Genomic DNA, 118164 nt, shown 5'->3' on the forward strand with positions numbered 1-118164 from the left:
CTTACAGGCCCGAGATATTCTGATTAACCCTTTAGATGGCACAGGGAAGTGAGCTGGCTCACATCGCCCCCAGATACATTTTCCTTTTTGTGTTTTAGTCTCTTCCCCCTAATAATAAAGAAAGACTGCAGATCTTTTCTGTAAAATTCTTACAGGGCTAGTGAAAATGTCAAGAGGAAAAACCAAGACACCATCACCTAGCTCAGGTGACTGTCTTGGATGCTTTTTTCAACTTGAAACTGGTGAACCTCCCTTAATACTCTCTCTGAATGCTCTGTCAGAAGTCATCTGTAAACTCTTAACTCATCATATCAGTACTGCTATTATATTTGAATCTCCATCCCTCTGTTAGCAATCATCCTGAAGAGCTGGCACACAAGTAGAAAGTGTTTTAACTGTCTTCCTGCGGACTTGATGGCAAAGTTAGCACAATCCCCACCAAGCCTAGACAAACTCTGCTGTGAAAGGAAGGCAAATAAAGACCTGGAAGAGCTCCTTCATAGAGACTGAGAGGAGAGAAAATGTTTACCCGAAAACCTTAAAGCAAACTTGGGAATTAACACTGAACAGCTTTGTGTGTATTTCCAAGTGAGAGACTTTGTAAGCAAAGCTTTATTTAACTCTCTGCTGTCACAAATTCAAACAGTGAAACAGCTCCTAACCCTAATTAACTAAAAATGTTTGACATCTTAGAAAAGCTTTGAAGCACAGAAGGGCTTTCTATCAGCCAAACCTACAGTGCAGACCAGAAGCTTCCCTATTCAAACTTCAAAGTTTTTCAGTTTGCATCAGGCATTGTATAAACTACACGCAACCTCACACAAGATCCAGCAACGTATTCTGCTTCTAGAATGCATTTTTCTAGGATAAAAGCTTTAAAGTGATCTACACATTTCTAACTGTAAGCAGAAAATCCCAACTTCTTTTCAGACCCAAGGGACATGAAAATGAACACAAGAGATACGATCACACTGTCAAAAGGCAAAGCAAAATGTCCCTTGCATGGTGTTGCATGGAGGATAGGATAAGAGGTCAGGGTCAGACCTTCCTCTGAGCTGATCTCCCCTCTGCCACTGAGCAAGGGATGGACCAGAGATATCCAGAAGTTGCTTGCCGTGTCAGTCCCTACTCAGGCTAGAGGCTGGCTGGCTAAGGACAGAGAGTTTAACACTCTCTTTCCTCAAAGGATCTTATCTTTCATTTATGTGTTTCCAAGTCTAAACAGTCTCTGAAATGATGCAAACAAGACTTGGTTGCTCGTTGCCTGTTAATGACCCTGATGTAGGCAGCTTCATCAGCTCTGTGTAGAGCTAATTTTTGCTGAACAATCACAGCTAAGCTGCTGGAAACCCACATGTCATCAATTTCAAGAACTCTAAAGGTGAGCTTCCTCCCAGGAGATCCACACCCCTCCTGTAATTGTCAAATTAATGGAGTTATGTTGGGGTAAAAGTGATGTAAATGAAGGGAACACTTGCTTGGCAATTTATGTGCTGTATCAGGAAAACGTTGTCACTTCCGACACATCAGGTAGATTCTCTGTTCACTGACACCTTTGTAACACAACAGCGATTTTGATGAAATCCTTAGGTAATGATTACATCAGGAGAGTTACACCACTGAAAAAAACTACAGCATTTTCCATCTGTGACGCACATTAAATATCAGCGATGATGACTTCCATGGGGTTATCCCTGTGTAGAAGTGAAGCAGCAGAGCTCAGACGCCTGCATTTTTGTCAAGACAACACATAGCTTTACAGTTACTTCCAGTCACTCACACGGAAACAGCATCTTGAGGTGCTTTACTACATTACAGCTTACAAAGCAGACAGTGGTGGTCACAGTGGTGCCACAGGCAAGTACTGCTTCTGATCACGTGAAACCTGAGAGCCACAGCCAGGAGAGCTTGGTGTGGGCAAAAGGCAAAGGGAAGGGGCTGCTTATACCTGATGTGCTCATGGAAGGAACAGGGTTTGACCAGCACAAGCAGCAGCAGAATGACTTCTCCATCTCCAGATATGCACTGTGTCTACAATTCACTGGTTTACTCACAATGGTGGGTTTTAACAGGAAGTAGGAGAATGAAAGTACAAACTTGCTGAACAAGATAATCTGAGTTTGTATACAGCAACGTTTGCAATCCAGCTACCTTTTCCTTAAAGAAAGATCTTTCTTTAGATCAAGACCTTTAGATCAATGGTGCCCTAATGAGAGTTAACGCTCCCTTTGACCAAAACTGAAGTGTTGCTGCAATAAGGATTAGCCTGAGGGCTGTGGAAGATAGTGCACCATGCTCAGGGTAGGCCAGGGCAGCGAGCTTGGTCACGGGGCTGCCCAAAGGGTTTGCAAATGAGGGACATCTGGACTGCTAAGTCACACATGCGGAGAGAGCCTCTGCTGCAAGCAATGGCCAGATGGCAAAAGCATACACGAAAAGCTGTGTCCCATGTGCTTCTCATACAGGACGTGGGATTTGACAGTATAATACAGGAAATCTGTGTTGGAAGGGGTGGCTGAGCAGCTTAGCCCTGACTGATGGGGCGAGGGGCATCCGTTGCTAAAAACGACAGAGGTGTGCAGTTCCTGTGCAGGATGGGGCATGCAGCAGCAGCTCCCACCCGTGGCACCTGTGGGCCCTGGTGGGACCTGTTAACCACCCAGGCAGCACCCCACGTTTGCTGAGGAAAGATGCTGCAGTATCCCTGGCCTCCCCACTGGGCTCTCTTCAGGCCAGAGCTGCCAAGGAAGTCAGCTGCCTATTTTAAGAGGTCTGTCTTGGCTGGTCTCCTCCCCTGGCTGTTGAGGCTTAGCCTGGGCCCTGCTGCATCCGGCTGTGGGCACCTCCGCGTGGGGAAGGGAGCACTCTCCCTGAAGGCTTTCCCCTGGAAGAGTGGAAAACCACCAGCAGCTCTCAGCAGGAAAGCGCAATTGTTGAAAGAATGATGAGAAAATGCACGACGGGGTGGGTGGCAGTGACAGAGATGAGCAGTCATTTGATAGCCTGATTTATTGAGCAGGGGTCATTTACAACAACATCCACGGTACAGTGATGGAGCTGTGGCTTTGGCTTTCATGGGGGTGACGTGTCTGAGCCTGGTTCTAACAGCCAGCGGGCTCCTGTGTCACAGATCCAGGCCTTCCCTTCCTGCCAGGTAGACTGGACACCTGGAGTGCTTTTTTTCCCCTTCCTCTTGTTTGCTAATGGGAAGAGGTATTCTGTTGTGTTAATGTGGGAGCAAAAGCCGAGAGAACAGAAAGCAAATGTTGCAAGACTTACAAAATCACAAAAGCTGGCAGCACTGCGTAGAATCATCTGTATGTTGCTCATTCTAGAATAATTGGGAGAGACTTAACCAGCCCACTGGCAGAGACAGGGACACATGGTGCCTCGTAAAACTCAAAGCAGAGAACAAAGTGAAAAGATAGCGTAGACCAACTCCCTGCAGACACAGAATTGCAGTGTGAGAGCCTTGTGGATCTAGTCTGTCTCTGTGAATGCCCTTGTTCCCTGCTGTGACCCCAAATCCCTGCAGATTTCAGCACAAACAGATACTCCTTGAGCCCTTCACCAAACTCCAGAGGAAACAAAGTCCATGTGATAAGAGCATGAATTAAGAAAAAGGGCTTATTAACTCCAGGCAGTCGCCAAGTCAATGTGTCTAGACTGCATCCAGTAAATGCTCCCTGTGCCATGTGGACAGACCAGCTTTGATTCCCACTGCCTCTAGCATTTCAGTAGCAAGCAGCATTTTGTGGTGTAAACTTGTCCTTAGTGCACTCACAGTTCTCTGCGGTTCTCTTGGGACTTGTGTGATATAACATGATATTCTCAGTGTCACCACAGTAAGGACCTGTGAGCCACATCCTGTGTTCCTCATGCGTTTGATACTTTCAGGGCTACAGAAATATCCACTCTAAGGCTAACATCTCAAAGAAAAAGTTAAAGATGCCCTTTCAGAAAAACATAATTGGTTGGACATTTCGAGTCTTCTCTCAGGTCTGGAGCTTCAAAACCAGTTGCCCATATGGAGTCATGGTTTAAAGGAGAGCAACAGTTTGCCTTTTGTTTCTAGACAGCCATTTATTAAAAATGCCAAGACAAGTGACTTTCCAGGGAATCACACTAGCCTCGTTTCTGCCTGCTGAAGGACAGCTGTCTTAACCAGCCACCAGTCAGACCTTTCCCAATAGAAGCACACCAAGTCTAAGACTGCAGCATCTAGGCCTCCCCTCTTTCACTCCAGTTTGGGTTAGGAAGCATTGAAAGAGGTTTGACTGATATAAAACTGTAGGAAACAAGATATTCTTAGACACAGTGGTTATGGTAATATGATACCTTTGTAGCACAGAAATAAGACCATTTCTTTTGACAAGAACCAGCAGCAACAGAACCATTGACACTGGCAAAACTGGCTGTGGAGAAGGAGCGAGAGCCATCTGACAAAGCTAAGAAAATACACTACAACAGCCAGCAAAGCGGCGGGTAAACAGAACAGGTTTTTCTCTGTCTATACATAGACACACACACACACCTATATATACACATGCACACATGCGAGTATATATATTCAGGTAGAAGCATTATTCAGCCAGAGGTCTAATTTTAAGCTGATGATGCCCGTTAGTGCAAGGCGTAACCAACAATTTGGAAGCACTTGGAAGCGTTTCCTTTTGTGGGTGTAGAGCTGCTAAATTGCATTGTAAAGGCAGCAATGGCTCTCTCTTAGGGAGACTGTGCAGCACAGCCCCAGAAGGCAGACTGGTGCCTCCACTTCCCCATGTGCCTTTCATTGCAAGTCAGAGCTATCCTGCAAGTAGGATTTGCTGCCTTATCACCTCCTCCTGCCCCTTTCACTGGAGTTTACATCAGCCTGAATCTGGCCTGGCTCATTTAAACAAAGCCATCAAAGAAAATGTCAGTGTGTTTTCCTAAGCACAAACGGATTTAGAGAGCCTAGTGTAGCAAATGGCAATGTAAAACTCACTTGCTTTACAAGTACAATCTTGCTGATGTAAACCAAAAGACATATGCCAAGGGAAAGTGTAATAGTCACCTGGAAAAAACATTAACTTGAGTTACATCTATTTTCTAATGGCATATTGTGTATGTAACAAAACACCCACAAATAATTTTGGGACTAGGGATGTTCCCCCTTCTAATTGTTTTCATCATGGGGGCCGCCAGGGCTCTTACGTGCGCTTTCGACTGCCGCTGTGAAATATGTGTTCCCTGTTTGTTCTTGTTCTGCCTCTGCAGGAAATCAGAGACTGGCTTCCTGTAGGCTGCAGATGCTTTATTCTTTGTATTCCCCAAATAGGAAGTCCTGGGGTCATTCTGCCAAATATATGGAAACTTAATTTCATTTCAACACAGGATTAATCACTAGGAAGTGTCAGGACATTGATGGTCTGATAACAAGACAGTTACAGCAGAAACCTTTTATGGGCACCAGGGCTAAAGCAATTTGGCAACAGACGTGAAGCCGTAAGTCTCTGCACCAAATGGGGAAGGAAGGCTACCTGATGAGAATTAATGCCGGCAATTGTAATAGCAGTGTTTTTTTAATGCCCTGTAAACCTCACCAAACTTTTAAGCCTTTTTATATTTTAAAAGGAAGGTAGATTGTTTTTGATGACTAACCCCTGTTTCTGATGACTAAGCTCTATGTTTTTTCTCTACAAATCATAACAGTCTGCGGTGAACGTCCTCTCACTTACCGCAGCCCGGCAATGGCACACCTCCGCTCAGCTGAAGGAAAGGCTTCCGATTTGCACCCTTGGAAGTCACAGATCAGTTGCCTACTGCCACTGCATGTCAGAGGGGATGCAGATTTCTCAGGCTAATGGACACAATTGGAACACTGGAAAAAACAATTGCTAAATTTAAGTCCATAAGCAATTAAATGGACCTTCACCAAGTGTGCTCAGACTTTCTGTTTAAAGCACTGTTTGAACACAGCCAACACCACACTGCTGGGAGGTTAGCAACTATTATTATTCCCATTGTAAAGGCTGGGAAAAGTGAGGTGCAAAGACTGAGAGCTCTGTCTGTGCCCATAGAGTTGGGCTTTTCGTCAGCACTCAGGGACTGACAGCATCAATCTTGATGCAGTGTCCAGCATGTGCTCAGAGCCCAAGATAGCTTGCAGAAGAGTTGCTTTACCTAGCATGCAGTTTTAACTGATCAAATCCCAACAGCATGACCCTCATAACAGCTCCTCCTGTATTCCCTTCTGTGCAGGCTAGCTGTTACAGGCCCCGTCTCTCATACTGCACCCTGCTCAGCTCATTAGACATGTTTACACTTTTTCTGAGGTCTAGCTTTAGGGACAGGTACAACACTGTTTTATCATGACATTGGGCTGTGTTCATCTTAGCTACAATTGGGACAGAAATGCAGCTCTGTAAGGGATTAGCATGTTTTATGGCAAGCAGTTAAGGACAAGAAAGGGTTGTGCGAAACATTTCATGAATATTAAGTCATCTCCTGCCTTAGAGGAAGACATCTGTCTAAATCACAGGACTTGTGAAGACAGTATGCTTCTAAAAACATATTCAGTTTAGCATTTTCTACATGGAGTAAATGGGGAGGGAGGAATCTCCTTTACAGAAAGCAAGAACCCCTTCACAGAGACCAGCAGGCATGTGGTGCCCTGCCCAAATTGCTCTCACACAGTATACAAATGGAGTTGTCACCTCCTCCCTTCTAAAAACACGCTGCAGCAACTGAGTATTTCAGTTTCTACCCTTCTGAGCTTGTGTGAAATCTGCTATGGAAAAGCAGTCAGATCAGCCCCCTGTGCTTCACATGCCTCCTGTATCTCCACCATCTGAAGCCGGAGGTGAGAAAAACCAGGTGAGTAGAGGGATGCCCTCTGCACGCCGCGTGGGATCACCCAGCTGCTATCACCCTCCCCATGCAGCAAAGCTGAGATGCTCACCAAGGTCTTGAGCAACCCCCCAGGCCATTTTGCTTGTCAAATCCAATGCTACAAAAATGTCCCTTGATGAGCAAGACTAAAATATCAACACTGTGCCCTGGGAATAAACTGTTGGATGCACAACTGGTGGAGGTGGGAAGCCTTGGGGCAGGAGTGCACCACTCTCCTGTCTGAACCCAGCTCAGCAAAGCTCCCCTCTCCTTGCAATGAATCCCTTTCTCATTCAGTGACGTAGTGTGGACATTCACCTAAATCCAATAATAAGCCATGGGATTTGAGCATGAGTTTAATATTAAACTCACAGTTAAACGTTCTGCTGAATAGAAATGGAGCCAAAAATTGGCTTATGTGCTTTGCTGAATAGGAACGGCTTGCTGCCGTTCAGCGTTGGTGGAGAAGGGAGATTAGTCTGTGAGGATGATTCACTTCACTCAAGCCCAGACAACCCCAGGCTGCACAAGCCGGATCCCACCCTGCTTGTAAAGGAGACTTGAGAACGCAAAAGGCTGGAAGTGAGCAGCGATGCATATGATGACTGCCAGAAGACACCCAGGATGTGAAAATAACAAATGCAAAAAAGTTCACTGCAGAGCATCACTCCCTCGGGGGTCTACATGAATCTGCAGAAATGCTGCACGAATAAAGCAGTGACCTTACCTAACTGACGTAGGGCAATTGAGTCAAACTACCGGCACTTCAGCCAGCTTCACTTAGGAGCACTTCTCTACACTACAAAGCCTTTACCAGCAGCTAAGATGGCTGATTTATGTCAGCGGCGTCTCCTAAAGCAGACTAAGCTTATATTTGGAAGGGGGTGATTTGGAAGATTTATCTTAATGTCCTTCCTGAATAAAATAAACTGTGTTCTTCTGCTGGTCTAAATTCTGCTTACTCGGCGGGTTTTCCTGACCTACCTAACCTGGTTTGGGAAATAATCTCTTTCCCCCAGAAAACTTCAGAACATCAGCTTGACTGAGGAGACTGATGCAGTGGCAAACACACATAAAGAGGGCAGCCTATGAGAAATGAAATATAAAGATGACAAGAGGCAGGAAATTTGGGATAAAAAACAGGCAAGGAAAGACTTCCCAATGGTAAATAATTTTTGTTACAGACAAAACCCAAAGGAAAAAAAGCTAAACAGCGTATCACAGAAAGAGTCATGCTAAAAGCCTGTCACAGAGGGAGTTTACATTAGGGGACAAACAAAAGACATCAAGAAAGGCATAGAATGTTGCCCTGAAGGATATGTCCTTTTCAGAAATGACCGGGCTCTGGAAGACAGAGCAATTGGGGATGAGAAGGAAGCTGAGAGACCTACATTAAAGGATCCTGCTGAAATTTGTTGGGATACCTGTTTCAGTATTTAAAGCCTGAACTGGAATAGCCCCCAAAAAAGTGAATAACAGCATTTCTTCAATTGAAGGGTTTTACCAGAAGCCCTGTGAAGATTTATGGTGTGCACGTGTGTAGCCCATGGCATGAGCTGGCTACAGCCCCGGGTGGTGGGTGCGAGTGGGCTCTTGCCGGCCTCCATGCCAGCCTGTTTGAGCTGTGGCAAGCGGGGATCTCCTGAGCATGGGAGCTGGCACCAGTGAGGTGCCTTCAGGGCCAGACCAAGCCCCTGGGGAAAGCTGTTCTTGCAACCTCACCGACATCTTTGTGCAGCTGTGCAGAGCTGGGATCAGGGAAAGGGGCGAGGGGTCCAGCAGGGGATATACTGAGAATAAGGCAACCAGTGAGCAAGAATTGCGTTTCACAGAAAAAAAAAGAAAAACAACCACAAAAAGAAGGATTTCAACACTTGTTCCCCACTCCGTGCCAGAGCAGGAACTCAATTTTGGATGGCCACAACACAGGGATAGGAGAGAGGAGAAGGGAGTCGGGGAAAGGGTGATGGGAAAATGTGGAGAAAGCTGGAGAGGAGCGCCTCGGCAGCAGGCAACTTGGGCTGGGATAAAGCCAGCATGCCTGAGGTCAGGCGTGAGGAGCACTTAATCCTCAGCATGGCCATTCATTTCCTCACTGTTTAAAAAAATACATATATTTAAAGGACCTCTCAGGGGAAAGGAAGTTCTGTGAATCAGTGTCTGACTATTAGTTGCTGACCCAGATGAAGGCATTAGCAACTTGGAGCACCCCTTTCACGTTGGCTCCCCAGGCATCCTGTTAGCTGCGTGCCATTAGAGCTAACCTCACCTGACCTTGCATCACTGTCATGTTGACATAGCGCTAGTAATGTCTCTCATGGACCTGAGCTCACCTCGGGGGCTTTTTCTTCCTGCCTTGAAACTCTTCTTCCAAGGTCCTCAGCTTGTTGAAGTGTAAAATTTTCCACTTCATGATAGGAAATTCTTCAAAAGGAGGTACTTTCTCTCTATGCCTCACTACCCTTGGAGCTTCTTGCAGCAACCAAGTTCCTACCCTGAGGTGCCTTTGATCATATCATTTCTCTGCAGAGCACCCCAAAATATATACTGCCAATTTTCGAGAACTATGGCTTGCCAAAGGAAACCTTGAAGCTGCCCCCATCCTGCTATGTATTAAAGAGGCATTCCTTTACCCCTGTGAGCTGCCATCAGGCTCCGCAGTGCTTCTCCCAGGCTGAAGGGTCACATCTGATTTCAGCCTCTGTCAATGAGGCCTTTCCTGTACACCACAGCCCTGGCCCCGGGCCAGAGAGGGGTGGCGTTCAGGCAGAGAGGTCGCTGCGGCTTCCTCGAGTCCCTCATCCCCACCACGAGGGAAACCCTCGGAGAAGAAGGGACATTCAGAGCCCTTGTGAATTAGGCAAGTGCTAAGTTTTCTTGATGGCATCTTCTAAACTGCCAGCCAAGGGAACCCCCGGGAGGTGAGGACCAGCAGGTCAGCCCAGCCCTGGGAAGCACGGCCACAGGCTAAGGTCACATTCAAGTCCATGGAAGTGATGGAAAAACTTCACAATTTCAGTGGTTTCTGGTGAGAATTAGGCACCTGCAGGCACATTTGTAAAGGCACCTAGTGGAGTTTTCAATCGATCCCAATCTCCCAATTATTTCAATGGAAGTTGGGGACCAAGGAGCTTCCCAAAGCCTTCCCAAAGCTCCCCCACCACCCGGAGCTCATTGCACATCTGGCCTTCGAGAGCCGCTGGCATCACCCAACAGCAGGCTTTCGGCCCCAAAGGCTGCGGCTCCGCCGCCATCAGGGTCAGCTCTTGGTACTAGCAGGTCACCTGGCAGGACAAAGCTAAGCCCGAGCGGTCACGCTCACACAGTTGCCTCTCCATGCAATTAGTCACAACCCATGGCCCAATGTTGGTGCAGCTTCACTCCGTCACCCTGGCCTTGTGCCAGCTTCAGGAGGACGCGTGGCACCTGGTCTAGCATGAACGCTGCTTTAATAACATTAACCTGTCCAAAACCATGTTGTCCGGTGAATAAGAAGCAGCAAGGGGATTCAAAATAGCAGCTCACTGTCTTGTGCTATATGTTTGCAGTGGATTTGGGTCAGCGCTAAGTGTCCTGGAAGTTTATTTACTATCTCATTGAGCCACGGCCTCTGCTACTTGGGAAATTTTAATAACATTTCCAGAAGTACCTAAGTGCTCCTGATAAATTTTAGTGCCAAAAATTAATTTCCTTCATTTCCTCTTTTTCCTCCCACTTTGTCCCCTTATTCCCATTATTGTTTCAGAAGCAAGAAATTGATGTCAGTGCCACGAATAGCTCTGAATTCATTTGCTTACAGCTTCGGGTAGGGAGATTGTTTTTTTTTTTCATCAGAAGATTTTATTGCATTTATTCTCTCCCCCTCTTTTCTTGCACCTATGCCTGTCCTCTTCCTCCCTGCACTAGCATTTCAAGACTCCCCCTCAGCTGCTCTCATAATGGAGGCATCACTACTGAGTCATCCCTTCGCATTCAGCTTGTTGCTAATCCACCTCTTGCTGTTTCCTTCACAAGGGTTCACTTCTTCTTCCTCACACCCATCCCCAGTGGTCCGTGGTTTGGCCATTTCCACTCTCAGTCACTCCTGTTACCTCCTCTCTGAATTTTCTCTCTCTGCTTTCTCTGGAGTCTGCATTACTGAAGATGGTGCCCGCCCCCTTCCTCTACCTGCTGTTTATTTGAGTGCCTTCCTCAGACATCCTCCCAAGCTTCTGGCCTTCTCCCTCGACCCCGCTATGGAAGTAGCTACCTTATCTTCATCTTTACAGTCACTGCGGATGCGGCAGGGACGGGCTTGGCAACTTTTTGTTTTGATAATTGTTCCATGGGAAATAGATTTCCCTGTTTTGTTTTTGCTTTTGTTTCTCTGCTCTGGCCACCAGAGTCCTGAGACCTCCTCCTCCTCCTCCTCCTCCTCCTCCTTCAGAGGCAGCTCCGAAGGAAGGAGGCCTGACCACTCTTGGAGGCTGGCAACACAAAGTCAAAGCCTCTCCAAAAGCCTCTTTGCACCTTGTCTCCTGACTCAGGAGACAGACGTAAACAGAGCTCCCGCATGAGGTGTGGGAACGGGGAAGGGAGGAGACCATCCCCTCCCTGGTGCTCCCAGACACGCTGCTCAGGTCTGCGGGCAGCTGCCTCCGTCCTTTCCAGCAAGGCAGCTGAGGTAGGGCGAAAACCGCTGCCCCTCACACCACGGTGTAATCAAAAGAATCATTATTTGCAACATTACACACGCTATTTAGCACATTGCAACAATTCTGTTGGCAGGTTGCTTGTACTTAGCCAAAACCCTTGGTTTTCCCACCTCTCCAGGAAAGCAGAAGCCATCACAGTCCTTCAGTCCTCCGGGTCCTTACCCCTCCACTCCTCTTCCTGCAGCCCTCTGCTTGTGAGCCCAGCCATAGGGTTGGGGACCCTGAGGGTTTCTTCCTCAGGCTACCTCTGCTCAGCTGTCTGGGATGAGCATCACAGGAGGAGGGAATCATCCGAGTGTCTCTCAGAGCGGAGCTGGGGCTCCTCTGAAGAGTTTGAGTCCCCAGATCAGAGGCTGGTTGTTACTACCACAGGTGAAACACACTTCAGAGAAGTGGGCTGCAGCCAGAGACAGTGATTGATAGCTGACAGCTACAACACAGGAAGCTGCATGCTTTTTGACATCAGGGTCAGGAGCATTCATGCCACATCCTCAGGGAAGGACTGAAACCACTGTCGAGATCAGACCCTTTCTCATCCAAGCAGCAGCTCTACCCTCCAGCACAGTTAAAGCCCCCGGAGCGGGAGTGACTCCCTGTACATGAGCACACCTAAACACGTCACACCATTAGCGTGCCCGTACCAGCATCTTCGTGGTTGTCATTGGAGAAGTCCAATGTGCAAAATGGAGGTAGAATATGGATAGGGAACAGGACGCACTCCTCTTCCAGCTCATCCAAAGACCTTTCATTCACAGGTATATGAATACAGTTTGTGTATCCTGGGCATCAGCTGGCAAAATTCAGTCACCCAAGTAAAAGGGAAAGTTATAGGACATTTTGCCAACAAAAAAAAAAAAAGAGGAGGAAAGAATAGGTTCAAGTGGCAACAAATAATTCAACTGATAACAGCAACAATATTTCAGCAACTTGCTGTCTATTCAGTAACGTTTGGTGCTGTTTTTATTAGCCATATAGGATGGAGACTATATGATCCTATCCAGGTAACACTGTTAAACAAGAAAAAGATACTACAGCAAAATAGCCTCTTCTATGGCTTAATTACATGGCCTCAATCCAAACTCCACTGAAGTCAATAAGAATCCTTGCCACTGACTTTAATGACTTTGTACGACTGAATACTCCCAGCAGGGCTTTAATAGGAAAAAAGACTGAAATTTCAGCTGCAAAATACAGGATATAATCCGTACAGCAGGAAACCTGCCGACATACTTCCATGGCATAGGCAACTGTCATTGACGGGGAAAAAGGAGATTCTGACCTAATGGGAGAGCTTTAGGGTTTGCATCTTCGTTTTCTGTTGATGAACTGAAGGAATTCTTCGGGATTTACATTAATAAACCGGTGCCTAACTATAAAACATGCACCGTCAGAGGCCCAAAATGCATGTCTACGCATCTGGGAGAGGTAGAGTATGTTGACACCCAGAGCTTGTTTTCTTACTGTGCCAAATCTGGATTAGGTTGAAGTGAATGGAAACACTTCCACAGGCTTCAGCAGGACAGTGATTTAGCTCACTCTCTGGAAAGGGCTGGCACTGTGGAAGGAGCACTATTGCACACTCTGGACCGACTGTCACTGTGCAGAGCCCTTTTTATAGATGCGTCTTGTTTATAAGCAAAAGTACTTACATTAATATTGCAAAACCAAATAGTCTAATGCTGTTACATTTTAAGGGCACATTAACTTGAAAGAGCAGCCAAGTTTGTTGACTAAAAAGATTTACACAACTCTAAGGCCACTAAACAAGTATTTCTCAATGTCTCATCAGCAGCTCAAGGGAGCAGAAGCTAAAAATGCCATGGCTCAACAAACAGTTCTGCATTCCTACTGTTGATAAGTACATCATGTTTCTTTGCAAATAAAACACTGTCAGTGGCTGCTTTGAGAAAAAAGAAAAACCAAAACCAAAACAACAAAACAACAAACAAACCATAAATAAATAAATAACACTAATCATTTCTAAGTACATACTGTCCTCTTTCCCTCCTTCCATTTCCCTCATATAACTCCATTCAACAGCCCCAACAAATCATCTGCAATATGCCCAGGATTCCCTAATTACCTTCAAACAGGCTGCCAGCCAAGAGGCAACTCCTAGTGTGGCTGTTTCAACAAAACAGCCCTTTGCTTGGCAGGGACATGAAAGTCCAGGTGTCAGTAAACTCCATTTACACAAGTTGACCATCCAAGGTGCCCAGCTTGCCTAAGAGATCCTGAATATCCTCCACCAGAAAATATTTTGATTGGAGGTGAGCATGTTCAGCCTCACACAGACATGGTAAACACCTCACAGGGGCCAGCCCTCAGAGCACAAGCCTACACATGGCCATGGGGACTTACGCATAATTCCAGTTTGCAGATGTACCCACTGATCTGTCAAGCTGCAGTGGGAATAGGTCCCTGTCAAAGGTTGTCATTAATTAAGAGCTCAGTCAGGATCTCTACCCAGCTAACCAAAGGGAAGTGTCCAGGTGCCTTGCCAAGGAAGCAGTATAAAGTGGAGATGGTTCCTTAACAAAGCAGGCAAGGGAGTGGTAAAACAAGAAGCTGGAAACTAAATTCAGGAAAACATTATGCTAGCAGAGGACTAATATTGAAAGCAATCAGTCAAGGGACTCATTACCAAGGCACACCATCCAATCCCCATTACTTGATGCCTTTACATCTAGACCGGCAAAACTTTCATAAGAGACACTGTTCAACCAAAAGCTGTTGTGCTTGATTTTAGGAACTGGAGGATAAAATTCAAAGTCCTCCATCTTACAAAAGTCAAGCAAAGTGGTCACAAAGGATTTAAAAACATTGAAGACTACAAATGCAATCATTTAAAAGATCTGAAAAGCTTTTGTCTCTGTCAGAAATGTTGGAGAAGCGGAATGGGAGAGTGTGCTCTGCAGCTGGACTGCAGGCAGGGAAAATATGAAGAAGCACTACACTGCTCTGTCTGTTTTGGTAATTTCTGTGGCCATGGTTGCCAAAAAAGAGATCTTCACTGATGTGTTGACTCCAGCAGGCCTAGTGAAGCATGAACATGGCCAGCTTTCACAGCTACAGAAAGAGATGAGAACCAGTATTTTATGTCATCTAGTCACATAAAACACAAATATGTCCTAATGGAGGCATGCAAAATACTTGCCTTACTTCCTTTGCTAAGCCAGATGAGAATATATTTTGCTGTTGCAGTAAAAATGGCCAAACCGCCGAACATCACATTTGGGGCATACATCTTCCATCATACATAGTCTGTGTTTCCTCTTGGTTTTCCTTCTTTTCTCTGTAAGGTAGCAAGAAAGCCTCACTGTAAGCAGACAGACGTCTTGCAGACTTGATTCTCTCTCAGGTCCTATATCCTTACCATGCATATTCATTACACAGATCTGTTCTGCCATAAGAAGATGGCTGGTCTTTTGCCTGCGATATGATCATTTGCCAGAAATGATTTTAAACAGAGCAGACAATGAGCCTGTTACTTAGAAGTGTTTTCTGATAATTATGTTCTGTCACCCTCAGCCAAAATGATATAACATCTGTGCTCAAACAGTTCCTACACAGATGCTGTCTGAGACCTATCTTCCCTCTGAACATTTGGTGAACAGTACAAGACAGAGCAGGAAAACACCACTTCGAGTAACATTGGCAGTATCTCCACAATGCAGGGAGAAGTCCATGAGCTGAACTCTCTTTACATAAACACCAGTAGGGGATAAGTCAGTACTCTTGAAATCGGTATGTCACCTTATTTCAACATCAAACTAAAGCTTCATGTGAAAGTTCAGTCAGAGCTGAATCTGGCTCCACAATTTATAGTGTTTATTTAACTTAGGAGCCAGCATGATAGTAAAATATCTCAGATATCTCTTTAATCTGGATAGTTTATATCCAAAATTACATTTCACTGTTGGAGGATGGGAAGAAGGGAGAGTCACAGTTTGGACCAGGTTTCATCCGGTACATTGGGAACCGCCTCTTGGATGCCCATCCTGGGGAACAAGACCCGGAGAGCAGCTCCAGAGCAGAGATGAACTCTGGCCTTGGAGGCCAGAGGAGAGGCAGGAGAGGAGAGGGGAGGGAAAAACATGTCCATACAGAAGGGAAAAGGCACTTGGGATTTCCCCAGAATGTATGCCACAGGGCAGGAGGCTGAAATGAGAAAGGCACAGGCCCAGCTTGGCACAGGAGACAGCTCAACCAAACGCACTGCCCCGGGAGGAGGCGGGAACGGCTCCACAGGCGACGCACGCTGCCCGCGCTGCTCAGATTCCTCTCCTGCTCCCTCCCTCCGTGCCGAAGGACACCGTGCATCTCCTTTGCAAGGGATACAGCCCAAAACCCAGGGGCCAAGCCTCGAAACTATGAGAACATGTCCCCCGCTGCAGGCTGTGAAACGGGGTCCTGCCACGGCAGCTGGGGGTATTGACCCCTGCTTCCAGAGGGGCTGCCGGCGGGCCGGCTGGGCACGGGGGGCACTGAACACTCCCAGGCATTCAGCATCTGGCTATTGAGCCACGCATGGCCCCTGATGTAAAGGTTGCTGTTATTTCGGATTCATTAATGACTGGGCTGAAAGCTGCTTCAGTAAGGAATTATATCCAAATCATCTTCAGTTCAGGGGGGCAGCAAACAAAATCTCACCAACTTGCAAATTTCCCCCCTGGGACACATAGCTATCCGTTTGGATTTTTAAATATCAATTTGCATGTTATCTGTAATATAAATATACATTTAGACACATATGTATCTAAAACTCAAGAGACTATTTTTTAAGACATTTAAGTGCGATAGAAAGTTGTCCCGCTTCCCTTCAGGCAGGGCCTTGAAATGCCTTTCATGGCCAGATGGTATTCCCTGCCTTTCTCCGCAGATGTCTTGAGAAGGCGACGGAGGTTTGTGCTTGCTCGAGAGCCGGAGCCCCTCGGGATCTGCCGAGGGACTCGTGCTGCCCGCCTCACACAGGCTCAGCAGGGGATGGACCTGCCACGGGTGAAATTGGGTGAGGCGAGGCCAGATGACCCCAAGGCGGGAATGCTGCGGTGTTTTGTACAAAAGAAGTGAGGCTGTTACCCAGAGGGTGCTGCAGCTGATGTACTTGGGTGCAATATCAAGGTTGGCGTATCTCAAAACTGCCACAGGTCCCAACACAGATCTGCTGTGGGTGGCACAGGCATAAGGGTACGCTTGGACCAAAACCACATCCACCCACAACTGCCATGTTGAATGGTTTGGTTCGTTGGGATGGTGACAAGACCTAATGAGGCCTGAGGCTTTGCTTTATCCGTTTGCTTGGGCTTGGTTAGCCAGTGCCAAGATCTCCTCCAGGTCGCTGTGACAAATACCTTGTCTAATGGCTCCCCCTGAAAAGCCAGGATTTTCTGAGTCCTAAAACCAGTTATAGCCAGACAGTCTAGGAGGCAGACACAAGTGATTCAAACAGCAAGCAAATGCCAGAAAGGGGATGATTTCACTGCATTATTGAACGCACATTTGACAGATAAGCCTAGCAACAGGGACCCTGTCTGCAGGCCGACTCCCAACAATCAGCTACTGCTACAGCTCCCAGTCATTCGATTGCACTGCTGCAAATGCATGAATAAATAAATAATCATCTGCTAGCATAGCATTTGTGCAATAAGCAGAATATTAGCATGTGGCTCTCAAGATGACCTTTACCAAAGGAAGCAGCATTTATACTGGAGAAACTTATCTAAAAATAAATGATTATCACTCATGTATACATAGAAATACCAAGGGCAAGATATGACTTTCTATAATGTGAAATGACTCATTTTCCCCCTGAAGTTTTAGTGAGTGTTGAAGATATGTACTTCTAGGAGTGAATCACTCCAAATGGCCACTGGGTGACTGGCTGAGTTTGAACTAATCTTGGGGAGGAGAGCTGATGTAAGGGGTAAGGGCCGTGGGACTTGGAATGCATCGGCTATTTGCAGGGCAAGGATGGCAGACATTAGCACTCAGTTGTCACTAGCAAATCTCAAATTGCTTTGACAGGTGGCAGATTGCAAGACGTGAATGGCTACAGCTTCCAGGGGAACACTTCTTTTCATGGAAAGTGGGATGAGGCCAAGGGAACAGCCCATATTTCTTCTTTTTTTATATACATGTGCGCGTGCGCACACACACGCACATACATAGCTGTGAAAAATAAAGCACCTCTTTTCTGGATCAGTAAACTGACCTGAACCCTCATTTATACTTGCTAGCTCAACCCCAAAGTAAGACCTCAAGCTTTCTGGAAGTGTAGCTGGATTGCCAGCCTCCAGAACAAGCCAAAAAAAAGTTCTGGTGAGTTATCTACAAACTTGGTAAGCGTCAGAGAATTCAACAGTTCTACAGATATTCATGGGGGAGTACAGAGCCTCCTCTCACTGGGTCCAAACCAGTCCTGGGACAGTCAGTGACCACAGTATGATGTCCAAAGTGGTTTTTTTTTTCAGTTACCCCAGTAAGTTTTGTCCTCTATGTCATTCCCAGGTGTCCACGTCAGCATGGGTGCAGATTGGCACCCCAGAAGATGGCACGAGCCCTGGGGAGGAGTGGCATCCCCTGTCTTCCAAGATGCAGCCAGTCTGGCCAGCATGTAATTGTGACAGCACCAGGGGAAGAGCTTCCTTCTCTCTTCCCAGTGGCATAGATGGAAATTGAGGGTGGCAGGACTGAGCAGACACAACTGCAGTGTGCTAACTGGGCACACAACAAGTTCCTGACTCTCTTAGGAGTGCCACCCCTAGGGCACAGGCATTACATATTACATATTACAGCAACAAAAGGAGGGCTAAGGAGAATCTCCATCCTTTATTGGATGCAGGGGGAAACATAGTGACAAAGGATGAGGAAAAGGCTGAGGTTCTTAATGCCTTCTTTGCCTCAGTCTTTAATAGGAAGACCAGTTGTTCTTGGGGTACCCAGCCCCCTGAGCTGGAAGACAGGGATGGGGAGCAGAATGGAGCCCCCATAATCCAAGGGGAAATGGTTAGCAACCTGCTACACCACTCAGACACACACACAAGTCTATGGGGCTGGATGGGATCCACCCAAGGGTACTGAGGGAGCTGGTGGAAGTCCTCACCAAGCCACTTTCAATCATTTATCAGTCCTGGCTAACCAGGGAGGTCCCAGTTGACTGGAGGTTAGCCAATGTGACGCCTACCTACAAAAAGGACTGGAAGGAGGATCCGGGGAACAACAGGCCTGTTAGCCTGACCTCGGTGCCAGTGAAGGTTATGGAGCAGATCATCTTGAGTGCCATCATGATGCACATACAGGACAAACAGGCGATCAGGCCCAGAAAGCATGGGTTTATGAAAGGCAGGTCCTGCTTGACTAACCTGATCTCCTTCCATGACAAGGTGACCCCTTAGTGGATGAGGGAAAGGCTGTGCATGTTGTTTACTTGGACTTTAGTAAAGCCTTTGACACCATCTCCCACAGCATTCTCCTGGAGAAACTGGCTCCTCATGGCTTGGACAGGCATACTCTTCGCTGGGTAACAAACTGGCTAGATGGCTGGGTCCAGAGGGTTATGGTGAATGGAGTTAAATCCAGTTGTTGTCCAGTCACAAGTGGTGTTCCCCAGGGCTTTTATCTTTAATATATTTTTTAAGTTTAATATCTTTATCAATAATCTGGATGAGGGGACTGAGTGCTCCCTCAGTAAGTTTGCAAACACCAAATTGGGTGGGAGTGTTGATCTGCTGTAAGGCAGGAAGGCTCTACAGAGGGATCTGGACAGGCTGATCGATGGGCTGAGGTCAACTGTATGAGGTTCAACATGGCTAAGTGCCGGGTCCTGCACTTGGGTCACAACAACCCCATGCAATGCTACAGGCTTGGGGAAGAGTGGCTGGAAAGCTGCCTGGCCGAAAAGGACCTGAGGGTGCTGGTCGACACCCAGCTGAACATGAGCCAGCAGTGTGCCCAGGTGGCCAAGAAGGCCAACAGCATCCTGGCTTGCATCAGGAATAGTGAGGCCAGCAGGAGCAGGGAAGTGATCATCTCCCTGTGCTCAGCACTGGTGAGGCCACACCTCAAATACTGCGTCCAGTTTTGGGCCCCTCACTACAAGAAAGACATCAAGGGGTTGGAGCATGTCCAGAGAAGGGCTGGTGAAGGGTCTAGAGCACAGGCCTTATGAGGAGCGGCTGAGGGAACTGGGATTTTTTAGCCTGGAGAAGAGGAGGCTGAGGGGAGACCTTATCGCTCTCTACAACTACCTGACAGGAGGTTGTAGTGAGGTGGGTGTCGGTCTCTTTTCCAAGTAATAAGTAATGGGACAAGAGGAAACAGACTCAAGTTGTGTCAGGGGAGGTTTAGATTGGATGTTAGGAAAAATTTCTTCACCAGAAGGGTTGTCAAGCACTGGAACAGGCTGCCCAGGGAAGTGGTTGAGTCACTGACCCTGGAGGTATTTAAAAGACTTGTAGACGTGGTGCTTAGGGACATGGTTTAGTGGCGGACTTGGCAGTGCGAAGGTTAATAGTTGGACTTGATGTTCTTAAAGGTGTTTTCCAACCTAAACGGTTCTATTCTATTCTATTCTGTTCTATTCTATTCTACATACATAAACATCAGCTTCATATTGGAGACATGTACCAAGGAGGGAAGTGAAAGAGAAGCAAGCCTTGACTTTACAGATTAGCTCACAGCTTTTTGCAGTCTCCCTTTAAACAGTGATTAGAGCAGCCTGACTGCTGAGGAGGGAAAGATCCCCAGAAAGCTCTGTCTTCCAGAGGAACTTAGCAGCCTCCATAAGCAATGTCAGTATAACTGTACTTGGTGATAACACATGCCAGCCATGCAACATGTCACACAGTTAAAATGGGCTGAAGCAGCAATCCACCAATGCCTCAGAAATGACTGCACATGCAAACTCACATTCTACGATCCACTACGTATTCCTCCCTACATGTAGCCCGGTGCCTGATGCGTGTGTGGGTCCCTTACGTTCAGTGAACTCAGTTGGTGAACGAGGGTCCCACACAGGTTTTACACCTTGCTAAAGGACTGGCTGATGCAACGGTGTCTCTCATTTTCCACGCCCGTGGGGAGCAGCCAACACAGCTTGCCCTGTATTTTGTAGGGATGTTCGTGTTCGTGGAAACTAGTTACACTGGGGTACAAGTTTTGCTGTGGGCTATAAGAAAAAATTAAAATCAAGTCAAACTGATTCAAGGCAAACTTCTTATGAAGGAATGGTTCCTCAGAGGACAGAGCTGTCAAGCAGAAGGTCTTTCAGAAAACAGAAGGAACCTCTTTTGACTAACACAGTCTGTCAGAAAGGATGAAATCCTGGAAGGATTTTGAAAATGAGAGGCAAATGTGGATATTTCCCGTACTGCCACAGAGATTTTGTGTGACCTTGGAACAGTTGGTTCAACCCCCCCTTTGAACCATAACTTCTCCCTTCCTCCAAAGGCGGTGAGATGACAGAAATGCCTGCAGTTCCTCCCACTGTATAAAGGCATCAGTAAGTAACACACTGGACAGGTAGGGATTTTAAGCAGATGAATTATTTTCTATAAACATTCCTTTCCACTTTGCTAATTATTTGCATACCTACGTGGACGGCTATAAATTTGTTCATGATTATTAAACAAGAGAGGGATGCAGCTGTACTTCATCCAGTATGCAAACTCTTTGCCCAACAAGGATGGGGTCAGCCCTTGTCCCACTGCGAGAGCTGTGCAGCTGCACAGCCACAGCCAGCTGCTGCTAGGGGAGGGAAAAGGGTAGGGTTCTCTTAGCCAGCCTCACACAGGAGTAAAACAGGAGTGTAAAGCACTCATTTTTTTTGCTGCCATGGAGCTACTCAGTTGCACTTCCCAGTCCCTTGGTACCTGATGGCCAAAGCCACAAAGAAATGTCAAACTAACCCTATGAATCCTTCCAAATATTGATATATTTGTATTTTACCTTCTTGAGAACAGTCTCAAAAAACCATACAAAATCCTCAAATAAATGGAATCCTCGATAGCTACTAACTCATGTGGTTTCTAATGAAATTAAGGTTTCTGGGTCCTTTGGGGAAGAGTTTAAACCACTCTGCTCTTACAGTGATGCAACTTATATAGAGGGAAAGGTATCGTATAAAAACACAGATGAGCTGTTTTCAAATCCCACTGCACCCCAGCTCTCCTCTTTGATTTCAGACAAACCAGGTAAGCGTTAACTACAGTTTCCATTTTCCACCAGAGGACATCCGAAGGACTGTTGTACCAATGACTGAGAAGAGTTCATAAACTACACAGATGAGATCTATAACCATTTGCTCAGGTGAGGCAGGAGACTTCAATATAACATGCTTATTTAACAGAGAGCCAGCTTTCCTCTCCTATAACAACCAATAGTTGATACCTGAAGAACAGAATCTTGCATGAAGAATTTTGGTAAGTATATTCCATTTTCAGTGGCTGAGATTCTCCTTTGAGAATAATTAAGTATGCAATATATGGTCTAAAACAGCCAGGAAAGAGATTGAAAATATAGAAAATTGAAAGGAAATTATTTCAAACTGGAGTGCTGTGACTCTGGAAACTAAGTTATAAATGCTTTTGAGAACCTGCATTTATTACTTGCAATAAATAACTTTTCTTCCAAACACGCCTTTTGTGAGAGACAGATTAGCAGTGCAAGTGGAGCATATTTCTGCTGTGCAGAAGTTACTTATTTTAGAATAATGGACGTCACAAATTGGCCTTGCATAGCAACACTCATTGGAAAAAGATCACAGTTCCACTTAACACAAAAGTGTAATCTTGAAGCCCATTGAAACTGAAGTCTCTTCACAGGGCAAACACTGAAGTAGCTCCTCATTTGCGTAAAACTGGACAATTGCTCCACTTCCATACACAAAAACTTGCTCAGATATCTGCTACGCATGGGGAAAGGCTCATTAATCACATTACAGCAAGTGAACATCCCAAGGTTAAATCGTGCTGCTGTGTAGTAGTTCAGTGCTTTATAAAGTCATCTAAACGGGATTTATATCTGCAAATCTTCATGGTGCAGTGAAGATTTGGAGCTTACCTTTAAACTCGGGGCACCTCTTTTTCCCTGTAAGAAAAGCGTGGTTCTGAAAAACAAATTTAGATATATAAGGTCTGATTCTCCATTACATTAAGCCTGTTTTACAGCCGTGCCACTGCAATGAAAATCAATGGAGTGACACTGGTGAAAAAAACCAACTTAATGATGAGGAGAACTAGCCCAGGCTCTTTAAAAGGCAGTTCATGCAGCCATTCCTTCAGCTTTTCTTCAAGTCCATTTTGCTAGCTGCTATGTGGAAGAAGGATGAAGGAAAAGAAGGCCATAACATGGCAAACCCTTCCACCCTTGTTTGCTTGTTTTGTGGCATTCCTGTCTTTCTGCCTTTGCATCATAACTCTGCTTTCCTTCAAGGAAAAGAAAACAATGAGACCTAGATTTATCCTCACTAAGCGAGCTGCCTTTCCTTACAGTTTTTTCTGTGAGAAGCAATTACACCTGAATTTGTTCCACTGCTTCTTACTGCCCTGGGAGGACGGCTGGGAGCATGGGCTGTAAGCCAGCGTAGCTCTAAATGGGACCAAGGGAACGGTGCTGATTTACACCCACAGAAGATCTGTCTCGTGAGGTTTGCCATCAGGCATGTTATTTCACTTCGAGTCTCCACTGGCAGACACTAAGTTTCCCCTTAAAAGCTGGCCAAAAGTGCTCAAAATCTTGCAGACCTCTTCAAAGTCACCTTGAAATCACTTGTGAGCAAAAAGGGGGCAGCTCCTCTGCTTATCAGCAGTCACACGCGTCCCTCCCAGTGCCCGCTGCCTCCCACCCAGCCCACACCAGCTCTCACCCACCCTCCTCCAGGATGCCCGGCGCAGGGCTGGACCCAGCCTCACCACCCCGTCCCAGACAGGGCCAGCTGATAAGGCACACGTGCTGGGGTTTCTCCTCATTCATCATACAGAAAGCTGCTCTTATGTGGCAGGGGAGCAGACACAGGAAGTCTGGGTTGGCGTTTAAATTTGCTACGGGCTCCCTGCATGAGATTAGGGAAGACACTTGAGCCCTCTATGTCTTGGTTGCCTGTCTCTGATGCCGAAACCATTTCTTGTCCTCTCATGCACCCTCTGTCCAGCTTTTGGAGACAGAGCCTTTTTTTTTTATGTGCCCCCACCCTGGTAGGACCTGTCCCATCCCACTTCACTGCATGAAACTCAGTTCAGAGTTTAGACAGCAAAGGTGGGTTGCACACCTGTGCCTGCATTTGCTTTCTCAGAGCAGACATTTTTCCAGGGTATAATAAGGCAAGTGGCAGGAAAGCTGGCTGGGTGCTGTGACTCTGCTCAGAAGAGTTGCTGGCTATGGAGGAGGCTGGCACGAGACAGCTGGCAGCAAAGAACTGGCCGAGTCAGGGGAGCATCTGAGCAAAAGAAAGTGTATATGAGCACAAACTTGCTTAAAAGAGCGGGCCACACCTGGGGCCATGGCTCCGGAGAACTGAGACGGGAAAAGAGACAGGATGACTGAGCAAGAGCCTGGGGAAGAGTCAAGAGCCATGTAGGCACAGGGAGCACAACACGTCAGCTTGAATTTTTTGAAAAAAAGGTGTGAACCTCTCCGATTTGGCCGAGAAACATTATTCCCCTTAAGCACTTTATGTCACATGGCTGCAGTGTTCTTTCACCCAGGACAACAAGGTGCTCTAACCCCGGATTTGCCACCTCCTGGACGCATGGCCCCGCAGCCGAGTGCTAGTGCCTGTGCTGGAGCCAGCCCTGGGGAAGGGGGAGCAGGGATGCCTGCGCAGCAGGGTGGCTCTCTGATCACATTACCGATAGGCGCTGCTGCAGCTACGATGTACACGTGTGACTGGCAGAGCTAAATCACCCTTCGTTACGTTAACAACTGATTCAAAGGCCACGCAGCTGTCATATCATCCGTCCCATTCCAGGGGTCAGACTGTTTTAATTTTAGCAGCCCCACATACCTTCGGGGCTACTTAAAAGGTTAGAAATGGGAGGTTTCCAAGTGAAAGCCATGGGCAGCCAGACCCACCCAGCACTTCTTTCTGGGTATGACGCAGCTAACTGGACATCGGCACCTGGAAGATACACACAGGTCCAAGAGGTGGCTGCAAGTCATCTGCTGGGGCTTTCTGATTTGGTTTCCCTTTGTCTGGAGGTAAAAATGAAGTGCCATGACTCCCAGTAAAATGACAAAGCACAAAGATGAACTACAGGGATTCAGCCAGTGACAAAGTAATGAATGAGGTAGGGAAGAAGCTCTGCCTGGAGGACTCCTCTGTTAATCCGCAGCTGGATGAATTACTCCTCCTGATAACATGCACACATTGTCCACTGACAGCAGGGCAGGCTTGAGATTTTCTGCACTGTCCAACAAAATACGAGATTCAGCACTAGTTTGTGGGGATGTGGGGCCAGCTAAAGGAACTAGGTGAATAACTGACATGTCAGGAATAAAACAAGGTAAAAAGTTCGCTTTATCAGTGGCGTAGCCAGAAGCAAGCACAGGTAAACACAGCTTACCCACTTCTAATTCAGACACTTCCTTCCTTCATGTATGAGGAAGCAGCCAGAGAAGTGAGTTTACCCACCTCCTTCCTTACCAGCTCCCACCAAGCTACAGTGTATTATATTTAGTTGAATAGCCAGCTCCAGCACTGACCTTTAAAGTGCTATGCAATCCTTGTAACCCCCCTGTAAATAAAAGAGCCTTCTATCCTAAGGACAGGCAGCTGGAGACACCCAGGCTATGTCCGTAAGAGTGTATCAGACGCGCCCAGGTCTGTCCTGTGGCACTAAGGCCAGCCAGCATGAAGTACTCCACTTCTAGACAACTGAACTTTCTTACCTGCTAAAACAAGGCAGTTTCATCTCAAATGTCTACGGAGAATGGTCTCCAGGCCCAGCTAGCTTCCACGCCATACCTGGGAAACATCTGAAGGACCACAGACATGCTTTGGACATCCTAACAATTTAAGAGTATAGATGACTCAGTCTTAATGCCTAGGAATATGCCCTGGCACCATTTAATTAAGCAGAGAAGTAGCTTGAGGTGCTGAAGTACTGCAGCTCCAGCTAAAACCAGGGGACAGTTTCAGGCATCTACTGGCAGCTAGCCCTTCAGTGGTTTGCGCTGAGCACCAGCATCCGAGGCACCAAGAACAAAGCAGCTTTCTAAAGCCTCTTTTTTGTGATTGACTCACTGTGACTAACAGAAGATGCGTCAACATCACTGCCCCATGTCTTGGATGTCTCTTATCTCCTACTAGAGAATGATGTGGGATTGAAACGTCCTCTCTCATCCCCATTGCACCTTAGTTCCCACACAAAAGAAACGTGAGTGCACAAGCTGAGCTAGACCCATGCCGCAGCTTGTGGAAAACGTAGTGATCCAGAAGAAGAACTGGGAAACATCCTCCTAAGAGCTCTACCTCTCCTCTGCCTTTTGGCCCAACTTTCTGGACAGTCATCTTCTGTGGTTAGGTCACGGAATCAACCCTGAGCTTAATTGCACAAATGACAGCATGCAAGTCGCTAATTAACGACAGACATGTCAGTCTGCTTGCATGGAGCTGCACACATGCTATGCATTTTTAACATCGCTTAGTAAACAGTGGTGATGATGAAATGTGATAAAGTATGCCAAATGTTTAGCACTGATACGATGCCCAGACAGGTTTGAGTGCCTTTGGCAGACAAGGGAGCGGGTGAGCTCCCTTTCTTTGCCATCACAATAACCCAGCAGTCTCACTAGAATCGTATCTGCAAGATCTCAGAACTAAGCAGGATGTCCTGTTCATAAATCAAATCCCAGCAGACCTCTCCCTTGACAGGCTTTTCCCTTCCTGGACTGGACTTTCTGGAAACTTAACATTTAAGATTATAATCCTGCAAACATTTGTACACATGTTTTCCTACCTAGAGGTCCCATTATTGAAGTTAAATCTATGCACAAATGTTGACAGTATGGGCCCATGCTTAGGAAGAGATTTTATAATGTTTTTTTTCAGCAAGTTACCTCTTTCTAAACAAGTATCTGTATTTTTCCACATGACCTCATAACTCTGGGGCAAAAAGAGAACTGTATACACCCACCAAGTGACATTATAATCAGTTCTCTTAGCAGCCTTGCCCTATACCAGATTTGGGATGTGCCCTATGGAGTACCTCACATATTGCTCAAGACTGTTGCACTTCCCTCCCTATTATTTAGGCAATAATAGCTATTGGGGAGGGTATTTCCTGAGAGTCATCTGGAGAAAATGAGGTCTCTGCCTTAGGCCCATAATTCAGCAAGGAATGTACCGCCAGGAAGTAAGTCCCACCCTGTCCCCCTACGCTGAGCCCATCGCTGTTACAGCAAGCCAGCAAGTGGCTGCTTAGTTTGAGGTTTTCAGGTGTAAAAAATAAAATATGTCAGACCTATGTTTGTGTTTTCTTCAGTGAGCTATTTCTCAGGGTTCCAGAACGACTGGTGATTTTGGAGACACAGCAGGCTGCTCCACTTCCAAAGGGAAATTATGCCCCTAAGGGTCAAGGAATCGCGGGGTGTCAGGCTGCAAAAGGGGCGATATACAATAGACAATATATGCAATATACAATAACCAAGATACGCAATCAATATATGACTGCTGTCACGTGTCATGTAGTGATTGCTGCAGCCTTCACAGGACACACAGGAAGGCTTCACAAGCAGCAGGGGGCTGCACTCTGCATTTGAAAAATCTCTGCTTTACACAGGGACAAATTTACTGATGCAACTACACACTCAGAGCCACTGCTCTGAGCCATAAGCTGCTATCCATAAGCTGGGTTTATGGCTATATTGAATACCCGGAAAGCTGTACAGCAATCAGGGCAGACAGAGGAATCTGCCACAATTATTTTATACCAGCGTTTCTTTGACTGATATGTTCTTTGCTTTTCATAGAACCTTTTCTTGCTTAAAATTGTTACGATAGCAGGACTTAATTCTTCTCAGCAGTTATATATATACACATACATACATATGCATATACATATATAGGAATACATTTTCTTTTTTCCTAACAGAGAAATAAAAAAAAAAAAACCCACACCCCACAGGGATTTTAAAAACCTTGGATTCAAACCTGGAAAAATGTCAGTAGTGGATATGCTGGGGAAAGTTTTGTTAGCTTTATTAACGTGAACTGTGAGAAAGAGAAAATATTTTTTCAGATCTGTACCTGTACAACTACAAAGACTGTAACACAGCGCCAGCAGCCTGCAGAACTCATTGCCACAGGACAGCAACATGTTCACAGGCTGGGTAGGATTGATGTGATGTATTTGGAGCCGTGGGATACTCTGTAAAACTACTTGTTGCTGCTGCAAATTAGCACACTTCTAACTTTACCAGAGACCTGTTGCCATCAGCTGAGGTTTTAGCTGCAAAGGTTCCTGTGGACATAGTAACACCAGGACTATGGTTTCACAATACAAAGCCACCAGTAGCAACACTGGCTGAGGCAATTAACATTGCCCTCCCTTCTTGTCCCCTGTGTCATCTCCTCACACCACATAGCACCGTTGTCTGGGGGCCAAGTTTTGAACTGCCTTAGGGAATGGATCCAGCAGAAAACTACTTTAAAAAAAAAAAAACCACAACAAAGAATCCTTGGGTTGTGACCCAGCTCAGGTGTCCCACCTGCTTGACAGCACTGGCCGAAAGCAGGTGGGCAGCACAACGTAAGGCAGGCGAGCCCCAGTGCGAGGCAAAGGTGAAGAGCCGAGGGCATCCACTGCCGAAGCCAGCGGTGCTGCCAAAGACACAGCAGTGCGAAAGCTCAGCCCGGCTGAGCAACCCCAGCTCTCCATGAACAGGGCAACCATATATGATACCTCTCCTGAATGCCCTTCCAGCCCCAGCCTACAGCCTCCCGTGTTTCAGGGATTTCCTGAGCCAGCTGCAGTGTTTATAACCCTTCTGATGACACTCAGTAGATTTTCCTTCACAAACTTGTCTAACCTCCTCCTGGATCCACACAAGCTTCTTTAGCATCTACAATACCCCGAAAGGGAGAGAACTGCTCCACCACCAGGTCATGGGACAGGACCACCCTGCCGTGTGATGGAGGAGGGCCCAGGCACGGAGGAGCACGTGCCTGCTGGCAGGACTCAGCAAAGTCCTACTGAGGGAAATGGGGCACAGAGCACGGGTCAGGCTGACCCCTCGCATCAGGCACGATGGTAGGAGGTGTTACGGGGCAGGAGAGATGCCACAGTGCCTTCTCCTGCCAGAGCACAAGGTAGTGGCCAAGGAATGCGTGGCGAAGGCTAAGGGGCCAGGCTGATGCTTCAGAGTACAGATCAGAGCAAACAATAACAACGGGACTCAGGAAGAAGCGTCCCATCCCCCCTCATCCTCCTAAGAAGTGTACCTATTCCCCAGATTTTCAGCATTTTCCTTGAGAGCATCTGGCGGCGTTCCCTGCTGGAGACAGGATTCTGGCTTATGGGTTGTGATTTTGCCCGATACAGCTGCTGCTGTCTTTGCACAGTCCCCACCACCGTGGAAACAATCTGGCCACGGAAAACGCAGTTCTTGCTGTTTCTTTAGTGCTGATCAATTGCACATTTTGGGCAGGAATGTCTGAATTACTGCTGATGTGAGTTATGGCAGAGCGTCAGGTCGTTAAGCATCCAGAAGGTTTTGACATCTTGCACCTGCCACTTGGACAGCAAATCCTGGCATTTCACATTTCCACTGGGCAAAACTTTAATCCCTTTACAGAAGCTGAATTTTCAAAGACACCAAATCCTCTAGCATGACAAAAATTACAGCATTTCTATATTCACTTCAGTTTGTCTCTCTCTATTTGAAATTGCGTCTGCACCCTAGCGTGGCTGAAACTCTGGATGTACAAATCAATTGAAACTGAGTCACTGGGCGTGATAAAAGCAAACAGATGTCATCATAACGGGAGTGAAGCCCCACTTCAAGCCTCTACCACCCCGCTGAGTTATAAGATTAATTAAAGGAATGCATAAAACTGTAATGAATGAAGCAACCATTAAACATGTTGCTAATATTTAAAGAAACCTGGCCAAAAAGAAAAACTAGCTAGTGGACTAACGTTTACATCATAAAATGTAAATTTACAGTGTTAACTTTCTCCAGAATAACAAATATTTTAAGCAAGCAAAAAAAAAAAAAATGCACATACTTTCAGAAAACGTTGACATCTTCTTACACTGGGGAAATTCTTGTCATGTTTAACCCAAGTGTGACACAATGCCTTGCAATATTTATCTATTACTGAAACTTATCTGGGCTTGCTTATAGCCTGGTGTTCTGTAGCACATAAAGAAATGTGTATTTCACTCCATTTACCTTGGACACTAATCTTATTTAATCCACCCGCCGCCTTAGGAGGCCCAACTGCCTGTATACTCAGCATAAACCAAGAAACACTCGGTTTCTTTCAATGACTCACTTGGGGCTACAGTCAGTCTTTGGAGAGCTGACAAGTCTATCAACTCAGATGCCTAAAGTAGGGCAGGGTGAGTAGTTACTAAATATCCATCTCAGGAGCTGAGGGTTTGGTCCCCCACTTATAGTTCCACCAATGGGAAAGCCATTGTAAGTGACTTCCCTCAAATCTTCAAAAAAATTACCCAGAAAGGAGTCAGGGTTTCTTTTAAATCTGTGAACCTGTGCTACCCCAGAAGCAGATACTCCACTACTGATGGAGAGTGTATCCTGTGCTGAGAATGGGGGAGAGGAAGGGTAGGTGGTGACAGAGGAGGACAAAGCCTCTTATTCGGGGAATTGTAACACAATGTCATGCCTACCTTTCACGCACCCAGGGAAAAGCAGAAGAGGTCTTGACTAAGACCACCTTCACGGGCCATGAAGAGTGTGCCAGCACTCCCAGCTGCTTTCACAGTGGTGACACCCTACCTTGTTGGAATGGACCAATATGGGTCGCAGGAGGTTTTACTGGCAAAACCATGCCGTGCCCTGAAGCTGTGGTAACACCACTATTCTGATCTTCAGAAATCCTCTTCAGGGCAGCTGGAAGACCACCTGAAGAGAAGCCTTTTTCTAGACCAAATTAAAATGTATCAGTGACCACAAAATACTTGTGGCAAAGAGCCAGGCAGATGCTGATGTTCCAGCAGCATTTGGGCTGGGTGGCCTCTCCCCATCACGCCACATAGCAAATGCACCCCACAAGGCAGAGCTGATGGGGACACAGGAGGGCAGAGGGCTTACAGTCCCCTCACCCACATTCCTCTTGTTACCCCCACTTAATCCCTAGCAAAGGAAATATCTATCTGTCTTTCTACTGATTTTCCCACCCTATGGGAAATGGCCATTTGTGGCCATGGGTCCAGGCGTGCCTCCACAACAAAACACTGGCAAACTTGGAAGTCAGTTTTAGGTGTAGTTATTGACAGAACAGACCCGATTCAAGTGATAAAGGTTTCACCTGTTTCTGCCTTTTTTGGTTTGGAGAGCATTTATATCGGGTTACATTAGTGGGCCTGTGTCTTTTCTATTGATATGGAGAAGGGATAACTCTTCCCACTTACCCCAATGCCTTTTACTGGGAATAGCAGCTAAAAAGTATTACTTATCCTCAGAGCAAAAGACACTGTTATCAAAGCTCAGCAAGTTCTTCAGTTAGGCCTTTAGTCCTGGTCTGCAGTCAAGAATTTAAAGATATTGGTAAATAAGTCAAACAGATGCATGCATGGGGAACAATGAGGAGATAGGGAACAGAGTAGAGAAGATAAACACCCCTGTTGTACTCCTCTCACTTCCAACAGCCCCACATTTTCAAGCAACAGAATGTAATTTTCATGCTGTCTCTAGACATAAGGATAACTGCTCTTCAGGAGCTACTTTGTGTGTTAAACAAATATGACATTTACAGATTGTTTTCTCTCACTATTTATTTGCTATGGCCTGAGCTAATGACCTTAAAAATTGCTCTCTCTGATGGCATTAGTGTGAGATGATTTCTAAAAAGCATGAAATTGCAATAAACTGTCAAGTTTGCACAGGTGAGATCAGCCACAGAGCCATTAAGATCTATGGCAAAATGTCCAGTGGGACCAAGATCAAACCTTCAGAGTGTTTTTAAAAATGTCATCATTAGTAGAGAGATGCCTTGCCTGGCAATCCCTGGAGTTCAACATAATGCTGGATTTTAACCATACCCTTCTGCAGTACTCCTCTGAGATGGCAGCTGCTGGAATTTCCTATTCATCTCAAAACAGATGAAGCAAATATTAATTCTGGTGGAGCAAAGATCAGTGGAACATCCCCAGTGAGATGTTGGTATATACTACAGAAGCCTTCAAATTTTTCCTAACCAGTAGGAAGAGGGCATCTTACAGCTGCAAGAAGCCCATTTACACTCATTGGACAGGGACAAATTTTTACCTACTATGAAAAACTTTAAGGAGCCAGCTCTTGTGAAAAATCACACCGGCCATCAAAAGGTAGCTTTGAGATCAATAACTGTCTTCTCCACAGTCACACAAGTTTTGTTCTTACCCCACTACCTTTCCACATGGAAGGACTTCGGTCTGGGAAGCTTCTGCTAGCCAGTGTGGCCAAGGGCAAAGGTTATGTCCTGAGCTGCCTGTCTGTACAGAGAAGGTGTGGAAAGAAATGGATCAAATGTTCAAAATCTCCCACTGCTTCCCCTGATCTTTTCCTAGAAGGACAGACAAGTTTCCTTTTAACTGCCTGGGAAAGAGCTCTAGAGCATCTCAGCCCAAAGAGCCACAAGATATGCTCCAGGCAAATGCAGAAACGTTGATACTGCAGGAACGCAGGTGGAGATTTGCTTAGCAATGCTCACGCATGGGGTTGACTGCATAGATGATAGGTAATGAATAGAGTGTTTGTAACGGCTTGGGGATGCTTCTCATCTGAAAAAAAGGCATCATCAATGCTGAGGTTACATTTTGCTTCAGTTCTCTATTGGCAAACTCCCATTTCTGTCCTTTTGCACTGTTGCTTTTGCTCCATATCCTAAGTCTTACCCCACAAAAGAAAACAAAGAGAGAAAGAATAAAAAACTAATCCAACTTTTATTTGAAACTTTCCATATTGCTTTTCCTAAGGGAAAACCCGGGATGTTCACAGAAACCCATGCCCTGTATCACACTGTTGAGCATGTACTTTGAGTTAGTTCTTCAAATATTTTTGTAAGACAGAAAAGTCAAGCAGGAGGTGGGAAATGACTAGATCTGAAGGAACACATGCTCAGCGAGCTGAGTCACCCCTGAATCCAGCCAGCTGCCTGCAGACAGCTCCTCCACTGCTCAACTGCAAATTAGTTCTGGCCTTGTGCAGAAAATCTGTTCAACAATAGTTAATAGTGTTACTTCTGTAACACTTTATTGTTGCTGATGTTGTCCTTGTCTCCTCCCACTGTGGAGTAAGCACCTCAAGCCCTGCGGTTGATAGCATTATCTGCATGATACTGAAGGTGCTTTGTGCATACCTGTTCGCACAAGTCCAAATCTGACAAGCATCAGGTCTAGTACTGCTGACAAGAGCCAGCTATATCCCCGCTGCTACAGCAGTTTTCAGCCTTTTTCAATACAAACGCCCATAGGCATTTTCTAGTGCTTAATTCCCAGGAGAGGAAAGAAGGTAGAACAGAGGAAGGTGCCTGTCTTTGTGGAAAGGAGTGAAAAGGGCAAGAAATGGAAAAAGATTCCCACCGTCAGTCACAGACACCTAGGAGACCTTCTGTCCTGTCCTTGTTGTTGCATCCTTGGCCTTGGCTGCTATTCTGAATTCAAGGACAGTGAGATTTTCAAAGTAAAAAGACAAAGGATCCCCTGCAGGGCAGAGGAAGGAAGGGAACCACAGCAAGCCCTTGGGAGAGGGTCAGGATAAACAGAAAGTCACAGCACCTACCTGTCTGCCTCCCTTCCTCTCTCTGCAGGTTGTGGCCACAGAGCAGACAGAAGGCGGCACCCTGCTGCAGCTGGGCAGCTCCTGGTGCCCTGGCTCGCTTCCTCAAGACAGGCCAGGTAACTTTATGCAGCACTCTGGTCACTGCTGCTGCTGTTTTTCCTTCTCAATTCTGCTCTATCCCCTGCAGCAATTGCACGCTCATTGCTGATGCAGAGAAGCCGAAACATCAGTCTGCTTGGTTAAGACAGGATTTGCAGCCCCTCAGGGACAGCATCAACTGCAGCTACTCTGCCGTCAGCTTATTAGATACACCGTCCAAAGCCACCAGCAGGCTCAGCGGTATGGAGAGGTTGCTCAAAGACCTTGTGAAATGAAGGAAGGAATGTCTTTGAGACCTGACAGGGAGATGAGGGCTGCAGGGGCAGCACCAACACATGCTGTGCTTGGCTGAAGGTCTGGGAGATGTGCTGATCTGCAGCCAGAATGATGCCATAGACCCAACCAGCTTCTCCAGGCTCCCACTAGCAGCAGGAACAAAACATGCAGGATGTTTTCCAGCTTCCAAGACACACTCCAGGTCTTAGGTTGCCCGCTCCCTGATTGTATCTTTTACTTTCCAAGGAAGTTGAGCTCTTCAAGAATGAACAGGTTCAATACTCAAAAAGCATCCTGCCCTGACCCGCCCAGGGGAGGGAAGGGAGCCAGGCCTGGTTGTGCTGCAGCATGAATGAGTGCACACACAGGCTTCCTCAAAGCCTGGCCCACGAACAGCAGCACACCAGTGCCACGGGCAATGCAGCCACAGATGGTGGTTTCTGCTTCTGGGAGACAAGCTCCCCAGGGAACAGACCTACCTCTTTGCCTTGCCCCAAAGGACAGGCTTTCATTGGTGAGCTGCCTATTCCTTCCCCACTCTAATTTCAATTCTCACTTCCTCCGTAAACAGAATCTCCTTCTGTCTACGTCACTGTGCTTAAGGGTTGAATCCTTGGAAGCAAGTTTCTTTTTTCTCTTCCCCTTGGTGCTGGAATGCCCTTTGTCCTTTTGTCTTCCTTCAAAGTATCCAGAAAGCATTGCTTCATTCTCATTTAGGATCCCCATTTAGAATCTTAGCAGTCTTCCATCTGGAGGGGCAGAGGAGCACAGGGTGGGAGTACTTCTCCCTCCCATAACCTATGGTGGTGAGAGCTAGAATACCAGTTTTAGCCCTTCCTCCAATACAGGAGCTGCTCCTCTTGGTACCCACATCCTGCTTCCACAGCATGAGCCCAAGAGAGCTCACGCTGCCCAAATCCAAACTGCTGTCTGCAAGCTGGGCTGCAGATAGACAGAAGCAGCATGCCCAGGGCCTTCTTTTCCACTGAGTTCTCTGTAATCTGGCAGGAGGAACATCTCCTGGACTGGAAAGGACTCGTAGGACTTTGCAAAGGCGGGTCCTCTTAGCAGCTTGCATTGGTCTCACGCATTACCCATGGGTGGACTATCAGGTCAGCAGAGAGGCCACGTCGCAGCTACGCAACCAACTGGGCCAGGAGCCAGCTGGAGGCTGGGAGCAGTAGCCTGGGTATCCTCAACACCTCAGGCTCCCTCTTCTCCTTCCCTCCACCACCTATTACTTGGACTGCAGTACTAGCCAAGCGAGATGACAGCCCCTTTGTGTCTGCCAGACACTTTACATACTTATCCCAAAGACTTTTGCAACCCAAATAGAAGTGGTCAGACTAAGACAGAAAGGAGGGGAGTTACATGAAAAGAGAACCAAAGCAGAAATCTAATTTGGAGGACTGAACCCTCGAGCATACTCCCTGTGAAATCACAAATCCCCCAAAAGAAGCTCAGCCCCTTGCCAAATTCAGTCCACGTGGCTTACCTGGGCACACAGGAGGCCTGTGACTGCACGGGGAAACAAGTCCCCATCCCCTGAGTCCCAGATGAGCACCCCAGCAGCTACCCCCTGCCTCATCCTGGAGGGCTGCATCTCAGGCCCCAGCAGGAACCACGTAGACAGTACCTCCTGGCCACCAGTGGAACACAAGCTGTATGACCTTCTTGTGCCTGAAATGCAGGTCCAAGAAACTGTAATTTAGCAGCAGCAGAGTACTTCAATGGAAATGCTCAGTTTGTGTAGCAATGTTTCATTTTTTGTGGCATTATAGCAGTGCCTTACAAACATTTTCTAGTACCTTCCTCTGTGCTCCTCTTGTGACAGCCTTATCATTGAGAAGGTTGCCAGTGGGCCAGCCCCTGCTGTAGACAGTCTATACAGTAGAATCTACCTATCACTACAGAACACTCCATTATAATTAAAAATTAATGACAAATGCACTTTCTCCCTTTTTCCATCCTGAAAAATGTGTATCATTCTGGGGCCACAGGCTTGTGGGATACCAAGCCTTTTCCATTACAGGCTCAGAGCATTGCTCAAAAGCTGCCTCCTCTTGTGGCAGCTTCCACATCAGTGTCACTGTGCTCTCATGCTCGTGATCTGCCTTTGAAGCCTCCCCTCTCCCTAGGCCATTTACAGCAGCACCATTGTTTTTAGCAGCTCAGCTTTTCAGCTGACTTTAAGATCCCCAGAGGCAGTCTCTTTTTTTCTGTGTTCCAGGTTGCCATCCCTGCTCATGAAACAACTCCTGCACCTTTTGGTCCCTTCCCATTTACAGCCAAGAGGGTACCTCCTTTCCCTTGGCTTCCTTACCCAAGATCTGTCTGCTGCTAGATTAGCTGCCTGGGCACTGGAGACACTGGCTATGTCTGACAAGTAATCTCTGAAGGTTTCCGGGGCAGTATTACACACTGTTAGCATTGTTAAAGCTGAATAGCTCGGCGGCAGATCAGGGCTGCACAGGACATCATTGCTAGAGAGGCTTCCTGAAGGGGCTTCCTTACTGGAATGAGGGTGACTCACTCCTACTCAGCTGCTCTTGTTTCAGAGAGATTAAGCTTCTGCTGCAACAGGGTAGTAATGATGTTAATGAAAATCACTCTGCAGGAAGAAACAGTTACTGGAATAAAAAGAAGAGAAAGGATACGTTTGGGAAGAGCAGCAGTCGCTATCGGTAGCGTCTTGCTGCTGAACAATTTCCGAGTGCATGAAGAGCTCTGTGCTTCTTTCTGTCAGGCACAGGATGAAGCGTCCGTTTATTTTCCAAAATGCAGCTGCACCCAGCCAAGCTATGAAATACAAAAAACAGTCACAAGAGCACACGTATTTCTGTATGTGCATGCTGGGGTTCTTGCAAGCACTACAGCAAGCCTACACAGGCAAAGCAGAGGTAACCACCTGCCCATCTGCTGCACGGGTGTTGTGGCTATGAGCCTGTTAGGCATTACAGATCCCCCAGAAGTCCCCTGTTTCCTCTGTGACCAGCTTTGTCCTCATATGTCCAGAGTCAGCAAGGTCTGCTAGGGAGGGCAGGGGACTCACCAGGGGACAGCTGGAGAGTCTTTGCTTGCCAGCACTTGGGTTTACAGTGTCTGTCTGCCCTTCGGGTTGGCCACCCTGTCCTTTGCCCCAGGTTGGTTACTCAAAAAAGGCATCCCACATAATGCTAGTGCCACTTTCTGGCACAGGGAGAAGAGCTGCTGGGAGAAGAGCCTGGAGCATTGCTCAAATCCCTGGCACATCCACCTCCGCCTTGCTCGGCCGCTCTGCCCTGCCCTGCCTGTCGCCTCCTCAGAGACTTAGCTTCCTCTTATCGCTGGCACCCAGCCCGCTTTCAAGCAGCGGGGTCCAGCCACAGCCTGGCATGGCGGCAGGGGTGCCTGGCTGCTGACTGGGGCTTCCCAGGGCTCTGCTGGGCCGAATATGGCTCGTCTTAACCCTCTTTCATGACCATTCATGCTGTGGAGGCAAGAGACACGTGGCTTGAAAAGCTTCAGGCAGCTCACCCATGCGTGAAGTGGTCCTTTTGTCAGAAAACCCCCCTGATGTCTCCTCTCGGTGTCGTCAACAGCGGCATGGAGGAGCTGCCCTCGGTGCACCAAAGCCAGCTGACACCGGCTTAGCCCAGCTCTGGGGTGCCGTTGGCCATGTTGAAAAGCGGCTGAGGAGGCAGATGGAGACGGTGGGCCCGTGGAGCCACACGTGCCAGCTCTTCGTCCCCACACCACAGCTCCCTCCCGGCCTGCTGCGGGGCCGAGGCAGCAGCTCAGCTCTGCTCCCCCCGAGCAGGCCGGCCCTGCAGAAACCTCCCTTTCGGCAGGAACTGCTTTGCATCCACCCAAAATCAGTCTCTTCCCCATTTACTGCACCCCTCATGCCAGGCCACTGAAGGCCCACTGGGAGCTTCGCAGCGCTGTCGGCAGGAACAGCACTGCCTCGCAGGGCCCCAGGCCCCCCTGCCCTCAGCACCCCGGTGCTCTGCTCCCCGCTTAGACCAGCCTGAAGACCCGTCCCCCACGTTTCTCGTTCCTTGCCATCGCCATGGCATCACCTCGTAGATCTTCCACCGCTAATCAAATGTTCTGGCACATGCCTAGGAGTACCGACACAGATCCAGACTCCCACCACAGTGACTCAGAGGACTTCCTACCCTAGCAGAAGGCCCTGACTCTCCTTGGGCTTTTGAATGCCCACCACCCTCATCCCCATGCCAGAAGCTCCCGGAAACCCACAAGCTGAGAAAATGGCAGCAGCCTTCCTGAAGGCCTATCCTTGTGCTGCACCGAAGGCCCCAGCGAGCCCTACGACAGCTGTAAAAACACCAGGAACCACAGGAGCAAGTCCTCTGGTAAAGCTACAGTACGCTGGCAAGCAGCGAGGGGCTGGCGGCATTGATCAGCTTTCGCGCATGCCACGGCTAAGCCAAAGTGCCCTTGAAACCGATTCTGGACACCACAGATCCTACACTCAGGAGGAAGGGGCGCAGACGCAAGAACTGGGCTTTTTTTCCTACATTCTCCATTTTCTGTGTTGTGCTAATACACGGTGACTGCTGCACTTTATTTGACCCTGGCGGCGATACAGCTACAGGGGAAAGGAGGCATTTATCTCTGCAGAGAGCTTCAAACAGCTCACTTGCTTTCCTAACACCCAACCCATTCCCCTGCCTTAGTTCAAAGCAAGACCCAGGTGGCATGAAAGCCACTTATGCAGCTCAGTCGGACCCGAGCTTCCCCATCCGCCTGGCAGAACCACCCAGGTCGAGCAACATCTTGCCCTTCCCCAGCCCTTGCCGAGGCCCGCACCAGCCTTGCCCTTAGTGATCACTGCCTCTCATGACTGCAGACCAACAGCACAGAACACGAAAAGCACGCACATTCAAAATGACGGAGCACCTGGCATCAGAAGTGCTTTAACTGCAGTCACGCCCACAGTAAAAATTATAGTCCTATAAATTACATGCAGAACTATAATTTGGTCAAAGTCTTTTCAAGGTTTCTGACCGAGCAAGTTATAGGTTGTAAAGGTCATCATAAAGCGTTGGAGAAGTTAAAATCTGTACGACCTCAAGAGTTTTCTGATGACTTTTCATCAGCTGTAACTTGTAACTCACATATACAAGAAGCAACTAGCAGTTGCAAAAGTTCCTGTATACAAATCAGTAAAATTACCTACAGAACAACACAGACATGGCCAGATGCAGCTGCAAATTAGATGCTATGAAGGGAAGGGGCAGCCATGCTTTGCATATCCCTTGACTTGTAGCACCTGCATTGGGCAGGGATAACAGAGGAAACAGGTTCCTTACTCCCCAGGAAAACTCCTTTCTCCTCACCTTCAGCACCCTTGCAGGACTGGAAGGAGTAGAGGAGATGAATCATACAACATTTGCAAGACTTGTAAAATCTTATCAATTCTGAAGTCCAATTTTTGCTAATCAGTGCATACCACAAGTGCAAATGTTAACCCAAAGGAGCAGCTAAATGACTGGTGCAACCAGCTGAAATGGAATCATCCTAAAGTTCACTTGTGGCCATATGACCAAATCGCCACCCTCTCCCATTCTTCCTCCTGCTTATTTCCCTCCCTTAAAAAATCATAACGGGATGATGTGTCTTGAACTCTAGTTCACCACCTTTGTCATGAGCTCCTGGGAGCGGGCCAGCATCGGCACACAACCAAACACCAGCTTCCCTCAGGAACTGGGCAGCTGGTTGCTGTTCTCATCCAATATCTCACCATCCCCTTCAGAGACACCAGGCCACTCGTGCTGCCATGCCTGCCACTCAGCACGGGGCAAAGAGCCACCAAGGAAGGTCTGCCTTCAGACTGGGCCTTACTTTCTTCTACTGAGGTTTCCCAGTTTCTTTTCAGCCAGCTCATAGCCCAGACCAAATATTAACCTAAGATACCACACAAAGAACATTACATAGCTAAACTTCTTAAACTTCTTAATTTACAGGAAGTATGTTTAGGGGAACCTCATTTATTTTTTCTTTGCATCTAATTGATCATCAGCATCAAATATGAAAAGCCAATTATTTCCCAGGAGCGTTGGCAAACTGACGTCACTTCAGCAGCTCTGTACGCAGTATATAAAACTGAAAGGATTAAAGTTCAATTTTAATTGTGCAACTGATACCGTAAACAGGTGCTTTCTTCTAAGGATTTTTCATCTTTTGAGACGGCTTAGCATAAGAGTCAAATTTTGCTTTCAGTTATATGGCTATAAATCTGGAGTAACTCTGATAATCTCAAAGCAACACCAAACTCATGTTTTCTCCTTCACTGAAACTCTGAGATTGTGCAACAGAGGAAATAGCAACGATGGAGTAACTCCCGACTTTGAACAAGGCTAGTGAAACTAGTGCTTTGACTGTGTAAACTGCCTTTTCTCCTGCAAGCTAGTAATGCAATTAATCAATTACCTCACAGAAGAATCCCAAACTTTTCAACAGGATCCAGAAAAAGCAAACTTCTAAAGCCAGTGTTTTCCAAAGTATACGCTGAACTTGACTTTAAACCCGTAAAACTTCCTAATGGCCCACAGTTTCAGACTGAAGCAAAACTTCACAGCAAAGTAAAACCAGAGGTTTATAATGCATATGTTAACTAGCCTTTAACTGCAGCAGCACCTTATAGTGTCATATTGTGTTCTGTATATCACCCATTGTCCAACTTTGTAAATAAAGCTTTGACACGCTTTAAGTTTTTGGAGCACCACCTGTTATTTAGAGACTTCCTTTTATCCATAAACTGTCAAAAAAGATGCGTTTCAAGGGAGAGGGAGATTCAAAGGAGATCCATAGTTACTTAACAGCCTAATTTCTGGCACTAGCCACATGAAGACAAATTAAGACTTCAAATGCTTTTCTCCTCTGAACAGGTATTTGTCAAGCTTATCAACAAATGAGATTCTAAAACACTGCCTGTGAACAGTAGGGTAACCTGAAAACTTGCTCTATATCTATTATTGCAAAATAGACACCAAAAGGTAGGATCTATCTCACCTAATTTTAGCCACCTAAACTAAACAGTCGGCACCTTGTCTCAGTCACTGGAGCTTCCTCTACAGCCGATGGTATCACTCCCACCAATTTTAGCATGGAGAAAGAAACAATAAAGAAGGCACTGATGCTGCTGATTGGAGAGTACAGATCATTAGTTTATGATAGATGCCAAGGTCTCGGAGAATCCCACCATGACATGTCCCAACAGTATGCATGGGGTATAGCAGTCACCTGTATGGAAAGCTGCAGGCTTCACTCCCACAGCAAAGAGGTTCAAGTAATTGCAACACAGCCCTAGACCTGCCCTAGACCTGCTCCTAGAGGAGCAGGAGGAGGGTGCTGGTCCCTGGCTCCATCAAATGGGGGAATGGGGAATAAAGGAACCTGAAAAACAGCAAAAAGATATAACAGCTCATAATGCAATCCACAACTAGTAATGTCCAACTTATTTTACTAAAATATTTAAGTATGAGAAACCTTAATGAAATTTCCAACTCTCTGAAATGTTAAGGGGTCAGGCTTATCCCTGGCTTCTATCCACTTGCCTTACTTCAGCACAATTTGACTCCGATGAACCCCCCCCCTTTTTTTTTTTAAAACAAAATGTATTATGAATTTGCTTCCCTGTCATAACAAGCGCCCCTCAAATGTTGTTTTTCTTTTCCATAAACCCAAATAAAGAATTAAAACAACAGCATTAATTGCAAACACCTAGGCAAAGTAAGTTCAGGGAAAACATAAAGACTTTCCTAGAGGCCTGTTTGTCACAGGTTGTCTCTGATGCTTCTGATATTTTTGCTCTCTGGTACTTTTGAAGAAACACTGTGTTTCACAGATGGGGTGACTTCTTATTTATCCATCTTGCATAATGAAACACTTTTAGTAAAGACAAAAAGACTTTCTCCAGGTCGGTGGATCATTGATGGCTTGATTCTGAAGAAACAGTCCTGGCAATCTACACCTGAAAATAAAGTCATCTGGGAGACATTCAGAGACTTATCATCAAATCTGAACAGCTTGCCAAGGAAAAACTGTAGTGTCTTGAATCACCTATTTTAGCATGGCTTTTAAGTGCTGACCATGCCAGTGGACACACAATTAAAATGAACAGTCCTGAGTGTTTTGTTTCCAGATTTCATATGTAAACAAGGTGCAGTTGCATTGCCAGTCCCTCTCGTAACGTTGAATCTGTCAGTCATCTCCCAGCAAACGTGACAGAGGGAAAAGACTTCTCAAAGCTCCCTCAAGCTGCATGACCAGCTAGGGTAACAGCAGAAAAGACCTAAATTAAAACCTTCACGAAGGCAAAGCTGGCAAGAGTGGCGTACACCCTGCTTCACAGCAGCTAACCAGCCCATCACCACAGCTTACCAACCTGGCCACGAGCATCCATGTCACCCTCAGCTCGTGCACTCCATGCTGCCCCTTGGGTGGACTTGGTTTCAAGGGGAAGGGCTGAGAAGGACAGGGAAATTTTCAAGAAATATCTCAAATCCACAGGACATGAGGCTTCACCAGCTCTTCTGCTCACAGAACTACTTTTTTTTCTTTTTCTGTTATTTACTGTCTTCCAAAAGTTTGATGAAAGACCTTCATGAGCAGATACCACTTAAATGGAAAGTGGATGCCCTTTAGTGTTTCTTAAAATTGAACACTTTCATGAGTTGATATTCCAGGAAATTACCTATTATCATTTTGATCCCTTTAGGATTAAACTCTAGGAGGTTTAACTAGGATAACAAGATAAGAAAACAAATCCAAAGAAAGCATGCTTTAAATAAGATTTAAAGCCTTCCAAAAAATCTGTACTTGGTAACTTCAATGTAGTGTTGAATCAGACACGGCAGAACCTCATGCAACCCTTTCATGTATGTGAGATCTGTATCTTAATCTTCATTTTAGACAGTGCCAAATCAGACTGCTATCATTTGTAGCATTTGAGCCAATTATTTCCAGCAATTTTAAGCTGATTTATTACAGTTCTAACTCTGAACATTCATCATTCTGCAAACAGCCTAATGGGAGATGACCTATACCTTAACTTATACATTTTACAATGGTCTTCCTCTAAAACTGTCTGCCAATCACAGTATTTAAATCCTATAAAGTTTACTTCATGTTTTCTATACATTTGGATTAGAAGTCCACATTGTATTTTGTTAATGCATTGGGTTCACAGCTGAGGTACCATAACTTCAGTATGGAAAAAGTTGCTACCACAGCACTGCATTTCTCATTTGCTATTCCCTTGACTAACATCACCTAAGTGGCTGTGTTTGTCATCACAGAAATGGATGCTATTTTCTTCTAAAAAAATGTGTAAATTCTACCCATACAAAGCACACAAATGCTTGTAAGCAAGCTGTACACAGAAGCTCTACCAACCACCACAGTTGTGAGGGAATGCAATGCTACTCACGATAGAGAAGCAGTTCATTTTAGCCTCTTCAGTGCACAGCTAGGTACCATGGACAACAGTAGTAATTCATTTCCTTTTTTCAGGGCTTTTGAAAAAACAATGGCTCAGTTTCTAGTATGCCTGGCAGCCACAGACTGGGTCGACTTGCAGTCTGAGTGAATCTGAATGTGAATTTTGAAAGCAGAATCCATTACATGCTACAGAATTTCTTTTATTAGAATAGAAAAAGAGAGGTGAGAAATAACAACAATAAAACTGGAACTTGGGATGCACTCTGACACAGAACAGTTATGAAAAACAACAAAGTTTTCCTCACAGTACAATAATTCTTAAGGATGGACCAAAAGGATTATTTACCACTGCAATAAACTATATATTATCAATGAATGAGATGACTACTTTACTCCCTATATACGGTAAATAGACAACATAACCTGGATTGTTTTGGAAACCCATTATCAACAAAATCCTACTCAAAGAAATTAAGTCTGTCCCATCTCTAACAGATCACCTAAGATTATATTTGGGCAGCTAAAACCCAACACAGTTTTCCAAGTATGATTTTAGTTGGGTTACCTAATTTCCGAAAAGGATTTTGTCAGAGGAACTTAGGCAGAGGGTTTTTCAGTCAAGCCCATCTCCAACAACTCTTGCAGCATAAAAATATAGGAAAGACGTAAGCAGTTGGTGTCATAGAGCTCTTCTATGCTTCATACTCAAGTATTTTAAGATCTTCAAGTAGTTCTTTTGCAAGTGCTTGCAGATCTGCATTGCGGCTCTTTGACAGTGCAACGATACGCTGAAATGGCAAAGTATCACGCATCTCAGAGGCTGACTTGGCTAATACTTCTGGCTCCAGAATCACAGACTGGAGGAGCCGCAGAGCATGAAGACAAACTTCTGTATCTGGGTCTAAAAGCAGGGGAGGAAAAAAATCCAGTGCTTATTAGAAGCGAGTCCAAGAAAGTAGCATTAAAGCTCTACAGTGCCATTCCTCATGACCCACCAGGCAGACAGGGAATAACTAAAGTTTTGTAATTCACAGCTGCCATTTGGTGCTGGCTGGCTGGCTCTAGAAGGAACCTGAAAACAACATCTTTGCCCTCCTCAGCAGCCTGTGCTCAGCAGTGTTTGGGAGGGAGGGGTAACCAGGAACCTTTCTCTTGTTTTTCAAATGTTGAAGATACTATAAATCAGGGAATTTATCAACTTGAATTTATCTAGTCAGTAGCCAAGATGTACTGTTGGATGCAATCCAATCTAAGAGCAGAACAAGCTATATCCCATGACTATTCAGACTTAAAAAACAAACAGACCGACTAATCAGATCTGCAGTAAATCACCAGGCTTTTCTTTAATTTCATTTTATACAAGCCTTCAGGTTTCTTCAAAGCTCAATAAAATATTAATCTTTATAAAACTTTCTGATAACCATGTATCAACTTTCCAAGTGTTTAATTCAGTCTACACAAAATTGAAATGGGTACTGAAGCTAAGCGTTGCTGCTTAGGAATGCGTCAGAGAAATGTGGCAAAGACCTTTGACTGACTTAAGCTAGGAAGACATATAGTAACTGTACTGTTAAGAACACAGGATGCATTTTTAATTACTGAAACATTAGGAGCATTATATTTTAATTGTTCACAACAGTCCATTTGCATTTAGTTGTTTACAGCTTTATCAAAAGCATCTGGTAGAAAGCCCCGTTTCTGCACTTCTCTATTCTGCATACTCCAAATGAAAATGTATAATATATTTTTATGGCTGAAATAGTTATTTGTTCCACGTGCCATGCATTTTTTAATGTGTTTGTCATTAGCATACCTAGTCTTCAGCAAGCTTTTGATAAAGCATTGTGCAGAAACGTTGAGAAAAATTAATTCAGAACACTTTGCGCACAAAATCACCACAGAGACCAAAATCTCACTGAAGGAGCATAAATGCAGTGCAGCAATAAACCACACTGCACTGAGTTTGAAGGAAGCATTTGGTCGGCTGAGGCAAGTTCTTTCCTTTCCTGGCTTATTTAATACCTAACACTGGTGACCTGAAAAAGGACTAAGGAGAATTATTCATTAAAGCATAAGGGGAAATGTTGAAAGCACCCGGGCAGAAAAAGGAAAGTGATGGACAGTGAAGAAGACTATGGTTTAAGCATGAAACTAACTGTCGAGACAGGAATTTTTAAGTAATTCCCACTAGCACATGGCTGAAGTACAATATTAAAGATTGTGACATCTGATCTACACCCACAAGCCAGGCATTATCTCTCTCTTCCTCCATTTTCCATCATAAATGAGATACGTAGCTCTTTTCTATCATACCTTCTTCCCTATTTAAAGTGTAAACCTCTTAAGAAAGGAATTCTACTTTCTCCTGGGAAACTAGCAGAGTGGGGTATAACCTGAGGACACAGAAATTGTCCAAAACCAAACAATAACATGCATTTTCTGATTTTCTGTGCAATGAGAATTGGGCATACTGCACAACTTTAGACATTCAAATCAGCATTTTAAAAAACCCCAATGATTAGTGCTGCACACCCCGCAGAAGTGGCCTTACCCATAAGCACAGCCACTCCTGTTGCTACCACCTGGGCTGAAGGCTCTAAGGAGTCTCTTGCCATCATCATCTCCAGCAGTTCCTGCAGGTGCAATTTTCTGAGTGATGAGCAGTCATAACCCATGGAGAAACATTGGAACTCAGCCTCATAGACAGCAAGACTTTATGTCCAATTTCTTGGGCAGCAACACTTCATTGAATCCTTTTGAAAAAACTCGGGTGCAAGTTTTGGTTTTCAGATTTATTCTGACCTAATCAAAATATGACTAAAGCCTTGAATTCATCCTCCCATTCCTTCCATTTTTGTCTTCATGCCTGCCAGAGGTTTGTTTTTTTTTTTTTTAAAATCCCTATTTTTTTTGCCAGATATAATGTTCAAACCCTGCACATATCACCTGCTCCCTTTCTCTGTACTTAGTATTATTCTAAGTTTATTCAGAGGAAATAGCAGAAACAAACCATAGCCCAAATAGGTAAGAAGAAAGCAGCTTCTGGGAGTGAAATCTATGTAGTTCATTACGATCTTCCTCCATGTGACAGTATTCCTCTATGAAATAAAGCCATTAATACTTTTAATGGCTTGCACTACTGCTGGGAAGCTTCATATATGTAAGATGTTTTAAATCCCTAGATGAAAAGTGCTTAGTTATTAATACTATTACAGGCATCTATGTTATTATTATCTGCAAGTGTTTAAAGGCTGTAGAAAGTAAAGAATTGATCAGGGAAGGAGTGTTAGCAGGGCAGCTAACAAAATTAGGATCTGTAGGAGATCAGGAAATTATTTCCAGCTTGACAAGCAAGAACATTTTCCAGTAAGAGCAAAGAGGTTCTAGGAAGAATCTCCAGCAGCAGCCAGGGAAGCTCAACGGCTTGAGTCACTCAAATGAAGAACAGATTAGGCACTCAGGCATACAGCAAAGGAAGGAAATGATCCTGCACCAGAAGATGACTTAATATGCATTTAACCTCTGATTGCCATTGTTTTGCATGTATTTTGAGATGCTTTGAGTTAAATACATACATATGTCTTAAAATACACTCCCTTAGGATTACATGCGGTTTTGAGAATACTACTTATTACAGATAATCATGTTTCCTAAGAGGATTTTTAAAAAAACACACCCTAGAAGTCTTTCTCTTGTCTCTCCAATATCATTAGGATTTTTTTTTTTTTTCTAAAAACCCTGTCTAAAGAATACTCAGAAGAAATGTTAAGGAATCTTCATTATTCAGCATTATATTTATTTCAATAGCTTCCAGATTTAGTCATTTCTACACTAGCTGAGTAACATTTTGTTTGTACAAGATCAAAAAAATCCTTTAGCTGTAATCAAATCACTGCATCATACCCTCCCAACAACTAGCACACACTTCTCTTCAACTGAAATTTCAAAATGACAATCATTGTTTCTGGGGAATAGGGAAAGAAATCAAGCTGCTTGCCTCAGTCAGGGATCACAAGCGTAGCATAAGCCTACCACCATCATAAAACGCTGATGCAATTTTAACAAGGTGTTGAAACTGCTGGAGTTTGCTGACGTTCTGCTAGCTGCCAGCACTACCGTTTGATGTCACTGGCTTTCAGTCACTGACAAAAGCAACTGATAACGTGGACAGATTTTAGTCACATCTGTCATTAGCACCATGCTCTCAGATGAACTGTTCCCTACAGCAGGGTTTAAGTAATTGCATTACATCAATGCTAAATAGCTTATCTACAATTGGCTCTGAGTTGTGTGAACTCAATTTACACGTGCCCATGCCATTCCCTGGTCACCTGAATGCAAGATTTATTACCAAGCAAGCTGTTTACAGCTATGTCTATGTACAAAAGCAGTATTTCAAAAGCTTCCCACCACTGTCCTAAATGTCATTCAATTCAATTACTGTCTGATTCTAGCATGAAGGGGCAACCTGCCACTCCCCCTTTCCTTTTTACAAACTTGTCAGACTACCTACGTTCATAGCATGTCTAACAGAGAGAGCTAGGGCCACAGCTTGCCCCATGTAAGATCTCTTTGCGTTGCCAATGCTGGTGGAGCTGAGCCAGTATCTGCAGCAGTAGAGAGTTTTCCAGACATTTTCATAATGCTGACAGGTCTGAGGAGACAAATAGTGTTGCAATAAAGACACTGTGTGGGGAAGGAGCAGGGAGAACACCATAGCAGAAAAAATAACTTCAATGCTGCAATTCCTACAGACACAAATGCACTTTCTCTCTGCAACATACTTGCCCAAGCTCCTGTATAACAGCTGGGTTTGCTTCAGTCTCCTCCCTGGCCAGGTGGCTGCTCTCACATGGAGTTCAGCTAACCAGAATTCCCCATTCTCCTACAGACACATGCCTGTCACGCTTGTATCAGGGAAATCCTTGAGAGAGACTCCCAGGGCCCAGATTGAAGCAGCAATTCGGTCCCGATTTGCCTGACTGCTACTTAGGGGCTGCAAGTGAAAAAGAACTTGCACAGACATCGCTCTGCAGCTGGCAGATTTGTGGGTGAGCTGTTAATTGCCCAGCTCCCATCAATCCTATCTTGGGCTTCTGAGGATTCCCACAGTAGCTACTGAACGAGAGAGTAACAACATAAGAACAAACCAATGCTTTACAGTGACAGCTGCATTTTACCAGAGCTAAGGTTTCTTACATATATTCTCAAAAGGAGAAACACTGTGCTCCTCAGGAGAACGCCAGTTTGCATGAGTCTGCTGTTAGGCACAGCGAGGACCTAGTCAAGGAACTCCTGCTCAGATGGCAAGGACAGCCACACCGTGCCCAGCCGGAGCTCCATCTGGGCAAGTATCGCTTGCAGCAGCTGCTCAGAGAAGAGTATGGAAAAGGGCAAGCGTTCAGTGAGACTTCCCCCGGCCACTCTTCCAGCCTCTCAGCTAACTGTGGTTCAGGGACTTTCTGCGTCAGAGCTGACATCTTTGCACTTAAGAAAATGGATATGGTCTTAAAGGGCAAGAAGGGTAATCCTCTTTTTAAGCTTAGTTTCATAGTCTGAAGAGTATGAAACTGTTGAGCGCTTGAAAGACTGGTAACTGAGGTTTTGATTTATGAACCAAAATTTATTTTAATACAGACATCAGTTTATAAATAGGGGGGTTCTGTTTGTCCAGATGGCTTTTAAACAACGTGCTGCCATGCAAATAACCTGAATTTTCAAAACCTCTCACAGCCATAACCAATTCAGACAGAAAAGCTAGGCATTAGAAACCTTCAGGGTTAGTCATGAAAAGCAAATATTGAAGGATGCAGGCAGCATTAGCAAAATGAGAATGTGCTTCATAGAGGCATTTATAATAGAGACCATCATTTGCAAAGAATTTGGATAAACAAGGTTAGATTTCCATGTGGAACTGTGGTGCAGGAAACTGGAGGGCACGATCTAAAATTAGTCAGACTTCTCTTGTTGTCTTTTGTTTAATGAAGTACCTGGAGCAATTTCCCAGCTATAGATCAGAAATGTCACTGACATAGTCTCTCTGAATTTCACACTTTCTCATCTATCCAAAGAGAGCAATTTTCTTTGAATACATTCAAAGAAAAGTAGGGAAAACCAGAATAAAGATACAGGATAATAAAAAAAAAAAAAAACCCAAAACAAAACCAACCTCAAAACCCACCCAACAACATAAAAACCCAGAGAAGAGCCTAGACCCTTTTTCTCCAGCACCCATTTGCTGGTAGATGTTCTGTATGATCAAAAATGAAAAACATAAATCTAGTCTTTATTATTAATACCTGAGCTGACTGCATCTTCTTATTCTTCAAAAGATCCTTGGCAGAGAAAAGTCCCAGTCTACCTCTTTGGGAATTACAGAATAAAAGTCTTATATTGCATCTATAGACGTAAAGCACCAGAAAAAATATTGACAAATCTCAGGTGTGTTTCTACCCAAAATTATATAACTTCTTTTTCTGTTGCTGAGGACAGGGCTTCTTTAAATCTGAAAGTTATGTGAAACCCTTAGCCAAGACATCAGCGCAGAGACAGCAGCTGATGGAGGAAACTAAAGCTGCCTATTTTCTCCAAGATGGGAACAGCTGCTCTGCAAACAAATGGTGCTCCACAAGAAGAGAACTCTACTGATCCTACAAACTGCTCCATGGACAGAAATCTGAGTCATCATTCACGTGTTTTACACTGGTACCAAGCTGGGAAGCTATAGGTAGGTATAGCCGATACCTACGCAAGACTACAACAGCTACGTAAGCTATCAGAGTATATTCTTCAGTGATCAGTGTTGCTTATTAAAGGGTGCCCATCTTTTAGACAGTGTTTAAAAAGGCGGAAAAAAAAGAAAAAATAGCCCACCTCATAGAGTGCTAAAACTACAGAGATCTGCATTACCTTCAAAAAGCATGTCAAACATTTGTTTTTCTCCCATTATCAGTATAGCCTGCAGCAGAAAGAGCTGTTAAGAATGCTCGTTAGCAAGTGTGAAGTCATATGGCTCATTCAAATTTTCCAAAGACAGTAGGACAGACGAACCCAGTTTGCTGTTAACATTCTTACTCCACTAGAAATCTATATTAGATTTTTCCTCCTTTCTCTTCCAATCCATGTATTCAATGTCAAGCCGTATTTCTGTCTCTTCAAAATGCCTGCTAGACAACCTGAATCAAATCCCTCTTTGCTTCAGATACAACAAAGGGGAATAAAGAAAAATCAAGTTAATTATTTGCTCTCTTCACTTAATGGGAAGGACACTCTCCTTCAGGGGACAGTAAGACTGGGCAGAGACTGAGAATTCAGAGAAGGAATTTGAGGGGTTTATCAGCTGCATACAAGCCAGTGGGAGAAAAATGGCCTTGATGTATAGGCTGAGGTCACAGGCACTTGTAGATTGACTATGGAAAAGCAAACAGGATGATTCTCTGAAAAAAAAAAAAAAAAAAAGTCAGAGGATGATTTCTGGGGCCTCTCTTAGTGGGAATGCTGATAAAAGCTTACAGATCTGTGGAAAGCTGAATCATCTCATAAGCCTTAATCAAAACACTCTTTGAAGAAGCTTCCTGCAGGAAGGCAGCATATACAGGATACCCTGCCAGCAGAGTGTAGTGCTCTACACTCTTGCATGGAAAGAACTGTTAAGACCTTATGCTGTAGCAGCTCCAGGTGTTTATAAGCTGAATCATGGCTAGCAGGAGCTGAAGATGCTGGCCACGGAAACAGGAGAGGAGGAAGAGTGGGAGGAAGCTACTAAGTTTTGCAAGTTGAAACATGAAGAAATAGATTAAATGTAGAGAGAACTACAGAGATGTCATACAAAATGATGGGAACAAGATCAGGTCTTGGATCTGACCTCTCATCTGATACACAAACTAGTCAGCCTTCTCCCTTGACAGTAAGCAGACTTCCTCTGAAGTCAGAATCTGAACCAGCAGGTGTCATTTATCTGAGAATCTTCCTCCTTTGCTGTAACTGGAAAACTTTATTATCAAAAAGAGAAGGAATTAGCCATGCCTGTACTTCCTTCTACAACTCAGCCATACACAATCAACACTTTCAAAACGCAGAGTAGCCTTTCCATTACCAGCTGCAAATTAATTATAACTATGTCCCATTTCATCCTCTTACGTGACCTAGGAACCTTCTTCAAACAACAGACTGCATCAAACGATTAGCGTCTTTGTTTTATCCCAACATTTAGAAGGGCACATTAGGAATGCATAGTTAGACAGGGGTTTTGAGGATTTTTTTTTTTTGCTAGAACAACAGCTTATGTATATATTAGCCAAACAAAGTAGAAGGAAAATCTGGACTAACATATGTTAACTTCTAAGCACAGCAGAACAAAGGACCATGTATTCAGTGTTCTCCGAGAATACAATTTTTCTCAAACTATATTAAAAAAACCCTATAAAACTGGTGTTTTCCAACAGACTTACAAGGATTACTTAATTTTCTGAGATCTCAGAAGAGAGAGCCTATGGCGTTGCAAAGCAGGAAATTATTTGGTGAAAAGCACGAGTACTTTTCTGTAAAATAGTTGAGGGAACTGTGAGCAATACAAGTAGCTTCCAGTTTACCAGCCCAAATCAAAGCTTTTACAAAACTTCAATATCAAATTATTTCCTTGAAAAAGCAGATGCAACCTCTCTGACTTCAGTTGCTGTTAGTATTTACTTGTATTTTAGCAGGGTCTCACATAGCAGCACAGAGTGCCGGGATGACTAACCTCTCTAGTCCTATGAACTACGCACCAAAATCTTCTCATGGGACATGCCACAAAAACTTGAGAAAGCCAAGACAGAGCAACTCTAGGAGCAGTTCATAGGCAGGACAGTATCACGGCTCTGCCCTTACTGCTGTCCTCACTGTCCCTTACAAGCTGTGCACACAACTGCCAACCAAGTCCAACGCGCATTGGCAACGTCAATCTCTGCTGGCTCCTGCGCAGGGATTTGAAGCCTCCGAAAGAACAGAGCCTTGCTGTCACTCATGTACCTGACAGCAGCAACAGAAGTCCCTGATGTCCTTGAAGTCCTGCATTGGCCAAAGGCAAAGCTGGGAATAGTACTCAAGCCCTGCAAGCCCAAATCCTATTAGAGCACAAGGCCTCTCTTCAGCTGTAGAAAGGGTCACTTTTGTCACTGGTGAGTGTAGTTACAGAGGTTGGCTTCTCTCCCCAAAGTGTGTCAGAACACAGTTACATTTTCTTTTGTTAAGTGGTAGTGAACTGATACATAGTTTCCCCTCAGGGTTTATTTTAAAGTTGGCGTGTGAAAATACAGGTGGCTTTTTTAAATCCACTTCATCAAATTTCTCCATTCCCTATTTTTAATTCTACCATCCATAAATTTTATATTAATGGAATACCACATACAGTGCCAAAAATGTTGTGGGAAGTGCGCATCTCCCTCTAGCTGTTTGCCTTTTCTGTTTACTTTTAATCTGACAAAAGCTATACATAATCAGGTTACACATATAAATTTCTCGTTTGTTATTTGCAACACATATTGTCAACCTACAATCCCCAAAGTCACAATTTCCAAGGTTCTTAGAGCAACTTACCATTCAATAGCCACCAAAGCAAAGGAGTAAAACCTGGACTTTCACTGATGTACTTCAAGCCTTTCAAGTTGATACTCACATTGTAAAGTGACATTAGCATTAGCCTAGAATCAAACGGAAAAAGAATAGATGTGATGTCCTTTGACTTCTTTGCATGTTTTTGCACCTTTTGCTATTTATGCCAAGCATGTACTGATGCAGAAGCCTACTCTAATAATTTATATTTTGATAAAAGAGACAAGTCTCAAAGCAATGTTGTGCAAAACCTTGTCTCTACTGTTAAATCATGTATTTCAAACACATGGAAAAATATCCCATGCGAGAACAAGAAAGTCTCAAACTCCATGAGATTCATTACACGAGATGTGCAAAACCAGGACTTGGCTTTATGTGACCACACAACCTACACAACAGAGCTTTCGTGGTGACGATCCCTACTGGGCAGATGATCATCTCAAATAAGCTGTTTGCCTTGACATATGAAAGGGCCACTAGGAAACACAGAAAGTAAGTCTGTATACTCAGTACTAGAAACATCAAAGGAAGTTTCTGCTCCATCTGTTGTGCAACACCGGCCTTTCTGTACACTGACCCTCCAGTCAGCTGAAACACAGACACATTGCTTATGCCATCCTCCTTCACATAACCTCCTGTTCTCCTGGAAATTGGAACAGATGCAATACATAGCCAGCATACAGCAAACACCAAGGTAGTCTCTCTCCACTGGTAGGGGAAGTTACCACGCCTACAGAAGCATTTGGAAGAAGGGGTTGGGCCTGAAGGAGGGAAAAGGAGGGTATTAGTAGTCCCAGTTCATCTTAGCACACTCCCTCCTAAGCTAGACTCGTCCCTTCTGCTATGGGTACAAGGCAGGGAACCGGCTTGCTCTGCCTGCTCTCCAGCCCCTCGCAGTCAGGCAGGGCCATATGATCTGCACCATCAAGTGAGAACTTGCTGTGAAAAAAACGACTGCTTGTCTCAAAAAGTCATCATGGACTTTCCTATTTACTCTGCGTCAGGAATCCAGATTGCTTATGTTCAATGTACAAATGGAATTTTTTTTTTTTTTTTAAAGTCAGTAACAACGGAATTTACAGTCTGTAAACTCTGCTCTTGTTTTAGTGTAGATCAACAACAGGATAACAAAGGCCAAACAGTACTCTCACCCGCAACTCTTCAAAACTGTTTCCAACTAACGTTTGGGCCCACTCAAAGCCCTTCCCCTCCCCCCCAGAAGGTGATTTCTTTTGGTCTTTTATTATGGTCATTGATGTCAAAGGAGGACAGAACCCATATCCTGTCTTCCATGTAACAGAGAAGATCTATGACCTGGCAGCTAAAAAACATTTCCTTAACTGAGCATTGAAAAAAAAAAAAAAACCAAACCCTAAGATGACATCTCTGACAAACCAAAACCAAGACTGTCCCTTGCACATCAGTGTGTAAACAACAAAATAAAAATACACATAGTAAGTATATGTTCATTTCAGCCACATTTTTAAAAGCTTCCAAACCCAGGATTTCCTAATTTATCAGCCTCCTAAAATAGGAAGTTCATTAGTCATTTTGGGGCTGCATACATCACAGGTTATAAATTAAACCAAAGTCTCAACTTTTCTCCAGAGAGAAAACCAGATAGGCTGGTGAAGGCCCTGCATTTTAAAAGGACTGCTCTAGCCTGCTGATCCCACCGGCTTCTCCCATGGCGGCTCACACTGAAATTACTGGAAACATGAAAAGCTTCAGTATGATCAGTAACTTGCAAAATCGGAAACCCATCAGGGAAAGGGCGTTTGGCTACTGGTACTCCCTCAGCCTTAGCCACACCAGAGTTGACGTAGTGTTGTAAGGTACAGGAAACTGCATACAGAAATGGCAGCTTTGCCTCTTTATGCAGATAAGGTGCCTGGGTCAAAATTTACTTTTAGCTGCTTTTGACTGTTAGACAAGTATGGTAACCTGGGGCTTAAAAGGAGTCTCCCTTTCCAAAGCTATCTAGAACAATTGCTAATATTCAATGCAGAGCATTTCGTTGGGATTAAATCTCCTCCTGCAGTTTCTGCTGAACTAAGTTCTGCTTCCAAACATTTGATGTTGTTATGCCACCTTCTGCATTGCTGATACAAGTTTTTTATGGTTTTGGTGGATAAAACCTTCTTTTTTAGCTAAGCAGAGTCTCAGTGGGCTTAATGCAAATTATTTCAATTCCCCTCTAACTTCTGGTAGGAATGGGACCTGATACTCAAAAGCAGAAAGGATCCAGAAAAAAATCCCCAGTGACATTAACAAGACACTAATGCTCAGCCTCTTTCAGAATCAGATCACTGCTGTACTATGAACTCCAAGCCAAGAGGCCCCTGACGTTCCTGAAAAGAGAGCCGTACTCTGGAGTCAGAAGTTGTCTAACAAATTCTTTCACCCTTCTAGCGATGTTCTCCTGGCCTGCCTTTTATGCAGATCATCTTTACAGCTGCGGAGTAGCTGGGGGGACAGGGCATTAGTGCACTTTACAATGTGCTGTGATGGATGCTATTACTTTTTATTTTATTTCTTTTCAAAGATGATAACACGCAAGTCAATCTTCCGGACAATGAAAAGGGAAGATGAATGAGCAGGGCTCCTATAACATTTATGGAGCATGTCATCATACCCACTCGCAACTGGGTGCCGGCTTGCATGCAAAACAATTACAGAGAAACAGGAACGGGCTGGAATGGTCTCCTCCGTTCTGGGGCCAGCTTGGCTGCTGCTATCTCTCACGACTGCAATAAACCTGCATGTCACTGCACTGCCACCATTTCCAAATAAAAGGCAAATAATGTTATTCCAAATGGACTTCACACCTCACATCCTAGTCTCAAACGAGTTCTCATGGCTTAAGCTACTCTGCCACCAGCAGACTTTTGGACACTCTCTGTGCAGACCTTCAGAAAGCAGGAAAGAAACTAACCCATTGCAGGCTAAGCTGAATTGTAAGAGGCATAACTTATATTATGTGCTGCACCACTGTGAGTTTGATCACCTAGGCTCTTAAGCAGTAGGAAGAAGAAATAGTAGATCATTAAATCTGCTGCATCAGTGGCCATGGACAAGCAGTGAGGGGTGCTGTGGAACTGAAATTGCAGCACGTAAAGCCCATACACTTCTTTTCATACAGCCTCTGCAGCTCTTACTTGGCTTCCAGAACCCAAGCCCAAAGGAGCACAGCCGTAATTACCTACAATCAGCCAGAATGAAAACGATCAATAAAACAGTATCTTATAATGGAAAGCGTTAACATTTCTTGACAATGTCTTTCATCCTTAATCTGTTTGACATTTGCAGTTAGAAATAAAGTGACGTAAAAAGATACTGCTATGTTTGTATTTTTACTTCACTTGTTTGCTTTGTGCAGACAAAAGGGACTGGTGGTGGTGATCCAGGGAAGTGCTGTAGTTTTGGAGTGTCAGAAGAAGACATAACCCACCCCCCAAGCCAATGTAGTAGCATATTATTACTAATTAAACACACTCACCTGAGCACAACATAGAAGCATTTCCAGGCCTTTTTACCACTTCACCTCTAATACTTGCACATTCTAATAAGTATTTTTTGTGATAATTATTGCAAAAGTCCTTATTGAAGCAAACCTGACACACATAATTACTGGATAAACAATACTTTCTGGGTTTTTTTTAATGTGAAGGGCTTTTTAATTATGCACTTCATAGTCTTCCTATTTAGGCAAGCCAGATTTAATTAACATCTTGTAGTACTATATCTGTCAATGCTTTCTTTAAAATCTAGAGCTAAAAGCATGGCTAAACCCCCTTCTCATCTGCTTAATACATAGCATTGGTACATAATATGTACTAATATGTACTAAAGTACATTTTTACTGGCTACTTTCAACTGCTACATAAGCGAAGTTGAATATTCCTAACAATTAATTATAGCTATGAACAATTGTGTAAATGTTTATTGACTGCCTAACAATTACAAATGTTGAACAAACCCTGTAACAATAAGAAGAAAACCTAAAGTCTTTCACACCACTGCTATTTCAGAAAGGCAAAGACACCCACGAGATTTCAGTCCCAGCCCTCATGTAGATGCCTTGGATATATTTAATACATACTCATGGACTACAATGGATATTGTAGCAGTGCTGGAATAAATGACCGCTTTTCCCTGTAAATTTTTTTATTTATATACTGGTACAAGTAAAGCACAGGATTGCTAGAACTAGAAGAGGAAAGAGAACTCCTCTCTATCAGCTTACTTTGTTTGATACTGCTGTGTATAGAATTAGACTCAGTTTCCCCTGATTTGCCACACAGTAAAGAAAAATATTTTTGAAAATGAAAACTGCAAAACCTCAAAACTGAGCAAAGGACAAACATATTCTTGAAAATAATAAGCCAAATTTTTTCTTTAACAGACTAAATTTTAAGTTGATGATGTCCTTCCATGTAATACCATGGTGATGTTTTGAGAAGAACACATTGCGTTTCCAAAATAATGTACAGATATTTTCATCCATGAGGTATAGTTTTAAAAATCTGGCTGTATGTATGTATATGAATGCGTGTGTGTAAACATTATTTATGATGACTCCAGAGTCCATCTATACGTAACTTTGAAATTTCACTACAATTTATATTAACTATCATATCCTTATCTCACAATTGTCATTCATTTTATGGTAGGGAGAAAAGCGAGTTCTGACACATCTACTTATATTCATTATTTAAGATTAACAAGCAGCTAAAAAGCCTTACATGCAGAGAACAATTTAAAAACAAACAAACCAACCAACCCCCAAAACCCTTCTTTGCTGGGCTGGGAGAGCGTAAAATCCCCAAAAGGACAGGAAAGAGATCTAGCGTTAGTAGTGGGTTTTAAGAACTGAACAGTGACAAGACATATAGGGAGCTCATAGACAAAAAGGAACCTGACCACAGCCATGAAAGACAAACGTTTTGCACTAAAACATTTAGGCAAATTAGGATCCCTTGTTCCATGCCAAAGCCACGAAGAAAGCTCCTTTCTGGTATTTGCTCTAATGTCGTAATACAGCAATTTTTTTTTTATCAAATGGCAAGTCCAGAGTAAGAAAAGAAATTGTTGGTTCTGTGGAACATCAGAAGACATTATCACTGCACTGAATTCAAGCTATTGCAACATATGCTTAATGTTTCTCACTTATCAAATACCTTGTGCAACCTCTTTTTTAAGCTTCACTCAATTTGTTAGCCTAAGAGGCTGGCCCCTGTTGAATCCCCAGCCACTTCATGGGATTGTTTTATGTATATTTTATCAGTATTGCTGTATGGCAGCCAAGTTTATATCACCATGCGTAATTCTTCTGCAAAGCAGGCAGATTTTGAAATGTAATTAAAAAACCACCCAAAACATCAATTCAAAAGGAAGGCCCTCAAATCCAATTACATTGTCCAATTACATTAATACAATCTGAAATGATCAAAAATAACTTATCTGTACCCTTAGACACACATTTGCTTGAAATTTAGAGAGTGTGTGTGTGTGTGTGTTTAGGAACACTTTCCCCTCCCCTCCTCTCCTCCCAAAATAAAGTCCTCTCTTGTTATTTTTTTTTCTGTATGTGTTTTGAAACAGTATAGGTCCTCTTCTCATGGGTTTGATGGGGGGTTTTTTTGTTATATACATGAAGGCACAAATTACCTTTACTTTCTTAAGGTGACATTCTCATATGAATCTTTTAGTTGGGGCTTTACCAAAAAAAAAAACCAAACCCAAACAAAACCCCTACTGCTGCAAGAGTTAACTACCCTGTTCTGAGTGCTGACCTTCAAGCACAACACTTGGGAAACACAGTAAATGACAGACATCGAAGTATCTAACCACTACCTAGAGCACAGGCTATTCAGCTTCCCCCTCACTACCCAATAGCGAAAGACAAGCAACATCAGAGGGCAATTTGCTCCCCCTAACACGGGCTGAGCGAGCAATCATCTGACAGCACCATCTCCTTCTACTGGCTGTGGGAAGGAGCCCAGACAGTTAGCAGATACTTGACATCTAGCTTTCTGATAGCTGAGGTCAGGCAAGATAAAACCTATCCAAAGTTAAGACTGAGCCTGATTTCATGCCTATCACATACTACCTGCCTAAATGTGTGCATGGATGCAGTCAAGTTACTGTGGCTGACAGGGTTTGCTGTTTGTCAGCTGAGCTGTGTCAGCTGGCTTGGGTATGAATTCTTCGTGTGTGTGTCCGTGTCCCATTTATGAAAAAAACCACCACACTAGTTTAAGCCATCTTCATGAACAAATTAACTAGGTGTACAGTGCAAGTGCCCACAGCTTAGTAGATGAACAAGTACTTGTTAAGCCATGATAATTTGCTCGGTCAAGGCCATATTTCCTCAGCTTGTAACAGCACTGAGAAAAAGGCAAAGACAATAGTTTATTTAATCTCTCCATCAGCTGGAAAGTACAACTTTTCCAGCATCTGAACTGTGTAACATGGCCTTTTCTTTACAACAGTCTATCACAAGGTCCCTTTATAGGCATTACCTTTAACAAACAGAAGTGCATGGTGCTTCTGACTACTAAGGAGCAGGAACTAATTTAATTTTTGCTCTTAGCAGACACATAACTCACTTTCTTCACTAAGCAGATGTAGCATTTTACAGTCTTCATATTGGAAGGGAATAAATATGAGTCCACGTTTCCCACATCCTCTCTGTTTTAAAACTTGACCTCCTATCTTCCTTACCTGACGCTCAACTCACGAGCTCCTCATAAGGTAGAACAGTGCATCCCTGCTCATCTCTACAACATTATGGTGCTTAAGAGACATCTGAAGAGACACAAAACCTGGATGAAGCTAGCCTTGTAGCCAAGCCTGGTATATCTGTAAGGAATGCTACTGTGAAAAGAGTTTCCAAAAATTATTTTTCCTCTCCAGAAAAGGAAATAATGGGAGACTGGGGAAACTACTGTCATTGCTGTGACCTACGCTGCAAGATAACACATTTCATTTGAAATGGAAACAAAAGAAAACAAAAAAAAGGTCATCATACACTTTAAATTTGGTACAGAGTCCCGGCTTCATGTCTCCCAGGAGGTGCATCATTGTGTCCAACAATTCACGACTTGAACTAACCAAGAACTCACGCCCACATGCCAGTGCAGCCACATCTGTAAGAGAACACAAAACATCACCATAAAAATCATGTTTCAAACAAAAGTTTATGCTAGTTACCAGGACCACTACAAAGATATGTCAGCTGTTAAGAATGAACTATGGCATCTATATAAACTTCAAACTACATTCATCTATACAGCAAATACTGAAGCAGCAAATTATACTGGCCAAACTTCTTGATAATTCTATTTTGGTAATTAAAATATTTATTCAGAGTGGCCAGTATCCTAACAGTAACACAGTGACTTATGAAACAAAAGGTTGGATTCATCCACAAATAATGTGGGACTGAAGCAAAGCTGACCATTATAGGTCCCACTTTAAAGAAATGAGATTGCACATTGTTTTACAATCACTCAATCCAACATACCTGGCACATTACACAAACAAAACTCTCGTGGACATCTACTCAAAAGCTCTTTTCCTACCTCTCTGCAAGTGCTGCATTATTCACGCACAAACCAAAAGGCAAAAGTATTTCCAGAGACTACTGCTCCAAAACAGACTTTCCTTTAGTATTTTTTCTTACGCTTGCCCCATATTTTAGGGCATCCTTATGTGCAAGAGGTATCTTCCAGCAACCTGAGCTTCTTCGTACTGTGCAACTGGCCAAGCCTCCTCCAAACGCGTGAAGCACGGTGTATGTAACTAGTGACAGAACCTGGTTCCCTGGCCTCCCATTCAGGGCAAGTTTGGGGATCTGCTGCATGATACAGCTCTTCCACTTTCACGCAGCCTCGGGTTCTCTCTCCTGTTCACGTACATCATGATGCCTTTTTTAACCTCAGAATAAGCAGAGGTAATATGGACACAGCATATAATTAAAGACTGTTGTCACAGTGTTTGTGCACACTGGGCTGCGTCAAGACTACACTGAGAACTTCTGTTCTGGTGTCTTCTAACTTCTGAATACTTGACACTTCATGACCACCTCCTCAGTGTTCCTTTAATACCTCTTTGTAGCGTAATACTACTTTACAGCGTAACCAGGAGGATTAAACTGGTACTTTCTACATCGTTCATCTGACTGTATCCTTTATCACATCTGAGTTTCAGCAACCTCCTTTCCCAAATTACAAAGAGACAAATGTTGGTAATATCAAATTCACTGGCGAAATTTGTACCAGCTTCAGTGAAGCAAGATTTCATTCTGCCATTCTCATTCCTCCTCAGGCAGAACCCCAACATCCCCCACCTTTAAACATTTTCTTTGTTCAGACTTTACTTTTGCTATGCTTTTTTTTGGTTTTTTTCAATGAAGCAGTTGGAGAGAACTGGATTCCACCTTGGTACAGTGGCATAATGCATCACATTGTTTTTTATTACAATCTTTAATGGCACCACAACACCTAAAAATCACACATTCAGAAAAGCTCTTAATGTAAGAGTCACTTATTTGTATAAATACCCACTGTTTCACCTATCTTGCATCATGTCATTAGTGTCATTTTGACAGCTGCACAATTTCAGAAAAATGCAGGTGATGTATCAACCACGTTTCTCACAGCCTTCCAAGCCAAGGGCAGCTATACCAAGATAGATCTGTGGCTTTCCGCTTATTTTCTGACCCTAAAAAGAAACGTTTAGCATGGAAGTCAGGTTTATTACCTTTTACTTCTCTTAGCACTATGGACTCAGGACAGTGAAGGTGGGGTCCATCTGGCAGCAACAAAGTTCTTAGGCAGTTCCAAAATGCTGAGCACATACCTTAACATGGGGCTGATCTACTTGCATCATCTGCAATTCATATGTCTTGAAGATGTTAGCATTATTGGTGATTCAGAAAGTAAATTGCTTAACATTTACAAACTAAGGTCAGCATACAAGACCAGTAGAATGGTCCTTGTTTTATGCCAGATTGAACGGACATATTAGGGAATTTCAGAACTCAATGGCTCTTACCTGTCTAATCCTTAACTGTGTTACAGACAGTACAATGCCTCACAGAAGTGTCAATAAGAAAATCTGATAGAACTTCAAAGGACTAGGAAGTCACCTAAGATATCAACATTGACTAAATACCTGACTTTGAAAAGCTGTATTTACCGCAGCACATATAAGGCAATATAGAAATTCCCAGTACACACGGAATGCTATTCCGAGAGATAACATTCACTTACTTGTTACGATCCCTGCCAAAGCTAATACAAACTGATTTTCATCAGAATCCAAATCCTGCTGTTTCATGTCTTCACTTAATGACTTCACAAAGCTCTCCATGGTCTGTGCAGTGATTGTGAAAAACTTTACTGCTTTAGTCTGCAAGCACGAAGGGGAAAAAAGATTATGCACACTATTAGAACTATAATTATTAGATGCTACAGTAAAACTGGACAATCTTCAAAATTACTAAAACACCCAGTTACTTCAAAAAACAACAGAAAATAGTAGGTATGCACGAAGCGACACGTTTGACCCTCTAATATTCGAAACAATTACCTCAGAAGAAAATGGGAAACTACTCAATGCTACATTTATTTATAAATCTAAACCATTGCGTATTTACCTCCTAAACCCACAATAATATATATCAAACAGCAGAATTAAAGCTTATTTTCAAAAGTAAGGATGTTATCTCTTTGCTTTGCAATAGCTGTACCAGGTGTTTCACATTTACCTGGGTTACTACAGCAGCTTTTGTCAAAACCCTATTCAGCTGAAGACTGGAGAGCACCCTGACATCATGACTTGACATGAATTTCCTAAGAAAACCAATGAAATACCCAGAAAAAAAAGCAGAATTTGACCAGATCCTAACAGGATTCATTAATTGCTCAATACAGGATGACAAACAACAGGCTAGGTAGAAGTTCTTTAAAAAAGGAAATGGAGGTCTGTCCTGGGTCACAGGTTGAATTTAAGTCAGCAACGTCATGTGAAAAAGATGATCATCACGCCTGAGCGTACAACAGGAGTACAGCCCGTAATTATGTTACACAATCATATCCCCTCAGCTGGAATACTGTTCCATTTTGGGGTATCTCAGCTGAGGAAGTAGCCACCTGGTACAAAGCTCAGGGCAGGCCAAAGAGCCTGCTCAGGGGTTCAGACAGAGCCCACAAAGACGGACAGAAAACTGTTTCTGTTTATTAATAATTCTGACCCATAAAACATGGCTGGAACACTATTTCACACAGAGGATGATGGTAATAGCATAGCAGAGAGCATGTAATGCCAGGTTTCCGGGTGTCTTCAATAATTTTGCCAGTTGTTTCATGAAGCAGCTGAAACTTTTAGTCTTTCCTGGTAGCAACCCAATGGGACAGCCCAAGAAATGCCTGAGCTTTTATTCATTTTGCAAAGTGACTGAAAATTTTAGTAGTTTTTCAAAACTGCTTTCACAATATGTGGAAAGCTACTGGTAACATTTATTTGTTCCTCCACTGCTGCACATTCACCACATCAAAGATGTACAGTTCCTGTGGGGTGACTCCAGCAACAGGGCATAAAAAGCAGGGTCAGACAATACTCAGTATCTTCACAAATGGTACTGTGGTCCCAGAATAACAGGAATGAAAGGATCGTGGGGAAAGAGAATGGAAAAAAGTGCACTTCTGCATGTGCTGGAATATAGACACCACACCTCAAAGATGGCAGTTTTAACATTATGTTATGCAGTGACTATAGCTCAAGAAGCAGAGGGCCTGAGAGAAAATGGAGAGCCTGCTATAGCAGACTAGTATAAGCTATTATGAAAATATGTATTCACATGAGAACATAATAGGGCACTAAGCAAACCAAGTAGTTGGTATGCTGCACAGAAAACAAGCAAAATATTGTGTGCCAGTCTCTTGAGGTGCCGCTGGTGTCCTCCCTGCTGAACCTTCTTTTCAAATAGCTATTAATTAACTAGCCATGAGGTCTGAGGAGCTGCAGCAGAGACCAATCAGGTTTATAAATAGCAAACATTACGTACTCTCTGTAGTCTCTTATTAGCTTGACAGTATTTTCATGGGACTGAAGAATGTCTCACCCACAGACATTGAGATAAGGACAGCTCTGAGAGCAGCCATTAAGGTGCTTGAGCTCAGATAGTGCAGAGAACCCTTTGCTGTCCAAATAACTCCTGTGTGAAAATATCAGCTAATGTGCAAAACTGCTGCCATAAAATATAAAGCCATTTGTCACCACAGCAGATAACTGAAGAAGCAGACCACCCTGTAGGATCCAAAATTTCTCAAGTTGGAGCAAGCCTTGATGTTGTTCTGAAATCAAACCTTCAGTTTGCACTTGCACGCGAGAGCTCCGTCATGTGGATATCTGGTTGCAGTTTTTTGAAAGACATCTAAAACAATCTCATGGGAATTAATTTACTTTTTTGGCACATGCAAGTAGGCATCCTTGAAAATTCTCCCTCATGCTGCTTCTCTGGATGTTTCTTCAAGTTCTCTCTAGAAACGTTACGCATGAACAGAAACAGTAGGCATCTCTCCCCCACTGCCTTGAAAACTACTTGTGTTACATTTCAAATTTGCTCCTCGAGTTTTGACTTTCCCAACCCGTATGGACACAAACGGTATATTAGTCCCAAACAACATGAAACTGTATGAAAGACCTACTTCTGTATCTGTGCAAAGACTGAAAAAAGCTTGAGCATTGTTCCCTAAGGCATGCAATGATTTTGAACTGATGCCACCCTCCCCACATGTTTAAATATGAGCAACTGTTTCAAAGCACTCTTGATGTTTTTATACATTTCTGTAGTTCATAGCACCTTCTCAGGGGAGGGAGGGAAGATGCTACAAGCCGTATGACTTGTCCAAAAATAACGCAAACCAAAAACTTTGTATGACAAATCTCCATCATCCTTTAATAACCTGACTCATTGCCAGTTGTAATCTGTGGTTGATGCAATGCCATACAATCTGTTTATGTTTTTCCTAGTAGTCTTGATACAAACCGAAGCACATTTCTTACCGTCTTATGTGCACCATCACAAGAAAATGATGCCCAAAAATGTTGCTATGACCTTCACCAGAAGTATAGCAGTTCAATGGGCTCTCATGACTGCTGGGAATTACTATAGAAGCAGCATTTTGCATTTCAAACAAATCTAGAAACAGAAGTATTGCATCTTCATAGTTGGGCTTTTTACCCTTATACAAATCATCAGGTAACAGTTTTGGTTTTACCTAATTCTACTTAATTTTGATACTTAAGACTGCTTTCAACAAGGCTTCTACTAATTTTACTCTCATCTTGTAGAAATATGGTCATTTTCATCACTGAGAGCATTTTGTTTGTGGGCAACATACCATTTCAATACTGTTTCACAAGTCAAATAACAAAGGCTAGTCACTAAATATTGTCAACTCTTATAGTTACAAACTGTTCTGAAAATACAGAATGTAATTTTATACTGGTTTTGTTGCTATGTGGGGGCTTTGTAGTGCCCACCTGCCTTTTTTTTTTTTTTTAAATTTTAACTGCTTTATACAGTGTTTTTACAGACTTTTTTCCTTAGTAACTGCTGCTGCTTGAATCCTGAATCATAAGAAGTTATCATCAAAAGGTATCACTGTACAGCTTTCTAATATTCAATATAAAGTTATAATTGTATTTCGGTGCACCCAAACTGGAAAACTTCTTACAAACACACTAGTTTACCACTTACTATAATGAACTAATTCTATTCACTCAGCTGTTCATCATGCTGCTGAAAAATCAAGCCAGAAGAAACCGTGGCATCAGTTCACTCAGATTAAATACAACAATTCCTTCTCATGTTGGCTGTGACAAGACTGAAAATCATACTTTTATCAGGCCTATTCCTCTGATCCCTTCTAATTCCATCAGCTGCACTTGGCAGTGAAACTATGTTAGTTGTAATATTACTACTGTCTTTAACTGTTGTTGGTTTGGGTTTGGGTTTTTTTTGTTTGTTTGTTTGTTTTTTTTCAAAATAAGCTACCTGTCCATGTTTAACATTGAAGATTTAATAAGATTCACTAGCAGCTAGGCTCTCTACATTTCCAAGAGTCACGCAAGTATTAAGGCAGCACAAAGATTGAAAGAAGTTGAGAATTGATGGATCTATCTTCCTTCTATGGAAATAGCTCCTCCAAGCTCTCTACAGGCATTGGAGCTGCTGCATGTGCCCAGGAATTATTTTCTTCTTCTGTTAGCTTGCAAAGATATTTACATTGTGCTAGCTGTAGCCTTGCTTCCAGTTTGACTGTGTGTGGTAGAAATCAGATAATCCTTGTTTGGTAACATAAGAATTAATTACTGCATTTATTCCCAGCCTGCTTCAAAACACTGTATAGTTCCAACACTTCTTAAATGAGAATGGATGGTTCCCAAAGAATAAACAATTCAGAAAACATTTTTGCTGTCCAATTAGTTTCTGAAATATATCCTTATACTAAAGTGTGTGACAGAGCAAGTTCCTCATTTAAAAGGCCTAACAGCATTACCACCGATAAGTATTCACCTGCCGTACTTACTCCTCCTAGAATGGTTTTAACAGCTTCCTCATTGCTAGATACACCCCACAACAAGGTGCACACCGCTGCACCCATTTCTGTGCAATACTCTGCTTGCTGCAGGAGCTGCTGCTTGGCCTCATTCAGCTGCTGGCGGAGGTCTAGTTTCTCCTGAAATAGCGTAAGGAAATTTTGGTTGCATTTCATATCAGCCAAAACAAGCTTCTAGGCTAAGGGACAGAACAAGAAACAACATGGCCATATATGAAAGGGGGAGAGGGGTGCGGCAAACTCATAGCAGTTGCAGATACATACCTTCTCTCCTGAGCTATAGCTAAGTAGCAAGTCCGCCGTGGAGGCTGACAGTAACCAGAAGCCTGTCCGCAAGGTCAGACCGAGTGACCCACCGAGACTGAGTGGCACCTAAAGAAGTCTGATAGGAGAGTCTGCTCCTCCTAAGCAAACAGCTACACGTCTCTTCAAGAGAGAAGAGATTTCAGCATCAGAGGTCAACCTTTCCAGACACCTTACAAGAGATACTGGAAACACCTTATAGGAAGGGAGGGTTGTTTTGTTTTTCAAAACAGACTTTGCCTTAGCCAACATGGTAGAGTTGCTGGATATCTAGGATAAATACTGCTGTCTCTTCCAACTTTTTTCTACTGGCATATTCCTGATCAGCAGTGGCAAAGTAAGACAGAGTGCCTGGAAAAACACACCTAAGGTTTGAAGTTTGGAGGGCCTTTCATACCAAGAAAGCCCAGGCACCATCGTGCATCCATCATCTAAGTGAGCTGCTCAGTGGTCCTTGCCACAAAGCATAAAGACAGAACAGAGCAATCCAATACGACCAGGACACTATTTCAATTTGGCAGTACTTTTCTCCAATCACATGGGAAGTTGGCCAGAAAAGTATCACGAGATTAGGTATGATTCTAGGTCTTACTGGCTTCCTACCAACTGTCACAGGGGTAGCGAAGCTGCTGCACTTCTCAGCTTAGAGCGAGTGTGAACAGTGAGATCAAGGCAGGGGTACCACAGCCTGTGGTCTCTCAGAGTGGGTGGGGGCTCCCTCCTAACTCTGAGTGGGATGGTATTAGACAGTGCTGCAGGGAAAGATAAAGGCCAGTCAAGAAAAATGTTAACTCAAGTATTAAAAAGTGTTGGGGGGGGCGTTGCACAGGGGAGAGAATCACAGATCACACGATGTCAAAAGAACAGAAGGATCTTGCTCTGCCTATTTGGTGGAATGTTCAGATTCACCACAGAAAGCACCCTCCTCAGCCCAGCCTCCCCTGTGTGTTTAGCTATCAGGATGAAGTATGGGGAAATGAGAAGGAATCTTTTCTACGTTAATTTTGAAAGCAAGTAAATAGAACAAAACTTCAACCATGTATTCCCATAAAATTTTAAAGTAAGTATCTTGTCATTTTAGGGGTTCACCTCAATGTTTTGTGTTGAGGGTTTGGAAAGAATAGAATTGTAAATTCATCTGAAAATTTATATAATATCATATCAACCAGTACAAAGCTGCTTGTTCTCCGTCATCAATTACCTACCTACCTTCCTGTATCACACCTGACAGCCTGATTTGCATTGCTTTATCATGCTGCTAATGGCACACACAGGCTAGGATTTGTAAAGTTCAAGTTAAATTTATCAAGCAGATTTCTGTGCATATTTACTCTCTAGAGTCTCTTCTACCTTATAGTTTAATACATGCAAAAGACTGACACTTGCTGCTGATTCGCTAGGCATAGAAGTCCCAGGAAAAGTCTCTTGTTTCTTAATACTTTGATCATTTTTAGGCAAGTTAGCCAGATTTTATCTTTTACATAACTCAGTGCCAGACCTATCAGCTTTTCTGCCACCATGTGCATCAACAAAATGCCCACAGGCATCTTCCTAACCCCTATATTGTCCCTGTCCTTTTCCACGCTGTCCTTGTCTTAGGAAAATGTATCTTTTAATATATTTTCTTTGCATTTTGCATTTGGATGCTAATACTGAATAGTAAGACATAAAACACTCTAATACCGAAGCTAGATCCTCCAACAAGGATGCAAAGCCGGCACAAGAAATGCCAGAATTTTTAATAGATCAAAAGCAACATCAGAACAAAGATACGAAGCAAGGAAAACAAAATAGTACATTCAAGAGCCAGGAAAATAAACTGAACCTGCAAAAGCAAACAACCTAGCTGGAAGCAACACTCCTGAGAGTTCACATCACAAAGCAATCACTGTGCTATGCAACACCACCATCTTCAGGAAAGGGTCAAGGCACAAGAATATAGCAGTGCTTAAGTACATAACTATGAAAAGACAGACAAAGAAGACATTAGCCTCTTAGAATAGCATGTGCACTTCAAGTTTTGCCCAGGATCGGAAAGCTCAGCAATCCCCTAACCAGTCATACAGCGTTGCACAGAAATTTTGGAATGCAAAATGTTGATTTATGATCCCCTAAGAAAAGGACACTGCTCAACTAGAAAATGCATTTATTTTATGTTTCAGTGAATCATTTCCTTTTCCTTCAGAAGATAAATATGTAGAAAATAATTCAGAAACTATATGCAAGGATGCCTATAGCAGAACAGCAACCAAATGAAAAACAGCATGCAAAGTGACTAACAGGAACAAAAATCACGCATATACATACACCATCTTCTTTTACCCTGAAGAGCTAAAGGATGTCACAACGTACATAAGCACAATTCACTTGGACAAATAGACCTTTGTGTCATATACCAGAAGCCATTTAGACAACCAGTGTATACTGCACAAGAGGAAAGATATGAAGAGAAGAGCTTTGATCAGGAACACCAAGACAACAACTAGTCTTAGTAAACTATCCATGCTTTAAGTAAAACTTTCATCCAAAAGAAATTGCAAACCTAAACCTGTCATTTATTTTGTAATATTAACAAGAATAAAGGGTGGAATTTATATCTATATTAACTTAGAATTAATATCTAAAGCAGCAACATTAAATCTTACAGACATTTCATCCTGGATGCTTATACAACTAAAGACCTGGGAGCACAGCAAAACTAACCATGTAGCTATCGCTGAACTGCAATAGCTATCCCAGAAAATACTTATTTTGAAATAAAGAATATCCAGACAGACAACTATTCCATGATACTTTACATTCATACCAAACTTCATTCCGGAATGACTTGTCCACACAGATGTGCCCTAAAACTGCGTGTCTGAACTCTTCATTTATTCCTTTTCAAAAATGAAATAACTTCTGTAGACTCATCTCTCTTTGTGCAATCCCAAGGCTGGCAGATGTTAACTCAAGAACCCCAACAAAGTGAGCTTCTGCTGACTACTGAGGATAGCTATCAGCTCCAAGGAAGCAAACCTTTGCAGCAAATAATCACAACTGATTCTCACACCTCTCAGAAATTAAGCTGCTAGTCTGTATGATCCTGTTTGAACCACAATGGCTTCACAGAAGACCCACAGTCTGAGAAGTCACGGTCATTGCTATTCCTTCATTGTTAAGGATCTCCCCTCTCATAATCACTAAATACAATATTGACAGAGCAAAAGGAGCCCTGTAATTGTTCTTTGACTCACAGCTGTACATGGCAATTGGATCAATAGGTGCATTGAGAGAGACTGTTAAAACTAAACAAAGGTACACAGCTTACAGCAAGCCAAAAAGAGAGGCTGGTTTCATTTTGTACGTTGCTTACATTATCTTCTATTGCCCTCTTTGAAAATACATTATAGTTACATTAAATTCAAAAGAACTGATTCTGCGAAGGACCTTTTGATGCCAGCTACACCACAACCTTCCCAAATACCCAATGTTTTACTTCAAGATGTTAATATAAACAAAATGCTAATGGTTGACTTTGAACTTTACATACACCAAAATGAAACCTGCCAAGAAGCTCATAATGCAACCCCATACAACTGCACCTTACACAGTATGGAAGTTGAGAGATCTATGCAGTTATGTAAGAATTATGTACCTAAGTGGGAGACTGGCTGTCAGTTGGTACCTCTATTTGTACACACTGAATACTTTTTGGTATTGCATCATATTATATTTTGTCTAGTTATAATACTGACCCTTTTGTCTAAAAATATCACCGTGAAAAAAAACCATCAGTTATGAACTTATAGGTAAGTAATTTACTCATCATCTGACTACACAAAAAGAAAACCCAGATTCTTCAGGCTGAGGATGTATTTTGTGACATGAACATGAAAAACTGATCATTACTGCTTTTGTTATTAAAACCCAAGCATACAGATAGCAATATTCTGACAGCAAATCTACCTTCTTCTCTCTCATGCAATCTGCCTGGGCTGTTTCCAGACGGGCTCTGAAGTGTTCACAATCCATTTTCAGCTGCTCTATTTCCTCCTCCTTTTTCTCCATGACTGTCATAGGATAAATCAGATAAACGAAGTAATAAGTCATGACAAACAGGCTTGCACTAAAGAAAAAAGAATCCACCAAGTGCAACTTTAATGAGGTGCTTTAACTATTTGCTTGTGTTACATCACCTCCTCGTGGCTAAACTGGTATATCGCAATTTGCCACATTTCAACAGTTCTTACAGGAAATTAAATGAACATGATGTTTCTGATTTAAGACAGGGAAAGATGGAAAGAATCACATCTAGCTGTTAAATACTGTGTGCTGATGAGATACCATTCTGAAACTGAGCTCCAGCTCTTTAGGGAAATTTAAAAATTTACTCAGTTTTCTACTTGTGTTTGTTTGTTTGTTTTCATGATGGTTTTCATGTCTGGTATCTTTGAAATTCAGGGAGCATGGTGAAAATCTAAGAAAAATAATACCAAGATCAGTCAAAAGTAAGTGTCTCAATATACAATCTACAAATTATATGCATAGTAAGAACAAAATGCTACTACTCCAAACATTTTAAATTCATGTTTATAAAGCACTCTAAGACATTATAAACTAATTAAGCATTATGTCAGTGCAAGCAAATTTTACGATTCCCTTAAAAAATTAATCTCTGATGCTATCAGAAATACATTCCAATTTAGAGGCTTTATTTTAGTGAATGGAAATCAAGTTTAAAGTATTGTATTTCACAATCATGATACCTGTTTTAAAAAATTCACTTTGAAGGGTATTTTTAACAATTGTGTATTGTGTTTAACTTTAAAAAAAACACAGTTCTGGATGCTTAGTATTTATACTGAAAATAGGAAACACATTTAAGTAATTCCAAAAAGTAATGTCCGAATAGCATCTGCTGTAATTTTGGTTAGCTTAAAAAACAAGTTACACCCCACTTCGAGCACCATACCCTTGGTCATGAGAGTATGGTTTACAGCTTAACACACTTCAAATACTTCCCCTTACATGTGGTCAATATTTTTGAATGTATTTACCAGAGAGCATATCAAATTTAACCATAAAAAGATAACATCATTAAAAAAACCAAACCCAGTCCTTATTACCCAAAGAGCTTGGATTCTGGCATTTTATTTAGTAATTCCACATTATTGGAAATAAATTCCTTTCTTTTTTGTTCCTAATTGACAAAATGTTATCATCTCAAATATACACACATTGCTTTGAGTAGCACATATAAAAGATAATCTAGCCCCAAACAGCTTTTCTAAAGAGGTGTAACGTATTTCCACTCAGCCCTTGCATGATTCTAAGCCATCAACACTAAGACTTTTTAACAGAAACCAAAGAGGCAAGGCAAAGGTCCACTCCTAGAAAATATACATGTGCAAGGCATGCTCTCTGAGGATACAATTCTTTTCAACCTACAATCCAAAGGAAAAGAATGAAGGGGGGAAAGGAAAAGAATGAAGGGGGGAAAGGAAAAGAATGAAGGGGGGAAAGGAAAAGAATGAAGGGGGGAAAGGAAAAGAATGAAGGGGGGAAAGGATTCATTGAGTTTTTGAGGAATAACTCTGGTCAGTGGCAGGAAAGTTTCTTTCCTTCCGTCAAGTCAAGAAAATTCAGCCCCATGCACCTATTACTGTGTGGGTGTGAGTCTTAAGCACTTGACAGCAAGACATCTTGAGCACGAGTAGGGCATGCTCTGCTTATCAATAGCAGACCAAAAACCTGTTTATCCCTGCCAGGTAAGTACAGCCAGTGAAAATCTCTCTCACTGCAAGGAAACAAGCTCTCCTGAATGAGAAGAATCACTTCCAGCTTTTGAGAGGATGGATCCACCCTGAACCCAGCATCAGCACAGCCAGCAGACACACATAGATGCCACATCCTTCAACGGTCCTGGAACCAAATCAGAGCCAGGAGAAGGGGAATAATATTAACTACTGAGTGTTAATACAATGCTACCTGTATTTTTTTAAGTCCTCCAGATAAAAGAAGGATGCGTCAACCTCCTCTAAGGTATCATAATGTTTTACGTCGGGGGGCGGGTAAAGATCAGAAGCTGCTGAAAAGAGACCTACTTCTAGCTGTGCCTTGTTTGTGGAAACTCCCTGTTATGCCCAGTCAGCTCTCCCAGCTGTGCATGCCTTTGCTCTGAAGAGAATTCAAGGTTGCATGCACCAGTCCTGACACTTGACAGCCTCTTGACACACAGCAGCAGAATGAGCAGCAGACATTTTACTGACACCGAAGACTGCAGCTGCGCTGCTCACTCCTGCACACCGTGGTCCTGAGCAGCACACAGGGAAACCCAACAGTTTTTCCTACTGGCTCCAAGACCCAGCCCCTGGTAAGAAAGTTCCTCCCCTCTTGATACTAAAATCTTGAGGCTCAGACTGTCTACCTTCACCAAGTGAACAAGCAGCTTTCACTATCAACTTGGATGAGCAAAAAAATGTGAAATGGCATCCTTACACAAACTGAAAATGCATAACTTTACTACTGCAGTGGTAAATCAGACTCTGGGAAGAAGTGGCATTTGCCCCCGAGATAGACAGCAGACTCAACAGCAGAACAAGGCATTGGACACAACAAAACAAGACGAGACGTGAGGTGGACTCATTCTCATCCATGCTATAGGTCACATCAGGAGATTTTATGGACTAGAGATCTAATTTCAAAGCTCTGGGAGGTGGAAAACCAAGTACAATTACAATGAATGCCAACAAGTGATGGAATTCCAATTCTACTGATCCAAATGCTAGATCAATGTTAAATGCAATTTTTAACATTTCCCTGGTGGACTGAGTTTCACTAAACATATGCATAATAATTCAGAAAATTTGCTGGAGCTATTTTTCTAAGATTCCTGGAGCCAAATACTCTCTCTGAGGAAGGTAGTAAGAACAAAATGGACCTTTCTTTTTAAAATGAACAATTACCCTGGCAAAAGCCTTAGTGAAGACCCTGACACCAGCCCAAAAAGTAGGTGTTGGCTGCATTGACCATTGTCAGCTCAGATCTGATACCACCTATGGGATGCTCCCATAGTAAATGGGTATCCTATTGACCTGTATATACAAGTGAAACATGCAAAGGTCTCCTTGAGGAGCATGAGAACCTGCTAACCTCTTCAGGATTACAATACTTAGAAAACTGCAACATCTGATGGAAGCACAGAGAGATGTAAAAATCATCCATTAGGCTTCTGTAAGAACAACATGAAAAAGACATCTCCAGTAGCTGCCAGGGCTCCTGTAAGTTTCATGTGCCAACACCAAGAGACTGTATTTAGTAAACAGCACCAAAGAGCTCACTATTCTGAGAGTGAAGACTGCTTGTGTCCCTGTGATGTCCAACCCTTTGTGAACTGTATGCTCCAAAGCCTCCTTTCAGGCTGCCTTATTGCATGCTGCAGAGGTAGGAGCAGATTGGAGCAGCAAAAAATCACCACTTGACTTGTCCAGCTGTAGGGGCAAACAATGGCAAGAGCCTGAATAAATATTTAAACGACCTCATTAAATGCAAGAGAAATCTCCACTGCAGGGATATACTCAAGTGCATTCAAAGGCTGACTCAGCTTCAGGTACTCCTCCAAAGGACCCAGAGAATGCTGGCCAGACAGCAGAACATTTGAAAGGAAGTCTTAAAATCCCCATGTTGATGCCACAAACCTGCTGCTGGAAGGCCCTGACAGTGTCTCCTTGATGCCTGGCACAAGGAACGCAAGAAGGATCAGCGAGAGAGATCTTGAGACTGAGCACTGATAAAAGTAGGTAAAGCAAGGATCTGCCTAGTTGAGGATAGGATCTTAAACACTTAATGCAACTGGAAACAGTCCTTGATGCCTTGCAATAGCACAAAGAGAACATTTCCAGATCCTACGTCACTTCTTGTGACACGGATGACGTCTCGACTTGCAGCAGGAGAGATGGTACAGTCTTCTCATCTCTGTTAGGATTCGATGGCATGGAAGAATCTTTCTGGAGTGGATCATCGAGGCAGCTGCAAGCTCTGCCCAAGTATACTACCTGGTATCAGAGACAGGCCTTGAGGCTCTATCTTACTCTTTCTTAGCTAGCTGTTGCAAACTAATTTTCAATTAATCACTTGATATTCTCAAAGAGATACGCTCTCTATAGTCTGTCTCAGTACTTGTCCTGTGTCTTTTCAGACAAAACCAATTCCTAAGAGAACAGGTGAATTATACTGCTGCCTGTAAGGTACAGGCTAGGGATGGAGCTGACTCAGATTTGGTTCTGATGGCACGTTGGGAGTGATGCAATTGTTGAAAAAATAATGCACAGAGAATCATAACACTGAAAAACTGGACTTTGGGGACAGCAGTAAAAAGACTTTTATAACAGAGAGTCTTCAAGGTTGGGGTTTTTTTTATTATTAATGTTTATGGCAATACAAGCTAAAAAACAAGACAGGCTAAATACATCGATATTCTCTCTTCCTTTAAATTTAACTTTTTATTGACAGCCATTTACCATGGTTTTTTGCTGTGCATCTAAAATGCCATTTTGAAAAACAGGATGCTTTCGCCTCTTCTCAAAGGCAAATCACTTTTTTCCTGATACAGCTTCCCTTAGTGCCTGAACTAAGTATCTTTTTATCCACAGTAAAATACTTTTGAAGACTAATTTGACATGTCTAATTATTTCTAATGCAGTTTGTAATTTTCTTCATTACAAACACATTAATTTACTAAGGCAGTCATTGAACATGATAGTTTAATCTGGAATACCTCCACAAACTATACAATTATTCGCAGGGGCATGACAGTTTGTTCTAAGTAGTTTTGGCAGAAACTGTAAGAGCTTGTAACATACTACTCACTTGATTCAAGAGCATCCAGTTTCTGGAATGTCCCCAGGATATCCCCATTTATTATTTTGGGTAAGAAATCCCGCAATTGCATAACCTCAGTTGTCAGCCTTTCCAAATCCCTCCTTCTAACTCTAACAAATTCCTCTTCGGTCTCAGCCTTCTGAAATAAAATAAAAAAACAACACAACAAAAAAAACCCCAAGACAAACAAACCAACAACCAACCAAAGACACTGTTACAGCCCTGCAGTGCTTTTCTGCTTGAATCCTTTCTCTCAAACAAAAATATTCCTCTGTATTACATCATTTCAGAAATTCATAATCTTTTAAAAGAAGGGAACTATCCAGTAATAACTAAAACCCAAAAGTCTCCAAGATGGACTCTTTGCCTGTAATCTAATTTTTGCCACTCTGGCCTAAAGTAAATCACGTCGTATTACGTCTCTGCATCTGCTGCTTCACCTAAAATGTGTGCAATGTACCTCAGAATACTGTAAAAATTAACGGTCACATTTTAAAACATGAGCAGGCATGCATATGCCAAGCTATTGTTTCAAGACTGTTGTAAAGGATACAATAACTCAGTTCTTTAACTCAAATATTTGCAGGATCCTCACTCACCTTGCTAAATTACCACAGCTCTTTTAGAAGAAATTGTATTTTTTCAAAAGAATTCATCTTTTGTGAGTGAGCAGAAAATATTTGCAACTATTTGCAACCCAATCCCACATAAAAGTAATCCCAGTTAAGACAAAAAATGTTTACTAGTTTCCTCTTCTGCCAAGCTATTACTATAAAATAACTTTAATTCCACAGTCCAGGAGAATGGGCATCAATTTTAAAATTTTAGAGAAATTTCTGTACCAAAAAACTCCTGAACTCCAATTTCTGAAGTATGTACATGTGCACACTGCTGTATCTTAAAAAAGGCTACTATATACACACAGACATAAAAAAAGGTTTAACGTCCTGTGCCTGAAACATTAATCACCTAATATGTTTTCACAAAGCAAAATTATAACATGTCTTAGTACTGCTTTGCGCTGCATTGAGACTGGTGCGGAAAAAATTAGATCCTTTATGTATCACATCTTATTCCAGAGTGAAGAGGGTACTACAGAACAACACAAGAAACTATCTCCTACAGGTGGAAAACACAACATCCTCACAGTCTTCTCGAGTCCAGCTGCACAAGACAAATGGAGGTCATTACCACTGGTACAGACAATGCTCCCCTGACATCTCTATGCTTTCCAACCATTTCCTCAATTCTCTCTGCTTCCCTACCTCCTCAGGTTAAAAATTTCCTTTCAGTTTTGCTTCCTACTCTATTTCTTTCCCAGCTGTCTTTCAAACCCAGACAGTTGTAGGGACAAGAAGAGGCCAGTTCCAGCTTTCCTGGTTCAGAGGCATCAGAGCCGCAGTAAACATATGGAAGAAAGATTTTACTTTGAACTTGAATTGCATGCTCTAAGCTGCATGTAGGAAGTGCTTCTGGCAATGTTAGTATGGCGAAGTACCACCACATTACATGATTCAAGAAAAATACAACTCATTCAGGTCTCAAGAAAGTATGGAATAAACACATGGCAAGAGGACTGTATAGAAGAATACCATCTGCTCGTCAGCAAGCAGGAAGGACACAGAGACAATTCAGTACTGCTCAAAATTATGGAGCACCATTTGGTACAGGCATAAAAACAGCTCGGTTCACTAGCAGAAGCTAAATTCAAATAAAACACACCACTGAAGTACTGGGATTGAGATATGAAATACACAATAAGGAGAAAATTCTCATTTAGAGTTCCCACTGTAAACACCGATCTTGCAATATGGCAGTTCCAATAGACAAGTTTTATTCTCTCTGCTTAAGCAGCTTCTCAAACTCTCCCCCCACTACAACAGCATGTTAAAAGCAAATACAGACAATGGAAAACAGTAGCTTCCTGTCCAGCCCCTTACGGTAACAGCAGGTGACTGGAAATTTGACTTCGGTCCTCACAGACCTCTTGCACAACGGTCAGGTTACTTAGTTATGTACCTCAGCTCACAACCTGCGTGATCTGAACCCCCCTTCCCTGCCTGGCAGGGGGCTGAACAGGGCCGAGACCCCAGCGGGCCGCGAACACCCAGCGGAGAATCGCACCCAGCCCTTCCTCTGCTCTCCACGGGCCCAGGGGGTCTCCCACGTTCCCCCACCGCGCTGCCCCCTCACACGGGGCAGGGCCCCTCGCCCACGCTGGGGGCAGGAGCCCCCCCCGGGCAGCCCCCGCAGACGGCGGGCCCCAGGGGCCGGGCCCTGCCCTGCCGGCCTCTCCCCGTGCCCCCACACAGCCCCGCTGCGCAGGCCCCGCCGCCGCCGCCGCCGCCTCAAGGCCCCACGGGGCCCAGCGGGCAGCGCCGGCCGCCGCGCCACCCCCCCGTGGAGCCGGCCCCCGCGGCGGGGTCCCCCCCGCGCCCCGGCCCCGGGTGGGGGTGGGGGCGGGGGCAGGGCCGGCGGGCCGCGCGCGCTACCTGCGCGTCGCCAGCGAGGCCGGCGCGGCGCCGCATAGCGCCAACGGCCGCCGCCCGCCGCGTGCGAGGGAGTGAAGGCGGGAAGGGCGCGCCTCGGGCGTCACGTCGCGTCGCTGACCCCGCCCCTCGCCGTGGCCCCGCCCTCCCCGCGGGCGGGGTCCGGAGGCGGCGGCACCTCCCTGGGGACGGGCCCGGAGCCGGGCGGCGCCCGGGGGCCGGCAGGGCTGTGGCGTGGCTGGGGCAGGGGCTGGCGGCCCGGGGGCGACGCGGGGCCGCGGGCAGGGCGGGGGGAGCCCCGCGGGGCGCTCGGGGCCCGCCCGGGCAGACGCTTCCCCGGGCGGCTTCTGTGCCCGTAAGCCTTCAGGCCGCAGGGGTGGGTCTGAGATGGCGCTCCCGCCCTGCCTCCAGCGGCCGCCTCGCCTGCCCGGCGGGGTGGGGCCGCCCCCCCCACCGCCACGGCGTCCGCCCTGTGATGACGGCAAAGGCGGGTGGCGGGGGTGCCGGTGACGCCATCAGGCGGCGCCCGGCTCTGCGCGGCGCGGCGCGGTGCGGACGGGGCGGGCCGGGCCCGGGCGGGACAGGCCATGGCTCCCGCCGCCGTGCAGCCGCCCGAGATCCAGTTCGCGCAGCGGCTGGCGGCCAACGAGAAGCGCATCCGGGACCGCGCCCTGAAGAAGCTGCGGGGCTACATCGGCGTCCGGACCCAGCGCCCGGCCGGTATGGCCCGGCACGGCGGGGCGGGGCGGCCCGGCATGGCCCGGCCCGGTCCGGCGCTGCCCGCGGGCGGGGCGGCTGGTGGGGCTGTAGCGGCGGGGCCGTAGCGCCGGGGCCGGCGGCCGGGGCCGGCGCGGCGTGGGCGAGGCGGCGGCCCCGGCGGGGAAGCACGTGTGGCGGGGGGCCGGGGCCCGCCTGCTGCTCCCCGCCTCGGCCGGCACCGCGGAGCCGCCAGCTGTGGGGCCCCTTGGGGGTGGTTTTTGATGTGTTTTGTTTGGTTTCTTTTTTTTTTTTTTGGTTTTTAATTTTTTAGTTTTACGCCTGTATCTCGTCACAGGAAGCGTTTGCCTCGGTGACCCTGCTGCAAGCGCCGAGCGCGCTGCCGGCAGCCCTTAGAGGAGCGGAGGGCTTTTTCGGATCCTCGCCCATAAAGTCTCCCCGCGGTTGCAGCGAGCAGGCTGGGGCGCGGCGGCGGCTCGGGGGGCTGGAGGGCCCCGGGAGGGTCCCCCTGGCCCCGGGAGGCGGGGGTGTCTTGCTGGTAGCATCTTGCTGGTGGCATTGACATTTGCCGGGTTGGAGCGGCGTAGCTCACACGCTCGTTCCCAGGAACAGGACGTAAAGGCACTGAGCTGACCCAGACTGAACCCAGCCCGGTATATGGAGCGTATAGTTTTATTTCCTGCTGTGCTGCCTGGTGAGGTGATGGCTGCCTGTTTCCGTGACTGATATTCAAGGAGCATTGGGGGGAATTGAGGAAAGCTCAGGAGTATTTCAGCACTTGTATAATAGCAGTCAATTCTCTGTTACCCATTCAGATTATCTGGCTTGCCTGTTACCTCCACATTCGTGGTATCAAAATTTTTTTTCCAACAAGGTTTATTATCCTACTTGGAGTTGTGTACTGCCTCCTTAGAACGAAGAGTCCAGTGCATGGACACTTCACTGGTGTCCCTGGAGACAGCTGGTGTGTCTGGCCATGCCAGTCTGAAGCTGCCAGCACATGAAGGTGCCTCCTGTGCACCCTCCCCTCATGGATGCAGGTTGTAGGAAGCTTACGAGGTCCGTCATAGCATTGTGTGGATGCATGGATCCAGTTCAGTAAACCCTCCAGTTGGAGTGATAAGGAGCACGGTGCAGAGACGCCCAAGAGATTCTGTGATGTTTCTGGACTGCTTTTTCCAGCACACTATGTGGCAAGCTGGACACAACACAGGAGGCAGGCTGGTCGTGAGCGTTTGCAGAGCACTGTGTCTGACCTAGTAAACCTTCCTGCGGCATTTGGGAAAGTGGTACTGAGCTTTATGCATACACACTCCTTTGGCTTTGAGGAAGCCAGGCTAGACCTGGCACCCCAAGAGCTAAACTGAAACTGGAATGGTGGTTGAACCTGGGTTAATTTCTTGAAAGGACACTGGGAGATAGATGTTGTTTCTTCCCTTTACTCTCTTCCCTTTCCAAATAGCATTTGACCCATTAGCCCCATCTGACAGAGGGAAGAGCACATAAGAACAGCCTTACAGGGTCAAATAGCCCATTATCCCAGTTCTGACAGTTACCATAGATCTAGGGCATGCCTAGGGACTAGTAAGAGCATGCGAGTGTACATTCTATTCCTCTCAAGTATGTTCTGAGCCTCCAGCTGTTTTTACCTCTGGAGACTTCCTAAGCCGGACATGGCTTCTCTGTTCAGTAGTGCTCTGTGCATCTCCCTGCAAAGTGCACATTCCTTCAGATTTGTGGAAGTAGCCTGCCAGACGGACAGGAGTGCCCCAACCGAGGAAATAGGTTGCAGGTTAAGCTAATGCCTTAAGGTATTAGGAAGCCACCACAGGGAAATTGTCATTTGAGATGTGAAACTTTCGCATGTTAAGGTCAGCCCACCATGCAATTCAAATGAGTAGGAAACAAGGGTGACCGACTTCCAGAGCTCTTAGATGTACTTACTGTTACGTACTATTCAAGGTGGTAATATTAAAACAAAAGTTAACTTCTTTGGACTTGGAGAGAAAGCGTTATGTTCAGGAGAGAGATTTTTTTTTTAAGTTATTTATTAATTAGCAGTCTTATATCCATCCAGCGTTCTGAGAGAGATGAGACTCACATGTTAGGTAACCCGGCTAGATACCCTAACTTGAACAGTTGAGAACATGCTAACTTTTGACAGAGGTGGTGGAGTTCACCTGACGTTCACCTCAGTCAATGTTTCATAGGTAGGCAGGACTGCTCAGTATGGACTGTGCTAAGGCTGAAGTATGGGTCATGCTGGGGAAACTTCTTTGAAGAGCTAGAGCTTTTGATTTTCAGTAAGAAGTTGAACACTACAGAAGGCCCAGAGCTACTGAAGCTCTGAAGTTGTCCTGTGTGCAGATGAACTTGGATGAGCACATAATTCCTTGGAAGTGGTCATTTTTTTAGTATTAACGCATTCTTCTTAAAATCCTTACCTTGAAGGAGAAGAGCATGCTGTACTGGGCTGATAATAGGAGGGTATCTTTATGGGGACAATCGGTAAATGATTTAGTGAAAGAATAGTAAACAAAAGTAACTTTTAGCAAATGAGGAAAGATCACTGGGTGGTTTCCTGTCTGACAGAGCTGCAGTTACTTGGGCCCACATCTGTAAAGGTTTATGTCATTTCCCGTGAAATGAGCCCATGTGGATCTGGTCCTTGGAGATTATCTAGAATAGGAAAAATTGCAACAGTTTTAATGATAGCAATGTCAAAACAGTGTAAGTGCCAAACAGAAATGCTAACAACAAGGCTTGCATTCAAGTAGCATCTCTTCAGTGAGTGGTTGTAACATTACTAATCCAAGCTCCCACACTGTACGTGGGGACAGAGTTACAATCCAAGCACTGAAACCAAAATCTTTCTCAAAGTAGCTTTAAGGTAAGGAGGGCCTTCAGTTTTGCGCACCGTGGTTGCTAATACTATAGATTCAGGTTTTAAAATAGCTTTGCTTGAATTATTATTATTTGCCAGCTCTAGACGGCAGAGCACATAAAGTTGAAAATTGGAAAACCCAATCTTCAAACTACTTCTTGAGTGACTAGGATAAGAGACTTGCCCTAAAACCTTTTGATCGGGGTCCTTCGTCAGATGGACAAAGGACTGCCTAGGACACTTAAAAAAAGCCCTCAATGTAGGAATAGCAACTCCGTGGAAGTCTGTGTTCCCTAAGCAGGAAAGAACGCCTCAGCCATCTTTATAGGTAGCACCTGACAACCCCCCATATAAACCCTATGTCTGATGCCTCGGTAGAGTTAGTGCTGCATGTGAGGTTAAGCCTGCTTCTTACTGCATAATTCTGTTAAGAAGTGTTATTCATTTTAATATTTCAATGAATATTAAATCAGTGAATTGAATTGTTTCATATTTAATCTTAATATTACTGACAAATCTAAGTTAAATTCATAGTTAGTGCATAATATTACTAGACATGCTGTTTCCTGCGTAGCATTTTGCATATTTCCTTTGCTTAGCTCTACTTCCTTTCTTTTTAACCAAGCATGACTGTAGACGATTTAACTAACATGTTTACAATTTTTTTGTCCGAGTAGAGAATGAGGGAGTAGTGATAACTGCTTTCAAATAATTTGGTCCCAGGAGGAGGTACTCAGTTTAGACCTAGCACTGGGTCTCAGGCTTTCTGATTGGCAGACCCCTGAAAATTTTTCAAAAGTGACAGTGACCTTTTTGGAGCAAATTTGAGTTTACTGACAATGATTACCTTTCTAGCATGTTTTTTCTTGAAATTACTTGAGAGTACTTAATAGGCCATAATTTGAAAATAGCTGTAGTAGGTTATTGTAGCTACCTTGTAACAGTATGCCATTATAATTTTGCTTCCCAGAAATGTATTTGATGTCATGAATAATCCAGTTTTTAAAACGCTCTTGAACAACTATTACTGATAGTAAAATTTTATTTTCTATGTAGTACTTCCCTTCTGTAGTGTGTGATTTTGACTAGAACGTGAATTTTTATACTGTTAATAGTGAAAATATTCTTTGCTGTTAAAATTCAGATGATGCTGTACCTCAAGACTAACTGCAATGAAAATATTTTCGTTATAGTTGCTCAGGCTCTTTGATTATGCATTTTAATATAGAAGTAAATTTTTTGACTGCTAGAAGCTTATTCTATCAAAACAAGCCCTTAGTAAGGAGCAAAATTATTGGTAAAGTGAGACTTTATTAAAAAAAAAGGGGGGGGGGGGCGGGCAAACAAACCAAAAAGCCTTGTCAGTTATGTTTGAGGATTAGCACATCACCTCTTGCAAAATTAGATATGATGCATATACTAACAATATCTCTCAGACTTGGTGCTAAAAATATGCTAGAGAGTTTTATCAGAATTATCTGAGTATTTATCTCATCTCTTCTCATCTGTGATTTCTTTGAAATGTTTGTTACTTTGGTACCAGATAGAACTTACTGTCACGGAGTCACTGAACTACTCCAAGTTGCCTTCCAATTAGTGTGCTTACAGTAGGAACCAATGTTTGTCCAAGAGAATATAACAGAAACAAAGAGGACAGCAGGAAACAGAGGGAACTGCATGAAAACATTTTGATGGAAATGTGGGATTTTTGGTTTTCATTCAGACTTCTTCTGTACCATAGGTGGCTTCAGCCAGGAAGAACTGCTAAAAATATGGAAGGGTCTGTTCTATTGTATGTGGATGCAGGATAAACCTCTGCTACAGGTATAGTAATGGGGTTTATATTTTTGAGTGAGTCTCTTCTAAAATGCACTATAGAGACATACCAATTTAGAATAGTGAAAATGACCTTACTGAGTTTTGCTCACCGCTTTTTTTTCTTCCCCTGCTGCTCACACGTGGCATGTGCAGGAGAGGTGACTGTAGCTTGGTGAGCCTCACCACATGAACAGAAGCCTAAACAGTATCATGTTTGGAGTCACCCTCTGAATGGCAGGTGTAGCTGTTTACCTTCCAAAACCAGAACTGAAATATATACTGTTATGAAGTGCATTGATTTGGTGGAACTAAAGCAGTAACAGCAGGTTGCCCTTAACTGCAACTACAATGTACATGTAACCTGTAGTTAGCCTAATTTGAAAGTTTCATACTTCCTTTTCTTTTGTTATTTTGGTGGCACTTCCTCTACTACAGACTTTGTCTCTGCTACTGGCTTTTGTCAACTACTACCAGTTTGTCTCCCTACTTTCAAAAGATACTAGTTTTGGAGCACCAGATCTTAGTAACTTCACTTAATCAGTTTTCAAATCACTCGTCTGTTTGCATGAACAAGGTTTATTTCATACATAGCACAGAGAGCTCCACCTACAATTAAGCTATATGAAAACAGTACCCCTGAAGTTTTACATCATTTGTTAATTCAAATACATGGGATTTTTCTCCTCCTAATTTTATTTTGTCTGCTGTCAAAAAGATGATTTGTGCAGAGATGGGGTGAAATGAACACAGCTTGATACTGTTGAACCTTCTCTTACAACTGACCTAATCCCAGTGGAGGGAGATAACTGTAGTACTTAAAGCAGCTGTTAAGAGAATGTTTTTAATTTTGAGGGATGTTTCATGATACACTTCTTGTTGTTTCTGGTTGTGTGTTTAGTGAGGAGACCAAGTTCTGAAACGTGCTACACTAACTATATTTATTTACTTTTAGGAGGAACTCGCAGACAATATCTCACAGCTTATCCATGTGATTCAGAATACAGAGACTCGTAAGTACTATTTCATTATCTAACGCTTTGTAAGGTACTTTCACCTTTGGCAATTTTGAGGCCACTATCACAGTGCCAGAATAGACACAGACAGATAGGGGTGCTGCTTTGGTTTTTTTCTTTGCTTTTTGTCCAACTGGTGTGTCTGATTGCATTAAGGGAAGCATGAGATGCGGTTTGTTTCTGGTTGTTGCAGGGGAAGAGTTGTATCTCCGGTGTGATAAAGGTGAGACTTTGCAGGGTGTTTAGCAAAGCAAACTTGTCCTCTTACTGTGCCATTCTGCATAGACTTACTTGTTCTATGTATTTTCTACTCACAACCAGCCTTGTTTCATGAGCTGTTAAGCACCTGGTTTTCAAAATGCACTTGAAATAGTGCTCAGTGAACGCCAGAACTTGCATGGGTAGAAATGAGTGCAGAATGGATAGTTTGCTTTAACTGCTGTGGATTTAACACAAAATAGATACAAAGCTGTCCCTGTAATTACACTTGTCTTTAAAAGTAGCTGTGTGCCTTCTCTTGTGGTGTTCTGAAGTTTAATTGACTTGTCCTTGTACCCGTCTCAAGCATGTCTTCCCATAGCTCCCTCCCTGTCACTAGGCAAATCCCTAGGGAAATGCATCCCCTTCTCACATTGAAGTGATTTCTTGAGATTCTTTTAAGTTGGCAAAATAAACTGTTGTGCCAGACATGCAGATATTTTTTCTTACTCTCTTACAGGACACCTGTTCATTCAGACATTTTGGCAAACTATGAACCGTGAATGGAATGGGATAGACAATCTGCGTCTTGATAAGTACTATATGGTAATACTAACTCTCTTGTAGATCTTTTCTTTCTTCTGCAAGAAGAGTTGTGGTGGTGGTGTGCTGGAAGGCAGCTTTGTCTGCAAATGCATTTATGTATATTGTAAGAGAAGACAAGTGACTATCTTCTTGATGCATTGCGAGAGACGCTTGTTTTAAAAGCTTTCACTCACCACTGCAAATCTAAAAGCCATTACAGTTTATGTCATGCTGCAAGTGCTTTCTTGTTTGCCTTCCTTTATAACATAGTGATGTTTCTCATTGATTTCTATACACAATATAAATACTGTCTCAGAGGACACTGCATCAACGTCAGTTATTTAGATCAGACTGTTTAAAGACTTTTTTATGACTCTGTGTAAGGCAGTTGTCACTGGAACCCCAAACTTCCACCACTAAAGTATCCACTATAGTACATTCAGCCATCAGAATTCTTTCTATACAAAACACTATATTAAAACAATTAGTAAATCAGTGAGAGAAGAATCTTAAAAGACCTACCTTTGTAAAGAACAAAATCACATTAATCATCTTCTTTGAAAGAAGTTAATTGCAGGCACATTCACTGCTGGTTTTTGTTCCTCAATGCTAGAAGAAATCAGGTATTTCAGTAAGTGAAGTGTTTTGAGCCAGTTTAATGTAGCCATTTTATATATGGCTGTGTCTTAGTGCAAGTTTCAAGTAAATTAAATTATTATTATTATCATATGTCCTGTATTGTTGTCTCCAGTTAAAGCTGCAGATTTTTTTAGATTTGGCAGCACGTAATGAAGAAATCAGGGTGATGGAGCAAGAGAAAGCTGTATAGTAGAAATGGTCATGGATTTTTCTGGGCTTAGGATATGAAAATAGTTTATTGTCTTCAGAGCTTCACAGCATCCTTCTGTTGCTTGACATGATAGACAAGTCTGTCAAAATATTCATATGAGGAAGCTTTCCACCTTGTTGTGCTATGAAGAGGCTTACTAAGAATTCTGTTCATCTTACAGTAACTCCTTTATCTGCTTTTGTGAACAACATGTATAACAAATTTTGTACTTTGCAGCTAATGCGTATGATTTTGAGGCAATCCTTTGAAGTGCTGAAAAGAAATGAATGGGATGAAAGGTAAGCAGATTTCTGAATGTAGCTGCATCACAAGGAAGTTGCCCAATTTACCTTTATCAAACATATTTTCATTTAATAGATCCTTTTTCTCCATAGATGGCGCTGTCACAAAGTCTTTAACGCTAAGGCTTATTTGTTCTCCAGATCACTTATGATACCTAGTTTAGAAGTAAAGTTAGGTGTTGCACTTCATTAAGTTAAATACTCACTGCAGTCGATAACTCTCATGTCCACCTAAGCCATTTAGTGCGTGTTTCACAGGAAGAGATCTGAGAAAGTAATTCATGTATGCTTATGCAAAACCTGAACGTAGGAGCTTGTTGTGTGGTATTCCAAGCAGTCGTGAAATCCAAGGGCTGCAAATTTATAACGGAGCTTGCTAGATCTGACTGATTTAGCCAGCAGAGGTATCAATGGAATATCACCTGTGGAGAGATTAGACAGGGAACCTGCATCCCAGAAAATACAGAAAAGGATTTTTTTTCGTTGTGTTGTTTTTCTGATTGGTTGTGACTTCAATTTTTATTTTAGTGTGTTTAATCATGGTGACTTGTCTTTTGATAAGACAGAACTCCTTAATTGTAAACTGGCTTCCTGTTCGTTGTATACATCAGTGGTTTTGTTTGTATTTCTTCCGTATTCTATCAAATAGCAAGTAATTGCAGTCATCTTGCTCTGTCTACAGCTCTTGTGCCACTTCTAATCTTGCTCTGTGTTTAAACTAATGGAGAGCTTTAAGTCTGTTAATTAAAAGTACTTGATAACCTAGTGTTAAGGTTATCCTTTCTGTCTCTTGCCTTCTGAAATGTGGAATCATAGAATGCTTTGGGTTGGAAGGGACCTTTAGAGGTCATCTAGCCCAACCCCCCTGCAGTGAGCAGGGACAGCTTTAACCAGATCAGGTTGCTCAGAGCCCCATCCAACCTGACCTTGAATGTTTCTAGGGATGGGGCCTCCACTACCTCTCTGGGCAACCTGTTCCAGTGCTTGACCACCCTCATTGTAAAAAAACCTCTTTCTAATGTCTAGTCTAAATCTGTTGTTCTTTAGTTTAAATCCGTTATTCCTTGTCCTGTCACAACAGGCCTTATTAAAAAGATTCTCCCCATCTTTCCTGTAGGCCCCCCTTTAAGTATTGGAAGGTCGCAATAAGGTCTCCTCGCAGCTTTCTCTTCTCTAGGCTGCAAAGAATGCATATAGGCATGTTTTTGTGGAACTAGAAAGGAATGCAAAGATAAAGCAGACCACATCCCCTCTGTTCTCCCTTAATTTTGCATTGGGTAAAAGCCCACAGGTTGAAGAGATGAAAACGCTCCTTAACAGGAACAGAAAGTGTGTGAGGAGGTTTGATAAAGCCAAAACCCTTCTTCCCCACAGACATTTCCATGGCAGAGACATGGTCACCCACACTGATCTCTGACAAGGTTTCTTAGGGCTTTGGCCTCCCTTTTTCCAGCTTCACTGAAAGGATGGCCTGGAGGCCTTTCACCACCACAGGAGGTAGCATGGGAAGAGAAGATCACGATACCTTTCTTTGCAGAGTGAGGGAGCCCAAGAGCTGCCTTTCCCTCCTAGGTGGAGCCTAGCAGCTGCCTCGCCACGTCTTCCATTTCTCTTTTCTGTTAAAATGCTTTTGAAGAAAGGAGTATTAAAGTAAAACTGAAATAATCTTTATGGTTTTGGAATGCTTTAGATTCTCTTTGGATCTGGAAACGTTTGTTCTGGGCAAAGTTGGAGGAAGTCCCACAGAACGCCAGGGGGAGAAAGCGTGGAATATACAACGCTTCACTTTCCTGGAAGATAGCAAGGATAGTCCTTAGAAAAAAAGGCCCAAGTGCTGCTTAGATGCAGCAATGACAGCATGTCTCTGAGCCGTGTCACTCCAGCAGTGTTTGTTAGTACTCGATCGGTAACTGAACAGTCCTACTTGTACACAGCTCAGTCACTTCTGGCTTGAGCTATTGGGATGATGATTTTTTTTATGCCTAGCTTAGCCCTCGATCTGTTCTTCGGTGTAATTGTTTTGCTCTAAGGGACAGTGGATAACATGCTTTAGCGAAGACAAAGTGCACAGTTGAAATGAGTTTGAGAAGGATCAGTGTTAAATTTAATCCTTGGGTGTGCACCAAAATGAAGATCGTCTCATAAAATGGAAGTGTACAAGGTGTTGCCCATCAAGGATGTATGAATGCGACAGCTGTGTCTTCGGAATGCCCTGCTCAAATGGTGGAATCCGTCCTCTTACCCATCAATCATACAGCATAATAAACTTAGTCCAAATTAAGGTGTGAATTTTAAAACAGTGTTTTTCAATGTAGCAGACTCTGTTGAGTCGATTGTCTGATGCTACAAAATCATGTAGACTGTAAAGAGTTCTGATTATGGATGGATTTTTTTAAAAAGTTTGCTTTAAGGTGTGAAAATTGGTCACTGGTTTTATTTCTTATGAGTCTTGGACAGCCGTCTTAACTGGTAAAACTGTGAATGACTAGAGTTTGTTTTCAAAGTAAACAGAACATGAGCAATTGAATGTGAATGTCTTGTTCTTTTTTTTCCTCTTTTTTTTTTTTTCAGTCTAACTGAACTGTTCCTGCAGCTACTAATGAAGGAGGTTATGGACCCAGACAGCAATGCTCCCACTGGGATAAAGTTACATTTCATTGATATCTATCTGAATGAATTGGCTAAAGTTGGTGCAAAGGAGGTTAGAAAATATGTTGTAATTTTCTTCTGATTAATGTAAACTTTGGCATGCAGTATTGTAGAAGAAATACAATTTTTAGATTATGTATATTTTAAGTTTTAAAAGTAACAGCAACATTGAATAAGCATGAAGAAAGTGACTTATTACAATTTATGCTTTTACCTTTGTTCATGTCTTAGTGTAGACAGTGAGAATGTAGTAGTTTCTCTCAAGTTCCTAGTATACTGCTCCAAATTGAGGTTGGAAATAGCAATAGAAAAGTTATACCATTCGCATTTGTTTCAACAGAAAGGACTTAACATCTTTTCCCTTGTGAGAACATGTTTGCCAGTCTTTGCTTTTGCAAAAACTGATATAAAGCCTGCTCTTGGCTGATTGTATAAGACACCTAAATAGAAGAAGGAAGTGGACTTTCAAAGTTGTCTGCTACTTGCTTATTGTTGGCTTCAAACATTCTTGCCTGTGCCATTGAGCAATTTACCCTCTACATCCAGTTGTTCACTTTGCTGATGACATCTCTTTGTCTCTGCTGTGTATTGCTGTTTCAGTTGCTTCAGTTGTTTCAGTTGCTCTTAATTTTTTCAAAAAACTTTGCAGAGTTTTGCAGCAACTGAAAGCCCATTACTGCAGCTGTTGCTGCTGAACTTCTTCCAAAGAGCCAATCTCCTGTACTCCGCTAGGGCAAGCTGCCTGCTGCCCCACGCTTCGTTCCAGGCTTCTGCTCACTTAACTCTTCTCATTTCTGGCATCTGATACATCTCCCTGCAATGGATGAAGCTGTTAGCAATTTTCCACTTGTATTCTTTGCAGTCAGTGCTGAAAGCAATCCAGCTTTTGTGGTTCTGGATTGTGGAGTGTGAGAGAGAAGATGTCTGCACAAGAGAAGTGCCTGCACTTGGAGCCCAAATGATTTCTGCAACTCCACAGTCACAAAACCCTCATCCCATGGCTAAACCACTCACAGGATGCATGGAGAATTAGTCCCCTAGACTATTTGAAATCACAGCTGATGCTCATGTATTGAATTTAGGGAAGGATTTTTATCTTTAGTACTAGTGACAGTGTTTTGCTCCAAGTGGTCCAGTTAAGAGAAACCCAGATCTTATTCATGTCTGCTGCAGACCTTCTTTGTGAAAGAGCACAACATTATTTCTCTGCCTCATGTTTCCGTATCTAAAATAAGAAGCTTTGTTATATTTCTGTACTCAGTAGATTAAAGTCTGCAAAGCAGTCAAGATTTTTATAACAATTCCAGGGGTAGCAGTGGTGACAAAAAGTCGCTGGATACCCCTGTCAGTTGGAATTAGACACTATGCTGAAGGACTTTGACTTAACTTCTTAAAGAATATCCCCCTACACCAAATATTCAAGGAATTTGAGTGTACACATACAATATTTACTGTACTAATTATTTTTTTTCTTTCTAATCATACAGCTCACAGCAGATCAGAATCTCAAGTTCATTGAACCGTTCTGCAAAATTGCTGCCAAATCAAAGGAGTAAGTTTAATGAAAGGATACATATTTTTTTAAGAATTAAGAAATTCTGCATATACCACTCCACATGGTAATAAATGGATTGAAGAGGAGTCATAGTATAACTTCAGAATGTAGAGAAAAAAGGATATTTTGCTCATGATATGGACAGTCATTTGAAGATGACTTGTGTTCATCAAAGCAATAGATAATCTTCATGGATTTATAAGAACTATATCAACCTCTGTTGGTTAGTTTTGTCTGTTTTGGTTTTTGTTTTTAAACATACATAGAACAGCTGAGCCAGTTAGATTCTTTGTTGTTGCAGTGTAATATAGAGCAGCATATAAACACAGTGAAATTTAAGAGGGGAACATTGGCAGGACAGTATTTGGATTAAAGGACCGCTGTTTAGGAAGTAACAGGTTCACTTTCCTCATCTGGAGAGCTAGATGCTCTTCCACTTTCTTCTTTCGTACCCATTTTCCCTGTATCCCTCAAATTTCCATTGTTTTTAATATGAGAGGGGAGGATGTGTATGCTTCTGCCTTTCAACTCTCATCCCTGCTCTCTTGTAACACAGTCAATGTGTGCTGCATGCTGTAACCGCTGGTATCTTTGAGATCATTGTGGATCAGTCCCCCTACGCCATCGAGGACCTAATGAAAGAACTGGGTAGCAATAGTGATGAGGAGGATGTGTCTGAAGAAGACAAACAGGGAGATGAAGAGGTGCTTAAAACCAGAGGTGAGGAGGAAGTTCTAAATGGCCTTCATAACACTTGCTAGGATTTAAAAATCTGTTTCTCAAAAATATATTTCTGCTCTGAACCAGTTAAACACATGTTCTAGGTGCTGCAAGGATAATTGTGTTTTCCTCTCTTCCCTTCACATGTGCTTAAACAAAGTGACTGCGCAGATCAGTGGTCTCTATAAAACCAGGCAATACTAGCTTTCTGCAACGGTGCTAGATGATAACCCAGTCTGGCTTTTGGCTCTTGGATATCTGTAACATTTTTGAAGATGATGAGGTTTTGGCATTTTGTGGGAGTTTTAAATTTAAAAACAAACAAAAAAAAAAAGGCTGAGCAGGAAGGTTTTCAACCCAGATATACACTGGTACAGAGGCAATTTTTAAAAAGGCACTCAGATAATGCCACAGTTCTGTACTGCGTAATGGTGGCATAAAGTTGTTAAATCAGCCCAGGATCACAAGATCGCATGAAGAAAAATGCACCTGATTTTCCATCTGTCAGAGTAGTGTGTGCTATCTCGGTTTTTACAAACTAAACATTAATATTTAGTCTTTTTTTTTTATAATAGCAGACAAATGTTTGTCAAGAAAATCAGCACAGAGCTCTGAAAAAACAGAGGATGTTTGTGAAAATGATGATGATGGTATCGGAACTGTTCTTCAGGTTTGTGGCTTGCTTGCTCTGTTATTGATACTCTCCCGCTGTTTTCTTTTTTCCTATCCCTGTCAAGAGGTACAGAAGTAAAGGGTGTTAATTGGATAAACTTGTTACAAAATTTTAATCTCCTTCTGCTTTAATATAAGGTTGTATTTATGCAATGTGTACTCTGTGAGTAGTTTATAAGAAAATAAATCCATGTCTAAATTCTGAATTCTTCTTTCCTCTCTCCCATACCTTCTTTTTTTATGCTACTCCCTTCCTGTTTCAGGAGTTCAAAAATGTGTGGGAAAAGCCAAGTCACTGTGGGTGGTGAAGCAATCAGTATAAGTTTCACTGACAGTAAGAGCAGAAGTAATGGATCATGGGACACATAGGAGGGAGGGTAACATTTTGCAATTTGGGATTTTTTAGACCCTCCAGTGCAGTGTAGTGTTTTTGACAGATCCACCAATCAAACACGCGCGCAGGTAGATACGCTTCATGCGTCTGTGGCTTTTAAGCAAGAATTAGGACATTACACACTTTAAATCTGATATTTAGCTAAATATTTGCAGGAGTTTTGAAGTTGATTGGCTTCTCTCTTGAGTAAGAATTAAGGTTAGGAATATTTGAGAAAGTGATACTGGGTTCAACTGTTCTGGTAATGAAGCGACCATCTGTAGAAGTCAGTGTACATGTGTGAAGGGGGTGTAAATTTCAACAAAAATACTTTGGGGTTAAGGGAAGTGGCTGTTTAAAGCATGTGTATGCTACTTGAAGTGTTGATAACATGAGTCGCGTTGGGTTATCTTGCATGAATAAGCTAACTAAGAAAAGCTGTATCATACTTTCCTCCAACAGTTTGATTATAAGGCTGTTGCTGACAAACTCTTTGAATTGGCGAGCAAGAAAAATACACCTTCCCTTAACAGAAAGCGTCTGTACAAGCTGGTCAAAAAGTGAGTTCTGTTGAAATACACCTTGCATGTGCCACCTTGTCATAAACAACTTTTAGTTGGCTTTCTCCCCACCCTTGCTTCTCCTGGTGATAATGTCATGAAAGCAGGCTTGTCTCACAGCCCTGGATAACATGCATAAGGTGCCTGAAGCCTGTGCTACTGTTCCTCTTTGGTACTACACAACTGCAGCTTGCTGAGGTGTATCTACACTGGGTGGATTTGTACTGCAGGACGTGACATTAGATTGTATGATGCAAATTACAGATATGGGAGAAGTGTTAAATTGCTCTTTTCTCAATACTTCCAGTGATTTGGTTTGAGTTTTTTGATTTCTGAGGCAGATCTCTTCTGGAATGAGCTCTTTGTAACTTCCTGTGTAAAATACGTTGTTCTTATTTTGACAAAACGGTAATAAATACAGTGACACTATACTGCTAGTGTTATTATTGGTACTAAACCAGTAATACTGTTTTGTTTTTCCTTCTCTCCCTTCCACCCCACCTCCAGGTTCCAGGACTTAGCAGAAGGTAAGAACTGAGCAGCATACAGAGACAGTAGTTTCCTTCCATTAAAGGATATATAATGGTCCCATACAATGTGTATTGCAATTTTTTTTTTTTTTTTTTTTTTTGTAATGTATGTTTCAAGGATACTGTTTTGGGGATTTTGTTTTTGTTTTTTTTTTTTTTTTAAATCTCATTAAGACACATTACATGTTTTTGGTGAGATAGCCAAATCCCCTTCACAATTTGAGCAACCCTGTACTTTGTCCTTAAATGAAAGATGATTATTGTTACTTAAACAAATAGGAATGACTTGCATGATTTTCTTTTGGGTTGAGTGGGGAATGAGGAGTTGATTTTCTTTCTGTGGGAGTTATGCTGTACATGAACAGCATAACTGTTCACAGAAATAGAACTAGAGATGTAGAAACTGTTCAATAGAAAATACTGTTAGTTTTCAGCTACCTGATCCTTCCTCCTCAACAGGAATCTTCCCCCAAGATTTTCCCGAAGATGTTTCTACAGATGAAGACGATGATGAATTCAGCAGGGGGAGGCGAAAGAAAAAAGCTGTCAAGCCTTGGGAGAAAAACAAGTTGGAAAAAGTAAAAGGTAAAGGAAGATCAACCTTTGGAAGAGAGACAATCTGCAGTCACTTGTGTAATTTGGCAAAGTATCAGATAACAAGCTGTTCTGAAGAAGGCAAAACTGTTGTTCAGGATGTGCTGATTTGTATCATGTTGTAATGAAGGTTAAGTGTGAAATTAAGGTCTCTTTGAAAGTGGTGGGAATTTTGTTACCAATTTTGAGGCAAGCATCACCTCAAAAATTTCAGTCAAAAGCAGAACTGGAAGCAGTTGTTTGCATTGCTCCATTGAGCAGTTCCATTTACTGTAGGGAAACAAACATGTCAGACTTCTTAAAATAGCATGACTGTTAGAATATAGGAATTTGGGGATGTTTATGGAAAGGTGAAGAGAGTTACTGAGAACCACATGCAAGTATGTCTAGCATATTGACATTGCACAAGCCCAATCATACCCAAAAATATCTCACCAAACTACTGAGCCCCTGAGTTGCCCTTCTGATGGGCTTAACAGGTGCATGATAACAATAACTTTTTCTAGCAATATTACTATACAAAACAGGGTTACCACAGGGAATGGCTTAGATGTTAGCTGTGACAGGGCAAGATCAGCAAAATATTAATTAGGCCAGGTGTTGGAGGAATGCAATGTCCTGATCAGCTGTAATAGTAAAACTGGTGTGCTAGCTGATAGCAGAAAAATGGTATGCCTATCTTAACAGAAAAGGGGAAAAAAAGGAAAAAAAAAAAAAATTCTTTTGTTGTACATACCTTTGTGTTTCACGTCTGTGTTATATGACATTCTTTTTGGGGTGAATTTAGAGGATGAACAAGAGATGTCAAGTGCGAAGGAGGCATCAATTCCTCAGAAGAAGAGGAAAAAAAGGAAGAAGAGGGACAGCCCAAGTGCTGATGCTGGAACAGCTGATGGAAATTGTGAGGAGGGAATAGCTGAAACATCTGGATCTAATGTTTGTAGCCAGGGAAAGGTGCCAGAAAATAACAAGGAAAGGAAGAAAAAGAAATTGCTAGTAAATGAGGCAAATGAGACCACAAATGTAGCAACTGACACCAGAGAACATCACAGTATCTCTGCGCAGAACAGTCCGACTGACGCGGAACAGAGTAAAAAGAGTCAGTTGAAGAAAATGAATCCAAAAGTGCAAAATGTTCCTGTAAAGCCAGTGTGTCAGAATGGACCAGCTAATGCCAATGAGGCAGAGGATGTCAGCCCGTCTCTCAAACCGTTAACTCCTAAGGTTGTGAAAAAGAAACAGAAAGCAGGGGCTGTCTTGGTGAATGGGAATACCCTTTTGCAGCAGACTGACATGAAATCCAACAAGGAGGGCTTGCCAGGAACCCTGTCAGGAGATGCAGATTCTGAATCTGTGCCCTCCAGAAAGGTCAAATTGAAGACAAAGCTAGTTGGTTTTGAAGGGATGAAGGTTTCCAGCCAGAAAGCAGCAACCTTGAAAAAGAAGAGAAAAGTAAAAGAGGTGTTAAACTCTGTCGAAGCCAATGGAGTTCTGGAGACTGCATGCAAGAAAAGCAGGAAGGGGGTACGTAGATCTCATTCTTTTCTTTGCCTTCTTCATGAACTGCCAGCCTCATTTTCAAATTGGTTTTAGCTTTCTGAGTGTGGGGCTTGATGGGCAGGCTGCATGCTGATGTCATCATGCATTGTCACCAGAAATAACTCAATTCCCAGGAAATCCACACCCACCGCCATGGTCTTATGCCTTCCTGTGCAACGACACTAAAGCCTGTGCCAGCTACTCAGCTGAAAGAACTCATCTAGCTGAAGCTTGGGTTGTTAGGGTATGGGGTTGTCTTTTTTTCTTTTTCTTTTTCCTTGTTTTAGTCCCTGGGTTAATTATTCTTTTGCATGGGGTCTCTGGTTGAGCTTACAGCATGTTCACGAAGGGCGTGTTTTGGCAAAAGGATGAGAATGAGAAGATGGAACATCCCTTTCTCAGCAGCAGCACACACTTAGATCAGTATAAGCTCCTTGTGAAATTGCCCTCAGTAATTTCAATAGCAGCTTCTTTTGCTAGATCACTTTTCCATTTTAAACAAACTGTTAGTGCTTTATCGGGGAAGTACTTGGGGAAAGAGCGAACAGAGAATATCACACTGTGAGCTTCCATGTCATTGATGGCTGTATGATCATATTTATGCATGGTCCAGTTTCTTAAATAAAAGACAATGCTGTTTTTTTGCTAGGAAGGTATGATTGTAGTCATCTTCAAAAATTTACGTCTTGCAGTTTGGGAAGAAGCTAGTTTTTCCCCTCTCTACCACCCACCCCCATTTTCTTCTTGGCAATGAGTAGAATAGGGTTGATTTTACTCAGCAGTTTGAGAGTCGAGGCATTTTGCACCGTGTATTTTTGGTAGTATGCCAAAGAGAGACAGTGCAGGGGTTCTTCCCTCTCCTGCCACTGAAATTCTTCTAACTGCTCATTTTCTGTGTATATATTCACTCTGAAACATTTAGGGGTTCAGTTATTTTGTTGGAAGTCTTGCTGACATTCTCACTTTGGTGGAAAGAAAATTCATGAAGCGTAAATGAGATTCAGTATACAAAACAACTCCCATCTTCCTCTGACTAAAAAGTGCATGTTACTAGCCCATCAACTCACCTCTGTTTGACTTAAGTTTAAAACTGTATGATTAGTTAAGTAGTGCAGGCTCATATATGAACTTGATATAACCACTCAGTCCTTCAAGGGAGAAAAAATGCATTTTGAAACATTGCTGAAATAGTATTAAAATAGTTTTGACATTTTCTATTTTTTTATGATAAAGTACTGAAAGGAAAAAGCCAAAACACTTCTCTCTCCCCAGTATGCAAACTGCATTTTTTTCACTACAGGGCTTCCCAAGTGGGAACCATTGGCTTTGTCTCCTGTTGCCTAAATATTCCATGTTGCATACCTCATCTTTCTTTATAAAAGCTTAGTTTCTAAGAAAACATGATTATGCCACCCTCATCTCTGTTTGTAAAACTTTGCTGCAACTGACCAACAGGTTCCAAGACCTGTGATAGATTCAAGATCAAGTTTCTGTGAGCTTCATGGAAATTAGTTGTTGGCACAAATTAGTGTAGCCACTGAGGGAAGGAGAGCGGCACGACCCTAGCACTTGTCTGTTGGCTGGCTGGCCAGTCAGTGCACGGGCTGGTGGGCCTCTCTTCCCATGTCATTCCAAAGAAACTACAGCATTTGCTGTTTCTTGCCCAATCCAGGGAGGATGGAGACAGGGAGAGAAAGTTGGGAATTGAGTCAGGAGGAGAATGAGAGTATTGGTATAAGAAAGTAGTGAGCAGGGTAAAGCTAAAATGCACAAATGTGGAGGAAATTAGACTTTGCTAATCTTGTTTTCATTGCTTGAGAAATAACGTGTTATTTCCTGGTTTTAGTTATGCAATACCGGTGTTGTGCCCAGAAATCATGAGGGGCATGTTTTGATTCTTGATTTCAAAGACAACACACCCTCCCAAAGAATTAGCTTCAAATATTGAGAGAGAGGAGGAGGGGAAGAAGGGGAAAAAACAGATGAGGGGATCGAGTGCACCCTCGGTAAGTTTGCAGATGACACCAAGTTGGGCAGGAATGTTGATCTGATGGAGGGCAGGAACGCTGTACAGAGGGACCTGGACAGGCTGGACCGATGGGCCGAGGCCAACTGTATGAGATTCAACAAGGCCAAGTGCCAGGTTCTGCACTTGGGACACAACAACCCCATGCAACGCTACAGGCTTGGGGAAGAGTGGCTGGAAAGCTGCCTGGCCAAAAAGGACCTGGGGGTGTTGGTCGACAGCCAGCTGAACATGAGCCAGCAGTGTGCCCAGGTGGCCAAGAAGGCCAACAGCATCCTGGCTTGTGTCAGGAATAGTGTGGCCAGCAGGAGCAGGGAGGTGATCGTCCCCCTGTACTCGGCACTGGTGAGGGCACACCTGGAATACTGTGTCCAGTTTTGGGCCCCTCAGTACAATTAAGACATTGAAGTGCTGGAGCGTGTCTAGAGAAGGACAATGAAGCTGGTGAAGGGTCTGGAGCACAGGTCTTATAAGGAGCAGCTGAGGGAACTGGGGGTGTTTAGTCTGGAGAAGAGGAGGCTGAGGGGAGACCTTATCACTCTCTACAACTACCTGAAAGGAGGCTGTAGTGAGGTGGGTGTTGGTCTCTTTTCCCGAGTAATAAGCAATGGGACAAGAGGAAACAGACTCAAGTTGTGTCAGGGGAGGTTTAGATTGGATGTTAGGAAAAATTTATTCACCAAAAGGGTTGTCAAGCACTGGAACAGGCTGCCCAGGGAAGTGGTTGAGTCACCGACCCTGGAGGTATTTAAAAGACGTGTAGACGTGGTGCTTAGGGACATGGTTTAGTGGTGGACTTGGCAGCGTTAGGTTAACAGTTGGACGCAATGATCTTAAAGGTCTTTTCCAACCTAAATGATTCTATGATTATTTCACAATTGTTTCCAGAATTCAGAAAGTTTAAGAGACTTATGCTTTTTCACTTTTTTTAAAGCAGAAGTGATTTTCAAATGGAAAGAGGCCATATCCCTGGACATTTTCCACAGCACAGCTGTGAACTGCTTTAGGAATTTCACATCTGTAGGCTGATGTGAAGCATAGCTGAACTTCCCCTCACAGGAGTCCACAGATATCTGGGGCCCACAGACAACAGGTTGGAAAGCTCTGGAATGGTGCATTTCATTAGTGGCACTGCCAGTACAGGTCCTAAGAATTCCCTTGTGCTAGAGAGAAGGATTGCTTTAAATGGCAATGCTCAGTATGAATTTGAGGCAGCAAACTAGTAGCAACACACACTAGCTGGATTTCTGAGAGTGTACACAAGCTTCGTATTCCACTTTTTTCTCCTCCGAAGTCTCCATCTTAGCCTAAAGCTGAGTTTGTTCATTAGATGCGTATCTTATCCATCCAGAGGTACCAAAGAAGAGATTTTGCTTAAAGGCAATAAAAAAAAACCAAACCATCAGCCCTTGTGTGCAGGACAGCTGGGTCAATTGTAAGGCAGCCTCATGCACATAAAGGAAACATTTTTCTTTGCACTCTGATGGGCCAGGCAAATGTATTACAGGTTCTTCCTTCTTTGCTTTGCAATGACCTTCCTATTTCTGCACAGAGCCTGCCTTAACCTTCTGGTTTCAGTCATGCCAACTGCAAAAATAACTCCTGAGAGTTAACCATGATGATTAGCTTATGTGAGTACCAACTAACACTCTCTCAACTGTGGCAATATTTACAGAAGCTGCGTGTGGTAAGCTCTGAGCACTGCTCACTGTACTAGGTATAGTTAACTACTGCACTTTTGTACTGAGAGCATTTTTTCCTTTCCCTCCTTTATAGGAAAGCAGTGCTGCTCTATCTCCATTAAAGAAAAAGAAAACAAAACCAGGAAGTGATTTTGTAAAATTTGAGAAATCAACTTTACCAAAGCCAGTGTTCTTCAGGAAAGCCAGAAGCACCATTCCTTCCACCAGGGCATCCATGCAGGTAATGTGGTCTCACAGGTGGCAGCTGAATCTGGGCACAGGTCTCCTCCCAAGCTACTGCCCAAGCAAAGGGTGTGACCTCACTGATGCTCTCTTTTCCACTCTGCATTAGTCTCTGTCCTGGTTTCAGCTGGGATTTTCTTCCTAGTAGCAGGCACAGTGCTGTGTTTTAGATTTAGTATGAGAGTAATGCTGATAACACACTGATGGTTTAGTTGTTGCTGAGCAGTGCTTACACCAGTCAAGGACTTCTTCAGCTTCCCATGCTCTGCCAGGTGCACAAGAAGCTGGGAGGGGGCACAGCCAAGACAGTTGATCCAAACTGGCCAAAGGGCTATTCCATACCATATGATGTCATGCTCAGTATATAAACTGAGGGCAGTTGGCCGTGGGGGCAGTGATTGGTGCTCGGGGACTGCCTGAGCGTCAGTTGGCAGGTGGTGAGCAGTTGCATCCCTTGTTTTTCGTGGGTTTTGTTCCTCTTTTTTTGTTGTTTTCCTTTTCACTGCAATTCATTATTATTATTTTATTTTATATTAAACTGTTCTTATCTCAACCCATGAGTTTTCTTACTTTTGCTCTCCCGATTCTCTCCCCCTTCCCACTGGGGTGGGAGGGTGAGCATGCGGCTGTGTGGTGCTTGGTTGCCGACTGGGGCTAAACAACAACAGTCTCCTAACATGGGCAGATAAAACTGGAAATGCTGTTGCATTTCTTTGTAGACAGAGTCACACATGGCTCCAGAGTATCAGAAAACGAGTTGTAGGCATCTTTAAAATCTCTTCTTCCTTCCCCCCTGCTTTCAAAAATACCTTCTTGTTGAAAGGACACCATTTTGAACCCCTTCATTTCACAAAAAAGCAAAAGCATAGACTGACTTTCAGTCTTGCTAACGGACTTTGAGCCTCCATTTCTTTGCATTTGTGGAGGCTGGCAGCAGTACGGAGCTTCAAAAGACTGCCCTCTTTTCTAAACCTTTTTAACGTAGAGTATCTTTTCAAGCCCTCTTTACACTTTAAGGCCTGAGTGCAGTGGGGCCAGTGTATTTAATACACAAATATCTTCTTGTTTGTTGTTGGATTATGTAGTGATGTTAGGGAGCTTATGTGATTTCTCTACAAATGCAGTATGTTTGCTTTTGGCTAGAAAAACAGTGCTGTCTTACCAGGAGTCACTGCTAGAGGATTGGGGGAGTTCTAAACCGAATGAAGGAAGTAGGCTGCTTTGCATCAGTTTTGATGGGATGCAGGTAAAAGAAATACAGAACTCGGAAGTCTTATTTTATTCATGTCTTTATTTTGCTTTATAGCTGAACAAGCTGCAGTCGTCCAGCTCCAAAAAAGTCACCTTTGGCTTGAATAAAAACATGACTGCTGGTGAGTCTAATACATCTGTGCGTCTCCGCAGTCCCTCTGGTAGCCAAGGAATGGGGAAGCTGTAGGCACTCATACACACACCTATACTCTTCACCTCTCTAGAACGGGGTTATTCTGATCCTCTTTTACCTCAGTATTTGTATATAGTTCATAAACCACCCTCAAGTTCCTGTCCAGAGGAGATGGTAAAGTTTAGGACACTCAGCCCAACAGCTAGACTTGCGCGATTCCAGGGTGCTGCGTTACTGACTTGCAGATGGAGCCTTACAGCTAGAAAACAGTGCAGCAGAACAACAGACTGTCCTTCCTGAGCCGCCTGTTCTGCAGGGCACCTCTTAGGGAAACACATGCGCTTCAGTCTTCATTGATCACGTCTGTTTCGCAGGACAAAGGTGCTGATAAGCTCAGGCTTATAATAGCAAAGTTCCAGTTTTATCTTGGCTGCCTGGTGGTTTATTAATGGTAATGAGTACATAAATGTCAGTTCCCTTCTGGATCCCACATGTAAGCAGACAGTGTTTTCCCTGATAAATAAATGTCTTGCTCCATAGCATAAAAGTTTATTCCATGTATTCATTTAGCTATTTGTTTTTAACTCTCTGAGGTGTGCTATAGGCGAAGGTCAAGTGGAGAATAGTGGGTTTAGATACATGTCTTTACATCAATATAACACAGCTGCACAAAGAGGAAAAAAAATGCCTACCTGCTGGCAGAGGGGATAACCAAGAGTCTCTAGAACAGTGCTGTTTAACAGTCAGAGTAGAGCCACTTCTTACCCATCATCATCTTTTAAACTAAAGTGTGGTGTTCTTCAGGGTAGCTGGAACACCTGCTTCTGAGGAGTAGGCCCAGAGTCTCCGGTGGTCTGTGAAACCACGGGGAATGGTTCCCAGCCTCTCTGTGGATTGCAACAGACCCCATTCCCAAAGGGACTCTGCTATGAGATGTGCTTCATCACCATCTCGCCACTTTTTTGCAAAGTCTTAGGCTTCTGATCTTTAGTGGTGGACTTAAGTATCTAAGGCAGACTTCCAGGGTTGGACAATTCCACAATTGACTGGCGGGCCCAATTATTCCAGGAGTTGTATTTAACTTGTCTGCTTGTTTTTCAACAGAATTTAAAAAGACTGACAAAAGTATATTAGTGAGCCCAGAAGGACCCTCCCGTGTGGCTTTCAATCCTGAACAGAAACCCCGTCATGGGGTGCTGAAGTCACCCACAGGTACCCCAGCAGGAGAGCCTCAAATGAAGAAACCATTTACTATATCAGCTAAGAAGAGACCAACTGCTATGGACTTCTTTTAAACCAACAGATGTGGCCTACTTTTGTACAGGACATTTTGCTAACCTAGAATGTGCTCTGGAGGTATTTTGAACTACTTTATTTTTTTAAGTTAATACAAACTGTATATACAAAATTCTGATTGTGACCTGGGTCATTGCTATTTTGACACCACTTCAGCTCTATCTTGAAATACATGTTTTGTCTATTTACAAAAAAGAAACAAAATCCAATCTCTTCTCAGGTTTGGTCTACAAAAAGTATGGTCTCTGTCTGTGTCATTCCCAAGAGACTTGTTCATTTAATTAGGGAATCTTCAGGGTTTGATTGTTCCAGTGACTTTTTTTTTTTTTTTTGAGCCATTTTAAGATCACTTGCACTTCATGATATTAAACTGTCTTTCATTGGACAGGGCTTAAAATGGAAAAAGACAACGTAGATTTTAAACCCCCTAGTTGTTCATGTATTTTAAAATTTTACCCCATCATTTTTCCTGTGTCACCCTTGGCATCCTGTTAATTCTTCTTCTGGAAATAATGATTACCTCATGTCTCTGTTTAATAACAGCTGGACTTGGGTAGCTTTACAGATAGTAAGGAAGCTTTCCCTAGGATAAGAAATGCCTAGCTGCTCAAGTGGTCACTGTTGCAAATAAACCTTCACAGCTGGTTGTCTGCTGAGTTGGAAACAGTCACCGCATTATTTTCAGTAACACAAGTGCCAAAGCTGGCTTAGGCTTGTCATATTGTAAGCTGGCTTCTTCTGTTTACTGTAACTGAAGTAATGGTCTTGCATGGGAGAAATCTTTGATATTTCCAGCTCTTCCCCCACCCCCACTGCTGTCTTTCCTGAAGTGAGTGAATGAATTCAGTGAATGAACCTCTGATTGTCCTAAAGTGGGCTAGATCGGTGTAGTGCATCTTTGGTGAGGACACACATCTCTCTCTAAAAGCTTTGGTGTCGCTCAATACAGGGTAAAACTTTACAGCCCAGACAACTTGGTTTTGGTTTTGATGTAGAACCAGAAGAATTCTTTCTGCAGCATTTCCTTGCATTAGGTTTTTATTTGGGATATTTTATTACTACTGTGCATGTTTTGGTCTTTCTTTGCTTCTGAAGAATGAGATGTACTTCTGTGGGAGATCATTAAAGCATTGTGAGGGGGAGCTGTGAGGAAGGGGAGAGCAAATGAAAATAAAAATGTTTTTGATACAGCTGGAAGATTTGAAATCTTTCAAATAAAGTTTTGCTCATTTGAATAAGGCAAAGGCTTTGCAACAGATCTCTGCATTAGAGCTCAGCTTCAAAGCACAACCTGGTGCCAAAGCAAAGCTATTCATGAAGCTTCCCACCAGTTACTTCTGTGATCCTGTAAGAAAGAGGGTAGATCTGCTTCATTACCTTGTCTTATGATAACAGGCAAACGTTTGGCTACTTCAGCCAGCAAAAATAAATTTTGTAACATAATATATTTGCATACTTCGATACTACTTTTTACCAGTCTTTGATGCTGATCTCTGCCTGCTCACTCCCCATAAGCAACTGGATTGAAACTGCTCTTTCATGGCTCATCTAGAATTTCTTCAAAATACTTGCATACTTGTAGGTTGCTGGTTGGTCTCAGTTGCTCAACTCTAATCCGTGCCAGTTCTTGCACTAAGTTTGTGACGGTTCATGGTTTGTGGTATTGCCAGAAAGTCACTTTGCTCATCTTTTCTTGTTTAAAGGGAAGGACTGAATTTTATTTGGTTTTGGTTTAATTTGTATTCATTTGACTGATCAGTAAAGAACTCTGGAGGATACATCTGATACTTGCTGTTATTGTTCATTTATTTTTTAAAAAAAATCTCATTGTATATTAGCATAATGCATTTTTTTGACAAGATGATGGTAAGTAGGATTTAACAAAGACTGTTCAATTATGTTGTATTGTTTATATTGTACTGTGGGTAAGGAGTCTCTTGTGGAATATGCATAAAAGCATTTGTATGTGCATGGTTGTTAATGCATTAGGTTGAAGATGCCATATTCCTCCAAGGATATAGATGCAAACAATCAGTAGGTGGATCTGGTATGCACAGAAAAATCCAGGATCAGGATGCATTGGGGTTTGGTTTGGTTTGGTTTTGCTTTTAATACATATAACCTATTATGGAAATGTATTTAAATGGTTGTCTGGATCTTTTCCTATTGGTTGTGGATCCGTTGAACCTGTTGCTTGTCCAATATTGTGTTGCCCACAGTGCTAAATGGAGAGGGCAGAAATGGCAGTCGGTTTTTTATCGAAAAATTTAGTGATGTGATTGCTTGTTGGGATTCATGCATAATCCATCTGTGCCATGAAACTGGTGGAATGTTTTGTAAATATATGTATGTCTTGTGTATTGTCTTCAGTGGTGTCTGGAATTTAATTCAGGACAACTTTACAAACAAAAGCCAAGCACTGTCAATGCAGTTTAACTGGCATTATTGGGTTAAATTGAATACACTACCCAAAATATTTGGACAGTGGCAACTCCAATAAATGTTGAAGACAAAAAGAGGAGAAATAAATGCGACATCTGGGATATCCACTGCACAGACACAGTGGTACTGTAAGGAGAGATGTATCGATAGGAAAAGGAAAAAGAAAAACTGATTTGACCGGTTTGATGTCGCTTCATAGGTTTTTTCCTAGTGTTATTCCAACTCTGCAGCTGCCAGTCATGCTCTGAGTCAAGTTAATATGGCATACCTTTTAAAGGACAGTATTTTGTAATGATCGTCTCTACATTTTTGTTACAAATCTGATCAACTTTGTACTTCTCAAGCTCTAATGGTTTATAATTTTTTATAGCTGCAAGAGAACTCAAAAGCACAAAATGAATTCAGCATTCAGGAAGATGAAATTATATTTAAATTATTGGGTATGCAAGATCTTTTATAGTCTGTCAAAGCTATACGACTTGGAAAGCATCACATGCCCTTTCTGTCATTTATTTCCTGTGCTTAATTACAGGCAGAAAAAAAAAATACCCATGTGTCATTTTATGTACCTCTGCAACAGCGTTGTTAATACAAATACGGTGTCTAAGCATTACATCATTTAGTCTAGTCCAATAAACCATCATTTTGTGGACATTGTATATTGGGTAAATCTGTAAATTTGGGGGGTGGGAGATGGGAGGGTAGCATCCAGGGGGGCCGCTTGAAAGTACAAAGGAAGTTGTTCTTGCATGCGTGCACGTACTCTCTCTCTTTTTATTTTAGTTTATTTTTACTGTATAAATAACCAAAACTGATGAAGACTCGGACACATGTCAGAAGTGAGTAGGGTTGTGATAGGATACACCTGTTCATATACCTTGAGTTTCTGACCTTTGTAATTGGGCCATAGGGTAGATACCGCAGCTGAAAGATTGCTCAGGAGAAACTAAGTAGATGACACATGCAGTCATTCCTCGAAAATTAAAATTGGTAATTGAAGTGATAATGTGGTGAGAGGTGTACTTGAAAGGTATAATTGTGCAGGTGCCAGAGTAGGTAAGAGATGAGCACTCTGAAAGACCTTTGCTTGTTCGTTTCCAGTAGCACGCCATACGGTGTTACGTACATACAAGAATCCCGCACAGAGTACTGCGTCTCTATCTCGAGTACTAACGGGCCCAGCAACTGCACAGGATCAATAAAAAAAATGAATCATGTTTTCTTGACAGGCACAGAATTTTCAGAAATGCAAAAACCTTTACTCAGACAAAGAAAGGTGACCTACGTACAGCAGTGGCACAGCAGTAAAATTAAAACATAAATCCTCAGGTAAAATGAAAACAGTTTTCCTTCAGAACAAAGTCCTGTAAAAGTGATGTTCTTGTTACATGTTTAAAAAATTTCACGCGTTTAAGTTTCTAGATGATAGTATGTTTTGACAGTGTTGAAGACCATAGTGACAGCATACAACCATAAATCAAGTGCTGCATGGGCTTTTATTATAGATGGTGTCAGGTGGAAATCCCGACTTGTAGTTTAGCCATGGGGCCAAGACACAGCTTACTGCAGCACCTTATGCCACCTTCACGCTGTGTAGGATCTTAGCCAGTCCGATGGAATGCTGTACAGCAAAACTTGTGGTGCCTGCCCTGAACGCGCTCCAAAGGATCGTTGTAAGATTCAGTGCCCCTCATTGTTCTTCATGGGATCCGTGCAGGCAGGTTGGATCTGGATGGGCATTTCAGTGACCCATACTGGCTGGTGTTTCCAAGGAGGCAGAAAATGTCTCTGCACAACAGTCTGCAAGGTTAACACAAACATATTTTACATTTTATTCCCATCATGCAAATCAAGGAGAAACATAGTGCCTCTTTCAAGATTAATACAGTCTCTTGCAGAACTAGAAGTTGAACCATACAAACAATCCTGCCTGGGGAAAAACACCAAGCCAGGGAACATGAAATTGCTACTCTACCCTTAATTAGTTTAGTGGTGGACTTGGTAGTGTTAGGTTAGTGGTTGGACTGGATGATCTTAAAGCTCTTTTCCAACCTAAACAATTCTATGATTCTATGATTATTTTTAAAAAAAAAAAAAAGTATGGATTTTGTTACTTCAACATAACACTACAACAGTTGTCATATGGTATTTTGGACAGATACAATTATTAACATGATAATTCTGTTATCTCTAAAGTAACTTAAGCGTATTGGACCAGTCTGCTACAGTCAGGCATCTGTAATGGCTGCATCCCAGATTATACAAATTCTAACTCAGGTAAGAGAAGGTGAAAGAATTTTGCAACACTCCACGCAGAACTGTAACCCAGTGCAATTACACCATTCCCAGGCTAAACTGTTCCTTATTTACATTTCTCTTTCAGATGTTTGTCTTGCGTAATCAAAGTAAAGCCCTAGGAGGTTCAAATTCTGCTCACTGTTTTGACTGTGGGTACAAGTTCAGCAGTCCTGGTAACTTGTCTCCTGTTTGCATTCCTGCAGTATTTGTCGCTGAAAAGCTGCTGTTGCTGTTTCTATGGACCACCTTCCCTGAAGACTAACAGGGCAAACATGATGGTGAATGTAATACTCAGCACAAAAATATGCATACAAGGTCAGAAAGACAATAAATTAAAACAGAAGGGAAAAAGACTGAAATTGGAGTTCAAGACCTTCTTAATAATAAAAAAGCCAGACTTCTCTCCAAAGTCCAGTAAGATTTCTGGGTGCACGATTTCTTAGAATTTTTCTGCCATTGAAAGCTTTAGTTTAATCAAGGCTTTGTTGGGCTCCAGCCTGGACCGTTCTCTGTGATCCTGCTCAGAGGAGGATACAATGCTAAAATAGTGCTCAGTGAGGAAATTTCGCTCTTTACAAACTAGTGGGTATGTGGAGAGAATCCCTGATTAAATCCTACCTCTTTGACACATTTGTAAAAAAAAGTGGAAGTGTGAAGAGTTAGGCTCTCCAGGGAAGTGAATTCCACGCTGTCTTAATTTTTTTAGGAAGCAGGTTCTTATTCCAGTCTCAGCACATTTTTATAGGCTTTACCACTATGGTAGACATCTGGGACACATCTGCCATAAAATGAAGGCTGAAACTGTAAGCACTTGTATAATCCAGTAATGTGTACTTGTCTCTGCAGAGTATTGCCACAGAGTAATTTCGTTTCTGAAAAGAAAGCCCTCAAGTCTTTCTCCATCATTAATCCCTTTGAAAGGAAGAACAGGAATCGTTCATGAGATCTGCACTGCCTTCAAATAGACTGACAGAGAGGAGAGAGTGCCCACTGTTTCTTGCTTAGAAATCCACTCAGGAGCCCTTTATGGCAAGAGGGGAAGAAATTGCTGTTTGACATTCACAGGCTGCAAAATTGGCTCTTGAGGGCCTGAACTCCAACACAGCTGTTTGCCAAGAATAGGAAATACTGTATTGCATCGTGATGCCAGGCACAGGAATTTGCAGTTGACCATTGGCGTGTTTAGGGCCTGCATATGATACAGACATTTTTGCTGATTATTTCTAAGCAGCCACGGTCAATGATTTTAATTTGCGAAGGAGCCTACCATTGCTGCTGATAATGATAGGCAGCTCACATATCTGCCAGGACTAGATGAAAACTTTTAGTCTTTGCCCATCTATCTCATGCAGTCTTCATCTCTTTTCTGTATCAGTTTAGTTTATTTAAATATAGAGGTTGTTAGTTGTCCTGGAGAAAAACCTTTGCTATCAAACCTACTGGTATCTTGCTGGATGTTTTTCACTATGTGGTGTTGGTAATTTTTATGTAAAAAGCTCTCTTCTCTCCTTCAATCCCCAGATACCAAGTTAGGGAAGATGAAAGGTTCTCATAAGACATAATCTTGTATGAAGCATCTTGCTTTCACTTAGGTGACAGACTGAAATGAGTCCAAAACAACGTTCTGGTTTTTGGCCCCCCCATTCCAGAAGCCCAAATCCAGATCTGTGGCTTGCACACAATTGCATTGCTCATGTTATGCTAATGGTCTGTAGTCTTAGGTTCTCATCCCTTTTACTTTTGCTAGAGGTTTTGGGAGCTGCCTTGGAATTGCTGCTGTTTGCTGAGAGAATCTTAAGCTGGGTTTATCTTCAGTTCCAGGAAAGAATTATTTATTATTCATGTTCCAAGAATGGAAGCTAATGATTAATTTCCTTTGAATTTTTGTAACTTTGGCTATTTGTGTGAATTGCAGTGCTGGAGGAGTCGGGGGGGGAGTGGGTGGTTTAGTCATCTCTTTTTTTTTTTTTAATACCTGTGGGTGCTAAACCAACAATGTACTAATAAATGCTAAGTATAGCAAACCTAGGATCATTCTGAAACTCCTGATGAAAGTTTGAAAGTTTGGTATGAAATCCTGGTCCCTCTAATGTCTGCTAATTTCATCCTACCATTCTATTTTTGTACTAAGAAGGAAAAACCAGGAGACCTTCAGAACTACACAGGTTAGCCGTTGCTACTAGTCACAATGGTCAAAGCTACAATAGGGAGGAGAATTGTCCCCTAATAGCACAGGCAAAAGCAAGAGCAAATTAGAAAGGAACTTCCAGCCTGGAATAGAACTAACATCTCTCAGACTCCCAAAATCTATTCTCTATTATCACTATTTTGCTAATCAGTGAAATGACGCTAACTGGAAAAAAATTACATAGGTTGTGAACTTACTGAATTTCATTCAGATTTTTAAAGGTTAATGTAAAGTAGAAAATATTTTTGTAACCACTGAAGGAAAAGAACAAAAGGAAATTACCATTGCCCAGGTAACAGGACTAGAAATAGATGTGGTATTAGTCAAATTAGCATGTATTCCCTGAAGCCTGAACTCAAATGCAAATCTGTTCTGTTTCGAGCACAGCAGTGGCCTGACTTCCCACTGCTTTGTGTGCACATTTCCCCAGGGAATAAGCTGTGTAGGAACATGGCTTTGCCAAGCCGATATCCCTGAGCAGTGGGAGCTGAAGCAAGTGACTCATGACTGCAAGACGACAGCATGTGACGCAAGACACGGCACAGGATAAACTGCTGAGAGATGCAGTTCATGACTGAGAGGTTTATTCCCGCTGCCAGGAAAGACCTTGTTCTTTTCCAGCTGTTACTATGTTTTATAAAACAAATGTACATAGTGTGGCATTTCTGATCCAAAATCTAGATCAAACAATTTTCAAGGTTAAATATTAAAAACCAGGCACAGAAGTGTCTGTGAAATCAAAATACTAAAAGCAATGAAGTAACACCGATTTCTTCACTCTTTCGCCCCAAGTGCCTTAAAAATGAAGCAAAAGCAAAATGAAAATATTGGTATGCATTTCTCTGAAGCTGTTACCATGGCCACGTGCCATGTTGTGCTGTATTGCACCGTAACTGCTTGCATCTCCTTCCTCTTTGCTTGCCAGAGCAGGGTTTCAGTCTGCTACTAGAAATATATTGGTTTTGGCAAAGAGGTATGTGCACTTACTCTGCTACCTTTTTAATGGTGGTGAATGGTTATTCAAGGACAAAAAGGGGTAACTGGGATTAAATTCCTGATAATAACAAGTTACTTTTCCCCAACATTAGGTAGCAGATACTAAGTGCAACAGGACTGGATCCTGAGGGCGCAAGCATTAGCGTTCAGGACAAAACTGCAAGCTGATCCTAAGCACTGTAGGTCCCTTAGCCAACCAAAAGACACCTTCTGCTTCCTTTTCTTTAACCTCAACCATTTTGTTAAATGGACACTGGAACCAAAAAGTGCAGACATCAGCACCAACCAAAATATTTGTGTACAGTTACTGGGAATTGTACCAGTATGAGGGGTGGTTTAGCTTAGAATTTCACAGCAGACTGGTCTTGCATTTTTTTTAAAAAGAGGTGTGGTTTTAGGTTTCTGAAGGAGGTGAGGATCAGGAATGGCATGCTATACAGTGCTGTTCAATTGTGACAACTTGTGATGGTGATACAGTATTTTAAAAAGAACTTTGTTATCACTGCCCTGTCTCTCAGCTTGACACCCGGCCCCATGTGTGTTTTTCATAGGAGCAGTTCCATTTACTTCAATAAAACAATTGACGTGAGGATTGCCAGACTGGGCCTGACATTTGAAGGCTGATAAGTTGCATGATCTCCTCCCTGAGGCCCCATTTTACAAAAATGCTCAGAATATATGGAGCTTTGGCAAGTCAGTGATAGAGAACAGGTTCGAGTTAGAGGTGTAAGAGAATGGATAGCCCACTCTTATCTTCTGATCATGCCATCTCTTAATATATAAAATATATAAAATTAATATATAAATTAATATATAAAATTACTTTTTTTTTAAATGGCTACAACGCCAGGCTACTCTGGGGTGTGGGAAAGATTGTATAGATCCTTGTTCTGCAAGTTTCGAAGGCCACATGAGAAGGTAGCACCCAGCAATTTGCATGATTGGATCTGCAGTACAGAATTACATGTACCACATTCATTATTTACTGCCTGTTACGAGGGCTGTTTCTCTCAATTGTGTTTAAAGAAGTTGGGGCATCTATGAGTACCGTTCTTTGCATGATAATCACTACTGGAGTCAATATGGGTTTAAGTCCAACAATTTTTCTGCAGGCTGTTTTTTCACCAAAGCTGAGAGCGTGTTAGTTTGTTCCTTGCTAGTTTGCAGTTCTATTTCATGCTAGGTTTTGGAGAAACAGCACTGATGGGTGACCTGCCTGTCAAAGGCTTTAGAATGGCTTTTCTAATTCCCCCATGCAGAACAACTTTGATGGCAAGATCAGTTTTCAATAATCTGCTTTCTTTTGCTGAGAAAATGGCTCCTTCTCTGCCATTAATGACAATTCCTGGCAAAGATTATCATTTTAATACAGGCCAAGTGAAAATTTGATGTGAAACAAGAACAACAGCCCTCTCCTGTATCAAATGCTGTTAATACTTTATTATTACTATTACAATCATAAATTGGTATTTTACAATCTGTCTTAGCAAATATTCAACTGACCAGCAAAAATCAGTATCTTAAATATAGATGGTCTTCTGCTTGGGGAGGGCACAATTATTACTCTCTGCTGGTGCAATTCTGCCACCTTGAAGACTTGTTGAAAAAAGGAGAGGCTATTGATACGACTTTTACATAACCTTGACCTTTTATTTTCTGTCGATGCCTATGATGATTTAGAGAATCCATATACAATTTACAAAATCTGATTTAAGACCCTCTCTCTATGCATCTTTTATCAAGCTGAGTGTGTCATGTTCTTGGCAGCCCCATATCTTTTCTAGTGTGCTTATATAGGAAATCTGGACTTCAGGAGGTCTTGGTAGTTAATGCAGCCTGACCCCCATTCCAAGACAAAATTAAATCTAGCTATCAATATTTATAAAAATATTTCTTCCACTAGTTATGAAAAACAAACAAACTGAAGATAAAAACTCATCAATCTTCCAAAGCAATCTCTTCCTGTGCTTTTCATAATTCTTTGCATAACAGAGGTAAACCCTCCATTATGGACATCAATTTATTTCCTTCTGCTCCTTCATAGCTCTGTGTTGTATGTATTTGTAGGCTGTTATTAGAGTTGAGCTTTCATTAAGCTAAAGAAACCATTTCCTCCTAGGTTGTCTGTCCTGAGCCTTGGATCCTTCTTACAGCCTCTTGCATTGTTCCATTGTTTCATTTTGAATGAAATGCCATCCGAAAACTTGGCAGTACTCCACCAGAGACCCTACCAGTACTGAATATGCTGCAAGGATTACTTCATATGTCTTGCAGACTATATTGTTGTTTTTGCAGTCCAAAAGGTGATTACTTTTATTGCAATATTGTGACATTGTTGACCCATGTTAAGCTTGTTATTCACTGTAATCTCACAATTTCTTCATGCATAGCAAGCTGGAATTCCAAAGGGTAACAACACAGACCTAGGAAGGGAGCAGCCTGTGCAACAAATGGCCCATAAAGGTGTTTGTCGTGTGTGCTCAGGAGCAAAGAAGGTAGGTAAAGATGTGTATCTTCCTGGATTGCTGGCTGGCCAACTGTCACGTGTATTATTGCCTCAGGTCTGCCACGGGGTGTACTGCTTTTTGGTGCACTGACTTGCTGACCAGAGGAGTGGGGGAGATGTGAGAAGGATTTAGGGGAGTTGTAGAAGGAGAGCATAGAAGAACAAGGAACATTTGTGGAAGAAACGTTGCCAGTTGTTGATAAACTGTGGTCTTTCTGACTGTCCTCTCTTGATCAAATTATGATACTCTTCTACTCAAAATTCATGATTTCCAGAAAATATTCTGCTCTGATCAAGGAGAACTAGTTGGAGAGGTCAGGTTACTTTAAAAAACAAACCACAAAACTCTATGTACAGTCCAGTGACAAGGTCAGGAGCTTGAGAAGGTATCATTCCAGAAGTACTACAGCAGCAGCTGTAGTAGGAAGCCTAGGACAGCTTCTCCATTGCCTACATTTGATCTAACCTGCCCTGCCTTTTTCTTTTTTCCTAATGAAGCCCTTTGTCACACACCGAACAGTTATTTGCTCTTTAAATAGTCTTAGTAACCCCTAGATTTGGAGGAGTACCTGGGAGTTAATTTTTTCAAACAGAATAGGCTTGAGAAGGATAGCATAGCGGAATGGATGATGACTATGGAGTTGAAGCCTAGCTTCACTTTTTTTCTGAGACACACACTCTTTCTTATGAGGAAGAGGCCTGACTTCTTACAGAATAAATAGGGCAAAGTCTATAAAAAACCACTGCTCAGAAACTGGGTGCTCACATTCAGATGAGCTGCTTTCTGGAAGAGAAGGAGAATTGTTTTCTGGCCTTTGTTTTGCTTGTGACAACTTTTTTAGTGTATAGACATATAGGTTCCCCCATATTTTGAAAAATGTTGGGGCTTGATACTGTTGCGTCACCCCTTGCTTACCTTTTGTTGTGTATGCAGGTTCTCCTTAATCCATGAAAGAGACTTCAATTTTTTACAGCTTAAAGGGAAGCTTCAGATGTCCCTCTGGGGTAAGCATGAAAATTGCTAGGGGTACTTGCCTTTGTTGGACCTTTCAGAATATTAGGAAGAAGGTAGCAATCCTGTGTAGGATGGATTTCTCCACTTGCCTGGATAAACAGCATGTGTTCCCCTGTAACAAATACTCTTCCATTCCCAGTAGCTGCAGAGGAAGGCAGAGTTCTGCATTTGTACCCTCCCTGCCCTCCTGCAAAGGACCTCAGCATTATCACTCTCACAGACCTTATCGTGCTCTACAACTACCTGAAAGCAGCACCAGGGGAGGTTTAGATTGGGTATTAGGAAAAATTTCTTCACCAAAAGTGTTGTCAAGCATTGGAACAGGCTGCCCAGGGAAGCGGTTGCATCACCATCCCTGGAGGTATTTAAAAGACGTGTAGATGTGGCGCTTGGGGACATGGTTTAGTGGTGGACTTGGGTTAGGTTAACGGTTGGACTTGATGATCTCAAAGGTGTTTTCCAGCCTAAATGATTCTATGATTCTATAATTGCTACCCATGCTGTAGTTTCCTTGCTCAGGTATACAAGCAGTCTGGTGTCACCTGCGCTCTGCAATGTGAGACTTCCTTGAGCCTAATTCCTTGCTTTGCCTATGTGGTCTACTAGGTGCAGGAGTAGTGGCTGTACAAAACCTAAGGGCAGGCATTAATAACCATATGAGGTGTGCTTTCTGTCTTGGGGGAGGAACTTGCTCCAGTGAGAATGTCAGACATGCTGGGGCAATTTTTAGAAAGAACGGCTGTAAATGCCAGAACACTTTCTGGCACCTTCTTTGGACAGTGTATCATTATCAGGAAGGGAAAGATACAGTTGGCGTAAGCACTACAGAGACAAACCATTACTGTCATTGCACCAACTGTCTTAACTGAGGCCCAGCCTCACCTGACAACGCTGTGGAACCCACAAGATAGATCTTCTGAGTCATCCCCAAAAGGAACATATGCCAGTATGTATGTATCACATGCTTACAAGGTCAAAGTGGAATGCTCCACACATGGGAAGAGAGGAAAAGCAGGAAAAACGACAACAGCTGTATTCCAACAATTGCCCTCCAAGCTAGAGGAAGGCCAAAGAAACTTTATTCTTCAGTGTATCAAGAGATAAGGAAAACAACAGGATAATAGCACTTCAGCATTTGTTGCATCGTGTTTGTGGAGGCTTTAAGAGCAGCAAAATGGCGGCACAGATGCCTTCTGTTCCAAATAATAGGCAGTAGCCCCTCCCTTGAAAAGCAAAGGATACATGCAGCAATTGCTATTAAATGAAAGTCAGTGGTTGGACTTCAGGCTGAATGAACAAGTTGTAAGTAGGTGTCATGTTAACTGCTTGCAGTGTGTATCTTGTACAGGTATGTATTACAGAACAGGCTGTGTCTGTTGCATGTGGATCACAGGAGCCGCACACAGAGGTGGCATACGGCCTACTGCATGTATACATTTTTCTTTGTAGTGTGTGCATTCTGTACTCGTTTATTATGACAAATGTCAAACATAAACAGGGCTGGAAACTTCTCTAGTGTTGCCTTGCCTTTTCCATGTGAGATGTTACTTCTAGTTGTTCATAAATTTGCCAGCCCTTGAGTGTTTTCATAGACATTTTCTGTCTCAGGTTCATTTTGGGTAACAGGAGGAGAGAGAACAGAGGGAAAGAACGTAAGCTAGAACAACTGAGTCATGTCTGGAAGTGAGTCTTGTAGAAGACAGAGAATATCCCACACACATTTTTTGCAACCTTTCTTTTAAAAGATGATGACATCTGAAGCGCTGGAACCCTGGATTTCTTATTTCGGGGAAGACGATATCATGTCAAGAATGTGCATTTTGCTCAAGTTATGAAAAGCAGCCCCAAATGTAACCCAGTTCTGTTAGCTGTTGGGGGGGGGGGTGGGGAGGGGAAGAAGTCATTGTCTATGCTCTATTAAGATTTGCTAGTGCTTTAAATTCTTCAAAGTTTTGTCTTCTTTAAAGTAGATTTGACTTGCAGCTGCCAGTCTGGACTGTATCCTGCCCAGGCAGGTCTCAGCACTGCACATGGAAGCAGGGAGCCTTGCCTTTTCCTCCCTTGTGAGTTCAGAATAAGTCGACCTCAGTCAGGTTGCCTGATTTGGACCAGAGCAAGACACGTGTTGGTGGGAAGAGTGCAAGTGGGAATGGGTCCAGGAGTTTGAAGCAGGAGAGGAGGGTGAGACAAAATGACATTATGTTAAGAGTGACCACTGGAAACTGAGTCTAGATAGTCAAGGACATGGACTTTAGAAATATGGAAAGAAAGAAAGACATATGGAAAGAAAGACAGACATATGGAAAGACAGACAGACATATGGAAGGAAAGAAAGAAAAGAAAGAAAGAAAGAGCAAGAAAGAGCAAGAAAGAGAGGAAGGAAGAAAAGAAAAGAAAGAAAGAAAGAAAAAGAAAGAAAAAGAAAGAAAAAGAAAGAAAAAGAAAGAAAGAAAGAAAGAGACAGTGGAGTTGCTGGGGATAGATGGTGGAGTTATTGGGGAAGGAAACAGAATTGCTCAAGTCAGAGGAAAAATAAGAGGGAAGACTGGCACAAAAAGTTAGAGATGCGATGAATATGAAAGAGGTAACAGACCTGGCAAGCAGCTTTGGCTCTAAGAATACTGAGGTGGTGAGAGGAGGAAAATTAGAGTTTGGGACCCTGCAGGTTGAGGGATGTAGTGAGTGAATCAGTGGAGGAAAGCAGACAAGGAGCCTGGAGGTGGAGAATGGAGATGGGTGACCAGAAACTGAGGAAGATCACATCCCAATATATGCCTCTGTAACTCTTCTGGCTTACCCTGCCATCCAGACCTGTGTCCCCTCGAGATAACCTCCTTGCATGAAATACTGTTTTGTAATGTTTTCCCAGACTGCTGGATCTGGAGCATATATGGTGCAGATCATTCATTGTTCTGACCCTATCTATACTCCAAGGAGACGCAATTTGCATCTATTTCTACAATTCAAGAAAATACCTACATTTATAGGTGATGGAGAAACTGTTAGTAGTAAGGCCAGCCTAGAACAAGCCCTTAAGTTTTGCGACTGGAGTGACGTCAGAAAAGAGAACACTATGTTCCCTCATTTTCCAAGATTACTTATGATGAGGAAAATATACTTTCCTGTTGCTGAGAAATAATCATGCTAGTTGAAGAGTTGATTTAAAGCTATCCACTGAGAAGAACAAGAGGCATCGGGCGTGATTTCTTGTTGTGAAAGGATCTTTGACTGAATCTGTGGCGGTCAATAATGACAAATGACCAGAGGAAGATGAAATTCCCAAACATGTTATGAAGTCCTAGCTCAGCAGAGTCTTGATGTATTGTAGCACTTGCCAGCCAACACATCTTCTTTTACTCTTTGGCAGCCCTCTGAAGGTTTTTTTTTTGTGTGTGTCAATAACATACAATTGCACTCACTTCAAAACCTGACTTGTGAGGGTGGTTCTCTGTCAGGGCGCCTGTAGCTCAGGCCAGTGTGCCACCACAGGGCATTGCATGGGGCTGCCTGTGGCGTCCGCGGCTTCGCAGGGCTTTCTGGACACTTGAGGAAAGAGAAGCTGTAGCATTGTCGGGATGTGTGCGCTGCTCTTGGCTTTCCAGCACACAGAGGGGCAGGTGCAGCTAGCACCGTGGCGTGGGGGAGCACGGACGGCAAATAGCGGTGAGCGCACAGGATGGGTGGCGCGGGAGGGTTGGGTGGCCGACGCTGTACATACTGGCTAACGTTTGGACATACCTATGGGCCCTGGAAGCGTGCTTGAGGTATCAGGTGCCATGGTGTTGTGCAGCGAAGACAGGAAAGAAGTGATGGTGGCAGGTGGCGTGACACGCGAGGCCGGGCAAAGGGGGGTCCATGCGTGCGGGCTGTGGGTACGTCGTGCTTTGGAAGGGGTGCGGGGCCCGGTGCGTGGGAGCGCCAGCGCACGCAAGGCAGCAGTGGCAGCAGCGGTACCGGGGGCCCAGTGCTGGCGAGGGGTGGGCGACATCGGGGCAGCGCCTCTGGGGGGGGGGGGGGCAGCGAGCGCCTCGGCGCAGGGCCGGGCGGGCGCAGCAGTACCGGGCGGAAGGCCGCAGCCTTCCCGCTGCCAAGGGTGGGCGAGGGGACGCGGCAGCCTGCTCGCCGGAGGGCTGAGGAGGCGGCCGGGCCGGCTGGGGGCGGGAGGCCTTGGCCACGCAGGGGCGGCCGGTGGGGCCGCTCTCCCCGCGGGATGGCGCCTCTGACAGGGGCGGCCGTTCGGGCGCGTGCCGGCGGAGGGAGAAGGGGCGGGGGGGGGATGGGACGGAAGTCGCGGCGGGACCGGCAGTGACAGCGCCGGGAGTTGGGGAGGG

At 43.3% G+C, this 118164-nt stretch overlaps 2 protein-coding genes across 4 annotated transcripts; one reads left to right on the forward strand and one right to left on the reverse strand.

Moving 5' to 3' along the window:
- Positions 1-44032: 44032 nt before the first annotated feature.
- Positions 44033-78258, reverse strand: HSF2BP (heat shock transcription factor 2 binding protein). The gene is made up of 8 exons (XM_075727746.1): positions 78223-78258; positions 75719-75869; positions 70817-70920; positions 66536-66685; positions 62210-62348; positions 59965-60082; positions 52917-53020; positions 44033-44241 (listed from the first exon to the last, which is right to left on the reverse strand). The coding sequence occupies exons 1-8, from the start codon at positions 78256-78258 to the stop codon at positions 44033-44035; spliced, it is 1011 nt and encodes a 336-aa protein (XP_075583861.1).
- A 548-nt stretch (positions 78259-78806) lies between these two features.
- Positions 78807-102714, forward strand: RRP1B (ribosomal RNA processing 1B). Of its 3 annotated transcripts, none has more exons than XM_075722927.1 (16): positions 78807-78939; positions 83562-83644; positions 84591-84648; positions 85370-85455; positions 86501-86562; positions 89137-89266; positions 90702-90766; positions 91326-91489; positions 92065-92159; positions 92997-93094; positions 93602-93621; positions 94084-94218; positions 95006-95742; positions 99560-99706; positions 101015-101081; positions 102197-102714. In XM_075722927.1, the coding sequence occupies exons 1-16, from the start codon at positions 78807-78809 to the stop codon at positions 102385-102387; spliced, it is 2271 nt and encodes a 756-aa protein (XP_075579042.1). In that variant the 3' UTR covers positions 102388-102714. The 3 variants fall into 3 exon arrangements, with proteins under 3 accessions (XP_075579042.1, XP_075579030.1, XP_075579036.1); XM_075722915.1 differs by having other exon boundaries at positions 94084-94209; XM_075722921.1 differs by having other exon boundaries at positions 92068-92159; positions 94084-94209.
- Positions 102715-118164: the final 15450 nt, after the last annotated feature.

This window comes from Pelecanus crispus, chromosome 1, assembly GCF_030463565.1.
Source record: "Pelecanus crispus isolate bPelCri1 chromosome 1, bPelCri1.pri, whole genome shotgun sequence".
NCBI lineage: Eukaryota > Metazoa > Chordata > Aves > Pelecaniformes > Pelecanidae > Pelecanus > Pelecanus crispus.

What these genes read in the sequence shown, in the direction of transcription:
- HSF2BP (XM_075727746.1), bottom strand. Translation starts at nt 78,258, where the DNA reads ATGCGGCGCCGCGCCGGCCTCGCTGGCGACGCGCAG. An exon ending in GCCTCGCTGGCGACGCGCAG is followed by an intron (nt 75,870 to 78,222) that starts GTAGCGCGCGCG and finishes ATTTTATTTCAG; the next exon opens with AAGGCTGAGACCGAAGAGGA. An exon ending in GCTTTGGTGGCTATTGAATG is followed by an intron (nt 44,242 to 52,916) that starts GTAAGTTGCTCT and finishes CCCTGCTTTTAG; the next exon opens with ACCCAGATACAGAAGTTTGT.
- RRP1B (XM_075722927.1), top strand. Translation starts at nt 78,807, where the DNA reads ATGGCTCCCGCCGCCGTGCAGCCGCCCGAGATCCAGTTCGCGCAGCGG. An exon ending in CCGGACCCAGCGCCCGGCCG is followed by an intron (nt 78,940 to 83,561) that starts GTATGGCCCGGC and finishes TCTGTACCATAG; the next exon opens with GTGGCTTCAGCCAGGAAGAA. An exon ending in CTGTACAAGCTGGTCAAAAA is followed by an intron (nt 93,095 to 93,601) that starts GTGAGTTCTGTT and finishes CCCCACCTCCAG; the next exon opens with GTTCCAGGACTTAGCAGAAG.